This window comes from Lithobates pipiens, unplaced genomic scaffold, assembly GCF_037356315.1.
Source record: "Lithobates pipiens isolate NorthernLeopardFrog02 unplaced genomic scaffold, aLitPip1_a1.2 Scaffold_19, whole genome shotgun sequence".
NCBI lineage: Eukaryota > Metazoa > Chordata > Amphibia > Anura > Ranidae > Lithobates > Lithobates pipiens.
In genome coordinates, this window is record NW_027507764.1 from 391,337,010 (window position 1) to 391,481,188 (window position 144,179).

Sequence of the window (144,179 nt, forward strand, 5' to 3'; positions counted from 1 at the left end):
GTAAATCAGCCGCTGAGATTATTTTTATGTCAAAGCGGACCACCCGACGTTTAAAAAAAAAAATATATAGTATTTATATTACCATATATGTTATTAATGTAAGAATTGTATTGTACATTGTAATGCTTAATAAAATATCTGAAAAAAAGAATGTTGTTATGAAGTTATGGTGGTGATCAGGACACACCAGTATGGCAGTGATCAGGATACATTGGTATGGTGTTCATCAGGATGCTTAACCTCTTCAGCCCCAGAAGATTTGGCTGCAGAATGACCAAGCCATTTTTTGCGATTCTGCACTGCGTCACTTTAACTGACAAGTGCGCAGTCATGCTGCACTGCACCCAAACTAAATTGATGCCCTTTTTCCCCCACAGAGGTTTCTTTTGGTGTTATTTGATCATCTCTGCAGTTTTTATTTTTTACGGTATAAACAAAAGAGCAAAAATTTTGAAAAAAAAACACTTTTTCCTATAATAAATATTCCCATTTTTAAAAAAAAATAACTATTTTTTTTCTCAGTTTAGGCCGATATGTGTTCTTCTACATATTTTTGGTAATAAAAATTGCAATAAGCGTATGTTGATTGGTTTGCGCAAAAGTTATAGCATCTACAAAATAGGGGATAAATGTATAGCATTTCTTTTTTTCTAGTAATGGCGGTGAGCTACGATTTTTATTGGGACTGTGACATTATAGATGACACATCGGAAACTTTTGACACATTTTTGGGACCATTGGCATTTATACAGTGATAAGTGCTATAAAAATGCACTGATTACTGTAAAAATGTCACTGGCAGGGAAGGGGTTAACACTAGAGGGCGATCAAGGGATTAATTGTGTTCCTTCTCTGTGTTCTAACTGAAGGGGGGGTGGGACTGAATAGGGGAGATGACAGATCGCTGTTCATACTTTGTATGAACAGACGATCGGTCTCTTTTCCCCACAGAGAACCGGGATCTCGGTGTGTCACCAGCGATCACAGGAGCCCACCGGGCACTCGCATCAGCACCGAGAGCAAGCAGCAGGCATACGCACGCATGCCACTAGTGGCCACAGGACAAAGCGATGTTACACAATGTCATTTCGTCCAGCCGTGCCATTCTGCCATTGTAAAACTGTGGCGGCTGGTCGGCAAGTGGTTAAACAGTGGTGGTGTTTAGGACACTGATGCTGGTGTACAGTGGTCCTGGCAGTACTGGTGACACTGGAACAGGTGACTGGCGGCTGGCTGAAGTTTGTTCACACTAGACACTGATGGGCAGAGATCAGGGACATTGTGAGCTGGATGGCAATTTTTGTCCGTGTGTAAACTGTGTGCAGAGGCTGATAATTGCTCACAGTTAGTTGCAAAGGTTCTCTCTCCCTACAGATTATGATGGTGATAAGGACCCACTGCTGTGGCAGTTATCAGGACACACTGGTATGGTGGTGATCAGGATGCTAGTGAGGTACTGATTAGGACACACAGGTAAAGCGGTGATCAGGACATACTGATGTAGTGGTGACCAGAATGCTGGTGTGGCAGTGATCAGGAAAAAATGCTATGGCGGTAATCAGGACACATTGGTATAACGGTGATCAGGACACACTGGTATGGCGGTGATCAGGATGCTGGCATTGTGGTGATATGCACACTGGTATGGTTGTGATCAGGTTTCATGCATAAGGTGTCACCCCTTGCATTGGTAGCCAGGCACTATATGTGACTATGTGTTCTTCACTTACAGCAGCCCCCTTTCCTGTAAGGCAAGCAGGTTAACCAGTACTCGGTTGCCCTCTGGTCCTATACACAATGCTAAAGTGCCTGATCACCAGACCTGGTGAGTGCGAGATAAGCAAAGCTAACAGGCAGAGTGGTCCAGTGGCAGTCCGGGTTCAGAGCAGGCAACGTTCATAGAGTAGTCCCTTGATAACACAGAAATACAAACTAGCAGACAGGGCTTGAATCAGGTGAAGGCAAAGATCAAGGCACAGGAACAAGGCAGGCGAACAGAAAGCTCAAAGCATGTTGCAGTGATCAGTGCACTGGTATTGCAGTGATCAGAGCTAGAGATGCACGCGAACACCCCCCTGCTTGGTTTGCAGCAGAACTCCTGAACAGGGGGAAAGTTCTAACCCGAACGCCGAACCCCATTGAAGTGGGGTCTTGGGGAGCCAAACAGGAAAAATCAAAAGTGCCCATGTTGAAGGCTTATATGCAAATAATTGACATAAAAGTAGTATGGGGGTCTGGGTACTGCCCTGAAGGAATATGTATCAATGCAAATAAAAAAAAACAAAAAAAAAAAAAAACGTTTTTCCAGGAGCAGTGATTTTATGTTCAATAGTTTTTTTACTGTTTTTTTTTCAGAGGCAGCAACTTGTACATCGAGTTACAAGTTGCTGAGAACATATTAAGATATAATAAATCATGGAAATCAAACATAAACTTTCTTATAAAGACTTATGTGTCATAAAGAGAGACATGGTCACTATGAAATCATGGTTCCTGCTGCCCCAAGAACCCCTAATGGGACCTCTTTTGTTACTTGGGGAGAGCTAAATCAGGTGCTTCTAGTATATCATATATATTGAATCTTTATCAGGATTTTTAAACCTAACTCATTGCTATATAACGACAAAACCTAACTTTTTCTACTTTATAAGAATTTCACAGCTCCAGACCACTGTTCTTCTCTTTAACTAGATTGCCTCCGCTAATTTTGTTCTGCTTTTCTGTTCATTGCCATTGCTAATTCTGTCCTCAAGGTCTGCGACTTTGTCCCTGAGCCATGCGATTTCTTCCCCGTGGGCCTCATGTGCTTCCACCATAACATTATAAGAGGTTGCATGCTCTTCTAGCTGGAGTTCTACTCTGTCCACTCTATGCCCTATAGCTTGCACTTCAGAGCGACATTGGTTAATTGCTTGTACCATGTCGGTATGTAAAGCTGATCTAAGAGAAAGTAACATTTCCTTCAGCACTGTGTCTGAGACAGGCCTATCCTCCGTAGGGAACTCCGCTATGGGATCTGGGAGATGTGCGGCCTGTGGTGTGTGGGTGCTCTGCTGACCGCTTACCTCCATGTCAAGGCCTGAGACTGGAGAGCTCATCCGCGGCTTAGACTTGACCGGACTCCTGGTCGAAGGGCTGGGAGAGCCTGAGGTGGAGCTGCTGTGTCCTCCGGGCTGTGTATTGGATGCTGCCTGCCCTTCCATGTCCGTGGTACGTCTCGCGGCCTGGAGCGGAGGGCGCCGTGAGTTCACACCGCCGCCATCTTGTGGTGAGTCTCGCGGCCTGGTCACGAAAAAATCCTTCAATTTCTGGGGTTGCGGCGCGGATTTCCTCCGTCGCGACATTCCCACACTGTTCAGGCGTTCGATCGCTGCGGATTAGGGTGGAATTGGTGCCGGTGTGCTCCGTGTGATGGTGATCTCTCCGGTGGACGAGCGGAGCTGCAGGCTCAGGCGTCCATCACAGCGCTCGGTCGGCCACGCCCCCCTCCATTGCTAATTCTTAACTGTAGTGTAGGTTTACCAATTCAAGAGTGTGTTCGATAGAAGGGACTTTTCCTTTTTCCACAATCTAGTTATACTTATTCTTGCAGCTAGCGGGATATGTGTTGAAACATGTTGGATAGGTTGTGGCTAGGGATGAGCTTGGTGTTCGATTCGAATGCATGTTTGACTCAAACACCAGCTGTTCACCTGTTCAGCAAATCCAGAACTTTGTGGGACGTTCGCCCCATATTTGCGTGGCGCTCGCGGCTCACAATGCACTGCGCCATCGCCATGCTGTTCTGTTTCTGTAACACAGGCATCTGCAGCATTTACAGTGGGTGTAGTGTGCCTCCTGCACAGTATACACCTGAAGCTACCCCTTATTGCTGATGTTGTTCTGTTTCTGTAAAACGGGCATCTGCAGCAGTGGGTGTTGTGTGCCTCCTGCACAGTATACACCTGAAGCTATCCCTTATTGCTGGTGTTCTTCTGTTTCTGTAATACAGGCATCTGCAGCAGTTAAAGTGGGTGTTGTGTGCCTCCTGCACAGTATACACCTGAAGCTACCCCTTATTGCTGGAGTTGTTCTGTTTCTGTAATATAGGCATCTGCAGCAGTTACAGTGGGTGTTGTATGCCTCCTGCACAGTATACACCTGAAGATACCCCTTATTGCTGGTGTTATTCTGTTTCTGTAATACAGGCATCTGCAGCATTTACAGTGGGTGTAGTGTGCCTCCTGCACAGTATACACCTGAAGCTACCCCTTATTGCTGGTGTTGTTCTGTTTCTGTAACACAGGCAGGCAGCTGCAGTAATTACAGTCGGTGTACTGTGTCATCTGCTCAGTGTGCACCTAAAGCTACCCCAATTGCTGGTTTTCCCATCTCCCTGCAGGCCATTACTATGACTGGAAGGCCGACAAGGAGAGGCAGACAGTCACGAGGCAAGCAGGTTCTGTGTCTAGAGACAACAGTGCTGGTCGTGGATGCAGAGCATCGCCATCAGCACGTGGTCATGAGACATGCTTGTCCTTATTTTCAGCAGCTGGACGCATTGAGCCGCATCATGCCGAAGACTTGGTAGAGTGAATGACCATGCCCTCCTCATCCTCCTCATCCTCTCTCACCCAGGTCAGGGTACCAGCAAAGCAGCTGACAACGCGTCCTCTTCCCTCGTCTCAATGTCATCAGTCACTCCTTCCCTAGACCCACCATGTCCTCCTGAGGATTCCCCGAACTGTTTGAGCACATTGTTGGGTACATGCTCCAGGAGGATGCCCAGCGTTTTGAAGGCTCTGATGATGATACCCAGCTAGAGGAAGGCAGTAGCATGAGCACAGAGACAGGGGATGCTCAAGAAGGACAGCAATCTGGCAGTCATGTTCCATCAGCTGCAGCATACTGCCAGGTTTGCTCCAGTGATGAAGAGGGAGGTGATGATGAGGTCACTGACTCCACGTGGGTGCCTGATAGGAGAGAGGATGAGGAGGAGGAGGAGGCACATCTCCAACGAGACAGGATGCCCTTCGGAGGCCAGCTTAAGGGCGGCACCCTGACTGAATCACACCGCAGAGCTCCGCCTGTGCAGGACGATGCCTCTGCATGTTATTCCAAAAGTTCTTTGGTGTGGGCCTTTTTTGAGACCAGTGCATCAGATGGCACCGCTGCTATTTGCAACATATGTCTCAAGCGTATCTCACATGGCCAAAACATCAGCCTCTTGGGCACCACATGCTTGACCAGACATATGTTGACCTGCCATGCAGCTCATTGGCAAGACCCACACCAAAGAACAAAGCGGACCTCTCCTTGCTCCTCATCAGCTGGGATCTCCAACCCCACTAGACCTTCAGTCCTCTCTGAAACCTGCACTGAGAGGAATGAAGGTGTAGAGTTAGGTGTGTCATAGCCAAGTACTTGCGGGTACTCTGCTAGCAGTACACCAACGTCCGATTGTACCAGGCAAATTTCCCTGCCCCAGCTGCTGGACTGTCGAAAGAAGTTCACTCCCAGCGATCCATATGCCCAGTGGTTGAATGCTAGCTTGGCTAAATTGCTAGCTCTTCAACTGCTGCCTTTTCGGCCCCCTTCCGTGAGTTTGTGCAATGTGTGGTTCCCAAATGCCACTTTTTCTCACAGAAGGCAATTCCGGCTCTCTAGCTGGACAAGGCCGTCAGTGGTAAGGTGCATATTACCACTGACTCATGGTCCAGCAGGCATGGACAAGGATGTTACCTATCTTTCAAGGCCCATTGGGTCACTCTTATGGCAGCTGGGAAGGATGCAGGACAAGGTGCAGTAGTGTTGGAGGTTGTTCCGCCACCACACCTCCAAAATGCTACTACTGGTTGTGACACACCTCTCTCCTCCACCCCTCCTCTTCTTCTTCCTCCATGGCCTCTTCCAGTGCTTTGTGCTCGGATCCAGCGGTGCTCCATAGGCATTCAAGGGGCTACGCAAGTACGCAGACAAAAAGATGCCATGCCGTGCTTGCGCTGGTTTGTTTGGGGGACAGGAGCCACACTGGGCAGATATTTTGTCAGCTCTGCAGGGGCAGGCCGAGAGGTGCTTGACGCCATGCCAGCTTAAGCCAGGAATGGTGGTTTGTGACGATGGCACCAACCTCCTCTCTGCCCTCCGACAGGGACAACTGACCCATGTGCCCTGTGTGGCTCACGTCCTTAACCTGGTGGTGCAGCGGTTCTTGGGCAGGTACCCGGGTTTACAGGATGTCCTCAGGCAGGCCAGGAAAGTCTGTGTGCATTTCCGCTGATCATTTAATGCCAGTGCTCGGCTGGCTGAGCACCAAAAGGAGTTGAACCTGCCCAAGAACCGCCTTATATGTGACATGCCCACCAGGTGGAACTCAACGTTGGCAATGCTGCAGCAGCTGCACACGCAGCAGAGGGCCATCAATGAGTACCTGTGCGACTACGGCACCAGGACAGGGTCAGAGGAGCTTGTTTTTTTTTCACCACACCAGTGGGGCATGATCAGGGATGCATGCACTGTCCTGTCACCATTTGAGGAGGCCACGAGGATGGAGAGCAGTGACAGTGCATGCATCAGTGACACTGTACCTCTTTTCCACCTGTTGGAGCATACACTGTGGAATAATGGACAGGGCACTTGAGGCAGAACAGATGCAGGAAGAGGAGGACTTCCTTGCCTCTCAAGGCCCCCTTTATCCAGACCGTGTTCCTGCTGTCCCACCCATCACACAGGAAGAGGAGGAGGAGGAGGAGGCTTGTGTCAGCATGGAGGTGGAGCCTGGCACTCAGCATCAGCAGGAGTCTTTTAGGGATGATTTACAGTCCCAAGAAACCCGTGGACTTGTAGGTGGCTGGGAGGAGGTGGCTGCGGATCATGTTGTCCTTAGTGACCCAGAGGACTCTGGACCGAATGCCTCAGCTAACCTACACTGCATGGCCTCCCTGATCCTGCAAAGCCTGTGGAAGGATCCTCATATTCTTCGGATCAAGGAGAGGGACCATTACTGGCTTGGTACAAGGGTAAGGTTGCAGATCTTATCTTGCCGTCGCAGAGGGAGCAGAGGATGAGACATCTCCAGGAGGCCTTGCAGAAAGGTCTGTGCAACTAGTTCCCAGAGACTGGGAGGTTACAAACTCCTGGTCCTGGACAACGTGTTGCTGAGGCTTCGGTCAGTCACAGAAGGAGCGGTGGAGAAGGTGTCCGCAGCCCCAAGGTATGATCGGTTCCAGCAACCATTGCCAGTGTCTGATTTACATGGTGCAGGAATACCTAGGGGCAAGGTCAGACTTGGACACCTTTCCCACCGAAAATCCTCTGGCTTACTGGGTCTTGAGGATGGATCAATGGCCAGAGCTTGCACAGTATGCAATTGAGCTACTGGCCTGTCCTGCATCCAGCGTTCTTTCGGAACGCACCTTCAGTGCTTCAGTGCTGCTGGAGGTTTTGTAACCGATCAAAGGGTGCGCCTGTCCACCGACTCGGTTGATCGACTGACCTTCATAAAGATGAATCAGTCTTGGATCACCACCAGCTACCAAGCACCTGAAGCTGAGGTAACCAAATAATTTTTTTTGAAATGTCACATCCCTTCAAGACTATGCTGATGCTGAGTGACTGTCCTGTTATGTTGACTGACTATCCTCTTTCTCCTCAATGATGCTGCTGATAGCTTGGAAGAACATTTTTGGTTCTGGGTGCCGCCACCAGTGGCTAAGGCCCAATTTTTTAGCTCCTGTTCAACAGGGGCATCTAATTACAATTTATGATGCAATGCCTTGCCGCAGGGCTCATTCCTGCACTCCAAATAGAATATATGGGAGAGGTTGCAGTGTCGTGGCACCAGCACCAGTGCCTTAGGTCCAATTTTACAGCCCCAGTTTAATAGGGGCATGTAATTACAATTTTTGATGCAATGCTTTGCAGCAGGGCTCATTCCTGTAACTCCAACTAGAGTATCTGGGAGAGGTTGCAGTGTCGTGGCACCAGCACCAGTGCCTAAGGCCCAATTTTTCAGCCCCTGTTTAGTTGATTTGTATATGGATTGTAGTGCACGTTGCCATTGATGTTCAGTGTATGTTTGGCCCAGATCTTTTTCCCAGTGTATGTGGGGGGATGTCTTTGTGAATCTGAGTTTTTGGTATAGTATATTGTATGTTGTATGTTGTAGAATAGTGATATCCCTTTAGTCTTGGGGGATGATCCAGTGAAAAATTCCCATGCTTCTAGGGGTATTGTGTATAGAGGAAGGGGCAAGGGTTTCGGACGGGGAAGTAAGTCTTGGATGGATTTGATTCCCTGTCATGACCAATGGAATAGAGATAAATCTGGTGATAGGTGGTGTAGAGATCAATACGGATCAAAGGAGTATTGGGTGGGCCATGATTGTATTGGGCTAATGTTTTCCATACATGTGCTTCCGATTTCATGGGAGGGGATATTGTCGCCTGTATTTGTGATCCTAGGGGAATGTTTATCAGCCACCAAATCAAATTTGGGCGCAGTAGTGATAAGCTTTCAATTTTGCCCCACAGTCCTGGGAGGAACCAGTCAGTCAACTGTTCCAATACAGAATACAAGTGGTAATCCTCAAAATCAATGGCCCCTGAACCACCTGCGAAATTGTGTTTCATGAGTAAGGATGAGCCGAACACCCCCTGGTTTGGTTCGCACCAGAACCTGCGAACAGACCTAATCTTCGTGTGAACTTTAGAACCCTATTAAAGTCTATGGGACTCGAATGTTAAAAATATAAAGTGCTAATTTTAAAGGCTAATATGTAAGTTATTGTCCTAAAAAGTGTTTGGGGACCTGGGTCCTGCCCCAGGGGACATGTATCAATGCAAAAAAAAGTTTTAAAAACTGCCCTTTTTTCGGGAGCAGTGATTTTAATAATGCTTAAAGTGAAACAATAAAAGTGTAATATTCCTTTAAATTTCGTACCTGGGGGGTGTCTATAGTATGCCTGTAAAGGGGCGCATGTTTCCCATGCTTAGAACTAGTAAATGTGGTCCCTGGAGCCAGATTTCTGAAGTACATTTTGGAGGTAGTTCCATTGCACCCTGTCAAATGCCTTCTCTACATCTAAGGCAGTGTTTCTCAATTCCAGTCCTCATGGCCCACTAACAGGTCATGTTTTCAGGCTTTCCATTATTTTGCACAGGTGATTTGATCAGTTTCACTGCCTTAGTAATTACCCCAGCTGTTTCATCTGAGGGAAATCCTGAAAACATGACCTGTTAGTGGGCCATGAGGACTGGAATTGAGAAACACTGATCTAAGGAAAGCAGCAGAGAAGGTGTTCCGTCGCATTCTGCATGGTGGATTAAGTTAATCATGCGTCTTGTAGCATCAGGTGCTTGTCTACCTTTAGTGAACCCTGATTGGTCCATGTGGATGAGGTCTGGCATAATGTCTAGCAAACATTTGGCAATGGTTTTGGCATATATTTTTACATCCAAGTTTAGCAGGGATATGGGGCAAAAGTTTTGGGGAGAGGTTGACTCCTTTCCCTGCTTCAGAAGAGTGATAATAATTGCATTTAAGGATTCCTTAGCGAAGCTAGAAGAGGAGGCAGCATTGTTGAAAAGTTGAGATAAGTGTGGGTTTAATTCCTGGAGAGGATTTCTAGATCCTTGAAGGGTTCATTTAAATATTGCAGTTGTGCTTCTGTAGGGAGTGTAATCTGTTGTAGAAAGGCGTGGATGTCGTTGCTGGAGGGATGGAGGGGGAATGGTCTTTGTGAATATTATAAAGTTCACTCTAGTAGTCACTAAATGTGTTCGCTATGTCTTGAGGGTTGGTCAGGTGTGCTTTGGTGTGAGGGTGGAATAGGTGGCTTATTTTGGCTTTAGTCCTTTTCCCTTTGAGGCGTTGTGCCAATTTCTTCCCGGCCTTGTTTGATGTGGAGTAAGAGGTGGCCTTAATCTTATGCTGTACGTGTTCAAAGGAATATAGGAGAAGTGATCTCAATTTCTGTCTCAGTGTCAATAATTGTGTAGTCTGTGTTTTAGGTCAGTTTTGTGTTGGGCTTCAATGCTAGATATTTGTGAGGTAAGGTCATCGATATGCTGCGTTCTCTTCTTCTTACATATGAAGCTTAGTTTCATTATGGTACCCCTAATGACCTGTACACATGGTCGGACATTCCGACGACAAAATCCATCTGATTTTTTCCTATGGATTTTGGCCCAAACTTGTCTTGCATACACACGGTTGCACAAAGTTAACAGAAAATCAAATCATTCAGAATGAGGTGACATACAACACATACGTCTGATCTAAAAGAGGCCAGTAGCCAATAGGTTTCATCTCGTAATTTATTCTGAGCATGCGTGGCCTTTTTTCCATCAGAATTGTCTACACACGATCGGAATTTAAACAATCGTATTTTGTTGTCAGAAAATTTTAGATCCAGCTCTCAAACTTTGTGTTTCGGAAATTCCAACGGAAAAAGTGGGATGGAGCCCACACAAGATCGGATTTTACAACAACACGATCCGATCGCACATTTTCCATCAGAAAGCCTGACCGTGTGTACAGGACATTAGAATGGCTTCATGCACATTCCACACCATGCCGGGGTCATCCACTAATCCATTATTTAGGTACTCAGTTAGTTATTTCCTGGGAGTATTTTGGGTGTTGTAGTATATAATTGTTGGCCCGCCAGAAGAACGCCAGAGGAACGTATTCCTCTGGTGCCCAGTGTCGTTGATAAAAACTTTGATAGGAGCGTGATCTGACCACGTCATGGTGTGGATTACAGATGCGCTAATTATTTGCAACAACCACTTGTCAGTGAGGAACATGTTGATTCTCGAATTTGATTTATGATGCAGTGAGAAGTAAGTAAAGTCCTTTTCAGAGCCATGGTGGCATCGCTATACATCATAGAGATCATGTGCTGCAAAGAAATGTTTCAGGGGAGATTCTCTTCTCGTCGCTGCCAATGTGGTGCCCGTGTGCACATCCACAACTAAATTAAAGTCACCGCATATTGGTAGATGCCCCTTGTGGTATTCTTCAGCTTTGCGCAGTGCTTTCCTGAGGAAGCTCATCTGATGAGTATTGGGGCATACACATTTAGCAATGTGTAGGTAATTTTGTTGATGGTGCACATTAGGATTATGTAGCAACCATTTGGGTCCAATATTGCCTGGAGTAGGTGGAAGTCTACATAATTTCTTATAGAGATTAAAACTCCCCTTTTTTTGGAGTGTGCAATTACCATTGAGCAGTGAGGGAGAAAGCTTTGTAGTGGTGTAACGCCCATCCAGGAAGGTGCAAACTATGGCCATGAACTTTTTGGCCCTTGAGTGCGGCGAGATTGTGAAGGTCTGCGTTGCTGCAAAGGTGGGTCTACTCCTTTGGGAGGTTCTAAGATTATACCACATTCATGTAGTAGGTGCATGCCTTTCTGCAATACACTCACAGTGTGCGTGGTACCATTCCTGGTGATGAGGAGGGTTGCGGGGTATCTCCACTTATGCTCAATCTAATGGTTGTGTAAGCCTTTCGTGATAGGATTCACATTTCTGCTGAGTTGTAACGTGTATTTTGAAAGATCAGGGAAGAGCTTGACTCCCTCATAGGGTCAGGGTAATGGTGACTTCTGTCATAATTCTCTCTGTGGAAGCAATGTACTCGCATGATACATCTCTTGGTACAGACGCCGCTAGGTGGGGAGGTTTTGCGATTCTGTGGATCCTGTCAATAATAATATCTCTAGTAGATGCGTCAGGTAGAATTGTGTGCATGAGGTCCCTGGCATATTTGGGAAGGTCTGCTGTTGAAACTGTTTCAGGGACCCCCACAGCTTGACATTATTGCATCTTGAGCACTCCTGCTCTTCCTTTACCTCCTCATTTATGTCAATTTGGTCATTCACACTAGTTGTGCGTCCGGTCATGCCAGTTTCAATGTTAATGACCCTGTTTTCCATATGATGCATATCGGGGGAAATTTTGTGGAAAATGGAAGAGAGGTCCGTCATCAGTGATGACTATAGTGACATGAGCATGTCTTTAAGAGTAGTGTCTATTACTGGTTGCCCTGTGGTGGGGAAGGATACCCTGGGGTGAAGATGGTGAATCAATGCTACATCTGGTGGACCTGGATCACTCCGGTGTTCCTCACTGCGGAGCTGCAGAGCTATGCTTCCATCTTCAGCGCTGGCTAGCCACACCCAGGAGCAGGGATTTTAACCACTTCAGCCCCGGAAGGATTTACCCCCTTCCTGACCAAACCTTTTTCTTTGCGATTTGGCACTGCGTCACTTTAGCTGACAATTTTGCGCTCGTGCATTGTTGCACCCAAACAAAATTGACATCCTTTTTCCCACAGAACTTTCTTTTGATGGTATTAGGTCACATCTATGGTTTTTATTTCTTGCACTATAAACAAAATAAGAGAGAATGTTTTAAAAAAAAAAGCTATATTTTTTACTTTTTGCTATAATAAATATCCCAAAAATATATAAAAAAAAATGAATTTCTTACTCAGTTTAGGCCGATATGTATTCTACATATTTTTGTTAAAAAATTGCAATAAGCATATTTTTTTTTAAATAGTAATGGCGGCAATCTGTGATTTTAATCATGACTGCGATATTGTGGTGGACAGATCAAACACTTTTGACACTATTTTGGGACCAGTGCCATGTATACAGTGATCAGTGCTATAAAAATGCACCGATTGCTGTGTAAATGACACCGGCAGGGAAGGGGTTAAACACTACATTGGCATCTCCCCGTTCTGCCTCTCAATGTCAATGATCGCAGGCCATTCTCACGTGGCACACAGCAGGCGCGTGCGTGCCCACCAGCCTGCATACAGGTACGCCCATTTGCACAGCTATGCCATTGTGCCGAGGTATATCGTCGTGCTCTGGATGGCAATCAATGTTTAAAATGAAACAATAATACATGAAAAATTCCTTGAAATGTGGTACCTGGGGTGTCCCCTTAGTCTGCCTGTAAAGTGGCACATTTGTAGCATGTATAGAACATGCTGTAACAAAAATGACATTTAAAATGACTCACGGTTGCAAGTGCAGGTCCCGCCCCTCCTTAGTCCCCTCCTTAGTCCATACTTGAAAAACAAAATTGAATGGCATGGGATCTACGCATGCTGGCCTGGCAGGTCCGGGCATGCAGCTTGTCAAATCAGGAAAGGGGGGCCCCCAGATCTGGCCTGCCCCATGTGAATGGGTAGCGGGTACATACAGTGGTGTGAAAAAGTGTTTGCCCCCTTCCTCATTTCCTGTTCCTTTGCATGTTTGTCACACTTAAGTGTTTCGGAACATCAAACCAATTTAAACAATAGTCAAGGACAACACAAGTAAACACAAAATGCAATTTGTAAATGAAGGTGTTTATTATTAAAGGTGAAAAAAAATCCAAACCATCATGGCCCTGTGTGAAAAAGTGATTGCCCCCTAAACCTAATAACTGGTTGGGCCACCCTTAGCAGCAACAACTGCAACCAAGCGTTTGCGATAACGTGCAATGAGGCTTTTACAGCGTCCTGGAGGAATTTTGGCCCACTCATCTTTGCAGAATTGTCCTAATTCAGTTACATTAGAGGGTTTTCGAGCATGAACGGCCTTTTTAAGGTCATACCACAACATCTCAATAGGATTCAGGTCAGGACTTTGGCTAGGCCACTCCAAAGTCTTCATTTTGTTTTTCTTCAGCCATTCGGTGGTGGACTTGCTGGTGTGTTTAGGATCATTGTCCTGCTGCAGAACCCAAGTTCGTTTCAGCTTGAGTACACGAACAGATGGTCGGACATTCTCCTTCAGGATCTCTTGGTAGACAGCAGAATTCATAGTTCCTTTTATCACGGCAAGTCTTCCAGGTCCTGAAGCAGCAAAACAGCCCCAGACCATCACACTACCACCACCATATTTTACTGTTGGTATAATGTTCTTTTTATGAAATGCAGTGTTCCTTCTACGCCAGATATACTTGGACACACACCTTCCAAAGAGTTCCACTTTTGTCTCATCGGTCCACAGAATGTTGTCCCAAAAGTCTTGGGGATCATCAAGATGTGTTGTGGAGAAATTGAGACGAGCTTTGATGTTCTTTTTGCTCAGCAGTGGTTTTCTCCTTGGAACTCTGCCATGCAGGCCATTTTTGCCCAGTCTTTTCCTGATGGTGGAGGCATGAACGCTGACCTTAACTGAGGCAAGTGAGGCCTGCTGTTCCTTGGACGTTGTTGTGAGGTCTTTTGTGACCTCTTGGATGAGTCGTCGCTGCGCTCTTGGGGTAATTTTGGGCGGCCGGCCACTCCTGGGAAGGTTCACCACTGTTCCATGTCTTCGCAATTTGTGGATAATGGCTCTCACTGTGGTTCGCTGGATTCCCAAAGCTTTGGAAATGGCTTTATAACCCTTTCCAGACTGATAGATCTCAATTACTTTCTTTCTCAATTGTTCCTGAATTTCTTTGGGTCTCGGCATGATGTGTAGCTTTTAAGGATCTTCTGGTGGACCTTACTGTGTCAAGCAGCTCCTATTTAAGTGATGCCTTGATTGTGAACAGGTGTGGCAATAATCAGGCCTGGGTGTGGCTAGAGAAATTGAACTCAGGTGTGGACAACCACAGTTATAGTATGTTTTAACAAGGGGGGCAATCACTTTTTCACACAGGGCCATGATGGTTTGGATTTTTTTTCACCTTTAATAATAAACACTGTCATTTACAAATTGCATTTTGTGTTTACTTGTGTTGTCCTTGACTATTGTTTAAATTGGTTTGATGTTCCGAAACACTTAAGTGTGACAAACATGCAAAGGAACAGGAAATGAGGAAGGGGGCAAACACTTTTTCACACCACTGTAGTACACCTACCCATTCACCAAAAAAGTGTCAAAAAGTAATGAAAACACACACAGTTTTTGACAATTATTAAAAAATAAAAAAATTGGCCTATTCTGATGTTGCCAACCCAGCAGATTCTGATAAGCGCTCTGCCTGCAGACCCCCACAACCACTGACTACTTTTACCAAGTTTAAAACAGGCTGAAGGTTAACTTAAACATAAAGGATTCAATGAGAAACAGCAGGAGATGGACTTGGTGGGCACAGTTCATACACTACATTTTACATTTTGCCATCGTAAAATGATGATCTTATCAATATGGGGACAAGGTGCTATGTTGGGGCACCCACCCGGGAATGTCCGTGACCGTCGGGTCAGAGTATAGGGCCAATGATAGCACATGATCGCTCCATCCAATGATGGAGCAATCAGTTGTCAAAAAACTGGAGCATGTCCAGTCCAACTCCTCTCCTCTTCTTGCACCAGCAGTACAGCGTGTGAGGAGAGGAGGGAGTCGGGTGCAGCAGTGCTGTGGGCTGGATCTGAAGTGCCCACAATGCTGATCTGTGCCCATCCATGGTTCATCCGTGCCCATTCAAGGCTCATCCGTGCCCAGATATGGCTTATCCATGCCCATCCATGGCTCATCCATGCCCATCCATGGCTGATCCATGGCTGATCCATGCTCATCTGTGCCCATCCATGGCTTATCCATGCCCATCCATGGCTCATCCATGGCTCATCTCTGCTCATCTGTGCCCCTCATGGCTCATCCGTGCTGATCTGTGCTCATCCATAGCTCATCCCTGCTCATCTGTGCCCCTCATGGCTCATCCGTGCTCATCTGTGCTCCTCCACAGCTCATCCGTGCCCATCCATGGCTCCTCTGTGCTCCTCCACACCTCATCCATGCCCATGCACGGCTCATCCATGGCTCATCCACTGACCATTCATGCTCATCCATGTCTCATCCATGCTCTTCCATGTCTCATCCATGCCTATCCATGTCTCATCCATGCCCATCCATTGCTCATCCATGGCTCATTCATGCTCATCCATACATAGTCAGGTTGTAAAAAGACATCTAGTTCAACTATAAAAAAATAAATTAATAAAATAAAAAATATACAATCCCATATACCCAATCCTATACCCACAATTGATCCAGAGGAAGGCGGAAAAAAAACTGAAAAGCAGGATCCAATTTGCTACAGCAGGGGGAAAAAATTATTTCCTGATCCCAGAGAGGCAATCGGATTTTCCCTGGATCAACTTTACCTATAAATGTTAGTACCCAGTTATCTTATGTTCATTTAGGAAAGAATCCAGACCTTTCTGAAAGCAATCTACTGAGCTGGCCAGAACCACCTCTGAAGGGAGTCTATTCCACATTTTCACAGCTCTTACTGTGAAGAAACCTTTCCGTATTTGGAGATGACATCTCTTTTCCTCTAGACGTAAAGAGTGCCCCCTTGTCCTCAGTGTTGACCGTAAAGTGATTAACTCAACACCAAGTTCACTATATGGAGCTCTTATATATTTATCCACTGTGATCATAGCCCCTCCTCTTCTCAAGACTGAATAAATGCTTTAATCTTTCCTCATAGCTGAACTCCTCCACTCCTCTTATCAGTTTGGTTGCCTTTCTCTGCACTCTCTCTTGTTCCCCAATATCCTTTTTGAGAACTGGTGCCAAAAACTGAACTGCATATTCCAGATGAGGTCTTACTAATGATTTGAACGGGGCAAAATGATATCTCTCTCTCTTAAGTCTATACCTCTCTTAATACAAGAAAGGACTTTGCTCGCTTTGGAAACTGCAGCTTGTCATTGCATACTATTATTGAGCTTATGATCTACCAAAACCCCCAGCTCCTTTTCCACCATTGATTTCCCCAGTTGTACTCCTCCTAGTATGTATGATGCATGCATAACTTTACATTTATCAACATTAAACCTCATCTGCCACATAGTTACCCAATTAGACAGGGCTTGTAAATTGGAGACATCCTGTAAGGATATTATTCCACTGCATAGCTTTGCGTCATCTGTAAAGACAGAAATGTTACTTTTAATCCCAGACCCAATATCATTTATAAAGATATTAAAAAGTAAGGGTCCCAGCACTGAACCTTGGGATACACCACTGATAACCTTAGCATACTAGCTCATACTGCATAGCATAATAGCATTATTATGAATAGCATAGCAACCCTCGTTCATCTCCTCGTTCACCTCCTCTGTCGCCCCCCTTATCTCCCGAAGTGACTTCTGGGTATCCTGGAGTGACTTCCGGGTATCGCTTCTCCGGCGCTGAGACTGGCTGGAGCAGTGATGACTAGATATGTGCGATTCGTTTCGTACGAATCTCAAATTCTTACGAATTTTCCAAAATTCGTACGTTCGGAAGGATCCGAAATACGAATTGCCATGCGTCCGAATTCTGTACGCAATACGAACTTTTGTTTACGAATTTCGGATTTCGGATCAGTTGTCGTCGCATCGATGACTCAGTCATTATGCTTGTTATGAGGGGCTCCCACCATCCCTGTGCTATGCTGACTTCCTCCTGGGGCTGTACCTCTGCTGTGCTCATTATGAGGGGCTCCCACCATCCCTGTGCTATGCTGACTTCCTCCTGGGGCTGCTTATTATGAGGGGCTCCCACCATCCCTGTGCTATGCTGACTTCCTCCTGGGGCTGTACCTCGGCTGTGCATATTATGAGGGGCTCCCACCATCCCTGTGCTGTGCTGTGCTGACTTCCTCCTGGGGCTGCTTATTATGAGGGGCTCCCACCATCACTGTGCTGTGCTGACTTCCTCCTGGGGCTGTACCTCTGCTGTGCATATTATGAGGGGCTCCCACCATCCCTGTGCTATGCTGACTTCCTCCTGGGGCTGCTTATTATGAGGGGCTCCCACCATCCCTGTGCTGTGCTGACTTCCTCCTGGGGCTGTACCTCTGCTGTGCATATTATGAGGGGCTCCCACCATCCCTGTGCTATGCTTATTATGAGGGGCTCCCACCATCCCTGTCACAGTCTGCTAATCATTCACAACCTACTTGTTCCACAAAGGTCCTTATAAGGACTGGTAAGGTATAGGGTACTATAGTACATATGGTTGAGTGAGGTACAGTCTGCTATTCCTTAAGGACTGGTATAGGTCTACAATATATAGGGTTGAGGTGCACTACTGCTGACTGCTGCCCTATACTGCAGCAGTCCTTTATCAGTATAGGGACTGAGGTACAGTCTGCTAATCATTCACAACCTACTAGTTCCACAAAGGTCCTTATAAGGACTGGTAAGGTATAGGGTACTACAGTACATAGGGTTGAGTGAGGTACAGTCTGCTATTCCTTAAGGACTGGTATAGGTCCACAATATATAGGGTTGAGGTGCACTACTGCTGACTGCTGCCCTATACTGCAGCAGTCCTTTATCAGTATAGGGACTGAGAGTTTTGTCACAGGGTCATTTCAAAAATGACAGGCAGAGGAAGAGGCAGGCCCTTCCGCAGGGGTGGTAGGGGTAGGGCAGGAGCAACAGGCTTGAGCCAAAGTGGGAAGTTGCAGGAGGTGCGTTCAATTACTTTAAAGGACGCACCAGACTTGGTTGAGTGGCTCACTCAGCCTTACTCTGCTGCACCCTCCTCATCCTCTCGAACTGCACCCTCTTCTTCACTCTCTGCTATGTGCACCCCCAAAGACACTACCACCAACAACACCACCACCACCACCACCACATACCTTCTGCTTGAGTAACAGGAATTATTTTCCGATCCATATCAAGACATTTCTGATGCGCAGCCACTCTTTGTATTGGATCAGGAAGAGGAGGTAGCAACAACCGCCACTCAGCAGTCTAACGACAGTACCCAGATTAGCCCAAGGAGGAGGTTGGTCCCCGGTGTTGCTGCCTACTCCGAGATCTCTACTTATAGCGGTGGGGAAGGTGACGTCGATGATGACGTGTCTAGTGATGTCACGTGGGTGCCCACAAGAGAGGAAGAGGAGGGGAGTTCAGAGGGAGATATGGACCAGCAGATAGGGAGGAGAAGCAGGAATAACTTACATTGTACAGGAGGGACAAAGCAGACTGCTGATGTATCAGGAGCGAGTCATCGACCATGTACAGTCACATCTGGCGCTCCCATGGCTCCGCAGTGTGGGCTTTTTTTAACGTGTCCGCTGCTGACAATAGCGTTGTCATCTGCAATCTTTGCAGTCAACGCATTAGTCGCGGTAAGCCCAACACTCACCTAGGGACAACCGCCTTAAGAAGGCACATGAGCAGCCATCACCGAGCCCAGTGGGAGCAACGGAACACACAACGCCACACTCCAGGCTCTCACCATCCAGCCTCGTCTTCTACTTCTCCTTCTCCTCTCTCCTCACAATTGTCCCCCACTCCACCTTCCATCACGCCAAGCTCACATTTTTCTGCAAAAAGGCAGGCTTCCGTGGGCCTAATGTTCGAGCGTAAAAAAAATGATGACGCCGGATAACCCTCTTGCCCAACGGTTGATGGCTAGCTTGTCAGAACTGATAGCCCGCCAACTACTGCCATATAAACTGGTGGACTCTGAGGCCTTTTGAAAATTTGTGGCCATTGGAACACCACAATGGAAGGTCCCAGGAAGGAAGTATTTCTCAGAGAAGGGCATCCCAGAGCTATATGGCCATGTTCAGCGGCAAGTGAATGTATCTCTGGCACACAGTGTCGGTGCCAAGATACATCTGACCACAGACACGTGGTCTAGCAAACACGGACAGGGAAGGTATATCACTTTTACTGCCCACTGGGTGAACCTTCTGACGGCCGTCAAGCATGTAACCCGTGGCACCCGTGTAGATTTGGTTTTACCGCCACGGATTGCATGCAGGCCTGGCTCTTCTCCTCCTCCTCCTCCTCCTACTCCATCCTCCTCCCTCTCCTCCTCAGCTGACTCCTCCTTTTCCGCTGCTAGCGTCTCTTCCGCTGCGCCGCCCAAGCTCCCCAGAACCTACAGTGGTGTGAAAAAGTGCTTCAGGACCTGGAAGACTTTGGAGTGGCCTAGCCAAAGTCCTGACCTGAATCCTATTGAGATGTTGTGGTATGACCTTAAAAAGGCCGTTCATGCTCGAAAACCCTCTAATGTAACTGAATTAGGACAATTCTGCAAAGATAAGTGGGCCAAAATTCCTCCAGGACGCTGTAAAAGCCTCATTGCACGTTATCGCAAATGCTTGGTTGCAGTTGTTGCTGCTAAGGGTGGCCCAACCAGTTATTAGGTTTAGGGGCAATCACTTTTTCACACAGGGCCATGATGGTTTGGATTTTTTTTCACCTTTAAGTATAAACACCTTCATTTACAAATTGCATTTTGTGTTTACTTGTGTTGTCCTTGACTATTGTTTAAATTGGTTTGATGTTCCAAAACACTTAAGTGTGACAAACATGCAAAGGAACAGGAAATGAGGAAGGGGGCAAACAATTTTTCACACCACTGTATTCGACATGCCAGGTGAGACGTTGCCATGCCGTGCTGCGTCTGTTGTGCCTGGAAGCCAAGAGCCACACTGGCCCGGCACTCCTTTCAGCTTTGCGTTCACAGGCAGATCAGTGGCTAACACCGCTCAATTTGACAGTTGGTAAAGTGGTGTGTGACAACGGTGCCAATCTGCTTAGCGCACTGAAACAGAGCAAAATGACGCACGTGCCATGCATGGCACACGTCTTAAACTTGGTCGTGCAGCGATTCGTTGTCAAATACCCTGGGGTTCAGGACATCTTGCGGCAGGCAAGGAAAATCTCGGCCCATTTCAGAAGATCTTACACGGCCATGGCTCGCCTTGCTGACATTCAGCGGTGACACAATCTGCCGGTCAGACGTCTTATTTGCGATTGCCCGTCGCGATGGAACTCAACCTTCTATATGCTTGATAGGCTGCTCCAGCAGAAACGTGCAGTTAACGTCTACCTGTATGAACTCTACGGCAGAACAGGTTCTGGGGAGCTTGTTTTTTTTTTCACCGCGCCAGTGGCTGCTCATGCGCGACGCATGCAGACTTCTGCGGCCATTTGAGGAGATCACCAAACTGGTCAGTCGCGGCCATGGCGCCATCAGTGACATGGTACCTTATGCCTTCTTTATGGAGCGTGCATTGTGTTGTGTCATTGATCAAGCCGTGGAGGAGCAGGAGCGGGAAGATGAGGAAGTCGCAATGCTGGATGAATTCCCAGGGGGGGGGGCTACTCTGAGACAAGTCAACAACAGGAGTCTGAAGAGGAGTCAGAGGAGGATGGTGCTGGGCAGATGAGGAGGAGCAAGAAGAGCATGCTTTAAACCTTTCTGGGATCCCTGTCGTTGTGCGTGGATGGGGAGAGGAGAATGAAGAGGACAACATTATCCTGGATGATGAGCAGGAGCCAGGCCACCACACCGCTTCCAGTTTAGTGCAAATGGGGGCCTTCATTCTCCATTGTTTTAATAGGGACCCCCGTATAAAAAGCATAAGGGTCAAGGACCAGTACTGGGTGGCAACGTACACCTCCGGTACAAACACAAAATGGCGGAAATGTTACCGCCGTCACAGAGGGCTGTCAGAATGCAGCACTTCCAGGCCTTGCTTCGAGAAATGCTGCATTCTGCTTTTGTGTGCGCTGGCAGAGGAGCAATTCCCACTCCCAGAGAAGGAGTTGCGGGTACCAATCCAACAGCGCCTGCAAGAAGAGGCCGGTTTGAAGATGTGTTGGTGACTTCTGATATGAGGTCATTCTTTCAGCCGACCCATCGACAGGTGTCCGGATCCAGCATCAGGGAACGCCTAGACCGTCAGGTGTCCGACTACATCGGGTTAACGGCCGATGTGGACGCTCTGAGGAGTGATGAACCCCTGGACTACTGGGTGGGCAGGCTTGACCTCTGGCCAGAGCTTGCCCAATTTGCAATCGAACTGTTGGCTTGCCCCTCGTCCAGTGTCCTGTCCGAAAAGGACATTCAGCGCAGCAGGGGGGATCGTGACCGATAAGCGTACTCGTCTAGCTCACGACAGTGTTGACTACCTCACATTTCTAAAAATGAATGAGGCATGGATCTCGGAGGAATTCAACACATGTGACCAGTAGACCATGTATATGTCTAGAAACTATTTTTTTAATCGAGCACGCAGACCTTCTTTCTTCATTTGGCTCACTTCCTTGTCCAAAAAAAGCACACCGTACTATATGCCCGTACCCTCCTGTTTGAAGAGGTTGAGCGTTGTCATATTTCTACTGGGGCTGCTTATTATGAGGGGCTCCCACCATCCCTGTGCTGTGCTGACTTCCTCCTGGGGCTGTACCTCTGCTGTGCATATTATGAGGGGCTCCCACCATCCCTGTGCTGTGCTCATTATGAGGGGCTCCCACCATCCCTGTGCTGTGCTCATTATGAGGGGCTCCCACCATCCCTGTGCTGTACTGACTTCCTCCTGGGGCTGCTTATTATGAGGGGCTCCCACCATCCCTGTACTATGCTGACTTCCTCCTGGGGCTGTACCTCTGCTGTGCATATTATGAGGGGCTCCCACCATCCCTGTGCTATGCTGACATCCTCCTGAGGCTGCTTATTATGAGGGGCTCCCACCATCCCTGTGCTGTACTGACTTCCTCCTGGGGCTGTACCTCTGCTGTGCATATTATGCACCATCCCTGTGCTATGCTCATTATGAGGGGCTCCCACCATCCCTGTGCTATGCTGACTTCCTCCTGGGGCTGCTTACGGTGCAGGTGTCAGTGCTGTATATCACGGTGCTGGTGTCAGTGCTTTATGTCACACTGCTGATGTCAGTGCTCTCTATCACGCTGCTGGTGTCAGATCACTCTATCACGGTGCAGGTGTCAGTGCTGTACATCACGGTGCAGGTGTCAGTGCTGTACATCACGGTGCAGGTGTCAGTGCTGTACATCACGGTGCAGGTGTCAGTGCTGTACATCACGGTGCAGGTGTCAGTGCTGTACATCACGGTGCTGGTGTCAGTGATGTACATCACGGTGCAGGTGTCAGTGCTGTACATCACGGTGCAGGTGTCAGTGCTGTACATCACGGTGCAGGTGTCAGTGCTGTACATCACGGTGCAGGTGTCAGTGCTGTACATCACAGTGCAGGTGTCAGTGCTGTACATCACAGTGCAGGTGTCAGTGCTGTACATCACGATGCTGGTGTCAGTGCTGTACATCACGGTGCTGGTGTCAGTGCTGTACATCACGGTGCTGGTGTCAGTGCTGTACATCACGGTGCTGGTGTCAGTGCTGTACATCACAGTGCTGGTGTCAGTGCTGTACATCACGCTGCTGATGTCAGTTCTCTCTATCACGGTTCTGGTGTCAGATCACTTTATCATGGTGCAGGTGTCATTGCTGTATGTCACGCTGCTGATGTCAGTGCTCTCTATCACGGTGCTGGTGTCAGTGCTGTATATCACGGTGCTGGTGTCAGTGCTGTATATCACGGTGCTGGTGTCAGTGCTGTATATCACGCTGCTGGTGTCAGTGCTGTATATCACGCTGCTGGTGTCAGTGCTGTATATCACGCTGCTGGTGTCAGTGCTGTATATCACGCTGCTGGTGTCAGTGCTGTATATCACGCTGCTGGTGTCAGTGCTGTATTTCACGCTGCTGGTGTCAGTGCTGTATATTACGCTGCTGATGTCAGTTCTCTCTATCACGGTTCTGGTGTCAGATCACTTTATCATGGTGCAGGTGTCATTGCTGTATGTCACGCTGCTGATGTCAGTGCTGTATATCACGGTGCTGGTGTCAGTGCTGTATATCACGGTGCTGGTGTCAGTGCTGTATATCACGGTGCTGGTGTCAGTGCTGTATATCACGGTGCTGGTGTCAGTGCTGTATATCACGGTGCTGGTGTCAGATCACTTTATCATGGTGCAGGTGTCATTGCTGTATGTCACGCTGCTGATGTCAGTGCTGTATATCACGGTGCTGGTGTCAGTGCTGTATATCACGGTGCTGGTGTCAGTGCTGTATATCACGCTGCTGGTGTGAGTGCTGTATATCACGCTGCTGATGTGAGTCCTCTCTATCACGGTGCTGGTGTCAGATCACTCTATCACGGTGCAGGTGTCATTGCTGTATGTCACGCTGCTGATGTCAGTGCTGTATATCACGGTGCTGGTGTCAGTGCTGTATATCACGGTGCTGGTGTCAGTGCTGTATATCACAGTGCTGGTGTCAGTGCTGTATACCACAGTGCTGGTGTCAGTGCTGTATACCACAGTGCTGATGTCAGTGCTGTATATCACAGTGCTGGTGTCAGATCACTCTATCACGGTGCAGGTGTCATTGCTTTATGTCACGTTGCTGATGTCAGTGCTCTCTATCACGGTGCTGGTGACAGATCACTATCACGGTGCAGGTGTCATTGCTGTATGTCACGCTGCTGATGTCAGTGCTCTCTATCATGGTGCTGGTGTCAGATCACTCTATCACAGTGCAGGTGTCATTGCTGTATGTCACGCTGCTGATGTCAGTGCTCTCTATCACGGTGCTGGTGTCAGATCACTCTATCATGGTGCAGGTGTCATTGCTGTATGTCACGCTGCTGGTGATCATCTCCTCACCCTCTTATTTGCCTACCCTAACCTTCCCTCTCCTCCATTGCCTTCATGTGCTCCACAGTCCTGAATTGTCACAACAATTTCACATATAAAAAAATAATGCTTGTAGTTGTCGATCCCTGATTCACCTCATACATGTGTTATGTCATTGGCCATGTGGTGGGACTATGTGTGCACAGCTAGTAATTATTTTGTGGCTGCAAATTTGACCTGTAGGTTTGCAAAGTTTGCCTCCCATTGAAGTCAATGGGGCCCGCCGTGAATGTTTACGGTTCGCAAACTATCGGCCGCGTTTGCATTTTGCGTTCACGAAACGTCCCGTCGGAAGTTCGTCCATCACTAAATGTGGATGTCTGCTCTCCCATATAAGAGCTGAATTCTATTTCTGGCCTTTCTGAGTATCTCCTATTTCAGCTTGTAGTCCACGATGCAGCAGATGATATCCCTGGTGGGATCAGTGTCTCTCCCTTTAGGGCTAAGAGCCCGGTGAATCCTTTCCATCTCAATTGCTGTCTGAGCAGGCCGATCAAGGAGCTCATTGACTAGGCCTGTAACTGTAACAGTAAGGGCCGGTTCACACAGCGAGGCGAGGCGAGGCGACACGGCTCGCCTCGCCTCGCTCCCGCAAGTCGCCCCCATTCTGTACAATGGAACCGTTCTGAGAGGAGCGACTCGAGTCGCTCCGACTCAGAAAAAAGGTTCCTGTACTACTTCGGGGCGACTTCGGGGGCGACTTGCATTGACTTCTATACAGAAGTCCTCTGCAAGTCGCCGCTGAGCTCCCCGCAGGTCGCGGCGAGGTAAGTCTGAGACGCCTCGCCGCGCCTCGCTGTGTGAACCGGCCCTAAGATGCTCATCTTTCACTGATTCAGGCAAGCCAGGGACCCGCAGATTATGGCGCCTGCCCCTGTGTCAGGATCACCGGCTAGGGAGACCAGACACGTAGGTACACAAGGGAACAGACCAAACAAAGGATATATCTATTAAAGTGATATTTATTTATAATGAAACACAGCAAACATTAACACAGTAAACATAGCACATAGCACACAGTAAATGTGATCATAAACAAACCCCAAAAGACATATAACAAAAGGAACCTAACTACTAACTATATACAAAAACCATCTAAAGGACAAGGGTAAAGGGAATGCAAGGTTACAAGGAAAGGGGCTCTAAACTGGGTACTCGAATAGAAGCAATGCAGGAACAAGGCAGAGCGGTACAGACTGGATCAAGCTAGGAACAGTCAGCAAGGAAGGGACCAGAATCGTGACGCCCCAGGGGAAGGGAGGAGAAGCCTTAAGTAGCCCCCAGGCAGCTGAACATTAATTAGCTTGATTACACCAGCCTGCTGGCTCCTGGGTGACACCTGCTGGTAGACATTGGAACTGCAGGAAACAGCCCAGAGCAGGATAGTGCCACCAGCAGGCGAATTTAATCCTAACAGATTCCCCCCTTAAGGAGCGGCCTCTGGACGCTCCATAGGGCCCCACCACCAGGGTCTACAAGCTGACTGAGCACTCCACTGTCCATGTCTGAAGGCCTGGTGAGAACCCCGCTCCCAATACTGGCTGGATTTTCTGCTTGGCAGATCCCCAAGGAGGCGCAATATCAAAGGCTTATTCTCAAAAGCAGCCTGTGTCCAAATTCTGGGACACCAAAGGACACCCGACCGCCCAATACCATAGTCCCTGTTCTTTGCAGGTACCCTGATACCAGGGCATTCCTTCACGACTAGACCTTCTCTCCCTCTGTTGCTAGTGGCTGCTCTGCACGGTACATGTCCCTCGGGTCTGCCCAGTGCATAGGTTACACTACTCAGGTCCCCAAATGCACCAGAGATTGCAGAGGTGACTCCCGGGTCAGGACAAAGCTCAAATGGAACACTGTCATTTCCCGTGGGACCTCTACTACCGGGCTGTAACAGCAGATGTGGCTCTCAAGTTCAAAGTGGAGATCTGGACCTCCTGGCCTTGGCACAACAGGCTCCTCTGGCTGCAAAAATAACTCAGGATGAGCAAATGTAGGGATCTTGACCCACCCAGACAACCCCTTTAGGCCACAACACTGGATTTTTAGAAGCCTCAGACACATCAGTAAGTGGGAGTTTAACCCAGTCAGAGTCCAGCTTAACAGCAAGTAGGGATTTGGCATAGTCCAGAGGGATGGCAGCCCTGGAATCAGCATAGTCCAGAGGGGCAATGGGCACCAGATCAACAGGCTGGGCAGCGGGCACATCAGACTGGGTAGCAGCCCGGGAACCACCATAGTCAAGCTGAGCAGCGGCAACCTGGGAACCAGCATAGTCCAGCGGGGTAGCAGCAGCCTGGGAACCTGCCGTGGCAAGCTTGGCAACAGACAGCTGCATGGAGAAGGAATGTACACCATCGGCAAACAGCAGCATGGAAGAGGAATGGACCCCATCGGCCAGCGACATCAGCATGGAGGAAGCATGGACCCCATTGGCAGGCAGCAACATGGAGGAGGCATGGACCCCATTGGCAGGCGGCAACATGGAGGAGGCATGGACATCAGCAGCAGGCAGCAACATGGAGGAGGCATGGACATCAGCAGCAGGCAACAACATGGAGGAGGACTGGATTGCATCAGCAGCAGTCGCCTGCATGGAGGAGGACTGGATCGCATCAGCAGCAGTCGTCTGCATGGAGGACTGGATCGCATCAGCAGTCTGCATGGAGGACTGGATCGCATCAGCAGTCTGCATGGAGGACTGGATCGCATCAGCAGCAGTCTGCATGGAGGAGGACTGGATCGCATCAGCAGCAGTCTGCATGGAGGAGGACTGGATCGCATCAGCAGCAGTCTGCATGGAGGAGGACTGAATCGCATCAGCAGCAGTCTGCATGGAGGAGGACTGAATCGCATCAGCAGCAGTCTGCATGGAGGAGGACTGAATCGCATCAGCAGCAGTCTGCATGGAGGAGGACTGGATTGCATCAGCAGCAGTCTGCATGGAGGAGGACTGGATTGCATCAGCAGTCTGCATGGAGGAGGACTGGATTGCATCAGCAGTCTGCATGGAGGAGGACTGGATTGCATCAGCAGCAGTCGTCTGCATGGAGGAGGACTGAATCGCATCAGCAGCAGTCGTCTGCATGGGGGAGGACTGGATCGCATCAGGCACTGGATCGGTGAGAACAGGATCAACAAGCAACACGGATAGTGCACAGGTATAAGAGCAGGAGACGAGTTTTATTTCTTTTTCTTTGGCTTAGATATTGGAGTCCTGCACGTAGTTGCCTTGTGCTGACCAGACTGTACTGCTGATCTGAAGGTAGTAACAGTACTAGGAAGAATAGAAGGAAGAGTATTAGAAAGGCAGGAAGGGGCCTGAGATGTTGCTATGTGTAACGGCACTGCAGTGGGAGCTTTCAATTGATTGCATACAGGGGCAGTGCGCTTACTGGTGGCAGGGTACTTATGTGACTCATGTTGCACTGGATATATGATCTCTGACCAAGCTTGTAGTAGAGGTTGAACTAAAGTTAGTTTGTCTCTCCCTTGCTCACATTGCTCAATTAAACGGTGCACAGATGCAATACTTTCCAACACCACCTGTTGTGGATAGGCTGAATACTGCTGGAGAAACAAACTGCATGATATTTTAGAAACCATCCCAAAAATCCGGCCTGGTACAAAGTGAATGGAGGAGTGAAAATATCATGGCCCTGAGGGGTAACCTGAAATAGTAGCTCAGAACAGACCTGAATTAAAAGGTTGTACTTCACGAAGTTAAAATCTACCCTCAATGGCTAAGGCATGTGCAGTCAAAATCCCTTAAAGCAGCTCTTCCTCAGTGAGATCCTGCCAAAGCGAATGACACAAATCCTTATACTCTACTGCAAGTTGCACACGGCAAATAACCTGCACTCTCAGCATTGTGAAAGGAAAAGCAAAAATCCAAAGCAACTGGCTCCTAGTTCCAAGTGTAGCTGATCTGGTCATTGGTGGGCGTCACGATTATGTCCAGGATCAGCAGCTAGGGAGACCAGACACGTAGCTACGCAAGGGAACTGAGACCAAACAAAGGATATATATATATATATATATATATATATATATATATATATATATATATATATTAAAGTGATATTTATTTATAGTGAAACACAGCAAACCATTAACACAGCAAACACAGCACATAACACACATAGAAATGCAGCAAACAGCCCAGAGCAGGATAGTGCCACCAGTAGGCAAATTTAATCCTAACACCCTCTAAATCATCCATGTGGCGTTGGAGGTCTATAAGCTGTAAGGTGTGGGCATCTACCTTTTGGATCACCGGCAGAGGACCGTATCATGTTTTGTGGTGACCCTCTCTACCTCATGGACCCCATCAGCCAGCGCATGTATGTCCAGGCACAGATCGGAGATTGCTGCAGATAGACTATCCTTGATATTTGCGGCAATCGATCGCAGGTCTTGCAGGCTTAGGTGCTGTTGGGGTGGGACACTGCTCTGGAGAGTGTGAGCAGCACTCCAGTCAGTGGCAGGGTTGCTGCCTGTGTTCGTCTTTGGTGGAAGATGCTATTTTAACCTCTGAGTCTGGAACAGCTCCTGGATAGTCTGACTCAGACCTCCATTGTGTTCACGGGGAGAGCGGGAGCAAGAGGCGGAGGAGTTGTTGGATGCTGTTCCCATGTTCACCCGTGGGTTTGGGGCGGTGTATACCTCCTGAGGAGATCGCTGAAGACCTGTAGCTCTGGCTTTACACGGCCATCTTCCAGTGAGGTCAAACCATGCCCCACACTCCAGGAGTTTTGACAGGACAGACCCAGTCTATCCATACACAGCATCTCTACACACCCTTTTCCTCTCCTGCCCATTTACAGAAGCCTTTGTATTTTGTGAATGAATTCACATAAAATAATAAAATATAATGAGCTGAGACCAGAGAGTCCAGTGTAGATATAGTGATAGCTATGCTCTTGTAAATCAGTAAAAAATGTAATTGTAACCTGAAAGAGATAAGCCCATGAGGCGTCATACACCTAAACCAGAGCATTTTCCAAAGAGGTTGAATTCCGGGAGATCAGCTTTAAGGAGTAATAATTATACTGTAATATCTGTATATGAAAATCTCTTTTGAATTTACATGCACCATACATTTATTGTTATGCAAATTAAATGTTGTCCCTGCAAATGATGATTTACGCTCAACACCTGAGGAACTTTATCATTTGCCTGAGCCAAAAAATCTATGCAGACTTAATTATGCACTACTTTGGATGAATTAAGTTAAAATGGATTGTATCCAACAGTTTTCTTAACTGAGATATTATTTTTCTACTTCTCTTTAAAGACTTAGAATTAGGAGTATATTTAAAATGAGCATTAGGAACATATTTAAAACATTAAAGCAGCATTGCAGACTTAATTTTGAAAGTACAGGCTCCAAGGCTGTCATCTTTATGGTTTCTTTAGTTCTCAATGCATCACTGACCCAGGATAAAAATATGTAAATTGTAGGTATGCTGTGTATCAGGATCAGGATAATACTCCTGGGCTTATTATGGATCAGTATATTATACGTAGGTTTTTGTTCACTACCACATTGAGCTTGTGGTGTATTTTCATTGTCTGAAATTTGTCTAAATAGTGAATTTTGGATTTATTTGACTGAGTGGCAAAAGCAAGCCCTCTTTGCTTAGATGGCAGAGTATTGCCGATAGTGGGACTTGGAAAATGTACCCCCGAGAGCTATACAAGGTGTACACAGTGCTGTATATTGCCACCACTACATTACAGTGAATTGTATTGTGGTGAGCTACAGACAGTTGCAGTGTTGCATTGCTGTAAATTGCATTGTAGTATGTTAAAGTGGTTGTGAATCCATAAGAAAAAAGAAAGAAAAAAAAACCTGCAAGACAAAGGCATATTGAGCTAGTATGCAGAGCATACTAGCTCATTATGAAATACTTACCTTAGATTGAAGCCCCCGCTGTGGAGTTATTTACAGGTATCGCGGGCTTCGGCACTGTGCAGCAAGCCGTTTCTTCAGTGTGCATGTGCCGATGACGTTAGCACATGCTGATACAGTGAATATCTCCTAAACTGTGCAAGTTTAGGAAATAATCACGGCACCTACAGGTAAGCCTTATTATAGGCTTACCTGTAGGTAAAAGTGATTTGTAAGGGTTTACAAACACGTTAACACAGTAAATAGACCCCACAGTTCATGTTATGCCGCGTACACACGATCAGACTGTCCGGCAGACTTAGCCCGGCGGACAAACCGCCAGACTTTGAAGCGGAGGTCCGTCGGACTTTCTGAACAAGTGGACCTGCCCACACACGACTGGACTTTTGGCGGGAGTCTGCCATACTTTTCAAAATGAACGGACTTGCCCACACATGGAGGAAAGTCCGTTAATTTTGAACGCGGCTCAAGATAGCCGGTAGGCGGTGAGATTGACACCTCGCTGGCCCCGTCACCTGGTATGGACTTAAAGGGGAAGCCCTACACCGAAAAAACCCAGAGGATACTGGGACTGTGACATCATAATGGGTGGGGACATCACCCGGTGACCCCACCCATTATCCCTATATAAGTCACTGCGCAACACGTCCCTGTCATTGCGGCCAGAGAGAGCGTTGAGTCAACATCTCAAGGAAGAAGAAGAGAAGGCAGCAGCAACAGAAGACCGGGCCACCGCTAGTAAAAGAGCTGGAATAAGGAGCAGAGGCCCGGCAAGAAGAACCAAAGAGGGGGACAAGACCCCCGAAGTCGGAAGAAGAGGCGGCGACAGAAGACCGGCCATCGCTAGTAAAAGAGCTGGAAGAAGAAAGCGGAGGCCCAGAAAGAAGAACCGAAGAGGGGAACAAAACCCCCAAAGAGGGGGACAAGACCCCCGAAGTCGGAAGAAGACCCCCAGGCGGCGACGAAGAAGAAAGCCGGGCTCATCCGCTAGTAAAAGAGCTAGCAGAAGATATCGGAGAAGTCTGGCCAGAAGTCCCCCAAGATGGAAGAAGACCCCCGGAGCTGTGCAATAAATTTTAAACACTTGTGTTGTGTTTTTTTTTTTACATTTTTTTTCACCAGGTGAATGGGTAGGGGTACATTGTACCACATACTCATTCACATAGGGTGGAGGGCCGGTATCTGGGGGCCCCGATACCCAACGGCCAGGGTTGTCGGGAAGAGGCCCTTGTCCTCATCAACATGGGGACAAGGTGCCTTGGGGTGAGGGGGGCCCCTTCCTCAACAGCACCCCCCATGTTGAGGGTACACGGCCTGGTACGGCCCAGGGGGAACGCTCGCTCATCCCCACCCCCTTTCCTGACTGGCCAGGCTGTGTGCTCAGATAAGTGTCTGATATGGACTTTGGGGAGACCTCCACGCAATTTTTTTCGGTGTAGGGCTTCCCCTTTAAGTCCATTCCAGGTGACGGGGCCAGTGACGTGTCAATCTCGCCGCCAAATGACTTTCAGCTCCCATTGCACAAAGAGCACCTATAAGCAGAAGAAGATCTACAAATGTATAACTTTAAAGTCAGTTGTAACTTGAGTTTCTTTGTTCTCTGAATCTAGTAGAAGGGGAATGGGATACTTCATTGGGATATATAGCGGAATCCGTATAGTGAAACTCATCCTTAAAATACTTATCTGCATCACTGCAACCAAACTAGGTCACATGGCGGATACAACTTGAATCCTATCCCAAATGACAGTTCCACAGCTGGCCACTAAATGTCAGCCAAATACTAACTGACATCATTGAGTACAAATGATCATGATGATTTGTTGTCTAATGACATTACCTCAAATCCCCCAGACTTATTTGTTAACAACAGCAGGAGTACATCCTCCAGATGCAACCCCTTCAGATGCGGTTTTAGGGCATCTCACAAGCATGTTGCTGTATTTAACCACTTGACCACTGGGCACTTAAACCCCCTTAATAACCAGATCAACTTACAGCTTTCAGTGCTCTCACATTTTGAACGACAATTACTCAGTCATGCAACACTGTACCTATATGAAATTTTTGTCCTTTTTTTCACACAAATAGAGCTTTCTTTTGGTGGTATTTAATCACTGCTGGTTTTTTTATTTTTTGTGCTATAAAAGAAAAAATACAGAAAATTCTGTAAAAAAAAATGAATTTTCTTTGTTTCTGTTATAAAATTTAGCAAATTAGTAATTTTTCTTCATAAATTTTGGCCAAAATGTATACTACTACATATATTTGGTAAAATAAGTGCAAATTGGTGTATATTATTTGGTCTGTGTGAAAGTTATAGAGTACACAAGCTATGGTGCCAATATCTGAAAATGTAAGTATTGAAATGAAGAAATGAGATAGGCCGTCACGCCTGAAGTACTGACGGCCTATCTCATTTCTTGAGACCCTAACATGCCAGAAAAGTACAAATACCCCCCAAATGACCCCCCTCCAAGGTATTTATTAAGAGGCATAGTGAGTTTTTTGAAGTTGTAATTTTTTCCCACAATTCTTTGCAAAATCAAGATTTTTTTTCCTTTTTTTTTTCCTAAAATTGTCATAGTATCAGGTTATTTCTCACACACAGCATATGCATACCACAAATTACATCCCAAAACACATTTTGCTATTACTCCCGAGTAATACGTGTGAGACTTTTACACAGCGTGGCCACATACAGAGGCCCAACATGCAGGGAGCACCATCAGGCATTCTGGAGCACACAGGTCAATTCTGACATTTCTCTCCTACATGTAAAGATCATCATTTATTTTCTAGAAAATTACATAGAACCCCAAAACATTATATATGTTTTTTTTTAGCAAAGACCCTAAAGAATACAATGGCAGTTGTTGCAAAGTTTTATCTCGCACTGTATTTACGCAGCAATTTTTTGAACGTGCTTTAGCTCAATGTTTTTGCATAATGTGAAAGATGAAGTTACGCCAAGTAAATAGATACCTAACATGTCACCCTTCAAAATTGCACACACTCGTGGAATGGCGCCAAACTTTGTTACTTAAAAATCCCCATAGGCGACGCTTTGAAATTTTTTACTGGTTACATGTTTTGAGTTACAGAGGAGGTCTAGGGCCAAAATTGTTGCTCTCGTTCTAACATTCACAGCGATACCTCACGTGTGTGCTTTGAACACCATTTTCATATGGGGGCTGGACTTACATATGCGTTCGCTTCTGCATGCGAGCACACAGGGACAGGGGCACTTAAAAAAAAAAAAAAAATGTATTGTTTATTTTCCTTTATTTATTTTAGTTTGACACTTTTTTCCCCAAAAATACATTTTTTGATCACTTTTATTCCTATTACAAGGAATGAAAACATCCCTGGTAATAGGAATATGGCATAACAGGTCCTCTTTACAGTGAGATATGGGGTCAATAAAAGACCCCACATCTCACCTCTAGGCTGGGAAGCCTGAAATAAAATAAAAATAACTATTCTGGCTTCGATCACAGCGGTGAGTCGGTAGAGGCACCAGAGGGCGGCAGGAAGGGAGGGGGGGTTGTCCCCTCTCGCCTCCCGTAAGAACAATCAAGGAGTGGAACAGCCGCTATGATCATTCTTATAGTGTAAGGAATCGCCGGCTGAAAAAGATGATATCTGAATGATGCTTGTAGCAGCACCCATCATTCAGATATCCCCACACAAATTCAAGGAAGTCATATGATGGCCGGCGTGTGAGAAGTGGTTAAAATGCTTTTTTTTTTTTTAAACACAAAGTTGTCCATTTATACAATATTTCTAACACATAGCATGTACATACCAAAAATGACACCCCAAAATAGATTCTCCTACTCCTCCTACGGCGATACCACATGTGTGAGACTTCCACAGCCTGGCCACATACAGAGGCCGAGTACAGCCGAGCATGGCTGAGCATGGCTGAGCATGGCTGAGTATCACCGAGTATGGCATGGTATTGCTGGGTATGGCATGGTATTGCTGGGTATGGCATGGTATTGCTTGGTATGGCAATCACGTGGTAGAGGGCCGCGATGAGCCGTGAGAGGACCTGTCTGTCACGGATGGGGGGCACGCAAGAGCGGAATTCTGGGAGGATGTCACTTTACGCCCTCCCAGAGTTAAGCAACTGCCCTGTAGCCATCATTCGGTCATGGGCCCGTTGTTAAGTGGTTAAAGGAAGTGCTCAGCTTTTTTTACCAAAAGCTTCCAGATTTATCTCCCATAGTGCTTCAAGCACTATATTCGAGGTTTGCATATTTTTTCAATTGTTTAACGAACATCCTGCAATCTGAGCTTTCTTCAGTTCATCACTACTTAGCACTAGAAATATGCATAAGGATGCTAATTCTGAGAAGAGAGATCATTATTAATCTATAATAGAGCTCCGGAGAGGGAAGCCTTGGTGCACAAAGGAAAAGTATTTTAGGGCATTTCCTAGAGAAAATCAGTAAATCAGTTAAAAAGCAGAACACACAATGGAACAGGGTCAGTGTTGCCAACCGCCTGTGTTTTTAAGGGCAGCCCGTAAAAACATGGTTATTTTTTTAGGTCCATGAAAGCCAGTAAATTAAAAATTTTGCAAGTAAAAATATGATGGTCCTGGCTTGGAACTGTGCATATGCAGTTTCGAAGCATGCCGAGAGTCTCCAATCATCCTGATGATCTTTCTGACACTGCTGCTACTTGTCTTGTACCCTCACCCCCTTCCTTCCACAGGACGCCTTATTTGATTTCTGCACTGGAGATGCTGGGAGAGGTAGGAGTGGAGTCAGCCTACAGTGAGGGGATCTAGTGATCAGAGACCACCTTATATCAGAGTCTACTGTGTTCCCTTTACATCAGTGTTCCCAATTATATCTGGGTCCATAGATTGAGTTCCCCCTTGCACTGTGCGGGGGATCCTGCAGACTCTGTTGTATAGGAGAACACCAGGAACTCTGATGGGGGGGGGGGGACTCTGGTGACCAGAGACCATCTTCCATAGAGTGAAAATAAGGGGGTTACTAATATGGGGGGAACCTTTATATCAATGCCCCCTTAAATTATTGTATTCACTCCCCCCTTACATCAGTCACCCCCCCCCCCCTCAGACTGGCATGACGGGACTGTCACTGACCTCCTCTCAGGTGCACTGTGCAGGGCTCAGTCAAATGTCTGCAGCTTGGTGGCTCTGGGTTTTATCCTACAGGAGATGGTCAGAGGCTGCGGACATGATACAGGAGACGGTCAGAGACTGCAGACCTAGTACAGGAGATGGTCAAAGACTGCAGACCTAGTACAGGAGATGGTCAGAGACTGCAGACATAGTACAGGAGATGGTCAGAGACTGCAGACATAGTACAGGAGATGGTCAGAGACTGCCGACATAGTACAGGAGATGGTCAGAGACTGCCGACATAGTACAGGAGATGGTCAGAGACTGCAGACATACTACAGGAGATGGTCAGAGACTGCAGACATACTACAGGAGATGGTCAGAGACTGCCGACATAGTACAGGAGATGGTCAGAGACTGCCGACATAGTACAGGAGATGGTCAGAGACTGCAGACATACTACAGGAGATGGTCAGAGACTGCAGACATACTACATGAGATGGTCAGAGACTGCAGACATAATACAGGAGATGGTCAGAGACTGCAGACATAATACAGGAGACGGTGAGAGACTGCGTATATACTACAGGAGACAGTTCGAGGCTGCGGACATACTACAGAAGATGGTTAGAGGCTGCAGACATACTACAGGAGGCGGTCATAGGCTGTGGACATACTACGGGAGGCGGTCAGACACTGCGGACATACTTCAGAAGATGGTCAGAGGCTACGGACATACTACAACAGATGGTCAGAGGCTTCGGACATACTACAACAGATGGTCAGAGACTGCGGACATACTACAGGAGATGGTCAGAGGCAGCAGACATACTATTAGAGATGGTCAGAGGCAGCAGACATACTACAGGAGATTGTCAGAGGCAGCAGACATACTACAGGAGATGGTCAGAGGCTGCCGACATACTACAGGAGATGGTCAGAGGCAGCAGACATACTACAGGAGATGGTCAGAGGCAGCAGACATACTACAGGAGATGGTCAGAGGCAGCAGACATACTACAGGAGATGGTCAGAGGCAGCAGACATACTACAGGAGATGGTTAGAGGCAGAAGACATACTACAGGAGATGGTTAGAGGCAGCAGACATGATACAGGAGACCAAATGTGCTCACTACCAGACTGTCTGGCCTACTTAGTCCGCCGAAACACATTTCAGCGGACAGTCCGCTCGTGTGTGGGCTTCAGCGGACATTTTCAGAGTGCAGTCTGGCGGACTAAGTATTTCGGAATTTCCGTAATACTGTCCGTCGGACTCGCATTTGGGCGGACAATCCGCCCGTGTGTGTGCCAGTCCGCCGTACTTTTGAAATGAGCGGACTTTTCCCGCCCGGAGAAAAGTCCGCTGATTTCGAGCGGGTATCCAGGTAGACGGGGCCCGCGAAGGAGACGTCGCTGGCCCCGCCGCCTGGAATGCACGTAAAGGGGAACCCCAACGCCGAAAAAATCGTCGTGGGGGTCCCCCCCAAGTCCACAACAGACCCTTGTCCGAGCACGCTACCCGGCCGGCCAGGAAAGGGGGGCGAGCGAGCGCCCCCCCTCCTGAGCCGTACCAGGCCGCGTGTCCTCAACATGGGGGGGTGCCTTGGGGAAGGGGGGGCCGCGCGGCCCCCCCACCCCAAAGCACCTTGTCCCCATGTTGATGAGGACAAGGGCCTCTTCCCAACAACCTTGGCCGTTGGTTGTCGGGGTCTGCGGGCGGGGGGCTTATCGGAATCCGGGAGCCCCCTTTAATAAGGGGGCCCCCGGATACCGGCCCCCCACCCTATGTGAATGAGTATGGGGTACAATGTACCCCTACCCATTCACCTGTAAAATAAAAGTACCAAAAAAAACACAACACACGAGATAAAATACTTATACTGCACAGCTCCGGGGGTCTTCGGGGGTCTTCTCGCTGGACTCCTCCGCTATCTTCTTGTAGCTCTTTTGCTAGCGGAGGAGTCCGGCTTTCTTCCTCGCCGCCGGCCTCTTCTCCCGACTTCGGGGGTCTTGTCCCCCTCTTCGGTTCTTCTGCCGGGCCACCGCGCCTTCTTATAGCTCTTTTACAGGCGGTGGTCCGGTCTTCTGTCGCCGCCGTTGGCCGCCGTCGCCGCCGCCTTCCGTTCTTCTTCTTCTTCTTCTCCAGGAGATGTTGCCTCGACGATCTCTCCGGCCGGAATGCCAGGGACGCACTGCGCGGCCACTTATATAGGGACAATGGGGCGGTGTCACATGGCTTTATGTCACATGGGTTGGTGTCACATGGTGACCCCGCCCCCTTACGATGTCATAGTCCCCATGTGACATCAACCCATGTGACATAAAGCCATGTGACACCGCCCCATTGTCCCTATATAAGTGGCCGCGCAGTGCGTCCCTGGCATTCCGGCCGCAGAGAGGGCTTCCCTTGCTAGCGTCAGAGGGGGCGGGGTCAGGTAATGGGTGGCCCCGCCCTCCGAATATAAGAAACGTCAGGCGCTGGGCTCCCCGCAGTGTCTCCTCAGTGGAGACAGAAGATGGATGCATGGATGGACTGCGCTGGACTGAAAATCACCCGTCGCTGGATCAGATCAGCCATCGCTGGACCCCGGAGAGATGATCATCCGTCGCTGGATAGCAAGAGTTGATTACCACCACTGGAATCTTTTTTTTATTTTTTTTTATTTTTAATAAAGGAATTTTTCAAAAGTGTGTTTGTCTTATTTAACCATTTTTTTACACTTTCTTTGTGAAATGGTAGGGGTACTTTTGTACCCCCTTACCATTTCAAACAGGGGGGGCCGGGATCTGGGGGTCCCCTTGTTAAAGGTAGCTTCCAGATTCTGATAAGCCCCCCGCCCGCAGACCCCCACAACCACCGGTCAGGGTTGTGGGGATGAGGCCCTTGTCCCCATCAACATGGGGACATGGTGCTTTGAGGGGTCACAGACCCCCAAAGCATCCTCCCAATGTTGAGGGCATGTGGCCTGGTATGGTTTAGGAGGGGGGGCGGTCTCTCGCCCCCCCCCTCTTTTCCTGTGGCCTGCCAGGTTGCGTGCTCAGATAAAGGGTCTGGTATGGATTTTTAGTGGGACCCACGTCAATTTTTTTTTTTTATTTGACACGGGGTTCCCCTTAATATCCATACCAAACCTGAAGGGCCTGGTAATTGAATTTAGGAGAACCCCACACTTTTTTTTTTTATCAATGAATGAATTGTCAGCTCCCGTAATACAGAGACCACTCATTGAGTGTTCTCTGTATTATGCCGCAAGTGATTTTCCTGCAGAGATGACACTTTGTTCAGGGACAGTAATCATTATTAAAATCAATGCTCCTGAAAAAACTGCAGTTTTTAAAACTTTTTTTTTGCATTGATCCATGTCCCCTAGGGCAGGACCCAGGTCCCCAAACACTTTTTAGGACAGTAACTTGCATATTAGCCTTTAAAATTAGCACTTAAGATTTTGAACGTTCGAGTCCCATAGACTTTAATAGGGTTCTACAGCACACACAAAGTTTAGGTCTGTTCGCATGTTCTGGTGCGAACCGAACAGGGGGGTGTTCGGCTCATCCTTATTCGGGACCCAAAAAGCCAAAAGTTCGGTATGAATCCGAACTTTACAGTTCAGGTTCGCTCAACACTATTCACCTTAGCTCTGGAATTCCTAGTGTAATAATTCACCAAGGGCTAAAATGTGAATACACATTCCTTGCTTGCAATCATAAAGCAATTTTCAAGAAATCATTATAGTTTTGTTTTATAGTAGTTACCAAAATGCAAAGCTCTTTCTGAAAATTACATTTATTAATGGGCTCCTAGGATACAAATGGCATTTAAGCCAGCATCTGTTATCATGTAAAATGACTTTAACATGCATTGTGTGTAACTGAGAAAGGCAACCTGTAGTCCAAGAATGTCCTGATTATCTAGGAGCATTTAATAAATGTTATTACTAAATTCTATATTCAAAGGAAAGCAATCAAGTTTTGGCAATATAACTGAGCAAAGTGACAGCTGCTACCTTTTACTTTTCCCCTAATTATTACACACCTGATCATAATGAAGGGTTCATTATGCATATGTGATTTTATTAGCAATATGTTTTAAAAGATTTATTCCTAAATATGTTTTCAAATATGTTATTTGATATAGGAAAAATGTACATCCAAACTAGAATTTGTTTTTAGTAACAAAATATTTTTTTAGCATTTTAGCTATAAATCTTCTATTTAAAAAAAAAAAAATCAACCTGATTAAAACTGGTAATTTGCAAACAAATAAACCAAATATGTTCCTGTTATGTCAACATGTTAATTTATTTCATTTTTTTTCATTCCCCCTTCATTTAAATCATACAAACAAGTTATGTGTAGAGGCAATTCTTGTTCTCTGGTGACAGCGCTTACTTAGTTCATCTCCAGCATCTTCACTCTTTCTTGATCACTCCTTAGTTGGACTACAACCAGCTGTTCCAACTCAGACAATTTATACATGGCCTGCCATAGTCACCCCAATAAAAATGTGATCTTCAGCCATTCATGGAAGATGTACATGTCCACAGGAAGTACTTACAAAGGGCCTTTAGAATGTGATGAACACAGAAAGGGAAAACATTAAAGTCGTTTTGAACATACTATGTTACAGACACTTGTTTAATATAGTTATGACTATGCAGGCTCCATAACTGCTTTTGCTATGTTTCAGAAATGATCTCTTACCTTTTTTGCAGGGGTAAAATGTTCTGCCATGTGACTATGCATTTCTTCTTCATGATGGAACAGGGTTTTATATATATATATATATATATATATATATATATATATATACATACAAATATACATGTCAGTATTGGTCCTCATGATGTTGTAACACTTTGCTCTTAAAATCATATGTCTTTAACATCAACTTGATTGTATGTGTATATATACATGTTTTTGTTTTATTATTTTGAATATGTTGTTGCTACTATGCAATGTTTTGAATGATATGTCGAGTTTGATCCGAGTTCAATTAGTGAATTCTATCATAGACACTAAGCGAATATAAGGTATTTTGCTCTGGATGAGAAAATACTCACTCCCTTCCTTTGCTTATACATATTAGTTTCTCACCCTATCCCTATGGCATTAATCCTACAGGGGTTTTCATTAGAGATGGACGAACTTCCGACGGGATGTTTTTGCGAACGTGGCCAAAAGTTCGCGAACCGCAAAGTTTGCGGCGGGCCCCATTGACTTCAATGGCAGGCAAACCTTAAAAACCTACAGGTCATATTTTCAGCCACAAAATACTTACTAGCTGTGCACACATTGTCCCACCACATGGCCACTGACATAACACATGTATGAAGTGAATCTGGGATCGACAACGACAAGCATTCTTTTTTTATCTGTGAAATTTTGACAATTCAGGACTCAGGGGCGCATGAAGGCAATGGAGGAGAGGAAAGGTCAGGGTAGGCTATGAAGAGGGTGCAGGAGATGATCACCAGCACCGTGATAGAGAGCACTGACACCAGCACCAAGATAGAGAGCACTGACACCAGCACCAGCACCAAGATAGAGCACTGACACCAGCACAGTGATAGAGAGCACTGACACCAGCACAGAGATAGAGAGCACTGACACCAGCACCGAGATAGAGAGAGAGCATTGACACCAGCACCGAGATAGAGAGCACTGACACCTGCACCAGCACCGAGATAGAGAGAGAGCACTGACATCAGCACCGAGATAGAGAGCACTGACACCAGCACCGTGATAGAGAGCACTGACACCAGCATTGAGATAGAGAGCTCTGACACCAGCACCAGCACTGAGATAGAAAGAGAGCACTGACACCAGCACTGTGATAGAGAGCACTGACACCAGCACCGAGGTAGAGAGCATTGCCACCAGCACCATCACCGAGATAGAGAGAGAGCACTGACACCAGCACCAAGATAGAGAGCACTGACACCAGCACCAACACCGAGATAGAGAAAGAGCACTGACACCAGCACCGAGATAGAGAGCACTGACACCAGCACTGTGATAGAGATTACTGACACCAGCACTGAGATAGAGAGCACTGACACCACACCAGCCCCGAGATAGAGAGAGAGCACTGACACCAGCACCGAGATAGAGAGAGAGAGCACTGACACCAGTACCGTGATAGAGAGCACTGACGCCAGCACCAAGATAGAGAGCACTGACACCAGCACCGAGATAGAGAGCACTGACACAGCACTGAGATAGAGAGCACTGAAACCAACACCGTGATAGAGAACACTGACACCAGAACCGAGATAGAGATCACTGACACCAGCACCGTGATAGAGAGCACTGACACCAGCACCGAGATAGAAAGCACTGACACCAGCACCAGCACCGAGATAGAGAGAGAGCACCGACATCAGCACCGAGATAGAGAGCACTGAAACCAGCACCGTGATAGAGAGCACTGACACCAGCACTGAAATAGAGAGCACTGATACCAGCACCAGCACCGAGATAGAGAGATAGCACTGACACCAGCACTGAGATAGAGAGAGAGCACTGACACCAGCACCAAGATAGAGAGCACTGACACCAGCACCAAGATAGAGAGCACTGACACCAGCACCATCACCAAGATAGAGAGAGAGCACTGACACCAGCACCATGATAGAGAGCACTGACACTAGCACTGAGATAGAAAGCATTGACACCACACCAGCCTCCCGAGATAGAGAGAGAGCACTAACGCCAGCACTGAGATAGAGAGCACTGACACCAGCACCGAGATATAGAGCACTGACACAGCCCCGAGATAGAGAGCACTGACACCAGCACTGTGATAGAGAGCACTGGCACAGCACCAAGATAGAGAGCACTGACACAGCACCGAGATAGAGAGCACTGACAACAGGACCGTGATTGAGAGCACTGACACCAGCACCGAGATAGAAAGCACTGACACCAGCACAGATATAGAGAGCACTGACACCAGCACTGTGATAGAGAGCACTGACACCAGCACTGAGATAGAGAACACTGACACCAGCACCGAGATAGAGAGCGAGCACTGACACCAGCACTGAGATAGAGGGAGAGCACTGACACCAGCACCGTGATAGAGGGCACTGACACCAGCACCGAGATAGAGAGCACTGACACCAGCACCAGCACCGAGATAGAGAGAGAGCACTGACACCAGCACCGGGATAGAAAGAGATCACTGACACCAGATCCGTGATAGAGAGCACTGACACCAGCACCCAGATAGAGAGCACTGACACCAGCACCAAGATAGAGAGAGAGCACTGACACCAGCACCGAGATAGAGAGCACTGACACCAGCACTGAGATAGAGAGAGAGCACTGACACCAGCACCGAGATAGAGAGCACTGACACCAGCACCAGCACCGAGATAGAGAGAGAGAGCACTGACACCTGCACCGAGATAGAGAGAGCACTGGCACCAGCACCATGATAGAGAGCACTGACACCAGCACCGAGATAGAGAGCACTGGCACCAGCCCCGAAAGAGAGCACTGGCACCAGCACAGAGATAGAGAGCACTGACACCAGCGCCGAGATAGAGAGCACTGACACCACACCAGTACCGAGATAGAGAGAGAGCACTGACACCAGCACCATGATAGAGATCACTGACACCAGCACGAGATAGAGAGCACTGACACCAGCACCGTGCTAGAGAGCACTGACACCAGCACTGAGATAGAGAGCACTGACACCACTCCAGCACCAAGATAGAGAGAGAGCACTGACACCAGCATTGAGATAGAGAGCACTGACACCAGCACCGAGATAGAGAGCACTGACACCAGCACTGAGATAGAGAGCACTGGCACCAGCACCGTGATAGAGAGCCCTGATACCAGCACCGAGATAGAGAGCACTGGCACCAGCACCGTGATAGAGAGCACTGACACCAGCACTGAGATAGAAAGCACTGACACCAGCACTAGCATTGAGACAGAGAGAGAGAGCACTGACACCAGTACCGTGATAGAGAGCACTGAAACCAGCACCGAGATAGAGATCACTGACACCAGCACCAACACCGAGATAGAGAGAGAGAGCACTGACACCTGCACCGAGATAGAGAGCACTGACACCAGCACTGTGATAGAGATTACTGACACCAGCACTGAGATAGAGAGCACTGACACCACACCAGCCCCGAGATAGAGAGAGAGCACTAACACCAGCACCGAGATAGAGAGAGAGAGCACTGACACCAGTACCGTGATAGAGAGCACTGACGCCAGCACCAAGATAGAGAGCACTGACACCAGCACCGAGATAGAGAGCACTGACACAGCACCGAGATAGAGAGCACTGAAACCAGCACCATGATAGAGAACACTGACACCAGAACCGAGATAGAGATCACTGACACCAGCACCGTGATAGAGAGCACTGACACCAGCACCGAGATAGAAAGCACTGACACCAGCACCGAGATAGAGAGAGAGCACCGACATCAGCACCGAGATAGAGAGCACTGAAACCAGCACCGTGATAGAGAGCACTGATACCAGCACCAGCACCGAGATAGAGAGATAGCACTGGCACCAGCACTGAGATAGAGAGAGAGCACTGACACCAGCACCAAGATAGAGAGCACTGACACCAGCACCAAGATAGAGAGCACTGACACCAGCACCATCACCGAGATAGAGAGAGAGCACTGACACCAGCACCAAGATAGAGAGCACTGACACCAGCACCGAGATAGAGAGCACTGACACCAGCAATGAGATAGAGAGCACTGACACCAGCACCATGATAGAGAGCACTGACACTAGCACTGAGATAGAGAGCATTGACACCACACCAGCCTCCCGAGATAGAGAGAGAGCACTAACGCCAGCACTGAGATAGAGAGCACTGACACCAGCACCGAGATATAGAGCACTGACACAGTACCGAGATAGAGAGCACTGACACCAGCACTGTGATAGAGAGCACTGACACAGCACCAAGATAGAGAGCACTGACACAGCACCGAGATAGAGAGCACTGACAACAGGACCGTGATTGAGAGCACTGACACCAGCACCGAGATAGAAAGCACTGACACTAGCACAGATATAGAGAGCACTGACACCAGCACTGTGATAGAGAGCACTGACACCAGCACTGAGATAGAGAGCACTGACACCAGCACCGAGATAGAGAGAGAGCACTGACACCAGCACTGAGATAGAGGGAGAGCACTGACACCAGCACCGTGATAGAGGGCACTGACACCAGCACCGAGATAGAGAGCACTGACACCAGCACCAGCACCGAGATAGAGAGAGAGCACTGACACCAGCACCGGGATAGAGAGAGATCACTGACACCAGATCCGTGATAGAGAGCACTGACACCAGCACCCAGATAGAGAGCACTGACACAAGCACCGGGATAGAGAGAGAGCACTGACACCAGCACCGAGATAGAGAGCACTGACACCAGCACTGAGATAGAGAGAGAGCACTGACACCAGCACCGAGATAGAGAGCACTGACACCAGCACCAGCACCGAGATAGAGAGAGAGAGCACTGACACCTGCACCGAGATAGAGAGAGCACTGACACCAGCACCGAGATAGAGAGCACTGGCACCAGCCCCGAAAGAGAGCACTGGCACCAGCACAGAGATAGAGAGCACTGACACCAGCGCCGATATAGAGAGCACTGCCACCACACCAACACCGAGATAGAGAGAGAGCACTGACACCAGCACCGTGATAGAGAGCACTGACACCAGCACGAGATAGAGAGCACTGACACCAGCACCATGCTAGAGAGCACTGACACCAGCACTGAGATAGAGAGCACTGACACCACTCCAGCACCAAGATAGAGAGAGAGCACTGACACCAGCATTGAGATAGAGAGCACTGACACCAGCACCGAGATAGAGAGCACTGACACCAGCACTGAGATAGAGAGCACTGGCACCAGCACCGTGATAGAGAGCCCTGATACCAGCACTGAGATAGAGAGCACTGGCACCAGCACCGTGATAGAGAGCACTGACACCAGCACTGAGATAGAAAGCACTGACACCAGCACTAGCATTGAGACAGAGAGAGAGAGCACTGACACCAGTACCGTGATAGAGAGCACTGAAACCAGCACCGAGATAGAGATCACTGACACCAGCACCAGCACCGAGATAGAGAGAGAGAGCACTGACACCTGCACCGAGATAGAGAGAGCACTGACACCAGCACCATGATAGAGAGCACTGACACCAGCACCGAGATAGAGAGCACTGGCACCAGCCCCGAAAGAGAGCACTGACACCAGCACCGAGATAGAGAGCACTGACACCATACCAGCACCGAGATAGAGAGAGAGCACTGACACCAGCACCGTGATAGAGAACACTGACACCAGCACGAGATAGAGAGCACTGACACCAGCACCGTGCTAGAGAGCACTGACACCAGCACCGAGATAGAGAGCACTGACACAGCACTTAGATACAGAGCACTGACACCAGCACCGTGATAGAGAGCACTGACACCAGCACTGAGATAGAGAGCACTGATACCAGCACCAGCACCGAGATAGGGAGATAGCACTGACACCAGCACTGAGATAGAAAGAGAGCACTGACACCAGCACTGTGATAGAGAGCACTGACACCAGCACCAAGATAGAGAGCACTGACACCAGCACCATCACCGAGATAGAGAGAGAGCACTGACACCAGCACCAAGATAGAGAGCACTGACACCAGCACCGAGATATAGAGCCCTGACAGCATCAATGAGATAGAGAGCACTGACACCAGCACCATGATAGAGAGCACTGACACTAGCACTGAGATAGAGAGCATTGACACCACACCAGCCCCCCGAGATAGAGAGAGAGCACTAACGCCATCACTGAGATAGAGAGCACTGACACCAGCACCGAGATAGAGAGCACTGACACCAGCACCGTGATAGAGAGCACTGACACCAGCACTGAGATAGAGAGCACTGACACCAGCACCAGCACTGAGATAGAGGGAGAGCACTGACACCAGCACCGTGATAGAGGGCACTGACACCAGCACCGAGATAGAGAGCACTGACACCAGCACCAGCACCGAGATAGAGAGAGAGCACTGACACCAGCACCGGGATAGAGAGAGATCACTGACACCAGATCCGTGATAGAGAGCACTGACACCAGCACCCAGATAGAGAGCACTGACACCAGCACCGAGATAGAGAGAGAGCACTGACACCAGCACCGAGATAGAGAGCACTGACACCAGCACTGAGATAGAGAGAGAGCACTGACACCAGCACCGAGATAGAGAGCACTGACACCAGCACCAGTACCGAGATAGAGAGAGAGAGCACTGACACCTGCACCGAGATAGAGAGAGAGAGCACTGACACCAGCACCATGATAGAGAGCACTGACACCAGCACCGAGATAGAGAGCACTGGCACCAGCCCCGAAAGAGAGCACTGACACCAGCACAGAGATAGAGAGCACTGACACCAGCACCGAGATAGAGAGAGAGCACTGACACCAGCACCGTGATAGAGAGCACTGACACCAGCACGAGATAGAGAGCAATGACACCAGCACCGTGCTAGAGAGCACTGACACCAGCACTGAGATAGAGAGCACTGACACCACTCCAGCACCAAGATAGAGAGAGAGCACTGACACCAGCATTGAGATAGAGAGCACTGACACCAGCACCAAGATAGAGAGCACTGACACCAGCACTGAGATAGAGAGCACTGGCACCTGCACCGTGATAGAGAGCCATGATACCAGCACCGAGATAGAGAGCACTGGCACCAGCACTGTGATAGAGAGCACTGACACCAGCACTGAGATAGAAAGCACTGACACCAGCACTAGCATCGAGATAGAGAGAGAGAGCACTGACACCAATACCGTGATAGAGAGCGCTGACATCAGCACCAAGATAGAGAGCACTGACACCAGCACCGAGATAGAGAGCACTGACACAGCACCGAGATAGAGAGCACTGACACAGTACTGAGATAGAGAGCACTGACACCAGCACCGTGATAGAGAGCACTGACACCTGCACCATGATAGAGAGCAGTGACACCAGCACCGAGATATAGAGCAGTTACACCAGCGCCGAGATAGAGAGCACTGAAACCAGCACCGAGATAGAGAGAGAGCACTGACAAGAGCACCGAGATAGAGAGCACTGACACCAGCACCAAGATATAGAGCACTGACAACAGCACAGAGAGAGAGCACTGACACCAGCACTGAGATAGAGAGCACTGACACCATCACCGAGATAGAAAGCACTGACACCAGCACCGAGATAGAGAGCACTGACACCATCACCGAGATAGAGAGCACTGACACCAGCACCAAGATAGAGAGCACTGACACCAGCACCAAGATAGAGAGCACTGACACCAGCACCGTGATAGAGAGCACTGACACCAGCACCTAGATAGAGAGCACTGACACCAGCACCGTGATAGAGAGCACTGACACCAGCACCGAGATAGAGAGCACTGCCACCACACCAGCACCGTGATAGAGAGCACTGACACCAGCACCGAGATAGAGAGCACTGAGACCACACCAGCACCGAGATTGAGAGCACTGACACCACACTAGCTCCGAGATAGAGAAAGCACTGACACCAGCACCGAGATAGAGAGCACTGACAGCAGCACTGATACCAGCAACTCACTGCTGAGCCCCAAAAATATGACACCGCTCAACCTCTTCAAACAGGAGGGTATGGGCATATAGTACGGTGTGCTTTATTGTACAAGGAAGTGAGCCAAAGGTAGAAAAAAGGTCTGTGTGCTCGATTAAATAAATCGTTTATAGAGCTATACATGGTCTACTGGTCACATGTGTTGAATTCCTCTGAGATCCATGCCTCATTCATTTTTATAAATGTGAGGTAGTCAACACTGTCGTGAGCTAGGCGAGTGCGCTTATCGGTCACAATCCCCCCTGCTGCGCTGAATGTCCTTTCGGACAGGACACTGAATGAGGGGCAAGCCAACAGTTCCATTGCAAATTGGGCAAGCTCTAGCCAGAGGTCAAGCCTGCCCACCCAGTAGTCCAGGGGTTCATCACTCCTCAGAGTGTCCACATCGGCCGTTAACCCGACGTAGTCGGACACCTGTCGGCCGAGGCATTCCCTGATGCTGGATCCGGATGAGACCTGTCGATGGGTCGGCTGAAAGAATGACCTCATATCAGAAGTCACCAACACATCTTCAAACCGGCCTCTTCTTGCAGGCACTGTTGGATTGGTACCCGCAACTCTTTCTCTGGGAGTGGGAATTCCTCCACTGCCAGTGCACGCAAAAGCAGAATGCAGCATTTCTCAAAGCAAGGCCTGGAAGTGCTCCATTCTGACAGCCCTCTGTGACGGTGGTAACATTTCCGCAAATTTGTGTTTATACCGGGGGTTCAAGTACGTTGCCACCCAGTACTGGTCCTTGACCCTTATGCTTTTCATATGGGGGTCCCTGTTAAAACACTGGAGCATGAAGGCCCCCATTTGCACTAAACTGGAAGCGGTGTGGTGGCCTGACTCCTGCTCATCATCCAGGATAATGTCATCCTCCTCGTTCTCCTCTCCCCATCCATGCAAAGCAACAGGGATCCCAGAAAGGTTTAAAGCATGCTCTTCTTTCTCCTCCTCATCTGCCCCTGCACCATCCTCCTCTAGCTCCTCTTCAAACTCCTGTTGTTGATTTATCTCAGATAGAGTAGCCCCCCCTGGGAATTCATCCTGCATTGCGACTTCCTCATCTTCCTGCTCCTCCATGGCTTGATCAATGACACGACGCAATGCACGCTCCATAAAGAAGGCATAAGGTACCATGTCACTGATGGCGCCATGGCTGCGACTGGCCAGTTTGGTGACCTCATCAAATGGCCACAGAAGTCTGCATGCGTCGCGCATGAGCAGCCACTGGCGCGGTGAAAAAAAACAAGCTCCCCAGAACCTGTTCTGCCACAGAGTTCGTACAGGTAGAAGTTAACTGCAAGTTTCTGCTGGAGCAGCCTATCAAGCATATAGAAGGTTGAGTTCCATCGCGTCGGGCAATCGCAAATAAGACGTCTGACCGGCAGATTGTGTCGCCGCTGAATGTCAGCAAGGCGAGCCATGGCCGTGTAAGATCTTCTGAAATGAGCCAAGATTTTCCTTGCCTGCCGCAAGATGTCCTGGACCCCAGGGTATTTGACAACGAATTGCTGCATGACCAAGTTTAAGACGTGTGCCATGCATGGCACGTGCATAATTTTGCCCTGTTTCAATGCGCTAAGCAGATTGGCACCATTGCCACACACCACTTTACCAACTGTCAAATTGAGCGGTGTTAGCCACTGATCTGCCTGTGAACGCAAAGCTGAAAGGAGTGCTGGGCCAATGTGGCTCTTGGCTTCCAGGCACAACAGACGCAGCACAGCAAGGCAACATCTCACCTGGCATGTCGAATAGGTTCTGGGGAGCTTGGGCAGCGCAGCAGAAGAGATGCTAGCAGCGGAAAAGGAGGAGTCAGCCGAGGAGGAGAGGGAGGAGGATGGAGTAGGAGGAGGAGAAGAAGAGCCAGGCCTGCATGCAATCCGTGGCGGTAAAACCAAATCTACACGGGTGCCACGGGTTACATGCTTGACGGCCGTCAGAAGGTTCTCCCAATGAGCAGTAAAAGTGATATACCTTCCCTGCCCATGTTTGCTAGACCACATGTCTGTGGTCAGATGTATCTTGGCACCGACACTGTGTGCCAGAAATACATTCACTTGCCGCTGAACATGGCCATATAGCTCTGGGATGCCCTTCTGTGAGAAATACTTCCTTCCTGGGACCTTCTATTGTGGTGTTCCAATGGCCACAAATTTTCGAAAGGCCTACGAGTCCACCAGTTTATATGGCAGTAGTTGGCGGGCTATCAGTTCTGACAAGCCAGCCGTCAACTGCTGGGCAAGAGGGTTATCCGGCGTCATAATTTTTTCTATGCTCGAACATTTGGCTCACGGAAGCCTGTCTTTTTCCAGAAAAACGTGAGGACGGCATGATGGAAGGTAGAGTGGAGGACAATTGTGAGGAGAGAGGAGAAGGAGAAGTAGAAGATGAGGCTGGAAGGTGAGAGCCTGGAGTGTGGCTTTGTGGGTTCCATTGCTCCCACTGGGCTCGGTGATGGCAGCTCATGCCTTCTTAAGGCGGTCGTCCCTAGGTGAGTGTTGGGCTTACCGCAATTTATGCGTTGACTGCAAAGATTGCAGATGGCAACACTATTGTCAGCAGCGGACACATTAAAAAAAGCCCACACTACGGAGCCATGTGCCGGCGTCCTGGGAGCGCCAGATGTGACCGTATATGGTTGATGCCTCGCTCCTGATAAATTAGCAGTCTGCTCGAGTGCATCAGATCGCACCGCTGCTATTTGCAACATATGTCTCAAGCGTATCTCGCGTGGCCAAAACATCAGCCGCTTGGGCACCACATGCTTGACCAGACATATGTTGACCTGCCATGCAGCTCGTTGGCAAGTGTACCTCAAAGACCCACACCAAAGAACAAAGCGGACCTCTCCTTGCTCCTCATCAGCTGGCATCTCCAACCCCACTAGACCTAGTGCCCAGCCAAGTGCTTCCGGGCACTCTGCTAGCAGTACACCCACGTCCGATTATAGCAGGCAAATGTCCCTGCCCCAGCTGCTGGACCGGTGAAAGAAGTTCACTCCCAGCCATCCACATGCCCAGCGGTTGAATACTAGCTTGGCTAAATTGCTAGCACTTCAACTGCTGCCTTTTCAGTTGGTAGACTCGGCCACCTTCCGTGAGTTTGTACAATGTGCGGTTCCTCAGTGGCAGGTCCCCAAACGCCACTTTTTCGCACGGAAGGCGATTCCGGCTCTCTACCGGCATGTGGAAGGCAATGTCCTTGCCTCGCTGGACAGGGCGGTCAGCGGTAAGGTGCATATTACCGCTGACTCATGGTCCAGCAGGCATGGACAGGGACGTTACCTGTCTTACACGGCCCATTGGGTCACTCTTCTGGCAGCTGGGAAGGATGCAGGACAAGGTGCAGTAGTGTTGGAGGTTGTGTCGCCACCACGCCTCCAAAATGCTACTATTGGTTGTGACACACCTCTCTCCTCCACCCCCTCCTCTTCTTCTTCCTCCATGGCCTCTTCCAGTGCTCTGACCTCAGAACCAGCGGTGCTCCGTAGGCGTTCCAGGGGCTACGCAAGTACGCAGGCAAAACGATGCCATGCCGTGCTTGCGCTGGTTTGTTTGGGGGACAGGAGCCACACTGGGGCTGATGTTTTGTCAGCTCTGCAGGGGCAGGCCGAGAGGTGGTTGACGCCACACCAGCTTAAGCCAGGAATGGTGGTTTGCGACAATAGCACCAACCTCCTCTCCGCCCTCCGACAGGGACAACTGACCCATGTGCCCTGTGTAGCTCACGTCCTTAACCTGGTGGTGCAGCGGTTCTTGGGAAGGTACCCCGGCTTGCAGGATGTCCTGAAGCAGGCCAGGAAAGTCTGTGTGCATTTCCGCCGATCATTAAATGCCTGTGCTCGGCTGGCTGAGCTCCAAAAGGAGTTGAACCTGCCCAAGAACCGCCTTATATGTGACATGCCCACCAGGTGGAACTCAACGTTGGCCATGCTGCAGTGGCTGTACAGGCAGCAGAGGGCCATCAATGAGTACCTGTGCGACTACGGCACCAGGACAGGGTCAGGGGAGCTCGGTTTTTTCTCACCACGCCAGTGGGGCATGATCAGGGATGCATACACTGTCCTGCCACCGTTTGAGGAGGCCACAAGGATGGTGAGCAGTGACAGTGCATGCATCAGTGACACTGTACCTCTTGTCCACCTCTTGGAGCATATGCTGCGTGGAATAATGGACAGGGCACTTGAGGCAGAACAGAGGCGGGAAGAGGAGGACTTCCTTGCCTCTCAAGGCCCCCTTTATCCAGACAGTGTTCCTGCTGTGCCACCCATCACACAGGAAGAGGATGAGGAGGAGGAAGAGGAGGAGGAGGATGATTGTGTCAGCATGGAGGTGGAGGCTGGCACTCAGCATCAGCAGCAGCAGCAGTCTTGTAGGGATGATTTACAGTACCAAGAAACCCGTGGACTTGTACGTGGCTGGGAGGAGGTAGCTGCGGATCATGTTGTCCTTAGTGACCCAGAGGACTCAGGACCGAATGCCTCAGCTAACCTACGCTGCATGGCCTCCCTGATCCTGCAAAGCCTGCGGAAGGATCCTCGTATTCTTCGGATCAAGGAGAGGGACCATTACTGGCTGGCCACTCTCCTTGATCCACGGTACAAGGGTAAGGTTGCCGACCTTATCTTGCCATCGCAGAGGGAGCAGAGGATAAGACATCTCCGGGAGGCCTTGCAGAAAGGTCTGTGCAACGCGTTCCAAGAGACTGGGAGGTTACAAACTCCTGGTCCTGGACAACGTGTTGCTGAGGCATCGGTCAGAAGGAGCAGTGGAGAAGGTGGCCGTCTGACTGATGCTTTCAGACAATTTTGTAGTCCGCAGCCCCAAGGTATGATTGGTTCCAGCAACCATCGCCAGCGTCTGATTTACATGGTGCAAGAATACCCAGGGGCAAGGTCAGACTTGGACACCTTTCCCACCGAAAATCCTCTGGCTTACTGGGTCTTGAGGATGGATCACTGGCGAGAGCTTGCACAGTATGCAATTGAGCTACTGGCCCGTCCTGCATCCAGCGTTCTTTCGGAACGCACCTTCAGTGCTGCTGGTGGCTTTGTTACCGATCACAGGGTGCGCCTGTCCACCGAATCAGTTGATCGACTGACCTTCATCAAGATGAATCAGTCTTGGATAACCCACAGCTACCAAGCACCTGAAGCTGATGAAACCGAATAATTTTTTTTGAAATATCACATCCCTTCAAGACTGCCTATGCTGATGCTGAGTGACTGTCCTGTTATGTTGATTGTCTATCCTCTTCCTCCTCCGCTGATATGTTGGAAGAACATTTATGGTTATGGGTGATGCCATCAGCCCAATTTTTCTGCCCCTGTTCACCAGGGGCGTTTAATTACAATTTTTGATGCAATGCTTTGCAGCAGGGCTAATTCCTGCAATAAAACTAGAGTATATGGGAGAGGTTGCAGTGTAGTGGCACCAGCACCAGTGCCTAAGGCCCAATTTTTCTGCCCCTGTTTAACAGGGGCATTTAATTACAATTTTTGATGCAATGATTTGCAGCAGGGCTAATTCCTGCAATAAAACTAGAGTATATGGGAGAGGTTGCAGTGTAGTGGCACCAGCACCAGTGCCTAAGGCCCAATTTTTCTGCCCCTGTTTAACAGGGGTGTTTAATTACAATTTTTGATGCAATGCTTTGCAGCAGGGCTAATTCCTGCAATAAAACTAGAGTATATGGGAGAGGTTGCAGTGTCGTGGCACCAGCACCAGTGCCTAAGGCCCAATTTTTCTGCCCCTGTTTAACAGGAGCGTTTAATTACAATTTTTGATGCAATGCTTTGCAGCAGGTCTAATTTCTGCAATAAAACTAGAGTATATGGGAGAGGTTGCAGTGTCGTGGCACCAGCACCAGTGCCGAAGGCCCAATTTTTCTGCCCCTGGGGCATTTAATTACAATTTTTGATATAATATTTCACAGGAGGGCCCATTCCTGTGCCCACCCAGAGTAACTGTGAGGACTTATAGTGTTGTGGCACCAGCACCACAACCACCAAAGGTCAATTTTTCTACCACTGTTCAACAATGGCATGTAATTACAATTCTTGATATAATCGTTCACAGCAGGGCGCTCCAGCGCCCACCAAGAGTCACTTTGAGGGCTTACAATGTTGTGGCAAAACCAACACCTTGTTCCGCCATTTCTGCAGAGCATATAGGGCAGGCCCCTACTTTCAAACATCCAACTTACAAACATCTCCTACTTGCAAACGGAAGGAGACAACAGCAAGTGAGATGAAAAAAGATGTACAACAAAACAGATTATACAGGGGTGATAACCCTTCCCTATGTTTTCCAAAAAGCTTAAAAATTGTTTTTTTGACTGGAGCTACACTTTAAAAATGTACCAGTTGAAAATTACAAACAGATTCAACTTAACACAATAAACCTACACAGTCCCTGTCTTGTTTGCACCGCCTGTATACTGCTGTTCTGAGTATATAGGGCCTGGGGGCCACACGTATTTCCTTTTTTTAATATGCGTACAAGACCCAAAGGGGCTGGTAATGGGCAGGGAGGGCTACCCATGCCATTTTTCTCAATGATTTTTAACCATATTGCAGGAACCAGATATAACATTAAAACCGCAAGCAGTTTTAAATGATGTTATTTCCGTTTAATGTCATTTTGTGCAGGGACTGTTCTAAACACGGGAAACACGTGGCACTTCACACGCAAACTACAGACACCCCCAGGCACGATATTTAAAGGAATATTTCACTTTTTTCACTTTAATCGTCATTAAAATCAGTGCTCCCGCCAAAACGGCCATTTTTAAAAACATTTTTGGCATTGACCCATGTCCCCTAGGGCAGGAGCCAGGTCCCCAAACCCTTATTAGGACAGTATCTTGCATATTAGCCGTTAAAATTAGCACTTTTAATTTCGAACATTCGAGTCCCATAGACTTCAATGGGGTTCTAAAGTTCGTACGAATTTGGGGTCCGTTCGAAAGTTCTGGTGCGAACCGAACCGGGGGGTGTTCGGCTCATCCCTAATAGTAACATGATTTCACTCAGCAGAGCCAACCTGGTGCGGTAAAACTGCGCCCGCTGGCCCGCCAGCAGTTAAAACTGATCGTGGCTGTAATGAATTATCGAGTCTCAGCAATATAGTTAAAACTCATTGAAAAAAATGGCATGGACCCCCCCAGTCCATTACCAGGCCCTTCAGGTCTGGTATGGATATTAAGGGGAACTCTGCACCATTTTTTTTATTTAAATGGCATATGGATCCCCCCAAAATCCATACCAGACCCTTCAGGTCTGGTATGGATTTTAAGGGGTACCGTGGGCCAAAGTAAAAAAAATGGCATAGGGGTCCCCAACATGTTGAGAGTACTGCTCCTGAAAAAAGCTGCAGTTTTAAAACTTTTTTTTGCATTGATACATGTCCCCTGGGGAAGGACCCAGGTCCCCAAACACTTTTTATGGCAAAACGTGCATATAAGCCTTTAAAATTAGCACTTTTTTCATGTTAGTGTCCCTAGACTTTAATGGTGTTCCACTTTTTGAGTTTGCCGTGAACACTGCATGATGTTCACTGTTCATCGAACAGGCTAACACCCAATGTTCGAGTTGAATGTAAGTGGCTCATCCCTAACAATAACTAAGTATTATCATTTGTGTGAAACACTTCAACCTCTTTGTCCCCTGCTCAATCATTTAACTACCTGTTATATGAAGCCTCAATAAAAAGGATTATTGGAAGCGCAGCCATCCAGAATAATTTATTTTATTCTATTCTGAGGGTATCTAGTTAGTCTCTGTGCTGGAAAAGGTACTCTATGTTTACCCACACCTCACTAAGGTATTCTCCTATGTGGCAGCTGATGAAAGACCAATGAGGAATACTATAATGTGTCACTGGAGACATCATTGAGTCTGCTGACATCACATCTGAGATTAAAGCATCCAACATCAGTCTGAGTGCTCTTGGATGTATACATTAGGGAGGCTTTTACAGGTAAATACCATGCAAAAATATGTGAATGTACATGTAATCATATAAAAATATTTTTGTGAAATTGATCTTTCTAATTAGGATGTTTTCACAGTATGGATTGATTAGTCAATGCTTGGTTCAAGCAGGCACCACATCTAATGTCTGTATACAACCTGGTTCCTGATACATAGACTCCAGTTCTGTAAACTGTAATAACTTATAATTCTCATACATACTGTATACATCCACATTTATGAAAATTTACTGCAAAAGCCTGGTTGTGGGGAGAAATATGTAACTGAAGCAAGAGCACACACAAAAAACCTGTGTTGTATCACTTTCTCACTTTTTGGTAGTGAGCATGCATGCTTAAGTTAGTATTAAAGTAATATTAAATGCTAATTTTTTATCCTCCTAAAATAATAAACATGTTATACTTATCTGCACTGTGCATTGATTTTGCACAGAGCAACCCTGATCCTCCTCTTCATCACTTCGGGCTCCTTTGCTTCTCGGTGTGCAACCATGGCGAGGCTTCCTATTGTAACACACAGTGTGGCTTGGCTCTGCCCCCTCTCTCTGCTCCCAGGATTTGATTAAGGCCCCATTCGCACCTGAGCATAGCCTTTTCAAGCAGAAAATTGTGTGATTTTACAGCGATTTTGCGGCGTTTGTTGCAGAATTTTTTACCACAATTTTGCTGTGTTTTTTACCTCGTTTTGCCGCAATTTTGTACAGGGCATAAGGTCACCAATGTAAAAAGAAGAAAATGCCCAAATCTGCCCGATTCGAGTGACAAAAAAGAGTCTTGTGTTCGGCTCCAGGCGAATTGGAGTGGAGATGTGAACCATCTCCATTGAGAATAATAGATTTTTTCACCCAAAAGTGTTTTGTAGCTTCAGGCTTCAAGCTACAAAACGCTCAGGTGTGAATGGGGCCTAACAGCAGCAGAAGCCATTGCCAAAGTCACTGTGAGAAGAGGAAGAGTGTCAGGGCTGGCTTAGCCCTTCCTCCTCTGGGCTGGCCACTCAGCTGTAGTAAGCTAATTGCCAGCTCTCTTTTCTCTCCACAGTTACCAGCTGTTCACGATGATGCTCGTCTGGCCTGCCTATATAAAGTCTTCCAGCTCATTTCTCCTTTGCCTTCACGTTTGGTCACATCACTAGGAACCATATCCTGCTGTTGTTTCAAGACTGGCTTGCTACATCCCTGCAGCGTTTCCTGGGCTTTGCCAATTACTATCGGAAGTTTATTCGAAACTTCTCGCCTCTGGTCAAGCCTCTGACTGATATGACCAGAAAGGAGGGTAACCCACAGAGTTGGTCTCCGGAGTCCATTAAGGCCTTTGAGACTCTCAAGGCTGCCTTTGTTTCTGCTCCTGTGTTGGCACATCCTGATCCTATTTCTGAGTGGAACCCTCTGTTAGGTGAAGAGGTCAAGTTGCAGTATTTCCACTTTGGAGAACAGAGGTAAATTGTTTAATTGTGGTCTTCACTTCCTCCCATAAAGATCTTAACTTGGGGCAGTATCAGAAGATATGAGATATTGTACTCACTGCAGAGCAACAGAGCCAGCAAGTGTTTATCCTAGAAGTTGATGCTTCTGAGACTGGAGTTGGCACCCTTCTGTCTCAACGTCCTAACTCAGAGCGCTATGCATCTGTGTGGCTACTTTTCCAAGAAATTGTCACCTGCTGAGTGCAATTATGAGATTGGCGACAGAGAGCTTTTGGCGATCATTTTAGCCCTGAAAGAATGGAGACATCTCCTTGAAGGTACCACTGTGCCCGTTCTTATTCTTACTGACCATAAGAATCTTACATTCTTGTCTGAGGCTAAGTGACTCTCTCCCAGAAGGGCGCGATGGGCTCTTTTCTTGTCGAGCTTTAATTACATTGTCTCATTCTTACCCGGTACTTAGAATGTAAGGGCTGATGCCTTGTCACGACAATTTTCCTCTACTTCCAAGTTGGAGTAGGTTCCGGTTCCTATGATTCCTCCTGATTGTATCTTAGCTACGGTTCACACCAGTCTTACTTCTCCTTTGGGTGACAAAATTCTTGCTGCTCAGGTCCATGCTCCTCCTGATAAACCTTGTGACCGCTGTTTTGTCCCAGAAAGTCTCCATACTGCAGTGCTCTAGACTTATCATTCTCCCAAGGCAGCTGGCCATCCTGGGAAGAATCAACTCATTTGGGCCACCTCCCAACAATTCTGGTGGCCTAGTCTACAGGCTGATGTTACTGCTTTCGTAGCTGCCTGTCCCGTGTGTGCTCAGAGTAAGACTCCACGACACCTTCCAGTGGGCCTCCTACAACCCATACCCAATGGAGAGAGGCCCTGGACTCACCTGTCTATGGATTTCATTGTGGAATTGCCCAACTTCCAAGGCAACACTGTTATCCTTATGGTGGTTGACCGTTTTTTAAAAATGTGTCATGGTATTCCACGTAAGAAGTTGCCCACCTCTAAGGAACTGGCTTCCATTTTTGCTTGGGAGATCTTTCGCTTACATGGGCTACACAAGGTGATTGTCTTGGATAGGGGCAGTAAGTTTGTCTCCCAGTTCTGGTGAGCCTTTTGTGCACATTTGGGAATACAGCTTGCGTTCTCTTCTGCGTATCACTCGCAGTCTAATGGGGCCGCAGAACGAGCCAATCAGTCCTTGGAGCAATTCCTACGTTGCTATATTTCTGACCATCATAACAACTGGTCTGACCTATTACCTTGGGCAGAGTTTGCTCACAACAATGCCTTGAATTCTGCCTCCCGATTGTCTCCATTTATGGTGAATTATGGTTTTTAACCTTCCATGTTGCCTGACTCGTTTGTTCCGCAGAGTATTCCTGCATTAGAGGAGCATCTCCGTGGTCTTAGTTCCACTTGGGTACAAGTCTAGGAGGCTTTGCATCATGCTAATGATAGGTACAGACTCTATGCTGACCGCAGACGCCTGCCAGCGCCTTCCTACCAGGTTGGGGACAGGGTCTGGCTGTCATCTCGCAACCTCCGGCTTCGTATTCCCTCACTGAAGTTTGCACCTCGGTTTATTGGGCCTTTCCGTATCCTTCGCAGGATTAATCCAGTAGCTTACGCATTGGAACTTCCTCCTAGTATGCACATCTGAATGAATGAATGAATGAATGAAATACTTATATAGCGCACAATGCGAACTGAATCGCCTCTAGGCGCTGAAATCTCAAATGTGTTTCATGTCTCCTTAGTGAAACCGTTGGTCTGTAACCGATTTACCACCTCGGTGCCATGTCCTCACCCTATTCAGGTTGAGAACCATGAGGAGTATGAGGTACAATCCATTGTTGACTCCCGTAGGTTCCGTGGGCGCACACAGTAACTGGTGCTTTGGAAGGGGTACAGTCCGGAGGAACGCCCCTGGGTTTCATCCTCTGACGTACATGCCCCTGTCCTCCTCTGCGAGTTCCATAGACAGTTTCCCCTCAAGCCCGGTGGCCCTCCGAGGGAGAGGGGTCATTGAGGGGGGGTACTGGCAGGGCTGGCTTAGACCTTCCTCCTCTGGGCTGGCCACTCAGCTGTCGGCTAATTGCCAGCTCTCTTTTCTCTCCACAGTTACCAGCTGTTCCCGATGATGCTAATCTGGCCTGCCTATATAATGTCTTCCAGCTCATTTCTCCTTTGCCTTCACGTTTGGTCACATCACTAGGAACCATCTCCTGCTGTTGTTTCAAGACTGGCTTGCTACATCCCTCCTGGCTTCCATCCTGCTTGCAGTTGCTCTCCCTGGATTCCTGACTTCTGGACTGGCTGATTACCCAATCTGGTTTATGAACTTTGGACTGGCTGACTATCTGATCTGGCTATTGGACTCTGGCTTGCTTGACTATGCTTTTTCCTATTTACCTTTTTATTTTTATTAATAAACAAGTGTGATTCGATTGTACTTCTGTCTCTGTCTGTTTCATGGTTCCTGACAAAGAAAACGTAGAGAACTAAGCAGCTGGCAAAAAAAAAAAACACCAATGCATTGGTGTAAGAACACATTAAGGTAAAAAAACACCAAGGCTTTAGAACCACTTTAAACTCTCAGGCCGCGTACACACGGGCGGACTGTTCGCCCAACCTTGTTCGTCAAACAATCCGACAAACAGTCCGCTCAAAATTAGCATGAACGGACTTGACCACACACGATGAACGAACAGTCCGCTGAAAGCGTGCGCGATGACGTACGTCACGTACGACGGGACTAGAAATAGGAAGTCCAAGACACAGCAAAGCACCCTTTGGGCTCCTTCTGCTGAATTTGCGTTAGTAGAAGTTTGGTTAGAGACGATTCGCGCTTTTCAGACTTCAGCTTAATTTGTCCGTTCACTGCGGCGCAGTCTACCTGTGAGGTTTGTATCTGTCTTTCGGTACGCGTGGATCAGTTGTACCTGTTATTAGGCGCTTCTGGTCCGCTCGTTTCTGGGTTTCAGGTCATTCTTCATAGGTCTGGCTGTTCTTCAGTGCGTTCAGTTGAGCTTGTCTGTCCAGCCGACCGTTTCAAAGCCATGGAGAGTGGACGTACTCGGGAACGAGTTCGTGCTATATTGGAGCTTGGTGTTGGGGTTAATACTTTGACCCGAGCCCAGTCTGTGAACAGGGTGAGGAGGAGTTCATGGACAAAGAATTGGTTGCGCCAGCGTGACCAATTCTCGATATGCCTTTACTCCGTGAGAATAATCCTGATGATTTCAGGAATTATCTCAGGATGACGGACCCCGTTTTTCACCGTCTGCTGGCTTTGCTGACCCCTTATATCAGCAGGCAGGATACCTGCATGCGGCAAGCCATCACTCCGGAGCAGAGGCTCGTCGCCACGTTGCGCTACTTGGCGACAGGGAGAAGCCTTCAGGACCTCAAGTTCTCGACAGGCATCTCCCCCCAGGCTCTGGGGATCATTATTCCAGAGACCTGTTCTGCCATTATTCGGGTCCTGCAGAAGGAATATATGAAGGTAAGTTTGTTCTTTTAATATTGCATTATATGCATTATATGCATTGTATGTTTGTATTCATTTCATCATGACTTTTAATATCCATGACAGGAATATGATGTGAATGTCCCCTTTATATGAATGCATGCATTTTTTTTTTAAATGTTTTTTTTTTTTTTGTGTGTCATTTTTTTTGAGCTTTTTACCTTTTTGTGTCCCACGTGCATATTTGCTTTCATTAACCTCCTTAGCATTCAGTCCTGGGCCCCATATACACCCACAGCCGAGACTGTTTTTCTCTATAATTCATATTGTCAGCTCCATTGTACTATTTTACTTGCCCCCCCTCCCACCCTTTGTATACTCTTTGTATACACCCTGTGTGTGTGTGTGTAGATAGATAGATAGATAGAGATAGATAGATAGATAGATAGATAGATAGATAGATAGATAGATAGATAGATAGATAGATAGATAGATAGATAGATAGAGATAGATATATAGAGATAGATATATAGAGATAGATATAGATAGAGATATATAGATATAGATATAGATATATAGATATAGATATAGATAGATATATAGATATAGATAAATATATATGGATTGTCAACTCATTAATTAGTCCCCCCACTCAAATTGCTTGCAGGTGTTGGATACTCATTAATTAGTCCCCCCACCCCACTTACCCACCTAATTTATGTCCCCTGGTCCATCAGAGGGCTGATTAATCTGTGAATTGGTCCACCTACTTTTTTTTTGGGCAGAAAACAAATTTGCAATATTTCTGTTTAACTGTTGTTCCAAAATGTTTTTGAGTTTTATTTGTTATGAATTGTTTTTATTTAATGACTAATTTTTTTTCCTGTGTTTGACTCCCCAGTGTCCTTCCACGCCACAGGAATGGCAGATTGTGGCTTCCCAGTTCGCTGCCCGTTGGGACTTCCCCAACTGCGGAGGGGCGATCGACGGGAAACATGTGAGGATTGTGCCCCCACCCCATTCGGGGTCCTACTATTGGAATTATAAGGGGTTCCATAGTGTGGTGCTAATGGCGGTGGTGTCGGCACAATGTGACTTTCTTTATGTGGATGTGGGGAAGAACGGCCGGATGTCTGATGGAGGAGTCTTTAGGCAGACCGAGTTCTGCCACCGTCTTATCACTGGTGGCCTGGACTTGCCACCAGATGCCGAGAATGTGGAGGGGCTACCGTTTGTTTTTCTGGCTGATGAAGCGTTCGGTCTGAGTGAACATCTTATGAGACCCTTCCCCCAAAGGACCCTCACCCCGGGGAGGAGGGTTTTTAATTACCGAGCAAGAAGGGTTGTGGAGAGTGCCTTTGGCATTATGGCCAGTCGGTTCCGTCTGTTACTGACAGCCATCAACCTTGCAGAATATAAACTGAACTATGTGATTCTGTGCTGCTGCATTCTGCACAATTTTCTACGGAAATTTTCAGGTAACCAGTACCTGCAGCCTATTGGGCCTGAGGCCGGACTAATATTTCCAGAACTGACAGGGCTGGATCATGCCCTTCCTGGCTTAGCCCCCCAAACAGCACGTGAGGTGCGTGACCGCTATGTCAGCTATTTTAATGGTAGGGGGGCTATTCCAATGCCAGCTGAGCAATAAAAATGTATTTTTCTTGAAATATGTATTGTCTGTTCAAATTTTTAAGTTGGGTTCTTGTTTGCTTTTCACGTTGCTTGTCTCCTACATATTGTGTATATGTCCTAATTCAGGGATATGCAATTGGTCAACCTCCAGCTGGTGCAAAACTACAAGTCAATCATGCCTCTGGGTCTCATGCTTGTGGCTGTCAGTCTTGCTATGCTTCATGGGACTTATAGTTCTGCAACAGCTGGATTTCCACTAATTGCATATTCCTGTCCTAGTGCATTTGTATAGCAAAGTGGTTTTTGACAATAGGAAATAAGGCCCTTTGTGACAGAAAACACAAAATGACTTCCCAAACTGGTATTGAGTATTGAAAGAAGTAGACACACACACACACACATCTTTTTTTTGATTTTTTAATAGTGCACATTCCAACCAGTGCCTCTTTTTTAGATATTTTTCTTTTTGTGTTTTTTTTTTTTTTTTTTTTTTGTAAACATAGAAATATATAGATATATCTAAAATACAATTATCACAAAAATAAAAAAATAAAAGCATCTTTTTAACTATTTACATAAAACAAGGGGTAAAGCCAAATTTTGAAGATGCACACCAAAAATTGGTAATGTCAACATGTGCTATGTACCATCATGAGTGATCAATGGACGTGTTTGGTGTGTGCAATCCCTTCCTCTCACATACTAGAATGAGGAAGGGTTTGCAAACACCAAATGCGTCCATTGCGATCCTCTGATGGCACATAGCACATGTTGACACACCGTGTGCATCTTCAAAATTTGGCCTCTAAAAACTATGTTCTAAAAACATTGAAAACTTTTTGGCAAGGAAATGAAGAACATGATCGATTGTGTTTTAGGGAAAAGGGGCTTAGATTCTCCCTAAAACATCGATCATGTTCTTCATTTCCTGCCTCATAGTGACCAGTTGCTGTTGTATGGCATGGATTTGGTGTTGCATGGCCTGGATGTTGTTCTCCATGAAATCAATCCTGCCATTCCAGGCCATGATCTGCCCAATCAGCCTCTGGGCACTGTCAGAGGTAAATGGCTCTGCAGCTTGTTGTCCTTCCACAACCAGATCATCACCTAAAAACATGTGTAGATAAAAAATTGGTTAACATATACAGCCATTAATTGTTTACCTTAAGCTGGGTTGTCAGACACTCACTTTGTGGGGTGTGTATCTCCACCACCTCTTACTCCTCCACATCTAGCCCTGGGCTCAGCTGATCCAGAGGAGCTATGGAGCTTGGTCCAGCGGAGGATACGGAGCTTGGCTGCTCCCTCTCGGACACAGGGCTGGGCAGCTCCAATACCGACGCGGGGCTGGGGCTAAGTGCCCAATCAGGCTGGCGAGGTCTGGGGGTCCTGGGCTGCTCAGCCTCTTGTCTGAGTCTTTGTTCCCCTATGAGAATGAAAAAAAAAAAAGGATACTTTTAAGCATAGTGATATTTGAGTACAGAAATTTGAATATGAAACATTGGTTTGAAGTGGTGTACAATTATTAGCTGGTTATTACAAGCTCCTAGTTTAATACATCCTTAAAATGACTTTTTTTTAGTTAGGCTGTGTTCAGACTGCTGCGATGTGTGAACGCTGCAAATCTACTGTGGTTTCACGCATCGCATGTGCAGTTCGCACTGCCCTATGTGACCTGCTGGGAGTATCAGTGTAAAGTTTTATTGACACCTCCAAATTAGTTCTCATTTCACAGTGCAATCTTTAAACTCGGACAGGAATCGGACCACATGGTGTGAACACCCATGTGATCCGATTCGGCTGTGGACTAAAAAAAGGGCCATGTACAAGTTTGGGCCGGATGCGATGCGAATTCAGCTATACTATATGTATGGCTGAAATCGCATCACACAGAGATCACATGTGATTTGCACTGCAGTGCGGTGCAAATCACATTTGATCTCGTACATTGCAGCAATGTGAACCTAGCCTTTAACCAAACTGTGATACTGTATTTATTTTTTTCAAAGTTTCACAGACGGACACACTCGAATCATCCCCTGGAGTACCTGTGTGTGATTATGTCAAAAAATGTTCTATGATGTCCCAAACTACACTTAAATGTTTCCCAGTCCAGATGTTGAACCAGCATTTTATCTATCTATCTATCTATCTCATTTTTTTGATTGAGTCTACATTGCACTGAATACATTTATGAAACTTTATTAAAAACTTATATCCTATAAACTGAGCGTGACAATTCAGTTTATCATGAACAATACAAAAAAATTAATAACTAATTAAAATCTAATCCAACACCAGATAAATTTACACCATATACAAATTCATGCTATTTACGCCCACATATACGAACAACCATATGCGCTCATTACATGAACTATTAACTACACGAACGATCAAATCCGCCTGATTCACATTCAATACCTACACGAACGATTACGAACAAATCCGCCAGATTTACATACAATACCTACACGAACGATTACGATCAAATCCGCCAGATTTACATACAATACCTACACGAACGATTACGAACAAATCCGCCAGATTTACATACAATACCTACACGAACGATTACGATCAAATCCGCCAGATTTACATACAATACCTACACGAACGATTATGTCCGACAGTCACGAGAAACGCGGAGTTTACTCACTTTTTTTCAGGGCCTTTTTGATGCGGTGATATTGGTCTGGCTCCCTGGACTTGATGTCGGACCATCGTTTTTCCGGAGCTGGTCCTTGCCTCTTTGTACCCCAAATTTGTTCTGCAGCGATGTCACGACCTTATCCAAGATGGCGCTTTTCCGGACGTTAGGTTTGGGGTACGGGCCATGTTCCCCATCATAGTCCTCCCTTCTTAATATAGCCACCATCTCCACCATCTCTTCAAAGGCCATATTGGTGGCCTTATATCTCCTCCTTGCTCTGGAAGCATGGGGTCCATGGCTTTCCTCCACACTGCTCACGCTGCTAATTGAATTTGCGTCCGCCATTTTCTCCTATCATTCACCCACAGCGGAACGAGGGTAAAAGGGGCGGGGAAATACGGTCACAAGGAACGTCAGGGGCGGGCGACGCAGGCGGAGCCTGAACGCATGCGCTGTATATAAAGCGTTACCGCGAGGCCGTACGCTTGTCCGAACGGAAGCAGCGAGTGCTACATGCGACGGTAAGATAGTTATCATTTTATTTTCGTTTAATTTAAAGCCTGCGTTAGGAATGTGTATATTGAAATTTAATCTTATTGATGTTTAATTGATTTTTATGTGGGTTGGTGGTTGAGTGGGGTTGGTGTTTTGTGTGGTAGTGTGGGGGTGGAGGTGGGTGTATGGGGGGGGGTAGTGTGTGTGTGTGTGTGGGGGGGGGTAGTGTTTGTGTGTGTGGGAGGGGTAGTGTGTGTGTGTGTGTGGCAGTAGTGTGTGTAGTGTGTGTGTGTGTGTGTGTGTGTGTGTGGGGGGGTAGTGTGTGTGTGGGGGGGGTAGTGTTTGTGTGTGTGGGAGGGGTAGTGTGTGTGTGTGTGTGTGTGTGTGTGTGTATGGGGCAGTAGTGTGTGTAGTGTGTGTGTGTGTGTGCGGGGGGGGGGGTAGTGTGTGTGTGGGGGGGGTAGTGTTTGTGTGTGTGGGAGGGGTAGTGTGTGTGTGTGTATGGGGCAGTAGTGTGTGTAGTGTGTGTGTGTGTGTGTGTGGGGGGGGGGTAGTGTTTGTGTGTGTGGGAGGGGTAGTGTGTGTGTGTGTGTGTGTGTGTGTATGGGGCAGTAGTGTGTGTAGTGTGTGTGTGTGTGTGTGTGTGTGGGGGGGGGGTAGTGTGTGTGTGTGGGGGGGGGTAGTATGTGTGTGTGTGTGTGTGTGTGTGTGTGTGTGTGTGGGGGGAGGGCGGGGGTAGTGTTTGTGTGTGTGTGTGGGAGGGGTAGTGTGTGTGTGGGAGGGGTAGTGTGTGTGTGTGGGGTAGTGTGTGTGTGGGGGGGTAGCGTGTGTGGTAGTGTGTGTCTCGCCTACATTGTCACAATATAGTGTGCATTTGGTCTGACTTTTTTTTTTGGTATTTTTTTTTTTGTTTTTCAGAAAATGCAAAGGTATACCCCAGACCCCTTTAAGGAGGAGGCCTTCCTCTCAACATTTCTGGATTTAATTGAGTCGCACAGTAGTCTTTGGGATTCAAAACACCCCCAATATTCAAGCCGTGCTACCCGGAAGAAGACACTGGAGACAGTTTTGACGTTTGTGAAAACCCGACTCCCCCAGGCAGACACTGACTTTGTGAACGCCAAAATTAAGAACCTGCGTAGCGTGTATAGGCGGGAGCGCAGAAAGATCCTAGAGTCCCAAACATCAGGATCAGCAGCAGGTCAGGTCTATGTATCTAAGCTGTGATATTATGACAGGCTGCGTTTTCTGGATGACAGTCAGAAGCCAGGCAGTCACTTTCGACTCTTCCGTCTACCCGTCCCTCCACCCTTCCCTCCGCCTCAGGTGAGCCATCCCTGGAAGATCCAGACCCTTCCTTGCTGGACGAAGTTGATGCGCCCAGCTGGAGCCAGGTATATTTTAGTTTCTAAAGTTTGGATTGCTCAAATATTAATGATGTAAAGTTCAATGTTTGAATTGCTTCCAAATCTAGGATTTCATCACAAATTAAATTAGATAGAAGGATACAGTAGTTTACACAAATGTGGCTCAAATCTTGGTGAACTGATGAAAAAATGATGGTGTCAAAATGATAGCCTTTTGTATTTCAAGACAAATGTATTTGCAAGTGAGAACTGTAAAATTGTTAGTGATTGATGATTTCAAAATATAGACATATTTTATTTATTGATTTCTTTGTTTTTTACACAGGATGAGCTCACCCAGGAGGAGACCGGGACCAGTGGTATGGAGGAGGAGGCCGGGACCAGCCACACACAAGAGCTAGCTGGGCCCAGCAGGAGTCGGACTGAAAGCCAGGTCCCTCCCCTCCGCCTAGCCAGCAAAAGGCCCAGGAGGATGACCCGTACAGAGGAGGAGTCCTTGGCGCTTATACGCCAAGCCACAAAAGTTCTGTCCAAACCCCCCAATCCGGAGGAGGCCTATGGCACTTATCTGGCTAGTAAGCTACTTGAAATGGACAAACCACAGCGCAACTTGTGTGAAGCAATATTTTTTGATGCCATCCAACGGGGTCTGAAGGGTGAGCTCACACCCACCACCAAGCTTTATAACGCAGACCCTACTGCTCCTCCTCCTCCTCCTCCTCCTCCTCCTCCTCCTCCTCCTCCTACCACAAGTCCACCACCAGACGCACAGCCTCCAGCGACGCGTGGAGGGAAGGCTAGACGGAAGAGTCGCAAGTGACTGCCTGGCTTCAGTCTGCTCTGAAAGAAGACGCAGGCTGTTGTAGTACCACAGTCTGGGGACATAGATCTCATCTGCTGCTGTTCCTGGTCTTTGGGATTCTAGGACCTGGTTGTGCTCCCTATTTACATGCTACACAGGTTCGGAATTTTGGTGGCCACTCACTTGATGTGTGCCTGGGGGACAAAAGGCTTCACAAACGTCAAAATTGTCTCCAGTGTTGCCTCCCTCTTGATTTAGTTTTGTTCTGAGGAAAAATAAAAATTTATTATTTCAAAAAAATATTGTATGTTTTTTTTTTTTTTTTTTGGCTTAAAAAACAAAGTTTATTTGTGAGTAGGCAGATACATGTCAAAAGACTCTGGGGGTTATTTACAAAACACACGTTCATGTAAATATGCTAACTTCAAGTGCAATTTTTAAAGCACTGCAAGTGCACTTGGAAGTGCAGTCGCTGTAAATTTGAGGCTTAACATTTGAAATGAGGGGAAGCTCTGCTGATTTTGAACATGCAATCATGTGTAAGCTAAAATGCTGGTTTGGGTATCTATCTATCTATCTATCTATCTATCTATCTATCTATCTATCTATCTATCTATCTATCTATCTATCTATCTATCTATCTCTACTTGCATAGTCCTGCTTGGCCAAAAAAAATGCAAGTCCATCTTGTTTCAACCCCCCCCACAAAAAAAAAAAAAAAATGACAATAGTAGTTCCAAAAATATATAGTAATAGATAAATTCTATATTTTTTTTAATAAATATATATATATATATATATATATATATATATATATATATATATATATATATATATATATATATAAATTTTTGGGGGGGTTTTTATTTTATTTTTTTAAGATAGATATATATATATATATATATATATATATATATATATATATATATATATATATATATATATATATAAATTTTTTGGGTTTTTTTTTTTAAGATATATAGATAGATAGATATATATATATATATATATATATATTTTTTTTTTTTTTTTTTTTTTTTGGGGTTTCTTTTTTAAAAAAAAATTAGAATATATTTTTTCGATAATTGGAAGATTAATCATAGGATGAGGATGAATAAAAACATGTGGTAGAACTCTGTGTGAATATAAGCAGCAAAGCTACTTCACTTTTCTTGCATTACGAAGAAGAAAAGAACGGGCTATATTAAAAAACCACAAAATTAGCAGCATGACGAATATGCTAGCTTCAATACGAACACTAGTTTTACAAGACCGAGCGCTTCCGCCCTGTCCGCCCTGTAAATCCTTTCTGGGCATGCGCGAAACTTAGTCTGTCGAACGAGCCTACACACGAGCGGACTGTCCGCTGAAACCAAGTTTCAGCGGACTGTCTTACGGGAATTCCGAAAAACGTTGTCCGTCAGACTGTCCGCTGAAACTGTCCGCTGAAGCCCACACACGAGCGGACTGTCCGCTGAAACACTGTTCAGCGGACAAAGTTGGGCGAACAGTCCGCCCGTGTGTACGCGGCCTCAGACTACTCTATCGTAACCTATTGATTCCCCAGTAAACTATTAACCAGCTAAATAATAGAGACTTTCACCCCCTTCCTACTCAGGCAAATGTTTAGCTTTCAGTGCTTTCACGCTTTTCTTGACAATTTCTCAGTCATGCAACACTGTAACCAAATAAAATTTTTATCATTTTTTGAGACAGTTGGCATTTAATAGCCACTGGGTTTTAAATGTTTTGCTATATTTTTTTTCCTTTCTAAAAAGCATCTTTTATCATTAGTTTCTGTTTATAAAATGTTGCAAATAAAAAAAATCTTTCTTTATACATTTCTGACAGTTCTCTGCTGCATTCATGCAGCTATTAAGAACTACTGTGAAAGATGTGATTGGTCACAGCTATCACATGGTACATAGTCGCTGTGATTGGCCCTGTACAATATGTGATCACTGAAACTAATTACAGAGATCGCAATAGTTCTCAATAGTTGTATTAGTGAAAGCTATAGTTTACTTCTAGACATGTAATCGCTGTAAATGCAATCAGATGGTACCAAGGCAGAGCATGGATGCCCGGTACTGGAATTGGACTCAGGATTTTGCTGTGGGGGGTGCACACAAGGCACAGTTCTGGGAGGATGTACAGGAACATCATCCTATAACTAAGTGGTAAATGCTTACAATTACAACCTTCAATGTTGCTGGCTCCTGCGCTTTAGGTTCTGCTTCAATGAACTTCTGGTCTTTATAGGAAACAGTTAACAGAGGAGAGTGCAATCTCCAGTCAGTCTGTTAGCTTGGTGAAGAGAGCGACGGGAGAGGGAAGGATCGGGGATGTGGCTTGCTGTCCCAGGGCAGGGATATAATGATGCACACTGTTTAGGAAGACATAACTCTAGTCCCTGCATGTAAGGATGGCTCCATAGGATGCTGTGCTGAAGCAGTGGTCATGGCACTAAATTAAACCAAAGCATAGACAAGGATTAAAAGATTAAGGAACTGCATAATAAATAGGTGGTTAAATCAGAAGCTGAAATTGCTTAACAAATGGAGGGTTTTAATATCACTTTAAAGAGACCCAAGTCACAGGGAACATGCACTTTAGAAATACTCATAGCATAATAAAACACAAAATTATCACAACTTGTATGGGTTCCAGCATCTACTGCCCAACCAATTAAGGAGGCCAAACCAAGTAATTAAAATCATTATTAAAATGACAAATGGGAAGAGGAAAGGACTTAATTAATTATGGTAATTATATACACTGATACATTTCAAATATATAAATATAAAAACACCATTGTTCCAACAGAAAATCTGAAAAATAAGTCCAGGTCCCATCTATGTTTTAGACCGGAAGGTACCCTGTTATCCAAGGTGTGTATCCACTAGACCTCTTGCTGCAGTAGAGTGTGGTGAATGTCTCCCTGTCATGGTTATGCAATAGTTTGTCTGCTTACCTGTTTCCATGTGTCTATCTAGAGACCAGCCGACCCTCACCTGTCTGCTTTTGTAATCCATCCTCTGGCATGGCTCCACCCTAGCTCCTATCAGGGAGCTCTGTATTAACCTGTGCACTGCAGGCCAATGCTGCTGATCAACCTTTGTGTGTTAGCTTCCTGTTACCTGCCGTGTGATCTTCTGTTGTTCCGTTACCAACTTTGGCGTGTCCTTGACTATCCCTGTTTGCCTGTGATCCTGACCTTTTGGCATGTCCCTGACTATTCCTGTCTGCCTGTGGCCCCGACCTTGGCTTTGTCCCTCACTATCCCTATCCTCCTGTTGCCTACTGTGGGTGCGAGCTGGGGGAACCTGAGGTCGCGACCTGGAGCCAGTTGCAGCCAAGTCCATCCTCACCACTAGAGGAGCTGGTGAACACCTGCTGGCTCTTAGACTCTGCGCCCCAGGGAATCTTACGCTCTAACCCCAGTGGGATCTGTCTCTCGTCTGCAGCAGTCAGCCGTAGGGTCCATAACCTTGCGGTGCACTCCTGATCCCTACGGTGTGCATCTGTCACCTCGCCTCGCCTTCCTGCCTACTCAAGGGTACCCCAAAGGAGAAACTTCCTGTTACCACCACCATACATTTTTTATGTTTTCTGCAGTATTTGCAAGTGTTTACACCACAATGGTATGAACCTTTTACAGACAACCAGGTTCTGTGAGCATGAATACCAGCTTAGTTCAACAGACTAGGAAATAATATACTGCCTAGACTAGGGGTTTGTCTACTGGAGAAGCCACAACCATTTTTAAGAACAGTGTGGAAATCTTTTGCAACATAAAGTACCGGAAGATTGATATTAATATTAGCAATTAGACATAATTCACTTGAATATGTACTAACAAAATTGATGCCAGATTCATAGCAAGAACGGTGCTTTTTTCCTTTTATTAGATATGGAACTACGTACCCAAACTATATTTATAAAAAAAAATCCACAAATAGAGCTTTGTATATTGATTGGTTTATGTAATAGTTATAGCGCCCAGAAACTATGGTATATATAATGTATTTTTTTTCTATATTACTAATAGCAGTGATCAGTGACTTATAATGGGTCTGTGATCAATCTAAAACTAACTGAAACTTGTGGGGGGGGGAGACTTAGTGCCACTAATGTCACCAGTGACACTAATAATGTGATCAGTGCTAATACTATACACTGTCACTGTATTAATGACTCTGGCTGAGAGGGTGCTCAAAATATAAAAGATGTGAGCTATCTCATGAGAATCAATAAAGTGAAGTATTGTGAACAAACACAAAACTTACCACCATGTGATTAAACAAACATGATAACATAATATGAAATCAAATTCATCAGAAAATTATTCATCAAAAAATATAATTCATCCAAAAATAAAAGTTCATAAAAAAAATAAAATCAGTATTTTTATCAAACAAATATACATATAAAGTGTTCTGGTGTTTTTCATTTCAATCCATGTTCAAATCTTTCTATAAAATCAAGTGAACCACTTCCAGTGAAAGAATATTTTAAATTATATGTTTTTCCAAATATAATTAAATGTGTTGCTTACCAGATCCCAATGATCTCCAGGTTATAAGAGATCATATATCGCATGTGAACAGATATGTGGATTCCTCCTGTGTGTAATCCGACCTCCTGGATGGATCAATCCAGCAGCCTCCTAATTATCTTCCCTGCCCTGCACACTCCAGCCTGGATTCACTTGATGCTCTCCACTCGGTATAAGTGTGGGGTTTAAACATAGGGAAGACTCATCGCATAATATGTTTATAAAAATATTTATTGAAGCTAAAACATAGACAGCATGCACTTACAGCAACTAGGATAAATTTAGGCAATAGAGAGGATAATCCAACCAAGAGATCATCAACAAGTATCACATCACATTCCAACATGTTTCCCCTTAATAGGCTACTTCTGAGAAAGGGAACTGGCTGGGAAGGGGCTAATAATCAAAGGTTAAGTGATCAAAGGGTTTAATGTGTGCCTAACAATGTGTAATGTGTTTAACCACTTCAGCTCCGGACCAATAAACACCTTAAGGACCAGAGGTCTTTTTGCAATTTCGCACTGCGCTGCTTTAACTGGTAATTGCGCGGTCATGCAATATTGCACCCAAACGAAATTTGCGTCCTTTTCTTCCCACAAATAGAGCTTTCTTTTAATGGTATTTGATTGCCTCTGCGATTTTTTTTTTTTGCGATATAAATGGAAAAAGAGCGAAAATTTTGAAAAAAAAAGATATTTTCTTCTTTTTGTTATAAGAAAAATCGAATAAACTAAATTTTAGTCATACATTGAGGGCAAAATTTATTTAGCCACATGTCTTTAGTAAAAAAAATGTCAATAAGCGTATATTTTTTGGTTTGCGCAAAAGTTATAGCGTCTACAAACTAGAGTACATTTTCTGGAATTTACACAGCTTTTAATTTATGACTGCCGATCTCATTTCTTGAGGTGCTAAAATGGCAGGGCAGTACAAATCCCCCCCAAATGACCCCATTTTGGAAAGTAGACACCCCAAGGAAATTGCTGATGGGTATGTTGAGCCCATTGAATATTTATTTTTTTTGTCCTAAGGGATTGAATAATGACAAAAAAAAAAAAAAAAAAATTTTTTTTACAAAAAGTTGTCACTAAATGATATATTGCTCACACATGCCATGGTTATATGTGGAATTGCACCCCAAAATATATTCCGCTACTTCTCCCGAGTATGGCGATACCACGTGTGTGGGACTTTTTGGGAGTCTAGTCGCGCAGGGCACCCCGAAAACCAATCACCACCTTCAGGATTTCTAAGGGTGCAAATTTTTGATTTAACTCCTCACTACCTATCACAGTTTCGAAGGCCATAAAATGCCAAAATAGCACAAAACCCCCCAAAATGACCCCATTTTGGAAAGTAGACACCCCAAGCTATTTACTGAGAGGCATGTTGAGTCCATGGAATATTTTATATTTTGCCACAAGTTGCGGGAATATTACAAACTTTTTTTTTTTTTGCACAAAGTTGTCACTAAATGATATATTGCTCACACATGCTATGTGCAGAAGTCAAATTACACCCCAAAATAAATTCTGCTGCTTCTCCCGAGTACGGGGATACCACATGTGGGGGACTTTTTGGGAGCCTAGCCACGTACGGGACCCCGAAAACCAAGCACTGCCTTCCGGATTTGAATATAAAATGCTATAAAAAACAAACTAACCAGAGTCACCCGTAACACTTATACGGTGATCAGTGGTGAAAGGGTTAACTAGGGGCAATCAGGGGGTTCAAATTTTTATTAGGTAGTATATGGGGGTCCCTGGCGCTATATAAAAACCTGACGGGGAACCTAAATAACTAACTGGCTAACCAGCGTCACCAGTGACACTTATACTGTGATCGCTGGTGAAAGGGGGTGAAAGGGTTAACTAGCAGCAATCAGGGGGTTAAAGCCATTATTGGGTAGTATATCGGGGTACCTAGCGCTATAAAAACCTGGCGGTGAACCTAAAAAAATAACTAGCTACCTAGCGACACTAGCGACACTGATGCAGCGTTCAGAAAAATTATCGCTTAGTGACACTGGCAAAAGGGGGTGAAAGGGTTAACTAGCGGAAATCAGGGGGTTAAAACCATTATTGGGTAGTATATCGGGGTACCTAGCGCTATAAAAACCTGGCGGTGAACCTAAAAAAATAACTAGCTACCTAGCGACTGTAGCGACACTAATGCAGCGATCAGAAAAACGATCGCTTAGTGACACTGGCAAAAGGGGGTGAAAGGGTTAACTAGCGGCAATCAGGGGGTTAAAACCATTATTGGGTAGTATATCGGGGTACCTAGCGATATAAAAACCTGGCGGTGAACCTAAAAAAATAACTAGCTACCTAGCGACACATGCAGCGATCAGAAAAATGATCGCTTAGTGACACTGGCAAAAGGGGGTGAAAGGGTTAACTAGCGGCAATCAGGGGGTTAAAAACATTATTGGGTAGTATATCGGGGTACCTAGCGCTATAAAAACCTGGCGGTGAACCTAAAAAAATAACTAGCTACCTAGCGACTGTAGCGACACTAATGCAGCGATCAGAAAAACGATCGCTTAGTGACACTGGCAAAAGGGGGTGAAAGGGTTAACTAGCGGCAATCAGGGGGTTAAAAACATTATTGGGTAGTATATCGGGGTACCTAGCGCTATAAAAACCTGGCGGTGAACCTAAAAAAATAACTAGCTACCTAGCGACACTAGCGACACATGCAGCGATCAGAAAAATGATCGCTTAGTGACACTGGCAAAAGGGGGTGAAAGGGTTAACTCTAGGGGCAATCAGGGGGTTAAATCTTTATTGGGGGGTGATAGGGGGCTACCCTGGACCTAACACTAACTGTCCTGACAGTTTTTACTGTCACAACTGACACTGAATGCATTGATCAGTAAAGAAATGATCAATGCAATCAGTGACACTGTGACTGGGGGGGGAGGGGGGGCGGGGGGGGGATCGGGGGGCGATCGGGGGGGGATCGGGGGGGGTTTGTGTGCCTGTGTGTACCTACATGTCAGTGTAGTGTTGGTGCACACTTACTTTTACTGTTCTCCTCGTAGTCCGGTCAAAAAGACCGCCCCGAGGAGAATGACATCACTTCCTCCTTCCTGTGTAAACAATACACAGGGGAGGAAGCTTCTCATTGGCCAGGAGCGATCCAGAGGGGGTGGCCGAAAACCAACGGCCATCCCCTCATCACGGAGCGCTCCTGGACCGAATCGGACCGCCGTAACCAGCGGGAGGGGGTCCGATCGGACCCCCCACCCGCTGGAAGGCAATCACGTAGATGTACGTGATTATGCCTGCCTGTGCCATTGTGCTGACGTACAATGGCAATACGGCGGTCCTCAAGTGGTTAATGGGTGCTGCTTTTTTACTACATAGCTCTTTGTCTCTTATCCCTGCTTTTCAGAGATAAGACACAGAGAGATTGTTCCCTTTGTATAGAGCCATATGTTGATTGTTAATACAGGGCTCGGGGTTGTGATAGCACACAGCCAATCAGCAGGTCTCAGCCATAAATCATCACAGCAGGTGCTGGCATGGAGTGTGCATGAAGCAGGCAGTGACGTATAGGTACATCGCTTTGTCTGTGCGGGCAGTACATTGCAGGCAGGCGGTCTGAAAGTGATTAATATTAAATGATTTATTGTGTCAGAAACTCTCTCTGACAATTTATAAGACAATGCCAGCAAACTTCAATCACTAATGCTCAAACGCCTGAACCCCTATGAGTACTGATATTTTATGGGTGTTTTGTCTATGGCTGTAACTTACAGATTATCAGTGTGTGAAGCTGGGCATAAATGGATTGAAATGAGGGTAGTTCAGCAGGGACCGGCCTAATTTCAATTTGTGCATGGCCCTCCCTGTTTAATTGGAGTTGATCATTAGATTGACGTCTGTCCATTGAACATGCTGGAAAACTACTGTTCAGTCAATTGGTTGCAGTTACTGATCAGTGAGTTCTGGCAGCAGCAGCAGCTGCTGTAAAAATACAATGTACCAGTGAGGGATATTTCTCTATCCACTTTGCTTTTGTGGATGAAGGAATCTGCACACTGGCTGGACTAAAAAACAAACTGTCTATGCCCAGCTTAAGAGAGATGACTCTCAAGATTTCCCATCACTTCCTTTTCTGACAAGAAGTAAAGGAAGGGGTCTTTCCAAAAGATGTACAGAGAGGAATAAATCAACTGACAGAGGCTCTAACTCTACCATAAAAAATGAAGTAAGAAATTGTCTGGAGTTTGGCTTTACTGTTTACCGTCTCTGAGTCCACACTTTATTTATGTGTCCCGCCTGGCGACAACTACATTTACATGTGAGGTAGTGACCTGAAAGAAGCTACATTTATTTTGCAACTCTGCAACACTCTCTTATCCTGAAATGTAGGAAGCAATACCAATACCACCTCCAAACTGATGACCCCCAAAGTTATCTCTCTACTTCTGTGCTAGTGTAGTACCCTCTAGTGTGCTAGATGTAAATAGGTTTATTGTTAGTGTTAGTAAAAACTTAGCTTAGCTCAGGGCTAAGCCTAAGCTATCAATCTGGGTCAGGTTTTAATGACTCAGTGCTTGGTGACTCATTCTAGCTGCTTCTCTGGTACCTCCCCCTGTTCTCTGGGACATTGGAGAATGTTCTAGACATAGTGGGTGGAGGTAAGGAGGGGCTGCTCAGAATATTTATGAGTACCTCAGCCAGTCCCAGTAAAGGGCTGGCAAGGGGCAGGCGACTTCATAAATAGGCATGAGTCATGCCAGGGAGGGGCAGTCAGGTGGAAGATAGAGATGGAGTGCTGAGGAGGCTGTCGTTGGCCCTTGAAGATGCCCCCTAGTCTGGGGGGATGACCTTCGGGCCGAGGCTGGAAGATTCCTACCCTTTCTGGGGGCATGGAAGCAAGGAGAGAGGACAGCAGGAGCAGGTGTAAAAGCAGGTCAGCACTTCTGGGAGATCTCCTGAGAGCCAACTGGGTGGACTGGTGAAAAGTTAGCCTTGAGGGCTAGTGAAAGGGGCAGCTACAGCCAGGTGGATTGGCAGTGTCTGAAGAGGTGGTGCTGGGATCAGTAGGCACAGGAGAGATGCAAGCTGGATACCGAAACTCTACTACAAACCTAAGGGGCCTCGGTTTCCTGCCTACAATGGGCCATTGCTTCATCTGACTGGGTGACTGTCAGCTGTTCACAGGTTCTGCAAGCAAGTGTGTACTGGAGTGAAGAGGAGCTGTATTTAGAGATTATATATATATATATATATATATAGATATATATATATATATCTATCTATATATCTATCTATATATCTATCTATATATCTATCTATATATATATATATATATATATCTATATATATATATATATATATATATATATATATATATATATATATATATATATATACATATATATATATATATATATATACATATATATATATATATATATATATATATATATATATATATATATATATATATATATATATATATATATATATATATATATATATATATATATCTATATATAGATATATATATATATATATATATATATATATATATATATCTATAATATAGATATATATATATATATATATATATATATATATATAGAGAGAGAGATATATATAGGAAGAGTTGTCCCTGAAGTTGTTGCTGCAGTCAAGTGGGCATCCCATGACCTCCCATCCCTATCCACATTATTACCCTCAGTAAAACAACAACAAAAAAAACTCACTGGCTGTTCTCTAACTCAAGTGTGCCTGTGAACATTTGGTGTGCCTAGATGTGCAGGGTAGGGTTCCCAGTTTACTTGTGGCTCCTTAGGGGTGCACTACACTCACGTTTTCAGTCTCATTAAGCATCAATAATCTACTAACTGACATATTAATATGAACGTCCAATCACTTCCTAGAACGCATACTCTTCAAAAACAAGCTCATAATTTTTTCTTTCTCCTCAGAATTTTTCATTCAGTTTAATAGCACAACTATCCTTATCTCTCTTCATACTTGGGAAATAACTGTAATCCTGAACTTCGACCTCTACTTTCAGCCCCACATCCAATCACTGTTTAAATGTTGCCACCTTCACCTCCTGTAACATTTCCAAAATATTCTCCTTTTTAACCAATTAAACCAACAAGCTGCTAATTTGCTCTCCTGTTATCTCTCACTTCAACTACTAAAACTCCCTTCTCGTTAGCTTACCTCTACATAGGCTATCCCATTCAGTCAATCATGACCTCTGCTGCCAGTGTAATCCATCTAACAAGCTGTTTAGTGTCTGCCAACCCCACTCTGCCAATAACATTCAAAACATTCACAACACTGCTCCCAGCTAAGCCAACCTTATCTCAAAATACCAATTAAACATCCACTTCACACCTCTAAAGACCTCCTGCTCTCTAGTTGCCTCATCACCCCTTCATGCTCACATCCAGGATTTCTTCAGAGCCTTTTCCACCTCTGGAATGCCCTACCCCAACCTGTATGTCTATCTACTATTCTATCTGCCTTTGAGTGAACACTCATTTCTTCAGGGAAGCCTGAGCCCTTTTTAGCTAGCATTTGAATCTAACTTTCTCAAACAACTTTCCCCCATACAGTTACTACCTTTTTTTTTATCACTTTCTCTTCCCTTTAAATTTTAAGCTCTCATGAGCAGGTGACCCTAATCCTCTTGTCTTGAATTGTAATGTAACTGTACTATCTTGTGTTGTGATCTATAGGTCTTGTGTGATACTACTACTACTAATAATACTAATAACAATGAAAATAAATCCAGGTTGATGAACGGGCATGGAATCAAGTTTTATGATTAAACTCTTAAAGTGTAACTCCACTTTTGTTAAGAAAAAAACATTTCCCTCTGGGTGATCTGTGTGCATTGCAAGGATTTTAACAAAAGTTTGTTGCAGATTCCTACCCTTTGTTATTCTGAAGAAATCGCTGTTTGTTTCTCTGTGCTGGGCAAGTCTAATGGAAGTGGTTTCATAATTATCAATCAGCTATGCACATGTAGAGCTCTAATGAGAAAAGCTGTTGGGACTCCATCCCTTTAGATTTTCTATTGAAAGTATCTCACGAAAAATTACATTTTTGTTGCAGGAGATGCCTGAAATCTGATTTGGTAAGCCAATCACATAAAAATTGGTGAGCCAATCACACAAGCAGGAAATTATGTTTCTGGGGGACATTCTGTACACATTCTGTGTACAGAAAACCTCCAGGTAGCCATATTGCATTGAATTTTCAGAAAATTACAGAGCTGCAGATTGAAAAGGAAAGTTATTTTTTATAACATTCTATTACAATATGACTTCTGTCATAATTACATAGGCTACATTATATATTTTTCTTTTATTTGCTATTTTTTTTCCTAACAACAGTGGAGTTACCCTTTAAGCCTGCTATCCTGCTATAAGATGTATGTTGGGTGCACAGTATATGCATCTGAAAAATGTATTATAAATAATATCCTGATGTTCTAAAAATAAAATGCATGTGATTGAAGATGCACTTTTCAGTTAGCTGTTTCTGATATTATGGAGATGCTGCTTTCAAAGATGCATAACATTTCATCTACATTTTGTACTAAATAAATATGGTCATTTTAAGAGTACGAAAATGGATGTTTCTAGTCTGCATTGTTATGCCTGCATGGACATATTTCAGAAGTTGATCCCAAAGCTATAAAAAGTTCCCCTCTCCTAAAATAAATATTTTAAAACTGACATTTGATATCTATATGTCATGCAAATAATAAGCAGATTTGGAAAATACAAGAAAACCACACAGGCATTTTTTCCATTATTAAGATCATTGCGTCTAAAATTATTGTCATCCTTGTATCATAATTTAATGGAAACATCCCTAATTACACTGACATATTTTCAGTTTCTGCTCTGAGAGACTGTCTTCTGGCCTCCCCCCACTAGATGGGGATATTTTGTGCTGAAAATGTGTCATGACATCTTTTTGCGTGAATTTGCGGTGATGTAATTTTGCATCATGACAAAAATTTGCATCACGGCATGACGACACCGCAGAAATGACACGGAGACCTTATAAATAAAGTAAGTGAAAGCAATGGCTGCCATTTCATTTACAACCATGTGGGGATAGTTTGGACCTCTCCATTTTCTTTCACTATTTTATTTGGTGCACAGTTAGTTTTTCACTCCTGATAAAGCTTATCATTTAAGGGAAACATGTAGAGTATTTTTGGGGACACTTTTTTCCAAGCATGGTTTTGTGGGGAGGCTATTTTTGAGGGGTTTTTTTGCAGGCAGGTAGCAATTGTGAGGATCTTAGGAATCCTGTGTATAAGGCAGAGTTGATTATCAGAAGTGGCTCTCTTGGCTGGAGGAGTTGACAATCAGTTTTGGAGGTATTGTAGTATTACCTTTGGTCCAAGCAGGAACTAGAGATATATTAGTTATTGACAGTATTAGCCTAGACTGTGAGGAACCCTTTGGAATTGGGGCTATTATGACAGTTTATGCCCAAGTTTATACTCAGGAGGAGCTCTAATCACAGGAGGTACAGTAAATACTAGTCAATATCGGTATGAATTCCTGGTGGATAGCCTGGGTTGGTTTAGTGTCAGACAAACTCTGTACCTTCAGCGGACAGCCAGACTAGCCAGAACACCTAACTATTGAGAATGGAAGTTGTTCAAGCTATGGTTGAGGCAGAGTTGATAACCAGAAGTGGCTCTCTTGGCTGCAGGAGTTAACCCTAGTTTTGGAGGTATTGTAGCATTTATTTTTTTGGTCCAGGCAGGAACTAGAGATATATGAATCATTGACAGTATAAGCCTATACTGTGAGGAACCCTTTAGTCTTGAGGCTGATATTACAGTGTATGCCCAAGTTTATAATCACAGGAGTTGCAGTAAATACTAGTCAAGACCAGTATGAGTTCCTAGCAGGTAGCCTGGTTTGATTTAGGGTCAGACAGACTTAGGACTTTCAGCAGACAGCCATACTTGCCAGAATCCCTAGATACTGAGGCTGTGAGTTGTTCAAGCCATGTATATTCAGTAAAGGATGGATTCTTTCTTTTTCTTTTCTTCTGGTGACTGTATTTACAAAAATCATTGCTTATGCCGTTTGCCAATCATTAATCCTCCCTTGAAGTAAACACATACACACACTCAATACATTTTATGTATTCTGAATAAAAGTTTGGTTTTATTACAAGTGGCCTTAATGCATGGGGTAATGCACTCTCGTTCAGTAAAAAGTTGCTGAGTATAAGTTCCTTAAGGAGAGATTTCTACTCTTTATAATAGCAATGTTTAAAAGTAAACACCAATATTAGGAATTTGCATTTTTTATAGAAAGATATACAAATTAATAATATTAATTTTTAAACTGAAAAGCTCATCTTCTCTGTCCAGCTGTTTTTATCAAGGCTATACCTTCTATTATCTGAATTTACATGAATTTACATATACCCCCAAATTATCCTTTTATCAAATACACAGAAAAACTGCAATGACAAACACACACAAGGGTATCAGTAAATAAGATAAGCTACAATAGCAGTACCAAGAGATAAATAATGCAAGTACATATGGCACAGTAGCTAGGCAATGTATTATCATACACTGCATTTAAGTACCACCTGGTCCCTGAGGCCACTAAGCAGGAGATGCTGGAGGTCATACTGACTTCCACCATTAGCCCTTGAGTCTTGACATAACTAATTTTATTTTGTCTCTTATTGGATATTTTATGTCCTGCATATAATGAATTCACAAAACATCTTTAAAATGGTTCTTGAGCTATGATGCAGGCATGTAAAATTTTCTAATTAAATTTCACAATTGTAGTTAAGAAACATTATATTAACATACAAGGATTATACAAGTGTTTAAACAAGTGTATAGAGTGATCATACATTTTAATATTTTTATTTATTTTATAGTATGAGATAAACTAATATCTAGACTGTTTCTATGTTTCTCGTAAAATAAGCCACTGCCAAAAAGTTATTACTGCTTGGGAAGTCCTGGTTGTCCAATCTATAAAGAAGTGGAGCTTTGCAAAAATGGCTCTGTTTGGATCAATTTTGGCTTATGCTACGTACACACTACTGGAATTTGCCAAAAATCCAACGGAATTTAGAAATAGAACATGTTTTAAATGTTCCCACCGGAACTCCGCAGAACCCAGTTCCTAGTGTGAAACCCATTCATCTGTATGCTGGTCCCACTGACCAAATACGCGCAAGGGCAGCTACAGAACCTGTCCATGAGAATGTTTTGGTGACAGGGTACTGTACATCTCATGCTCGCTGCAATAGGAAAAACACATTTTCCTATCACAGCGAGCGCGAGAGGGAATGCCCCTCCAAGGGCATACCAGGCCCTTAAGTCTGGTATGGATGTCAAGGGGAACGCCCTTGTTGTATATGACTCCTCCATGTAAGAATGTACATCACTTTCTGAGTAAGTAATAAACCCTTCCCTGGTTAAGAATCCTGTGTGTAACTTGCTGAGCAGACACTGGCAGCATTGCTAGCAACACCCTGAGAGACCATGTGTTGAAGGGACATAACAGTGGCAATAAGGATTGTGGATTTTAGCACACATGGCTCTCATAGGGTTTATTCAACCATTTGATCCTGCTGATGAATCATGGAGCTCCTGTGTGGAGAGGCTGGGGCAGTATATGGAAGCAAATAGTGTGGCTGTAGAAAAGAAAGTTGCATTTTTCCTCACAGCATTGGGTCAAGCTACATATGGCACTCTCAGAGACATAATTTCTCCAGACAAGACAGCCTCTAAGCCCCTGCCTGAGTTAATTCACAAGCTACATGAGCACTACAACCCAAAGCTGTTAGAAATCGCAGAGCGGTTTAAATTCTACAGTAGGAGGCAGCGCGCTGGGGAGGATATAAAGACTTATATCATTGCTTTACGTAAACTAGCTGCCACTTGTCAGTTTGAAGACTACCTGCAGACGGCTCTCCGCGACATGTTTTCATGGGACGCTGCGACACAGTCATACAGAAACACTTACTCACAGAACCTGACTTGACTCTGTCGAAAGCCACGGACCTTGCTACGGTCATGAAGTTGGCTACACGAGATGCCACCCTACTGAAGGCGCCACCTGAACCTCCTGCAAGCCAGGGAGAGGAAATATTCCACACTGCTATCACCCGATACCCACGATGGCCGTTGCCAAATCAACCTAAACCTCACCACCCTAAGTCCTTGTACACACGGTCGGAGATTCCGTTGGAATGTGTCAGATCGGAGCGTTTTGTCGGATATTCCGACTGTGTGTGGTCTGCATTGGACTGTTTCCGTTGGAATATCCGTCGGACCAACTTTTCCAACTTTCCGGAAATATTTTCCGACAAAATGCTCCGATCGGACATACTCCGATCATGTGTAGAGAATTCCGATCGGACAAAGTGCCACGCATGCTCAGATCAAATTCCTACACCAAAGCTATTGGCTACTAGCGTGAGCATAGTCCCGTCATAACGAAATAACGTCATCACGTCAGATTTTCCGACAACTTTTTCCGACCGTGTGTATACAACAGTTTCAGACAAAATCCGTCTGACAAAATCCGACAGATTTGGTTGTCGGAATCTCTGACCATGTGTACAAGGGCTAATTCTTCTGTCTCCAGGATACCAACTTGCTACCATTGTAACATTTCTTACAGTGCACCTGCTTGCAAGTTCAAGGATGTCATTTGTTTTCTTTGTGGAAAGACTGGTCATATTGGGAGTGTTTGCCGCAGCTCACACTCCCTGAACACTACCACAAAAGGTAGACGTAAACAGACATTTCATGTGAATACTGACAATAAAGGCTCCAGCTCTGATGAGGAGACCTGTGTCCAGCAGTTGGACTGTTTCGGGTAGCTGGGAACACTCCTGCAATAAAAGTGGATGTCACACTCAATGGCTGTGCCCGTCATTTCGTGGACTGATTTAAAGTCATCGGGTCTGTCCCTACAGCTCCAACCTACAAATCTCACACTACAAACCTATAGCAAGGAACTGCTACAGCCCTTAGGTTATGTGAATTCCATTGTGACATTAGGCAAGCGCAGTGAAACTCTACGCCTTTATGTTGTAAGTAAAGGAGGTCCTAAGCTGTATGGTAGGGACTGGATCAAAGCCCTGGTCATGCCCCCTCTTGCCTTTGCCCAATGTACATTGCTTTCTAAAGTAGGCCATTGGGTGGAATCCCTGAAGTCACGCTTTAAGGAGGTTTTTGAGGACTCTTTGGGGCTCGGTAAAAGGAAAAATGGCCCACCTTATCTTAAAGCCTGGTGCTACACCTCGTTTTTGTAAGGCAAGATCGGTGCCCTTTTCCTTTCAGAAGAAAGTGGAAGCAGAGCTGGACCATCTATTGGCTGAAAAGATCATAACTAAAGTTGATAGAAGTAAATGGGCATCGCCAATTGTGCCTGTCAAGAAAAAGAATGGAGACATTAGAATTTGTGGGGATTTCAGGATTGCCCTGAACAACCAACTTCTTGTGGATCAATACCCATTGCCTCGACTTGAAGATCTATTTGGCTCACTGGCTGGGGGGGCAAAAGTTTACAAAAATAGACTTAAAGCAAGCTTACCTGCAACTGCAAGTACACCCAGATTCACCCCATCTGTTGACCATTAACACCCATAAAGGATTATTCCAATATGACCGCATGGTTTTTGGCATAGTATCAGCTCCAGCCATTTGGCAGCGGATCATGGATGAGGTTCTTGCAGGCATACCTTTCACCCAATGTTTACTAGATGATAGGGATGAGCTTCGAACATCGGCTGTTCGCTCGTTTGGCGAATTCCGAATGTTATGGGCCGTTTGCGCCAAATTTGTGTGGCGCTCACAGCCCACAATGCACTGCGCCATCGCAGTGCATTGCTGGCTCATGATTGGCAAAGCATGCACTGTGACCCTGCATGCTTGGCAGCGAGGAGAGCCATGATTGGCCACAGGTAGGATGCCTTGTGGCCATAGCGGCCTTGTGTAGTGTGTTGGCGTCTGTAGGAGTTAGTGGGTGTTCTGTGTACCTTCAACACAGTATACACCGATTATTATCGGCCGATTTTGCGTTCTTGCTCTTCTGTAGTGATTGTTGTCTGCGTGCCCTGACCGCACTACACACCGCTATATCCCCCTATATAGCTAGCTATATTTCTCTTTTTAAATAGAGCTTGCAGTCAGTTGTAGGAGATTGTGCGTGCTGTCTGCGTGCCCTGAACCCAGTAAACACTGCTATATCCATCTATATAGCTAACTATCTTGCTCTTTTTAAATAGAGCTTGCAGTCAGTTGTAGGAGATTGTGCGTGCTGTCTGCGTGCCCTGAACCCAGTATACACCGCTATATGCAGGTATATAGCTAACTATCTTGCTCTTTTTAAATAGAGCTTGCAGTCAGTTGTAGGAGATTGCGCGTGCTGTCTGCGTCCCCTGAACCCAGTATACACCGCTATATCCACCTATATAGCTAACTATCTTGCTCTTTTTAAATAGAGCTTGCAGTCAGTTGTAGGAGATTGTGCGTGCTGTCTGCGTGCCCTGAACCCAGTATACACCGCTATATCCACCTATATAGCTAACTATCTTGCTCTTTTTAAATAGAGCTTGTAGTCAGTTGTAGGAGATTGTGCGTGCTGTCTGCGTGCCCTGAACCCAGTATACACCGCTATATCCACCTATATAGCTAACTATCTTGCTCTTTTTAAATAGAGCTTGCAGTCACTTGTAGGAGATTGTGCGTGCTGTCTGCGTGCCCTGAACCCAGTATACACCGCTATATTCACCTATATAGCTAACTATCTTGCTCTTTTTAAATAGAGCTTGCAGTCAGTTGTAGGAGATTGTGCGTGCTGTCTGCATACCCTGACCACAGTATACACCGTTATATCCACCTACATAGCTCTTCTCTAATTCAGCCATCTGCCATCTGCAGGACATAGTGGATGTTGTGTGTGCCTCCAGCACAATATACACTACCCAATTGCTGGTTTTCCCATCTCCCTTCAGGCCATTACCATGTCTGGAAGGCCAGCAAGGAGAGGCAGACAGACGCGAGCCGATAAAAGAGGGCAAGCAGGCTCTGTGTCTAGAGACAACAGTGCTGGTCGTGGATGCGGTGCATCGTCATCATCAGGACGTGGCCATGTGACACGCTTGTCCTTCTTTTCGGCAGCTGGACATGTTGAGCCGCAACATGCCAATGACTTGGTAGAGTGGATGACCAAACCCTCTTCATCCTCCTCATCCTCTCTCACCCAGGCTAAGGGTATTAGCAAAGCAGCTGCCAACGCATCGTCTTACCTCCTCTCAATGTCATCATCAGTGACTCCTTCCCTAGACCCACCACGTCCTCCTGAGGAGTCTCCTGAACTCTTTGAGCACAGTGTTGGGTACATGCTCCAGGAGGATGCCCAGTGTTTCGTAGGCTCTGATGATGATACTCAGCTAGAGGAAGGCAGTAGCGTGAATGCAGAGAGAGGGGATGCTCAAGAAGGACAGCAATCTGGCAGTCATGCTCCACAAGCTGCAGCATGCTGCCAGGTTTGCTCCAGCGATGAAGAGGGAGGGGATGATGAGGGCACTGACTCCACGTGGGTGCCTGGTAGGAGAGAGGAGGAGAAGGAGGAGGAGAAGGAGGAGGAGGCACATTTCCAATGAGGCAGGATGCCCTCCGGGGGCCAGCTTAGGGGCAGCACACCGACTGAATCACACCGCAGAGCTCCACCTGTGCAGGGCGCTGCCTCTGGGCGTTATTCTAAAAGTTCTTTGGTTTGAGACGAGTGCATCAGTTCGCACCGCTGCTATTTGCAACATATGTCTCAAGCGTATCTCGCGTGGCCAAAACATCAGCCGCTTGGGCACCACATGCTTGACCAGACATATGTTGACCTGCCATACAGCTCCTTGGCAAGCGTACCTCAAAGTCCCACACCAAAGAACAAAGCGGACCTCTCCTTGCTCCTCATCAGCTGGGATATCCAACCCCACTAGACCTTCAGTCCTCTCTGAAACCTGCTCTGAGAGGAATGAAGGTGTAGAATTAGGTGTGTCACAGCCAAGTGCTTCCAGGCACTCTGCTAGCAGTACACCCACGTCAAATGTCCCTGCCCCAGCTGCTGGACCAGTGAAAGAAGTTCACTCCCAGCCATCCACATGCCCAGAGGTTGAATGCTAGCTTGGCTAAATTGCTAGCACTTCAACTGCTGCCTTTTCAGTTGGTAGACTCAGCCCCCTTCCGTGAGTTTGTACAATGTGCGGTTCCTCAGTGGCAGGTCCCCAAACGCCACTTTTTCTCACGGAAGGCGATTCCGGCTCTCTACCGGCATGTGGAAGGCAATGTCCTTTCCTCGCTGAACAGGGCTGTCAGCGGTAAGGTGCATATTACCGCTGACTCATGGTCCAGCAGGCATGGACAGGGACGTTACCTGTCTTTCACGGCCCATTGGGTCACTTTTCTGGCAGCTGGGAAGGATGCAGGACAAGGTGCAATATTGTAGGAGGTTGTTCCGCCACCACGCCTCCAAAATGCTACTATTGGTTGTGACACACCTCTCTCCTCCACCCTCTCCTCTTCTTCTTCCTCCATGGCCTCTTCCAGTGCTCTGTCCTCAGAACCAGCGGTGCTCCGTAGGCGTTCCAGGGGCTACGCAAGTACGCAGGCAAAACAATGCCATGCCGTGCTTGCGCTGGTTTGTTTGGGGGACAGGAGCCACACTGGGGGCGGATGTTTTGTCAGCTCTGCAGGGGTAGGCCGAGAGGTGGTTGACGCCACGCCAGCTTAAGCCAGGAATGGTGGTTTGCGACAATGGCACCAACCTACTCTCCGCCCTCCAACAGGGACAACTGACCCATGTGCCCTGTGTGGCTCACGTCCTTAACCTGGTGGTGCAGCGGTTCTTGGGCAGGTACCCGGGCTTACAGGATGTCCTGAAGCAGGCCAGAAAAGTCTGTGTGCATTTCCACTGATCATTTAATGCCTGTGCACGGCTGGCTGAGCTCCAAAAGGAGTTGAACCTGCCCAAGAACCGCCTTATATGTGACATGCCCACCAGGTGGAACTCAACGTTGGCCATGCTGCAGCGGCTGCACACGCAGCAGAGGGCCATCAATGAGTACCTGTGCGACTACAGCACCAGGACAGGGTCAGGGGAGCTCGGTTTGTTCTCACCACGCCAGTGGGGCATGATCAGGGATGCATGCACTGTCCTGCCACCGTTTGAGGAGTCCACAAGGATGGTGAGCAGTGACAGTGCATGCATCAGTGACACTGTACCTCTTGTCCACCTCTTGGAGCCAACGCTGCATGGAATAATGGACAGGGCACTTGAGGCAGAACAGAGGCAGGAAGAGGAGGACTTCCTTGCCTCTCAAGGCCCCCTTTATTCAGACAGTGTTCCTGCTGTGCCACCCATCACACAGGAAAAGGATGAGGAGGAGGAGGATGAGGAGGATGATTGTGTCAGCATGGAGGTGGAGGCTGGCACTCAGCAGCAGCAGCAGCAGTCTTGTAGGGATGATTTACAGTCCCAAGAAACACGTGGACTTGTACGTGGCTGGGAGGAGGTAGCTGCGGATCATGTTGTCCTTAGTGACCCAGAGGACTCCGGACCGAATGCCTCAGCTAACCTACGCTGCATGGCCTCCCTGATCCTGCAAAGCCTGCGGAAGGATCCTCGTATTCTTCGGATCAAGGAGAGGGACCATTACTGGCTGACCACTCTCCTTGATCCACGGTACAAGGGTAAGGTTGCCGACCTTATCTTGCCTTTTCAGAGGGAACAGAGGATGCGACATCTCCGGGAGGCCTTGCAGAATGGTCTGTGCAACGCGTTCCCAGAGACTGGGAGGTTACAAACTCCTGGTCCTGGACAACATGTTGCTGAGGCATCGGTCAGAAGGAGCGGTGGAGAAGGTGGCCGTCTGACCGATGGTTTCAGACAATTTTTAGTCCGCAGCCCCAAGGTATGATCGGTTCCAGCAACCATCGCCAGCGTCTGATTTACATGGTGCAGGAATACCTAGGGGCAAGGTCAGACTTGGACACCTTTCCCACCGAAAATCCTCTGGCTTACTGGGTCTTGAGGATGGATCACTGACCAGAGCTTGCACAGTCTGCAATTGAGCTACTGGCCTGTCCTGCATCCAGCGTTCTTTCGGAACGCACCTTCAGTGCTGCTGGTGGCTTTGTTACCGATCACAGGGTGCGCCTATCCACCGAATCAGTTGATCGACTGACCTTCATCAAGATGAATCAGTCTTGGATCACCCACAGCTACTAAGCACCTGAAGCTGATGTAACCGAATAATTATTTTTTGAAATATCACATCCCTTCAAGACTACCTATGCGGAGTGACTGTCCTGTTATGTTGATTGTCTATCCTCTTCCTCCTCTGCTGATATGTTGGAAGAACATTTATGGCTCTGGGTGATGCCATCAGCCCAATTTTTCTGCCCCTGTTTAACAGGGGCGTTTAATTACAATTTTTGATGCAATGCTTTGCAGCAGGGCTCATTCCTGCACTACAACTAGAGTATATGGGAGAGGTTGCAGTGTCGTGGCACCAGCACCAGTGCCTAAGGCCCAATTTTTCTGCCCCTGTTTAACAGGGGCGTTTAATTACAATTTTTGATGCAATGCTTTGCAGCAGGGCTCATTCCTGCACTACAACTAGAGTATATGGGAGAGGTTGCAGTGTTGTGGCACCAGCACCAGTGGCAGCAGCCCAATTTTTCAGCCCCTGTTTAACAGGGGCATGTAATTACAATTCTTGATATAATATTTCACAGGAGGGCCCGTTCCTGTGCCCACCCAGAGTAACTGTGAGGACTTATAGTGTTGTGGCACCAGCACCACAACCACCAAAGGTCAATTTTTCTACCACTGTTCAACAATGGCATGTAATTACAATTCTTGATATAATCGTTCACAGCAGGGCGCTCCAGCGCCCACCAAGAGTCACTTTGAGGGCTTACAATGTTGTGGCAAAACCAACACCTTGTTCCGCCATTTCTGCAGAGAATATAGGGCAGGCCCCTACTTTCAAACATCCAACTTACAAACATCTCCTACTTGCAAACGGAAGGAGACAACAGCAAGTGAGATGAAAAAAGATGGGCGGCAAAACAAATTATACAGGGGTGATAACCCTTCCCTATGTTTTCCAAAAAGCTTAAAAATAGATTTTTTGACTGGAGCTACACTTTAAAAATGTACCAGTTGAAAATTACAAACAGATTCTACTTAACACAACAAACCTACACAGTCCCTGTCTTATAGAAGTTGAGGAAACCGCGCTAATCAACTCTGGGTGTTGGATAGACAAAACCAGGCGGTGGGCTCAAAAGAAAGTATATATATGTATATTTATAGGTTGCAGCCCCCCCACAAAAAGAAAATCCCCAATTGGGATTTCTCCAACAATAAATACAACTTAACAACCGGGGTAACTGGTGCTACCTATTTAACAAAAAAGAATATTAATTCTCAATACTAAAAAGAATGTGTTTTTAGAGGAAAAACTCAAAGAATGCCAGCAGGTCCAATAAAAACACCGACCTATTTCACAATTAGTAGTCTCATATATCCAATTACAACCAGATGAAGATAATTGCTCTTTAACAGATGACAATGCAATTCCTTAGAACCCACTCACTTCAGTTCAGTCCAAGAAAAAACAAGCAACCTCTGCCAGAATTGTGTGCAGTCGCATGGGTTGGCCTGTTGGACTGCATCCTGGGGAGCAGACAGGTCTGGTCTTGTGGAAATAAAGGATATAAATGGAAATTCCTTCTGGATACGAATGATTACAAAATATACGGGCCAAGGAGCTGGATATCGTCAGATTTGGTTTAAAGGCGAATTACCCCTGCAGGGGTGTATTCTTCTGGTGAGTGGGGCACCTTGTGGGGGAGCACGGAAGTCACTTTGAAGATTGCACAACAAGCACTTAAGTCACTTTATGAACATTCAATGTTGGACTTATACTATTGAAGATTTTTTTGGACAATTGGACACTATATTATCACTTTTATTTTTATTAATTTTATTTTTATAATTATCTTTATATTTTGAGGTTCACTTTTTATTTATATATATATATTTTTATTTACAGGTATATTTTTTTATTATATACTTTTTAGGTCTTGCGATTCACTTTGGGTATTGGTTGTGTTATATATTTTACATCTCCAAAAAATTTTTTTGATTTTCCACTTGCACTTTTAATGCACTTTATATATATTTTTTTTCAAGAGATTTTGTATTTTCATATCAGATTTATTTATTATTTTAGATGATAAATTGTTGGATATAATCACATCTTAGCACTGATGCGAGTTTAAGGTTAAAGTTGCATCAAATATCACTTTCTTTGTCATTCAGTTTTTTCTTCACAGGACTTATGTATGATTTTTTTCTGGTAATTTAAATTGAGTTTTCGAATACGGTTATAAATATATTAGATAATAATTACACTTGCCATAATCGTGTTTGAGTCGCAACAGGCCAACCCATGCGACTGCACACAATTCTGGCAGAGGTTGCTTGTTTTTTCTTGGACTGAACTGAAGTGAGTGGGTTCTAAAGGATTGCATTGTCATCTGTTAAAGAGCAATTATCTTCATCTGGTTGTAATTGGATATATGAGACTACTAGTTGTGAAATAGGTCGGTGTTTTTATTGGACCTGCTGGCATTCTTTGAGTTTTTCCTCTAAAAACACATTCTTTTTAGTATTGAGAATTAATATTCTTTTCTGTTAAATAGGTAGCACCAGTTACCCCGGTTGTTAAGTATTATTTACAGTCCCTGTCTTGTTTGCACCGCCTGTATATTGCTGTTCTGAGTATATAGGGCCTGGGGGCCACACGTATTTCCTTTTTTTTTAATATGGGTACGGGGGTTCCCCTTAATATCCATACAAGACCCAAAGGGGCTGGTAATGGGCAGGGAGGGCCACCCATGCCATTTTTCTCAATGATTTTCAACCATATTGCAGGAACCAGATATAACATTAAAACCGCAAGCAGTTTTAAATGACGTTATTTACGTTAAATGTCATTTTGTGCAGGGACTGTTCTAAACAGGGGAAACACGTGGCACTACACAGGCATACTATAGACACCCCCCAGGCACGATATTTAAAGGAATATTTCACTTTTTTTCACTTTAATCGTCATTAAAATCAGTGCTCCAACCAAATCAGCCATTTTTAAAAACATTTTAGGCATTGACCCATGTCCCCTGGGGCAGGAGCCAGGTCCCCAAACCCTTTTTAGGACAGTATCTTGCATATTAGCCATTAAAATTAGCACTTTTAATTTAGAACGTTCGAGTCCCATAGACTTCAATGGGGTTCTAACGTTCATACGAATTTGGGGTCCGTTCGAAAGTTCTGGTGCGAACCGAACCGGGGGGTGTTCGGCTCATCCCTACTAGATGACATGCTCGTTACTGGTCCCACTGATGAAGAACACAGAAAGAATGTTGAGGCTGTGCTAGAGAGACTCCAATGGCATGGTTTACTTGTAAATCTTTCAAAATGCAAATTTCTCAAGTCTCAACTGGAATTTTGTGCCCACACTGTGGACCGACATGGGCTACACACTACTGAAGAAAAGGTTAAAGCCCTTTCCCATGCCCCTACTCCCCAGAATGTCACACATATCAGGTCCTACCTTGGCCTCCTAAATTACTACCACCGTTTCTTGCCAAACCTAGCACACCAGCTAAATGGATATGGACAGACAAATGTAAAGAAGCTTTTTGGCTTTCTAAAGAGCTCATTCTGTCCTCTCAGGTTCTGGTCCACTACGATTTAAAGAAACACGTCACCTTGGCTTGTGACGCCTCACCTTATGGACTGGGTGCCGTGCTTTCCCATATCATGCCAGATGGCACGGAGCGCCCCATTTCTTTTGCCTCCAGGTCTTTAACCTCAGCAGAACAAAACTACTCCCAGATAGACAAGGAAGCTTTGGCCATTGTATGGGCCACAAAAAAATTTCACACGTACCTCTATGGATGGGAGATCACACTTATCACTGACCACAAACCTCTGTTGTCCATACTGAATCCTCAGAAAGGAATTTCTACAACAACCGCATCTCGCTTACAAAGGTACGCTTTATTCTTGGGAGCTTATACTTATTCTATCAGATACCGCTCCCACGAGGCCCATGGCAATGCAGATGCATTTTCCAGATTGCCAATTGGAGACCACCCACCTAGAGACATATGCATAGTGGAAGTACACAGGCCATGGTCCTGCATGTCCACCTCCCTAATTGCCAGACATACAGCCACAGATCCCTTCCTGTCTCAGATATTCTCGTATGTTCAGGCTGGATGGCCAGAGAAAGTCCCAGGTGAATGTCGTCTGTACTTTTCTTAGAAAATGTAAGGCTGGTTGCCTACAGTGGGGCAATAGAGTGAATATACCTCAGTATTTGCAACCAATCAGGCTAAGGATACAGCATGAGGGCCATCCTGGCGTGGTGCACATGAAGCAGCGAGTCTGGAGCTATGTTTGTTGGCCACAAATGGATAAAGCAATTGAAGATTGTGTGGCTCAATGTCCTGGGTGCTGTCAAGCTCAGCGACCCCAAAAGAAAGGAACCCTGCTACCTTGGCCATGGCCAACAGACCCATGGTCAAGACTCCATCTTGATTTTTCTGGCCCAATCCAGGGTAAAATGTATTTGATTGTGGTAGATGCACATTCAAAATGGCCGGAGCTATTTCAAATGCCTTCAACTACCTCAGCTGCTACCATTCTAGTCTTAAGGAAGCTCTTTCCTCAGTATGGCTTGCCAACATCCATATTCTCGGGTAGGGATGAGCTGAATACCCACCGGTTCGGTTTGCAGCAGAACCTTCGAACGGACCAAAAATTCATACAAAATTTAAAACCCCATTAAAGTCTATGGGACTTGAACGTTCCAAATCAAAAGTGCTAATTTTAAAGGCTAATATGCAAGTTATTGTCCTAAAAAGGGTTTGGGGACCTGGCTCCCCAGGGGACATGTATCAATGCAAAAAAAAGTTTTAAAAACTGGAGTTTTTTCAGGAGCACTGATTATAATGACGCTTAAAGTGAAAAAAAATTGAAATATTCCTTTAAATATCGTGCCTGGGGGTGTCTATAGTATGCCTGTGAAGTGGCACGTGTTTCCCGTGTTTAGAACAGTCCCTGCACAAAATGACATTTAACGGAAAAAAAGTCATTTCAAACTGCTTGCGGTTTTAATGTAATGTCTGGGTCCGGCAATATGGATGAAAATCATTGAGAAAAATGGCATGGATAGCCCCCCCTGCCCATTATCAGCCCCTTTTGGGTCTTGTGCAGATATTAAGGGGAACCCCGTATCCAAATAAAAAAAAAGGAAAGGTGTGAGGCCCCCAGGCCCTATATACTCAGAACAGCAGTATACAGGAGGTGCAAACAAGACAGGGACTGTGTAGGTTTGTTGTGTTAAGTAGAATCTGTTTGCAATTTTGAACTGGTACATTTTTAAAGTGCAGCTCCAGTCAAAAAATCTATTTTTAAGCTTTTTGGAAAATATAGGGAAGGGTTATCACCCCTGTATAATTTGTTTTGCCGTCCGTCTTTTTTCATCTCCCTTCCTGTTGTCTCCTTCCGTTTGCAAGTAGGAGACGTTTGTAAGTTGGGTGTTTGAAAGTAGGGACCTGCCCTATATGCTCTGCATAAAATTGGGCCTAAGGTGTTGGTGTTGCCACAACACTGTAAGCCCTCAAAGTGACTCTTGGTGGGTGCTGGAACACCCTGCTGTAAACTATTATATTAATAATTGTAACTACATGCCATTGTTGAACAGTGGTAGAAAAATTGGGCCTTTGATGGTTGTGGTGGTGCTGGTGCCACAACACTGTAAGTCCTCACAATTACTCTCGGTGGGCATTGGAACGGGCCCTGCTCTGAAATATTATATCAAGAATTCTAATTACATGCACCTGTTAAACAGGGGCTGAAAAATCGGGCTTTAGGCACTGGTGCTGGTGCCACGACACTGCAACCTCTCCCATATACTCTTGTTTTATTGCAGGAATTAGCTCTGCTGCAAAGCATTGCATCAAAAATTGTAATTAAACGCCCCTGTTAAACAGGGCCAGAAAAATTGGGCCATAGGCACTGGTGCTGGTGCCACCACACTGCAACCTCTCCCATATACTCTTGTTTTATTGCAGGAATTAGCCCTGCTGCAAAGCATTGCATCAACAATTGTAATTAAATGCCCCTGTTAAACAGGGGCAGAAAAATTGGGCCTTAGGCACTGGTGCTGGTGCCACGACACTGCAACCTCTCCCACATACTCTTGTTTTATTGCAGGAATTAGCCCTGCTGCAAAGCATTGCATCAAAAATTGTAATTAAACGCCCCTGTTAAACAGGGGCAGAAAAATTGGGCCTTAGGCACTGCTGTTGGTGCCACCACACTGCAACCTCTCCCATATACTCTTGTTTTATTGCAGCCCTGCTGCAAAGCATTGCATCAAAAATTGTACTTAAACGCCCCTGTTAAACAGGGGCAGAAAAATTGGGCTGATGGTATCACCCAGAACCAGAAATGTTCTTCCAACATATCATCGGAGGAGGAATGATAGACAATCAACATAACAGGACAGTCACTCAGCATCAGCATAGGCAGTCTTGAAGGGATGTGATATTTCAAAAAAAATTATTCGGTTACATCAGCTTTAGGTGCTTGGTAGCTGTGGGTGATCCAAGACTGATTCATCTTGATGAAGGTCAGTCGATCAACTGATTCGGTAGACAGCCGCACCCTGTGATCGGTAACAAAGCCACCAGCAGCACTGAAGGTGCGTTCCGAAAGAACGCTGGATGCAGGACAGGCCAGTAGCTCAATTGCATACTGTGCAAGCTCTGGCCAGTGATCCATCCTCAAGACCCAGTAAGCCAGAGGATTTTCGGTGGGAAAGGTGTCCAAGTCTGACCTTGCCCCTAGGTATTCCTGCACCATGTAAATCAGACGCTGGCGATGGTGGCTGGAACCGATCATACCTTGGGGCTGCGGACTAAAAAATTGTCTGAAAGCATCAGTCAGACGGCCTCCTTCTCCACCGCTCCTTCTGACCGATGCCTCAGCAACACGTTGTCCAGGACCAGGAGTTTGTAACCTCCCAGTCACTGGGAACGCGTTGCACAGACCTTTCTGCAAGGCCTCCCGGAGATGTCTCATCCTCTGCTCCCTCTGCGATGGCAAGATAAGGTCGGCAACCTTACCCTTGTACCGTGGATCAAGGAGAGTGGCCAGCCAGTAATGGTCCCTCTCCTTGATCCGAAGAATAAGAGGATCCTTCCGCAGGCTTTGCAGGATCAGGGAGGCCATGCAGCGTAGGTTAGCTGAGGCATTCGGTCCGGAGTCCTCTGGGTCACTAAGGACAACATGATCCACAGCTACCTCCTCCCAGCCACGTACAAGTCCACGTGTTTCTTGGGACTGTAAATCATCCCTACAAGACTGCTGCTGCTGCTGCTGATGCTGAGTGCCAGCCTCCACCTCCATGCTGACACAATAATCCTCCTCCTCCTCTTCCTCCTCCTCATCCTCTTCCTGTGTGATGGGTGGCACAGCAGGAATACTGTCTGGATAAAGGGGGCCTTGAGAGGCAAGGAAGTCCTCCTCTTCCTGCCTCTGTTCTGCCTCAAGTGCCCTGTCCATTATTCCACGCAGCGTATGCTCCAAGAGGTGGACAAGAGGTACAGTGTCACTGATGCATGCGCTGTCACTGCTCACCATCCTTGTGGCCTCCTCAAACGGTGACAGGACATTGCATGCATCCCTGATCATGCCCCACTGGCGTGGTGAGAAAAAACCGAGCTCCCCTGACCCTGTCCTGGTGTCGTAGTCACACAGGTACTCATTGATGGCCCTCTGCTGCGTGTGCAGCCGCTGCAGCATGGCCAACGTTGAGTTCCACCTGGTGGACATGTCACATATAAGGCGGTTCTTGGGCAGGTTCAACTCCTTTTGGAGCTCAGCCAGCCGAGCACAGGCATTAAATGATCGGCGGAAATGCACACAGACTTTCCTGGCCTGCTTCAGGACATCCTGTAAGCCTGGGGGACCTGCACAAGAACCGTTGCACCACCAGGTTAAGGACGTGAGCTACACAGGGCACATGGGTCAGTTGTCCCTGTCGGAGGGCGGAGAGGAGGTTGGTGCCATTGTCGCAAACCACCATTCCTGGCTTAAGCTGAGGTGGCGTCAACCACCTCTCGGCCTGCCCCCTGCAGAGCTGACAAAACATCCGCCCCAGTGTGGCTCCTGTCCCCCAAACAAACCAGCGCAAGCACGGAATTGGCATTGTTTTGCCTGCGTACTTGCGTAGCCCCTGGAACGCCTACGGAGCACCGCTGGTTTTGAGGACAGAGCACTGGAAGAGGCCATGGAGGAAGAAGAAGAGGAGGGGGTGGAGGAGAGAGGTGTGTCACAACCAATAGTAGCATTTTGGAGGCGTGGTGGCGGAACAACCTCCAACACTACTGCACCTTGTCCTGCATCCTTCCCAGCTGCCAGAAGAGTGAAAGACAGGTAACGTCCCTGTCCATGCCTGCTGGACCATGAGTCAGCGGTAATATGCACCTTACCACCGACCGCCCTGTCCAGCGAGGCAAGGACATTGCCTTCCGTGAGAAAAAGTGGCGTTTGGGGACCTGCCACAGAGGAACCGCACATTGTACAAACTCACGGAAGGGGGCCGAGTCTACCAACTGAAAAGGCAGCAGTTGAAGTGCTAGCAATTTAGCCAAGCTAGCATTCAACCGCTGGGCATGTGGATGGCTGGGAGTGAACTTCTTTCGCCGGTCCAGCAGCTGGGGCAGGGACATTTGCCTGCTATAATCGGACGTGGGTGTACTGCTAGCAGAGTGCCCGGAAACACTTGGCTGTGACACACCTAATTCTACACCTTCATTCCTCTCAGAGCAGGTTTCAGAGAGGACTGAAGGTCTAGTGGGGTTGGAGATGCCAGCTGATGAGGAGCAAGGAGAGGGCTGCTTTGTTCTTTGGTGTGGGTCTTTGAGGTACGCTTGCCAACGAGCTGCATGGCAGGTCAACATATGTCTGGTCAAGCATGTGGTGCCCAAGCGGCTGATGTTTTGGCCACGCGAGATACGCTTGAGACATATTTTGCAAATGGCAGCGGTGCGATCTGATGCACTCGTCTCAAAAAAGCCCACACCAAAGAACTTTTAGAATAACGTGCAGAGGCAGCGCCCTGCACAGGCAGAGCTCTGCGGTGTGATTCAGTCGGTGTGCTGCCCCTAAGCTGGCCCCCGGAGGGCATCCTGCCTCGTTGGACATGTGCCTCCTCCTCCTCCTCCTCTCTCCTACCAGGCACCCACGTGGAGTCAGTGCCCTCATCATCCCCTCCCTCTTCATCGCTGTAGCAAGCCTGGCAGTATGCTGCAGCTTGTGGAACATGACTGCCAGATTGCTGTCCTTCTTGAGCATCCCCTCTCTCTGCATTCACGCTACTGCCTTCCTCTAGCTGAGTGTCATCATCAGAGGCTACAAAACACTGGGCATCCTCCTGGAGCATGTACCCAACACTGTGCTCAAAGAGTTCAGGAGACTCCTCAGGAGGACGTGGTGGGTCTAGGGAAGGAGTCACTGATGATGACATTGAGAGGAGGGAAGACGATGCGTTGGCAGCTGCTTTGCTAGTACCCTGAGACTGGGTGAGAGAGGATGAGGAGGATGAAGAGGGCTTGGTCATCCACTCTACCAAGTCGTTGGCATGTTGCGGCTCAACATGTCCAGCTGCCGAAAAGAAGGACAAGCGTGTCCCATGGCCACGTGCTGATGACAATGCACCACGTCCACGACCAGCACTGTTGTCTCTAGACACAGAGCCTGCTTGCCCTCTTTTATCGGCTCGCGCCTGTCTGCCTCTCCTTGCTTGCCTTCCAGACATGGTAATGGCCTGAAGGGAGTTGGGTAAAAAAGCAGTTGGGTACTGTATATTTTGCTAGAGGCAGACAACACCCACTAACTCCTGCAGATGCCTTTATTATAGAACACCAGAGATAAAGGGGTATACTGTAATGGAGTCACACAATACCCACTAAGCCCTGCAGATGGCTCTATTAGAGAACAGCAATAAAGGGTAGATACAGGTGTATATTGTGCTGGAGGCACAAAACACCCACTAACTCCTGCAGATGCCTTTATTATAGAACACCCGAGATAAAGGGGTATATACAGATGTATACTGTGCTGTGCTGGAGGCACACACAACTTCCAATAACTCCTGCAGATGGCAAGTGGGCTCAAATAGAGAAGAGCTATGTAGGTGGATATAGCGGTATGTACTGGGTACAGAGCACGCAGACAGCACGCACAAGCTCCTAACACTACTGACTGCAAGCTCTATTATAAAAGATAGATCACTAGCTATATAGGTGAGGTGACTATAGCGGTGTATACTGTGGTCAGGGCACGCAGACAACAACCACTACACAACAGCAAGATCGAAAATCGGACGAAAACGATCGGTGTGTACTGTGTTGAAGGTACACAGAACACCCACTAACTGCTTCAGACGCCAGCACACTACACAAGGCCGCCGCACTGGCGGCCTTATATAGTGTGGGGCGTGCACTACACAGCCTGAGCTATGATTGGCCACAGGCATCCTGCCTGTGGCCAATCATGGCTCTCCTCGCTGCTGGCGCTGCGATTGGCCAAGCATGCGGGGTCACATTGCATGCTTGGCCAATCATGAGCCAGCAATGCACTGCGCCATCGCAGTGCATTGTGGGCCGTGAGCGCCACACGAATTTGGCGCGAATGGACCAAAACGTTCGGACTTCGCCGAACAGGCGAACAGCCGATGTTCGAGACGAACGTATGTTCGACTCGAACACGAAGCTCATCCCTATTTACAACCAGCCCCTGAAAAGGTTGGTGACCATATTCCTGAGGAGTCCGGACATGTGCCTGGAGTCGCAGAGCCTGATTGGTCTGTTGGGCACTGACTGACATCTCCAGAACCCTTGACCGACTCTATCCCTTCCAGTGATGTGCCACTTTGTAAGTCTGCTCGCCAAGGACATCAAACTCCTCTTTGTCAAAGCACTGAAATCTTATGGGACAGGAAATGCAGAAAAAGTGCTCCTGAAGTACTGCGGAAGCCACAGAACTGAGTTGGAGATACTACTTGCTGAACTGATCCTGTTTGCCTTGTTCTTTATGTTTTGAGTATTTTATGTGTTGTGTATTTGTTCTCTTGATATATATATATATATATATATATACTTTTTTTTTTTTGAGAAAAAGAGGAGGTGTAATGTTTATGCCGAATCACTGTGGCCCCTTAACCCCTTTCTCCTGATGCATACTGGGGGAGGGGCTGTACCAGCATGATACTTAGAGGGAGACCTGTCCTATATGACTCCTCCATGTTAGAATGTACATCACTTTCTGAGTGAGTAATAAACCCTTGCCTGCTTAATAAGTGCATCCAACCTGTGTGTAACTTGCTGAGCAGACACTGGCAGCATTGCTAGCAACACCCTGAGAGACACTGTGTCGAAGGGACATAACAAACCTATGCCAAAAAAACGGTGTGGGGGTCCCCCCCCAAGGTCCATACCAGACCCTTATCCGAGCACGCATCCCGGCCGGTCAGGAAAGGGGGTGGGGACAAATGAGCGCCCCCCTCCTGAACTGTACCAGACCGCATGCCCTCAACATGGGGGGGTGGGTGCTTTGGGGAAGGGGGCGCCCTGCGGCCCCCCACCCCAAAGCACCTTGTCCCCATGTTGATGAGAACAAGGGCCTCTTCCTGACAACCCTGGCTTTTGTTTGTTGGGGTCTGCGGGCAGGGGGCTTATTGGAATCCGGGGGCCCCCAGATCCCGGCCCTCCACCCTATGTTAATAAGTATGGGGTACATCATACCCCTACCCATTCACCTGGGCGGAAAAGTGTCAATAAAAAAAACACACTGCACATGTTTTTAAAGTAATTAATTAGGCAGCTCGGGGGTCTCTTCCGACTTTTCCACGCTTTCCGATTCTTCTCTGGCCTCCAGGGCTCATCCGCTATGTTCTGCTCTTTTGCTAGTGGTGGCCCGGTCTTCTTCTTCTTCCCAGGGACCCCACCCCTTATGGCATCACAGTCCCGGTGACCCCGCCCCATGCCTATATAAGTCGTTGCGCACCATGTTCACAGCATTACAGCGGGAGAGAGTGTCCCATCAACATCAGAAGAACAGAAGAATTAGGAAGAAGATGATGACGACGGAAGAGAAAGCCGGGCCACTGCTAGCAAAAGAGCGGCAAAAGAGCAGACGATATCGGAGGAGCCCTGGAGAAGAACCGGAAAGCATGGAGAAGTTGGAAGAGCCCCCTGGAGTCCGAAGAAGACGCCCGGAGCTGCCTAATAAACGACTTTAAAAACCTGTGTAGTGAGATTTTTATTGAAACCTTTTCCTCCAGGTGAATGGGTAGGGGTATGATGTACCCCATACTTATTCACATAGGGTGGGGGACTGGGATCTGGGGGCCCTCTTATTAAAAGGGGTTCCCGGATTCTGATAAGCCCCCCGCACGCAGACCCCAAAAACCAACGGCCAGGGTTGTCGGGAAGAGACCCTTGTCCTCATCAACATGGGGACAAGGTGCTTTGGGGTGGGGGGACCGCAGGGCGCCCCTCTTCCCCAAAGCACCCACCCCCCATGTTGAGGGCATGTGGCCTAGTACGGTTCGGAGGGGGGGCGCTTTCTCGTCCCCACCCCCTTTCCTGACTGGCCGGGCTGCGCGCTCAGATAAGGGTGTGGTATGGACCTTGGGGGTCCCCCACGCAATTTTTTTGGTGTAAGGGTTCCCCTTAAAATCCATACCAGGCGATGGGGCTCGCGAGGTGTCAATATCGGCGATAAAAGCGACAAGATTGACTTCCTTTTCTATTCCCATCATAACTCATCACATTCAAAATGAACAGACTTTAGTCCGTGTGTGGGCAAGTCCGTTCATTTGGAAGTCCGCCAGAGCTCCATCGGAATTCCAGTGGGAAGTCAGTCGGACCTAGTCTGCTGGAAAGTCTGGTCATGTGTACAGGGCATAAGGCTTTACAAATCCCATGAAACTGGGAATATATGGATTAGATGTATTTGTACCCAAGTTCATGTTGATAAGATATGCGGTTATATTTGCCTACAGCATTCAAAATGAATAAATACAGAGAGTAGCTATAATAATTTAGACATTTAACCATTTGCCTAAAGATGGCTACAGCGTGGTGGTCCAGTTCTGGGAGGGTGTCAATATATATCCTCCCAGAACCCTTCCCCTGCAGGGTGCACTGGGCATGCTCTGTGAGCACTGTGTTCTTTTGACAATGCTGATCAAAGATCAGGGTAAAGGGCCAATCACAGTGGCCCCTTACCATGTGATCAGCTGTGTACAATCACAGCTGATCACATGTAAACAGATTTGCCAGTTATCGGCAGTCCTTTCCTCCCACGCTGTCTGTGGGAGGAAATGAGAGCCATTACCCAGCAAGCCTGTCAGTCACAGCATGTGAGAAATCAGGGGGGAAGGGGGACAAGGCATAGCTAAAATTTAACAACAGCAAAGAGTGGGGCTTTATGTGGGTAATTTGCTTAGAAACGTATACATCTTAGTTCTGAGATTTTGGATTGTTAAAAACAATATGGATATGGATTACCTGAAGATCACCTTTACTGTAATATTATTATTATATTATAATATAATATGCATGCTCATTGGTTCTTATCATGAGAGGCCTAATGAGTTTTTTCTATGTAAATAGCATCACTTCTGCAAGTTTTTAGCCTTCATTATGTTTACTTCCCTAAAATACAAAATGATCTTAAAAATAATGTCCAATGTATTCTATTTTGTTTATTATAGACACCTGTTGAATAATAAATATGCTATGTGTCATAATTAAAACATAGCCTCTGCCAAATATGCACATTATTATTTCTGTTGCTAATTAAAAAACGCACAGTAATATGTTACACAACTACAGTGTAAACTCTAAGAAAAAAGTAACAAAATCATCTAGTAGTCAATGTGTCAATTAACAAAGGTGGTAGACCTAATAGAGGTAACTCCAAAGTCATGCTTAAGCTTGCCAAGATGCCAGATGCTGCAGCTGAAAAAAGAAACATCAACCTCTGCTGCTGTCTGTGTGCCCATATTTGTTAGCAGTAATATGAATGTATGGAATCTGTCCAAACTGTTTCATATCATTTTCATACACTATATTAAATCTCTGAAGATGTATACTTATCCCCAAATGGCATACTTACAATTTGCATGCATCTATGTCATTCATATCAGGTTATTACAAAAGAAAAAACAATAAGAAAACAAACTATTATGTTTTTCTTTTTAAATGTAGCATCTGCAGTTTTGACATATCAACATATATAGTAAATGATTTATTATTTTCTAAATAAGGCAGCGCTGTAGCTCATTAAATAATGTGCATCCAAAATGTATATTAAACATTTTATGATCAAAAAAATATTTTTTCATTAAAAATGAAAATATCAAAAAGTTAGAAAAAAAAGTTCATCTGTGTCAATGCTTCCAAAACAAACACCACTGTGTGTTTTCGTCCTCAAAAGAATCAATATCCAGTGCACACCTCCACCAGCTAAAGTGCCTGCTCACCTCAAAGATGAATGTAAAAACATAGACAAACCAGGGACATGGCCAGCTGTAGAGCTAAATGGAGGTGTGAGAGCTGAGCTCCCCTCCTCACAGACAAACAGCAGCTAATAATGACTTTCCAGAAGGGGTTTTCACCCCAAAATGGAGCGATCTGCACACCACAGCATTGATGACCATGGCCAGGAAAAGAAAAGACCTCAGGAAGCCCCAGAAACTGACGGATTTTGTTTCATGGCAGACATATGGAGGTAGGTAAGATGGCACAGGCCGTTCATCCACCCCGGCCCACAACACACACTCCACCCCTGCTAACTCTGCATCTGTCAGCAAAAATAGTGGGTTCCCAGACAGCCAGCAATCCTACCCTAATACCCCTCAGTTCGCAAGCCCAGCTAAAGCCAAATTTTGGATGGATAGCTCTGGATGCAGCCCCACAGCTAGTCCCAGCACTGACTCTGGGGAGGACACTAGAGAGCTGCCTGACAGCATAGAGGTGTTCCCAATGAATAATCAGCCAGTTATGAACACAATGCTAAAGGTCATGTTCTAAGTGCAGTAAAACTGTAAATTTTAATACAATTTTAAAAATCAATACACTCACAAAAGTGGTTCATAGATGGGCATTGTAATAATTTAAGCATCCGCTAGTCACTATCAGAGAGAAGAGGCCATTAGCTGTGAATTCGGCAGAGGGATAGATGATGTGGATGGTCCCAGGCCCGGAAACATGGCTGGATACGATGTTTCCGGTGGTTGTGGAGCGCAAACACTAGGCACCAGCACTGCCGGGAATTGGCGTCACTTACGGGCGTCACTTATGGGTTAGCTCCTCCCCGCTAATCCGGGAAGGACACCCGGAAGTTTATTTTTAATTATTTTAACTATTTTAATTATTTTACCTTATACTTCATGGACATTACTGACTGTAACAGCCCATTGTGGTCATTAATACTATTTATACTCTATGTTCATTCCCATTCCCATTCAACACTATAAGCCCTTGTACACATGGTTGGAAATTCTGAAGGAAAATGTCCGATCGGACCGTGTTGTCGGATAATACGAACCATGTGTGGGCTCCATCTGACTTTTTCTGTTGGAATGTCCGACCAACAAAGTTTGAGAGTTGGATATAAAATTTTCCGACAACATGATCCGATCAGACTTTGTTTGATCGTTTGTAGAGAATTCCGATTGGACAAAGTGCCACGCATGCTCAGATCAAATTACGAGACCAAAGCTATTGGCTACTAGCCTGAATGTAGTCCCGTCGTAACGTACAAGCGTCATCATGTTCTGAACTATCGGATTTTCTGACAACTTTGTCCGACTGTGTATGCAACACCAGTTTCGGACAAAATCCGTCTGAAAAAATCAGATGGATTTTGTTGTCGGAATGTCCGACCATGTGTACAAGGGCTATGAGTTTGTTTACTAGTCATATTCAGAGTGTGCCGTATTATATTTAGTTTTTTACTGTCCCTAAGGAGCTCAATCCAAACTGACATAATGTCATGCATGCAAAAGTTCAATAAGGAGATACAGGCTGTAGAATCCAGAAGGCACATTGAAAACAAGATGGGGGAGTTTGCAGATACTGTGAACGATTTGGTAGATGCCCATGATGAAAAAGAAGAGGTAATAGAAGGGCTCAAATCTAAAATGGCTGACATGGAGGACAGAAGTAGAAGGAACAATCTAAAAATCAGAGGGATCCCAGAGTCTGTATAGCAAGGAGACCTGTATGACTACACCACTACTCTGTTTACTACTCTATTTAAATAAATCCTTCCTGACCTCAAAGATCTAGATGTGATTATAGACAGGATCCATCGCCTGCCTAAACCTTCATTCCCCCCGGTCAGATCCCTAGGGATGTAATATTACGGTTACATTTTTACCATGCAAAATAAAAATTAATTTCTGCAATGCGCACTAAGGATAAAATCTGCAGTTTTTTGCAGATCTATCGCAATACACTCTCCAAAAAAGGAAGAAGCCTCACCACAATTACCAAAGCCCTCGGGAATCATAGGATCTACTACAGATGGTGTTTCCCCACAAAAATCATGATTACCAAAGAGGGTCATATCTTCACCATAGACTCCCCGGAAAAAGGTCTGTCTCTGCTCAAAGAATGGCAGATACTTCCAGAGCCTTTCAGCAAGCCTGATTCCCCTAGGAGCATTCCCCATGCAGATCCTGGATGGCAAAAGGTAAGGGCTAAAATGCTAAAAGGCCTGCATACCTGGAAAGCTAATAAGTTTTATCTTCTGTTATATGTTCTATTAGCCTCTCTCGACTCACAAACTCACCCCCCTGATACTACTTGAGCAGCAAAATGCTGCATACGGGTAAGCAATACCCATACTTGGATCGCAATGTTCACTTGACAAGTTTAAACATGTTATTCAATGTTAAAGTGTAATGCTACAGTTGTAAGGCAGAGCTACAGCTACATTGCATCATTTCCAGTTTCAGGTCCATGGAACACACAGCGTCCCCGACTTACTGTTTTTTACATGCTTATGTGATTTTATTCAAATGTAAGTGCAATACATCTATTTCTTACAATAATTTATGTTAAATGAAGCCTGTCTTTGATGTTCATATATATATATATATATATATATATATATATATATATATATATATATACACATAGCATGTGTTTTTAGATAAACAAATATTCATCTGATATACCAGAATTATACATTTATCCATATATAGAACCATTTTATGTGATAGTGATAAATCAAAATTGTACTGAGCATATTTTATATTAGACCCGTTAACAGAATTCTAATATATATATATATATATATATATATATATATATATATATATATATGAGACTGCTGGGGCAGAGGATACAAAGGAAAGGAGTGGCAGTTTCTTTGTGGACCTAGACACATAGAGGCAGCTTTATCTAAGGAAGGGATGTGAATGCTGCTGGTTACCCCTGTAAGGAGAGAGATTTATGGTGAGAGGAACAAAAAGTGTACATGTGGAGACACCGGGCACACTGCATGGTCTTTCTGCCACATCAGATTAAGCTTTTGTTTAGCAGCACTATACCAAGGACTTGTTCATGTTTCCACATGTTTCATGGAGCACTATTTATAGCACTTGTTGTCACTTTTGTTTTGCCTTTGATTTGAATTACCAAAGTAGCATATATATATATATTCTATTTACCAAAATACAAACAAATAAACATTATGAAAATAGAACATTTTATTTCCATGATAGTTCAGAACACATTTTTCTGCTCTCAGGCATGCCGTGGTTGAAACTCACTTTCCTTAACCAATAGAAAATAAGCCATACCCTTTGGGATGAGCCTATTATAATTTTTATGATCTTATTGTCTGAGATGGCATTTAGAGGGAGGAGTGATGCCGTGAGGGGGACTCAAGAACATTCAGAAACATCTGATTACCATCAATCATACACGCAGACGCAAACACCATTCATCTACTCACACTTCTACATCCATGAAGATGTCTGAACACCTTATGCTTTGGAACTCGGAGGTCGCAAGAAGTAATTCCTCTTTAAGAGTATCCATCTTGAAAGCCACGGCAGCCATTCTAAAAACTCTGTTAATCAGCAATTCAGACCAGTAGCCATTTTGGAATGGGTAATTATGTTGTGTTGATTTTATCTTAGGCCACGTACACACGGGCGGACTGTTCGCCCAACTTAGTTCGTCAGACAATCCGACAAACAGTCCGCTCAAAATTTGCATGAACGGACTTGACCACACACGATGAGCAGACAGTCCGCTGAAAGCGTGCGGGATGACGTGAACGGCACGTACGACGGGACGAGAAATTCGACGTCCAATACACTGCAATGCAACCTTCGCCGTGTAAATCCTTTCTGAGCATGCGCGAAACTTAGTCTGTCGAACGAGCCTACACATGAGCGGACTGTCCGCTGAAACCAAGTTTGGGCGGACAGTCTTACGGAAATTCCGAAAAACATTGTTCGTCAGACTGTCCGCTGAAACAGTCCGCTGAAGCCCACACACTAGCAGACTGTCCGCTGAAACACTGTTCAGCGGACAATGTTGGGCGAACAGTCCGCCCGTGTGTACGCGGCCTTATATTCATTTGTGTTCTGTTAAATATTGATTTATTGAGTATTATACAATTGATGATTTTTCTCCTGAATCAATTACCGCCGATTTTTCTCTAAAGATTACATTTTCAATATATATTTTTCATTTTGCATAGTTTCCATTTGATGACATAACACATGTCTAATTTTATTTCACATCCTTAACCACTTACTTACCTGCAGTATGGCAATGGTTGAATTTGTGAAATATAGATGTTCTGTCTAATTGCCATTTTACAAGGTTATTGATTCTACAGGGAATTATCACTGTTGTATCACATCAAAGGTACTACACTCCTATTTAGCATTTAGATAAATGGGGTAATGTTGTCATGCAGTCTGAGGACTAGTGAAGGGTGAATGGATGCATTCGAAGACCTGATTGGCTGAAGCACTGCACCTGACTGTTGGTCAGGTGGAAGGCTTTGCCCACTCAGGGCCCTGTGTAGAGCTGGTTGTTAAGGAGCAGGACAGGAAACTGGCCAATGCGTCCTTAACAATAGATGAGTCATCGGCTGTCAGTGGGCTTCCACGCTTACAGCTGAATGAAAAAAAAAGCATTGCTGGCAATACAAAAATGTGAAAAAAATAGTGCGGTGTCCCCACAAAAGCTATACCTTATACAAGCATGCAGCCTGGCAGCCCAGTAAAGGGGGAAGGATGAGTGAGCGCCCCCCCCCCCCCGGAGTCATACTGTGCCACATGCTCTCAACATGGGAGGGTTGTTTGGGGCGGGGGGGGGGGCTCTTCCTCAAAAGGGCTTCTTCCTCACAACCCTGTGTGGTGGTTGTGGGGGTCTGCAGACAGGGGGCTTATCAGGATTTGGAAGCCCCCTTTAACAAGTGGGCCCTCAGATCTTGCCCCCCATGTGAATAAGTATGGAGCACATAGTACCCCTACCCATTCACCAAAAAAGTGTCAAAAAAATCATCAAAACTAGGGATGAGCCGAACACCCCCCGGTTCGGTTCGCACCAGAACTTTCGAACAGACCCCAAATTCGAACGAACTTTAGAACCCCATTGAAGTCTATGGGACTCGAACGTTCGAAATGAAAAGTGCTAATTTTAACGGCTAATATGCAAGATACTGTCCTAAAAAGGGTTTGGGGACCAGGCTCCTGCCCCAGGGGACATGGGTCAATGCCTAAAATGTTTTTAAAAATGGCCGTTTTGGCGGGAGCACTGATTTTAATGATGATTAAAGTGAAAAAAAAAGTGAAATATTCCTTTAAATATGGTGCCTGGGGGGTGTCTGTAGTATGCCTGTGAAGTGCCACGTGTTTCCCGTGTTTAGAACAGTCCCTGCACAAAATGACATTAAACTGAAATAACACCATTTAAAAATGCTTGCGGTTTTAATGTTATATCTGGTTCCTGCAATATGGTTGAAAATCATTGAGAAAAATGGCATGGGTAGCCCTCCCTGCCCATTACCAGCCCCTTTAGGTCTTGTACGCATATTAAGGGGAACCCCGTACCCATATTAAAAAAAGGAAATGCGTGTGGCCCCCAGGCCCTATATACTCAGAACAGCAGTATACAGGCGGTGCAAACAAGACAGGGACTGTGTAGGTTTGTTGTGTTAAGTTGAATCTGTTTGTAATTTTCAACTGGTACATTTTTAAAGTGTAGCTCCAGTCAAAAAAACTATTTTTAAGCTTTTTGGAAAACATAGGGAAGGGTTATCACCCCTGTATAATTTGTTTTGTCGTCCATCTTTTTTCATCTCACTTGCTGTTGTCTCCTTCCGTTTGCAAGTAGGAGATGTTTGTAAATTGGATGTTTGAAAGTAGGGGCCTGCCCTATATGCTCTGCAGAAATGGCGGAACAAGGTGTTGGTTTTGCCACAACATTGTAAGCCCTCAAAGTGACTCTTGGTGGGCGCTGGAGCGCCCTGCTGTGAACGATTATATCAAGAATTGTAATTACATGCCATTGTTGAACAGTGGTAGAAAAATTGACCTTTGGTGGTTGTGGTGCTGGTGCCACAACACTATAAGTCCACACCGTTACTCTGGGTGGGCACAGGAAGGGGCCCTCCTGTGAAATATTATATCAAGAATTGTAATTACATGTCCCTGTTAAACAGGGGCAGAAAAATTTGGCCTTAGGCACTGCTGCTGGTGCCACCACACTGCAACCTCTCCCATATACACTAGTTTTATTGCAGGAATTAGCCCTGCTGCAAAGCATTGCATCAAAAATTGTACTTAAACGCCCCTGTTAAACAGGGGCAGAAAAATTGGGCCTTAGGCACTAGTGCTGGTGCCACCACACTGCAACCTCTGCCATATACTCTAGTTTTATTGCAGGAATTAGCCCTGCTGCAAAGCATTGCATCAAAAATTGTACTTAAACGCCCCTGTTAAACAGGGGCAGAAAAATTGGGCCTTAGGCACTGGTGCCACCACACTGCAACCTCTGCCATATACTCTAGTTTTATTGCAGGAATTAGCCCTGCTGCAAAGCATTGCATCAAAAATTTTAATTAAACGCCCCTGTTAAACAGGGGCAGAAAAATTGGGCCTTAGGCACTAGTGCCACCACACTGCAACCTCTGCCATATACTCTAGTTTTATTGCAGGAATTAGCCCTGCTGCAAAGCATTGCATCAAAAATTTTAATTAAACGCCCCTGTTAAACAGGGGCAGAAAAATTGGGCCTTAGGCACTGGTGCTGGTGCCACCACACTGCAACCTCTGCCATATACTCTAGTTTTATTGCAGGAATTAGCCCTGCTGCAAAGCATTGCATCAAAAATTGTACTTAAACGCCCCTGTTAAACAGGGGCAGAAAAATTGGGCTGATGGCATCAACCAGAACCAGAAATGTTCTTCCAACATATCAGCAGAGGAGGAAGAGGATAGACAATCAACATAACAGGACAGTCACTCAGCATCAGCATAGGCAGTCTTGAAGGGATGTGATATTTCAAAAAAAATTATTCTGTTACATCAGCTTCAGGTGCTTGGTAGCTGTGGGTGATCCAAGACTGATTCATCTTGATGAAGGTCAGTCGATCAACTGATTCGGTGGACAGGCGCACCCTGTTATCGGTAACAAAGCCACCAGCAGCACTGAAGGTGCGTTCCGAAAGAACGCTGGATGCAGGAAAGGCCAGTAGCTCAATTGCATACTGTGCAAGCTCTGGCCAGTGATCCATCCTCAAGACCCAGTAAGCCAGAGGATTTTCGGTGGGAAAGGTGTCCAAGTCTGACCTTGCCCCTAGGTATTCCTGCACCATGTAAATCAGACGCTGGCGATGGGTGCTGGAACCGATCATACCTTGGGGCTGCGGACTAAAAAATGATCTGAAAGCATCAGTCAGACGGCCACCTTCTCCACCGCTCCTTCTGACCGATGCCTCAGCAACACGTTGTCCAGGACCAGGAGTTTGTAACCTCCCAGTCTCTGGGAACGCGTTGCACAGACCTTTCTGCAAGGCCTCCCGGAGATGTCTCATCCTCTGCTCCCTCTGCGATGGCAAGATAAGGTCGGCAACCTAACCCTTGTACCGTGGATCAAGGAGAGTGGCCAGCCAGTAATGGTCCCTCTCCTTGATCCGAAGAATACGAGGATCCTTCCGCAGGCTTTGCAGGATCAGGGAGGCCATACAGCGTAGGTTAGCTGAGGCATTCGGTCCGGAGTCCTCTGGGTCACTAAGGACAACATGATCCGCAGCTACCTCCTCCCAGCCACGTACAAGTCCACGTGTTTCTTGGGACTGTAAATCATCCCTACAAGACTGCTGCTGCTGCTGCTGATGCTGATGCTGAGTGCCAGCCTCCACCTCCATGCTAACACAACCATCCTCCTCCTCCTCTTCCTCCTCCTCATCCTCTTCCTGTGTGATGGGTGGCACAGCAGGAACACTGTCTGGATAAAGGGGGCCTTGAGAGGCAAGGAAGTCCTCCTCTTCCTGCCTCTGTTCTGCCTCAAGTGCCCTGTCCATTATTCCACGCAGCGTATGCTCCAAGAGGTGGACAAGAGGTACAGTGTCACTGATGCATGCACTGTCACTGCTCACCATCCTTGTGGCCTCCTCAAACGGTGACAGGACAGTGCATGCATCCCTGATCATGCCCCACTGGCGTGGTGAGAAAAAACCAAGCTCCCCTGACCCTGTTCTGGTGCCGTAGTCGCACAGGTACTCATTGATGGCCCTCTGCTGCGTGTGCAGCCGCTGCAGCATGGCCAATGTTGAGTTCCATCTGGTGGGCATGTCACATATAAGGCGGTTCTTGGGCAGGTTCAACTCCTTTTGGAGCTCAGCCAGCCGAGCACATGCATTAAATGGTCGGCGGAAATGCACACAGACTTTCCTGGCCTGCTTCAGGACATCCTGTAAGCCGGGGTACCTGCCCAAGAACCGCTGCACCACCAGGTTAAGGACGTGAGCTACACAGGGCACATGGGTCAGTTGTCCCTGTCGGAGGGCGGAGAGGAGGTTGGTGCCATTGTCGCAAACCACCATTCCTGGCTTAAGCTGGCGTGGCGTCAACCACCTCTCGGCCTGCCCCTGCAGAGCTGACAAAACATCCGCCCCAGTGTGGCTCCTGTCCCCCAAACAAACCAGCGCAAGCACGGCATGGCATCGTTTTGCCTGCGTACTTGCGTAGCCCCTGGAACGCCTACGGAGCACCGCTGGTTCTGAGGACAGAGCACTGGAAGAGGCCATGGAGGAAGAAGAAGAGGAGGGGGTTGAGGAGAGAGGTGTGTCACAACCAATAGTAGCATTTTGGAGGCGTGGTGGCGGAACAACCTCCAACACTACTGCACCTTGTCCTGCATCCTTCCCAGCTGCCAGAAGAGTGACCCAATGGGCCGTGAAAGACAGGTAACGTCCCTGTCCATGCCTGCTGGACCATGAGTCAGCGATAATATGCACCTTACCGCTGACCGCCCTGTCCAGCGAGGCAAGGACATTGCCTTCCACATGCCGGTAGAGAGCCGGAATCGCCTTCCGTGAGAAAAAGTGGCGTTTGAGGACTTGCCACTGAGGAACCACACATTGTACAAACTCACGGAAGGGGGCCGAGTCTACCAACTGAAAAGACAGCAGTTGAAGTGCTAGCAATTTAGCCAAGCTAGCATTCAACCGCTGGGCATGTGGATGGCTGGGAGTGAACTTCTTTTGCTTGCTATAATCGGACGTGGGTGTACCGCTAGTAGAGTTCCCGGAAGCACTTGGCTGTGACACACCTAATTCTACACCTTCATTCCTCTCAGAGCAGGTTTTAGAGAGGACTGAAGGTCTAGTGGGGTTGGAGATGCCAGCTGATGAGGAGCAAGGAGAGGTCCGCTTTGTTCTTTGGTGTGGGGTACGCTTGCCAACAAGCTGCATGGCAGGTCAACATATGTCTGGTCAAGCATGTGGTGCCCAAGCGGCTGATGTTTTGGCCACGTGAGATACGCTTGAGACATATGTTGCAAATAGCAGCGGTGCGATCTGATGCACTTGTCTCAAAAAAGGCCCACACCAAAGAACTTTTAGAATAACACGCAGAGGCAGCGCTCTGCACAGGCGGAGCTCTGCGGTGTGATTCAGTCGGTGTGCTGCCCCTAAGCTGGCCCCCGGAGGGCATCCTGCCTCGTTGGACATGTGCCTCCTCCTCCTCCTCCTCTCTCCTTCCAGGCACCCACGTGGAGTCAGTGCCCTCATCATCCCCTCCCTCTTCATCGCTGTAGCAAACCTGGCAGTATGCTGCAGCTTGTGGAACATGACTGCCAGATTGCTGTCCTTCTTGAGCATCCCCTCTCTCTGCGCTCACGCTACTGCCTTCCTCTAGCTGAGTGTCATCATCAGAGCCCACAAAACACTGGGCATCCTCCTGGAGCATGTACCCAACACTGTGCTCAAAGAGTTCAGGAGACTCCTCAGGAGGACGTGGTGGGTCTAGGGAAGGAGTCACTGATGATGACATTGAGAGGAGGGAAGACGATGCGTTGGCAGCTGCTTTGCTAGTACCCTGAGCCTGGGTTAGAGAGGATGAGGAGGATGAAGAGGGCTTGGTCATCCACTCTACCAAGTCGTTGGCGGCTCAACATGTCCAGCTGCCGAAAAGGACAAGCGTGTCCCATGGCCACGTGCTGATGACAATGCACCACGTCCACGACCAGCACTGTTGTCTCTAGACACAGAGCCTGCTTGCCCTCTTTTATCGGCTCGCGCCTGTCTGCCTCTCCTTGCTGGCCTTCCAGACATGGTAATGGCCTGAAGGGAGTTGGGTAAAAAAGCAGTTGGGTAGTGTATATTTTGCTAGAGGCACACAACACCCACTAACTCCTGGGTACAGAGCACGCAGACAGCACGCACTAGCTCCTAACACTACTGACTGAAAGCTCTATTATAAAAGATAGATGACTAGCTATATAGGTGAGGTGAATATAGCGGTGTATACTGCGGTCAGGGCACGCAGACAACAACCACTACACAACAGCAAGATCGAAAATCGGCCGAAAACGATCGGTGTGTACTGTGTTGAAGGTACACAGAACACCCACTAACTCCTGCAGATGCCTTTATTATAGAACACCAGAGATAAAGGGGTATATACAGATGTATACTGTGCTGTGCTGGAGGCACACACAACTTCCAATAACTCCTGCAGATGGCAAGTGGGCTCAAATAGAGAACAGCTATGTAGGTGGATATAGCGGTATGTACTGGGTACAGAGCACGCAGACAGCACGCACTATCTCCTAACACTACTGACTGCAAGCTCTATTATAAAAGATAGATCACTAGCTATATAGGTGAGGTGAATATAGCGGTGTATACTGCGGTCAGGGCACGCAGACAATAACCACTACACAACAGCAAGATCGAAAATCGGCCGAAAACGATCGGTGTGTACTGTGTTGAAGGTACACAGAACACCCACTGCTTCAGACGCCAACACACTACAGAAGGCCGCCGCGCTGGCGGCCTTATATAGTGTGGGGCGTGCACTACACAGCCTGAGCTATGATTGGCCACAGGCATCCTGCCTGTGGCCAATCATGGCTCTCCTCGCTGCTGGCGCTGCGATTGGCCAAGCATGCGGGGTCACAGTGCATGCTTGGCCAATCATGAGCCAGCAATGCACTGCGCCATCGCAGTGCATTGTGGGCCGTGAGCGCCACACGAATTTGGCGCGAACGGACCAAAATGTTCGGACTTCGCCGAACGGACGAACAGCCGATGTTCGATTCGAACGTATGTTCGATTCGAACGTATGTTCGACTCGAACACGAAGCTCACCCCCAATCAAAACACACATGCAGTTTTTGGCAAACCCTTTTTTACAAATAAAAAAAATTCCCCTCAATGTAGATCCATCCTCAATCACGATGCCCGCCACACTGTAAGACCCAAAAAAAGCAAAAAAAAAGCTCTGCCCTCGACAAAAGCTCCTGCAGAGCCCCTAGGCCAAAGGGCCTGGTATAGATTGGAGGGGACCCCACACTTTTTTTTTTCACATTTTTTTATTGCTGGCAACGTTTTTTTTTTTTTTTTTTCAAGAAACCTTGCAGCTTTCAAGAAAACTTGCTGTAAAAAATGCAATGATATGCACCTGTAAAACAGGTGCAGAAAATGGTCTTTGGGTGTCGGTGGTGCCTTCTGACTGTAACCCTATAGAGCTACTCTTGATGAAAGCAAGAATTGGCCTTGCTGTAAAAAATTGCAATGATATGCACCTGTCAAACAGGTGCTGAAAAATTGGTCTTTGAGTGTTAATTGTGCCCATGAAACTTATAAACAAAACACGATTGAACACCCTCAAAGCTAGGCAGCCTTGAAGTCCTGCAGAGATTCCACATCCTAAAAAAGACTTAATCAGTGATATTGGCATCAGGGGCTTCATAGCTGGTATTCCAGGAGTGATTCCTTCTTAATAAAAGTCAAACGGTCCACGGAGTCTGTGGACAGAAGCGTTCTATGATCAGTAAAGAAACCTCCTGCAGCACTGAATGCCCATTCTGAAAGCACACTGTATGCAGGGCAGCCCAAAAACTCAATAGCATACTTGGCAAGTTCTGGCCAGTGGTCTAGTCTCATGACCCAGTAAGTCAGTGAATAATCAGCTGGAAAGCTCTCCATCTCTGTTTTGGCCCCGAGGTAATCGTCCACCTTGTGATGCAGACGCTGCCAATGGGATGTGGAAGCTGACAGCCCTGGGCGGCGAAGAGCTAAAAAAAATTACAAAACACTCCTCCCTTGACCAAAAGAAGAGTCAAACCAACGTTTTCCACCACACTGTGACCTACTGGAGTCAAAAGCTTTTATCTTTTGCACACTCTGTGGGGACGGGATGAGTTCTGAGACCTTCCCCTTTTAATGGTGTTCAAGGAGAGTTGCCAACCAGTAATCATCCTTCTTCTTTATGCTACGTATTCTTTTGTCATTTCGCAGGCTTTGAATCATGAGGTTGCCCATGCGCCTCAAATTTGCAGACGATTAAGAAGCAGACTCCTTGGGGGTCACTCAGGATGACAGCATCTGGAACATCCTCTTCCCAGCCTCCCAGCCACGTACTACTCCCAAGGGTCCTGGGATTGGAAAGTCATCGCTTACAGATTGACGCATGTTTTCCTTTTCTTCGAAGCCTATGAAAGTTCAAGAATGTCTGGATAAAGTGGGCCTTGAGAGGAAAGGAAGTCCACCTCTTCCTCCTGCTGTTCTGTCTCCAGTGCCCTGTCCATAATGCCACACATAGTCTGCTCCAGGAGGAAAACAGGGATTGTGTCACTGATGCATGCACTGTCACTGCCCACCATTTTTGTGGCCTTCTCAAATGGTGACAATACAGTGCATGCATCCTTAACGATCAGCCATTGGCGTGAGGAAAAAAAGGCAAGGCGGTCTGAGCCTGTCGTCATTCCGTACTGGCACAGATACTCGTTGACAGCCCTCTGCTGCATGTATAGCCACTTCAGCACTACAAAAGTTGAGTTCCACCTGGTGGGCATATAACAAATCAGGCAATTTTCAGGCAGGTGGAATTCCTGATGATTTTCAGCCAACCGAGCACTGGCTGTATATGACCGCCAGAAATGGCTACAGACTCTTCTGGCCTATTTTAGTACATCTTGCAACTTAGGAAACGCTGCACCACCAAATTGAGGACATGTGCCAGGTATGGCACATGTGTCAGCTTTCCCTGTCTAAGGGCGGATAGGAGGTTTGAGCCATTTTCAGACACCAGCATTCCCGGCTCCAGCTGGCATGGTGTGAACCACCTCTGGGCCTTTCCCTGCAGAGCTGCAAGAATCTCTGCTCCGGTGTGGTTCCTGTGCCCTAAACACACCAGCTGAAGCACTGCAGAGCACCTTTTTGCCTGGCTTTGGGAATAGCCCTTTGAGCGCTTAGGGGGTACCTGATGTTCATAGGATAATTATGCAGAGGAAGGCAAAGAGGTGACAGAGGAGGAGGAGGAGGAGGGGGGGTAGAGCTCACGAGTCTGGCATCATCACCCCCAGCTGTATGGAGACGTGGGGGCACAATAAGCTGCAGCACCGAGCCCTATCCTGCATCCTTTTGAGTTGCAAGCAGCGTTACCCAATGTGCTGTGAACTAAATATATCGTCCTGGTCCATGATTTCTGGACCACGTGTCAGCAGTAAGTTGGATTTTACAGCTGACTGCTTTGCCCAAGAATGCTAGAACATTCCCACATGATGGTAGAGAAATTTAACGGCCTTACCTGAAAAAGTAGTAGTGACTGGGAACCTGCCATTGTAGTACAGCACATTGTGCAAATTCACCAAAAGGGTCAGAATCCACCAGGCTAAAAGGCAGAAGTTGGAGAGCCAACAGCTCTGACAAGCTTGCATTCAGACGCTGGGCATGTGGGTGGCATGGACTGCATTTTTTTTCCGCTGCAACAGATGGGGCAGAGAAATTTGCTGGCTACACTCTACAGCTGGTGGTGTGCTACTGGCAGATGTGCTGCTAGGACCTGGGACACCCTGTGCTATACCATCATTCCTGTCAGTGGAGGCGGCTGAAAGGTAATGACTTGGTATTGCAGGAGCAGACTGAAGTGGCTAAGAAGGAGGAGGAGGAGGAGAAGGGACATTTGTGTGTTGAGTTATTTTGAAGTGACAGCAAATGTACACTGTTATACAAGCTGTACACTCACTACTTTACATTGTAGCAAAGTGTAATTTCTTCAGTGTTGTCACATGAAAAGATATAATAAAATATTTACAAAAATGTGAGGAGTGTACTCACTTTTGTGAGATACTGTATGCTGGAAAGTTCGGAAGTACTGGCTCCATTTGACCCAAGGAGAAACCTAGGTGATCTCACATGATCTGATAATTGGTGAATGTACTGTATGAGGAGGGAGAACTTACTTTCTCTACAATAATTATACTGTATATCAGCACATACTCAGCAGTGGAGTTAGCCTTATGCTGTACAACAGGTTGCACCCATCTTTATATGAACTAGTGATCATCTATTAAAAATTGGATGAAGAGAGTGTGATTGTACAATCCCAGTTGGTGCATGTAGGTGCAAAGATCCTAACTGCATATCTCTTGAGAGGTACGGTGCTATTTGTTGAATCCTCATTTAAGCAAAACAGATACCTGTAATCAGTGCATGTATGTGAAGTGACTTACTTCCTTCATGTTACTTATATATCTGCATATATCCAGCAGTGGCATTAACCCCATACTGCCCTGCAGGCATCACCTATGTTTATACAAACTAGTGATCATCTACTAGAAATTGGATGGAGAAATATTAATAGTACAATTCCAATTGGTGCATGTATGTGAAGAAAAATCCTGATTGCATATTCTCTGTGGGGTATGCTACTACCTGTTGAATCATTGTTTATGTGGAAACTGTGCTAGTCCTCCTCAATGACTTTGTTGCTGAATGATTGCAGTAGAAGCATAGCTTAATATTGAGATGAAATGTTTTTCTCATAAATATAATGTTGCAATTATTCCCAGTTTAAGGCTGCATTCACACCTGAGCGTAGCTTTTCAAGCGTTTTTTGCGGCGTTTTTTACCGCGATTCGCGGCGTTTTTTACCGCGTTTTGTCACGAATTTATGCAGGGAAAAAGATTCACGCGACAAAAAAGGGTCCGGAACTTGTTTGAGCTTCAGGCGTAGGGCTTCAGGCGACTTGGAGTGGAGATGTGAACCATCTCCATTGAGAATAATGGATTTTTTCCCCTCCAGCGTTTTGTAGCTTCAGGCGTAGGGCTACAAAACGCTCAGGTGTGAATGGGGTTTAAGGGATAAGTCCCCTTTCCCACAGGGGGCGGACTCTGCTAGGAGTCCACTTGCTCAGGGGGGGATCTGTCCACTTGTGTAAGGCTGACCGCAGGTCAACCTGTATTTGTAGGAGGAGTCAGGCTGCATATAGCCTGCCCTCCTCTGCCTCCTCCTCTCGTGGACACTGGCTCTCATGCTGACGTCACTTCTGGCGGATCAGAGGAGGACGTTTGGCTGCTCTGGAGCTCGTGGACAGGGGTGTTCTTGGCCCCGCCAGCTCTATCTCAGCCGCCCTTTTTCTGCCTGGTGTTCCTCCGGAGAGGGGGGTTCATTCGCTGGCAGCTTCTGTCTGCATGGGGGAGACTTTCTCCCGCCCGCCTCCTTCTCTGGCTGCCTCTGCTGGAGGGAAGGGGGAGGGAGATTTCTGCCACAGGCTTCCCCGTGTGGTTCTGCCGGGGGGGGGGGGGGTTCGCCTGCAGTGCTTGTCTCCACGGGGGAGCCTTTCTCCCGCCCGCCTCCTTCTCCCACTGCCGGAGGGGGGAGGGAGGTGCCAGTCACAGGCATCCCCCGTGTGGTTCTGCCGGGGGAGTTCGCTCGCAGCACTTGTCTCCACGAGGGAGCCCTTCTCCTGCCCACCTCTTTCTCTGGCTGCCTCTGCCGGATTCTCATGCAAATTTGCGGTCTCATGCAATTTACGGGTCATTACGCAATTTATATTTTTTCCAATTTACGGCTTTATGTAATTACGGTTTACGCAATTTATGGTTCTCATGCAATTTGCTTGTCTTATGCAGTTGACATTTCATGGGATTTACGGTTTTCTCGTGCTATTTATGGTTTCATGCTATCACAAAGGATAAATAACATTCCTTGTGATAGCATGGGTTGTGACTAGTGATGGACGAACTTCCGACGGGACGTATCGCGAACGCGGATTGCGAACGCGGCCGATAGTTCGCGAACCGTAACGTTCGCGGCGGGCCCCATTGACTTCAATGGGAGGCGAACTTTGCAAACCTACAGGTCAAATTTGCAGCCACAAAATAATTACTAGCTGTGCAAACATAGTCCCACCACATGGCCAATGACATAACACACGTATGAGGGGAATCTGGGATCGACAACTGCAAGCATTCTTTTTTTATATGGGAAATTATGACAATTCAGGACTGTGGAGCGCATGAAGGCAATGGAGGAGAGGGAAGGTCAGGGTAGGCAAAGAAGATGGTGCAGGAGAGGATCACCAGCAGCGTGACATACAGCAATGACACCTGCACCGTGATAGAGTGATCTGACACCAGCACCGTGATAGAGAGCACTGACATCAGCAGCGTGACATAAAGCACTGACACCAGCACCGTGATATACAGCACTGACACCAGCACCGTGATAGAGAGCACTGACATCAGCAGCGTGACATACAGCAATGACACCTGCACCGTGATAGAGTGATCTGACACCAGCACCGTGATAGAGAGCGCTGACATCAGCAGCGTGACATAAAGCACTGACACCAGCACCGTGATATACAGGACTGACACCAGCACCGTGATAGAGAGCACTGACATCAGCAGCGTGACATACAGCAATGACACCTGTACCATGATAGAGTGATCTGCCACCAGCACCGTGATAGAGAGCACTGACATCAGCAGCGTGACAAAAAGCACTGACACCAGCACCGTGATATACAGCACTGACACCAGCACCGTGATAGAGAGCACTGACATCAGCAGCGTGACATACAGCAATGACACCTGCACCATGATAGAGTGATCTGACACCAGCACCGTGATAGAGAGCACTGACATCAGCAGCGTGACATAAAGCACTGACACCAGCACCGTGATATACAGCACTGACACCAGCACCGTGATAGAGAGCACTGACATCAGCAGCGTGACATACAGCAATGACACCTGCACCATGATAGAGTGATCTGACACCAGCACCGTGATAGAGAGCACTGACATCAGCAGCGTGACATAAAGCACTGACACCAGCACCGCGATATACAGTACTGACATGAGCACCGTGATAGAGAGCACTGACATCAGCAGGGTGACATACAGCAGTGACACCAGCACCGTGATAGAGAGCACTGACATCAGCAGCGTGACATAAAGCACTGACACCAGCACCGTGATATACAGCACTGACACCAGCACCGTGATATACAGCACTGACACCAGCACCGTGATATACAGCACTGACACCTGCAGCGTGACATACAGCAATGACACCTGCACCGTGATAGAGTGATCTGACACCAGCACTGTGATAGAGAGCACTGACATCAGCAGCGTGACATAAAGCACTGACACCAGCACTGTGATATACAGCACTGACACCAGCACCGTGATAGGCAGCACTGACATCAGCAGCGTGGCATACAGCAATGACACCTGCACCGTGATAGAGTGATCTGACACCAGCACCGTGATAGAGAGCACTGACATCAGCAGCGTAACATAAAGCACTGACACCAGCACCGTGATATACAGCACTGACACCAGCACCGTGATAGAGAGCACTGATATCAGCAGCGTGACATACAGCAATGACACCTGTACCATGATAGAGTGATCTGACACCAGCGGCGTGATAGAGAGCACTGACATCAGTAGCATGACATACAGCACTGACACCAGCACCGTGATATACAGCACTGACACCAGCACCGTGATATACAGCACTGACACCTGCACCGTTAGCAGCCCCAGGAGGAAGTCAGCATAGCACAGGGATGGTGGGAGCCCCTCATAATGAGCATAGCACAGGGATGGTGGGAGCCCCTCATAATATGCACAGCAGAGGTACAGCCCCAGGAGGAAGTCAGCACAGCACAGGGATGGTGGGAGCCCCTCATAATAAGAAGCCCCAGGAGGAAGTCAGCACAGCACAGGGATGGTGGGAGCCCCTCATAATAAGCAGCCCCAGGAGGAAGTCAGCACAGCACAGGGATGGTGGGAGCCCCTCATAATGAGCATAGCAGAGGGATGGTGGGAGCCCCTCATAATATGCACAGCAGAGGTACAGCCCCAGGAGGAAGTCAGCACAGCACAGGGATGGTGGGAGCCCCTCAGAATAAGCAGCCCCAGGAGGAAGTCAGCACAGCACAGGGATTGTGGGAGCCCCTCATAATAAGCAGCCCCAGTAGAAATATGACACCGCTCAACCTCTTCAAACAGGAGGGTACGGGCATATAGTACGGTGTGCTTTTTTTGGACAAGGAAGTGAGCCAAATGAAGAAAGAAGGTCTGTGTGCTCGATTAAAAAAATCGTTTATAGGCATATACATGGTCTACTGGTCACATGTGTTGAATTCCTCCGAGATCCATGCCTCATAAATTTTTAGAAATGTGAGGTAGTTAACACTGTCGTGAGCTAGGTGAGTACGCTTATCGGTCACGATCCCCCCTGCTGCGCTGAACGTCCGTTCGGACAGGACACTGGACTAGGGGCAAGCCAACAGTTCGATTGCAAATTGGGAAAGCTCTGGCCAGAGGTCAAGCCTGCCCACCCAGTAGTCCAGGGGTTCATCACTCCTCAGAGCGTCCACATCGGCCGTTAACCCGATGTAGTCGGACACCTGACGGTCTAGGCATTCCCTGATGCTGGATCCGGATGACACCTCTCGATGGGTCGGCTGAAAGAATGACCTCATATCAGAAGTCACCAACACATCTTCAAACCGGCCTCTTCTTGCAGGCGCTGTTGGATTGGTACCCGCAACTCCTTCTCTGGGAGTGGGAATTGCTCCTCTGCCAGCGCACGCAAAAGCAGAATGCAGCATTTCTCGAAGCAAGGCCTGGAAGTGCTCCATTCTGACAGCCCTCTGTGACGGCGGTAACATTTCCGCCATTTTGTGTTTGTACCGGGGGTCTAAGTACGTTGCCACCCAGTACTGGTCCTTGACCCTTATGCTTTTTATACGGGGGTCCCTATTAAAACACTGGAGCTTGAAGGCCCCCATTTGCACTAAACTGGAAGCGATGTGGTGGCCTGGCTCCCGCTCATCATCCAGGATAATGTCATCCTCTTCATTCTCCTCTCCCCATCCTTGCACAACAACAGGGATCCCAGAAAGGTTTAAAGCATGCTCTTCTTGCTCCTCCTCATCCGCCACGGCACCATCCTCCTCTGACTCCTCTTCAGACTCCTGTTGTTCACTTGTCTCAGATAGAGTAGCCCCCCCTGGGAATTCATCCAGAATTGCGACTTCCTCATCTTCCCGCTCCTGCTCCTCCACAGCTTGATCAATGACATGCCACAATGCACGCTCCATAAAGAAGGCATAAGGTACCATGTCACTGATGGCGCCATGGCTGCGACTGACGAGTTTGGTGATCTCATCAAATGGCCGCAGAAGTCTGCATGCATCGCGCATGAGCAGCCACTGGCGCGGTGAAAAAAAACCCAGCTCCCCAGAACCTGTTCTGCCGTAGAGTTCATACAGGTAGACGTTAACTGCACGTTTCTGCTGGAGCAGCCTATCAAGCATATAGAAGGTTGAGTTCCATCGCGTCGGGCAATCGCAAATAAGACGTCTGACCGGCCGATTGTGTCGCCGCTGAATGTCAGCAAGGCAAGCCATGGCCGTGTAAGATCTTCTGAAATGGGCCAAGATTTTCCTTGCCTGCCGCAAGATGTCCTGGACCCCAGGGTATTTGACAACGAATCGCTGCACGGCCAAGTTTAAGACGTGTGCCATGCATGGCACGTGCATCATTTTGCCCTGTTTCAATGCACTAAGCAGATTGGCACCATTGTCACACACCACTTTACCAACTGTCAAATTGAGCGGTGTTAGCCACTGATCTGCCTGTGAATGCAAAGCTGAATGCTGAGTGCCGGTCCAGTGTGGCTCTTGGCTTCCAGGCACAACAGACGCAGCACGGCATGGCAACGTCTCACCTGGCATGTCGAATAGGTTCTGGGGAGCTTGGGCGGCGCAGCGGAAGAGACGCTAGCAGCGGAAAAGGAGGAGTCAGCCGAGGAGGAGAGGGAGGAGGATGGAGTAGGAGGAGGAGGAGAAGAAGAGCCAGGCCTGCATGCAATCCGTGGCGGTAAAACCAAATCTACACGGGTGCCACGGGTTACATGCTTGACGGTCGTCAGAAGGTTCACCCAGTGGGCAGTAAAAGTGATATACCTTCCCTGCCCGTGTTTGCTAGACCACGTGTCTGTGGTCAGATGTATCTTGGCACCGACACTGTGTGCCAGAGATACATTCACTTGCCACTGAACATGGCCATATAGCTCTGGGATGCCCTTCTCTGAGAAATACTTCCTTCCTGGGACCTTCCATTGTGGTGTTCCAATGGCCACAAATTTTCGAAAGGCCTTCGAGTCCACCAGTTTATATGGCAGTAGTTGGCGGGCTATCAGTTCTGACAAGCCAGCTGTCAACCGTTGGGCAAGAGGGTTATCCGGTGTCATCATTTTTTTACGCTCGAACATTAGGCCCACGGAAGCCTGCCTTTTTGCAGAAAAACGGGAGCTTGGCGTGATGGAAGGTGGAGTGGAGGACAATTGTGAGGAGAGAGGAGAAGGAGAAGTAGAAGACGAGGCTGGACGGTGAGAGCCTGGAGTGTGGCTTTGTGTGTTCCGTTGCTCCCACTGGGCTCAGTGATGGCAGCTCATGTGCCTTCTTAAGGCAGTCGTCCCTAGGTGAGTGTTGGGCTTACCGCGACTAATGCGTTGACTGCAAAGATTGCAGATGGCAACACTATTGTCAGCAGCGGACACGTTAAAAAAAGCCCACACTGCGGAGCAATGTGCCGGCATCCTGGAAGCGCCAGATGTGACCATACATGGTTGATGACTCGCTCCTGATACATTAGCAGTCTGCTTTGTCCCTCCTGTGCAATCTAAGTTATTCCTGCTTCTCCTCCCTATCTGCTGGTCCATATCTCCCTCTGAACTCCTCTTCCTCTCTTGTGGGCACCCACGTGACATCACTAGACACGTCATCATCGACGTCACCTTCCCCACCGCTATAAGTAGAGATCTCGGAGTAGGCAGCAACACCGGGGACCAACCTCCTCCTTGGGCTGATCTGGGTACTGTTGTCAGACTGCTGAGTGGCGGTTCTTGCTACCTCGTTTTCCTGATCCAATGCCAAGAGTGGCTGCGCATCAGAAATGTCTTGATATGGATCGGAAAATAATTCCTGTGACTCAAGCGGAAGGTATGTGGTGGTGGTGGTGTTGTTAGTGGTAGTGTCTTTGGGGGTGCACATAGCAGAGAGTGAAGAAGAGGGTGCAGATCGAGAGGATGAGGAGGGTGCAGAAGAGTAAGGCTGAGTGAGCCAGTCTACCAATTCTGATGCTTCCTTTGACGTAATCGCACGCACCTTCTGCAATTTCCCACTTTGGCTCAAGCCTATTGCTCCTGCCCTACCCCTACCACCCCTGCGGAAGGGCCTGCCTCTTCCTCTGCCTGTCATTTTTTAAATGACCCTGTGAAAAAACTCTCAGTCCCTATACTGATAAAGGACTGCTGCAGAATAGGGCAGCAGTCAGCAGTAGTGTACCTCAACCCTATATATTGTGGACCTATACCAGTCCTTAAGGAATAGCAGACTGTACCTCACTCAACCCTATGTACTGTAGTACATTATACCTTACCAGTCCTTATAAGGACCTTTGTGGAACTAGTAGGTTGTGATTAGCAGACTGTACCTCAGTCCTTATACTCATAAAGGACTACTGCAGCAGAAGGGCAGCAGTCAAGTATAATATTCTTTCTATATTTGGAAGAAAGAATATTATACGTGTACAAGCCTATTACCATACCAGTCCTGAAAAGAACCTTTGTGGACCTAATAGTAACAGCTACTGATTAAACTGACTGTCCCTCACTGCCACACACAGCTTCCTGCCTGTCCCTATTTAAACTGACAAAACACAGGCTGCTGCAACAATAACTTGAATGGCACTCAAAACTATATCCTGTACTACTTTACCATACCAGTCCTGAAAAGGACTTTTGTGGACCTAATAGTAACAGCTAATGATTAAACTGACTGTCCCTGCTGCACAAAGCGCCCTGTCCCTCTCTCTACACTGACAAAAGACAGGCTGCTGCAACAATGACTTGAATAGCAGTGCCTCAAACCTATATCCTGAACTACACCTAACACCTATACCATACCAGTCCTTAAAAGAACTTTTGTGGACCTAATAGCTAGTGATTTGGGTCACTGAAGTCTCTCCCTGCTCCACACAGCAACCTCTCCCTATAGTGACAGTAGAAAGAATTTAAAATGGCCGCCGGATCAGGTCTATTTATAGGTTAGGGGGAATGTCCAAGTGTCCATGTGCTGTAATGTCTCAATTGGCTGTCCTGTACCACATGATGGATGTGTCATCATAGGTCAAAGTTCTTTTACACAGTAAACACGGAAGTCCGCCGGTCGAACAGCGGCAATAGTCTGCCGATCGGGCAAACAGCGAATAGCCGAAATTCGCCTCGAACCGACCGCCGGGCAAACCGTTCAGCCATCCCTAGTTGGGACAAGTCCTCTTTAAGGGGAGATCTGTGGTCTATTAGACTCCGGGTCTCTCCTTTGGCCTCCAAAGCATGTTACAAGCATGTATGCTTTTACAAGCTGGTAACAGCTTGAAAACATAAAACCGAAACCGGAAGAGACTAAATCTTCATCTCTTTAGTTTCTGATCTCACAGAATGAGAGAGAGGAACAATATCAGTTCCCCTCTCTCTGTTCAGTGCAGTAGATGCCACCAGTCGGAAACGGTGGTAGGAGGGATGACCCCCTTCCAACACGTGTAGAAGGGATCGAGTGGCTCTATAGACATTTTAATCACTTCTATATTTAAGGGAATTGACAGATACTTGATTTTTGATACTGGTATGATGCCTGCAGCATCAGGCAAGCCAAGAGCAGTGATCTTTTTTAAATGCTTAAAGTGAAACACTAAAAATGTCCAATTTTTTTATTTATATGTTTAGGAGTGACCTAAAAGAACCAGGCCTATTTTTCAGACTCTGTGTTTACAAGTTAAAATCAGTTCTTTTTCTAGAAATTACTTAGAATCCCCAAACATTATATATTTTTTTCAGACACCCTAGAGAATGAAATGGCGGTCGTTGCAATACTTTATGTCACACAGTATTTGCACAGTGGTCTTACAAGTGCACTTTTTTTGGAAAAAATACACTTTTTTGAATACAAAATAAGACAACAGTAAAGTTAGCCCATTGTTCTTTTATATTGTGAAAGATAATGTTATGCCGTTATGCCGAGTAAATTTATACACAACATGTCGTGCTTCAAAATTGCAACTGCTCGTGGAATGGGGACAAACTTTTTCCCTTAAACAACTCCATAAGTGATGTTAAACATTTCTACAGACTACCAGATTTGAGTTACAGAGGAGATCTAGAACTAGAATTATATCTCTCACACAAACGATCATGGTGATACCTCATATGTGTAATTTAGACACAATATTCATATGCAGGTGTGTTTGCTTCTGCATGGGAGCTTGGCAGGATGGTGTGCTTTATTTTTTTATTTATTTTTTGTATTTATTTTACTTTTAATTTTTAATTTTGATACTGTCTTTTAAAAAAAAAATTGGGTCACTTTTATTAACATCCCTTGTAATAGAAAAAAGCATGACAGGACCTTTTAAATGTGATCTTATATTTACACAAAAATGCAAAAAAAAATGTATTAAATGTAATTTGAAAAAAAAAATCCCCTTTAAGAGCATTGGGTGGAGGTGACGTTTGACGTTACTTCCCCCCTCCAATTCTATGGAGCCGAGTGGGGGCCATCTGTCCCTCACTCGGCATCCAGGCAGTTCAGGAGAGGAACCGATCTGCTCTTCTGCTACCAACGGCTCCGGTAAGCAGTGGACAAGACCAGAGCGCTTACGGAGGGAGCCCCTCTCTTGCCCCCGATAAAAGTGACTCAGCCACTGAGACCACTTTTATCCAAAAGAGGACAGTCCACCATTTTTAAAAATACCAGGGTTATGACAGCTAGCTGCTGTCATAACAACAGTATTTAACGTCAAACTAGTGACGTATAACGATAGCAGCTGGTCCTTAAGTAGTTAAAGAGGCGTATCTCTTTAATGTACAGAAAGTGCAGCAGCAGCACTGACATTTACAAAGCAAAAAAAATGTTATCATTAAAAAAGGGTTTGCTATGTATTTTGGGGGACCTTTGGAGGAGTCTGACAAATTTAATATTATATAAAGCCGCGCTTAGGTCACACAAAATTGGCTGCAGCCTCCCCAAAAAAAACCCCAATGGGGTCTCTACAAGAAAATGCTATTATATTAAAGTGGGGTAGTTGGCGCTACCTAATAATTGGTCATATGTCTTAAATCATAGGCTTTTTAAATAAACACAGTGGAATTAAAGAGGAAGTAAACCCCACCAAACAAATCCTAATTTTCAACTATTTGTATTAGAATGAACATCAGCATTCATAACATCTATATTTTGTCCCAAAACTAAGCCTCGATCTCGATTGCCGTTACTAAGGCAACAAAGCATTTCATGTATGAAATGCTGATCAAGGCTGTAACCAATATAGTAAACAGTCTAGCTGTTTATTCATTCCCCTGCGTAACGTCTTGTTCAGTCACAAGGGGGAGTGTCAGGAAGAGCAGGCTAATATGTAGAATGCGTGACTTCTCCTCTGTGCCGTTCTGAGGAGAATGTCACATAAAAAAAAAAGGCTGAGAAGCAGGAAAGAGACAGGCGGCACTGGAATACATGCCGCGCTCGAAAGTACATACTGCGCAAGCGCGCATGACGTCATTGACAACAAAACGGCGATTTTAACTAAAACTATACAAGTAAGTGCACTTTCTCGGGCAGCGATCAGCTGCCTGAGAAAAATATTAACTAACAAGCTAAACATGTTTAAGAGGGTTTACAACCACTTTAAGGGTTCCAGGGACTCATCTACTTGTTATTATGTGGTGTAGTCCCTTCATATACCTATACTAGGTCATATAACTCCAGTATCTGTATCACAATGGTCATTTATATGAAAAGATCAGTGGTATACAGTTGTGTATAATTAATATTAGTGGATGGTTATTAATGGAATTAATATTCCATAATAAAGTGCAAAATAATAGTAAAGTGCTCAGTGAAAAAGTGCAAATAGTGTTTAAAAATCGTATAAGTCCTGTACGTGCTACAGTAAGGTGCACCCTATTGGACCATTGAAATTAATTGAAAAGAGTACAAGCAAAGAAACCACAAAGATATATATATATATATATATATATATATATATAAAATACAAAAATTAAAATAAAAATAAACATAAAAATTAAAAAAAATTATGAAAAAAATCAAGCTATGCAAAAAATACAAGAAATAATAAACAAGCAAACGGGACAAAAATAGTAAAAATTAGGTTAATGTCCACAAAAACATAGTATTTTGATTGTGCAAATCCGGCAGAAGAAATTTTCATAAAGTGACTTTCGTTCTCATATACTCTTCAAGTGACTCGAGTGCTCCCCCACAAGGGTCCCCACTCACCAAATATCTGCACCCCTGCAGGGGTAATGTGCATATAATTCAATTCCTTTATATGTATCACAGCTCCAAGTACCATGCGATTCCAGGAGTCAGACCCAAGAGAGGTATGTTATACTGTAAATATCAAGCTCAATGGTCTCCAGTATTTTTCCTGAATTTGACCTGGTATCATCCTCTTGTACTTTAGAGCTGGAGCATCAGAGCACCATTTCACAAGCAGAAGCAAGCATGCTTCACATCACCACATGAACTGCATTGCTACTTGTGCTGCTCCTTACTCTGATGCTCCAGCTCTAAAGTACAAGAGGATGATACCAGGTCAAATTCAGGAAAAATACTGGAGACCATTGAATGGAATTCTCATGCACTTTAGGAAGGTGACTTGAGCTTGTCCTGCAAAAAAGAAGCACGTTTGTATGTTCTGAATCCCACATGTTTTTGCTTGCATTCTTTCTTTGCGAAAGTGTGAACGAAGGCTTATTTACCCAAATATGAAACAATTACTGTTTACACATTCATCTGTTGTGGTATGACTTAACACCTCATATTATCTATAAAATTCAGGGAACAGATGGTAATAATCAGCCTAATTCCAAGGTTGACATGTTTATTACAGTCTTGGATTTTCAACAAAGAACACATAAGTTGTTGTTAATTTAGATAGAAAAGCTGCTATATAAATAATTTTGTATTATGATTATGTCTCCAAACATAAAAGCAAAAAACATTTCTTGCAATAAACCTATCAAAATGAATGTATATATGCCACTATTTATTAGTCAGAAGAGTTATAAATCCTAACTGAATTACATTTTGTTTGCTAAACTGTTTATAAAATATATATGAATAAATAGTTTTTTTAAAAATAAAATACTTGCTTATACCTTTTCTTCATCTTTTGTTGCATCTCATTGCTGCTGATCTACAGAAGCCTCTTGGCAGCCACTGAATGTCTACTCCATTAATGGCTGCTTTGCATTTCTCAGTGTGGGTGTCAGTATGATGATGACAACAGTGGACCATTCCTGCATTTATTTGTCCTGCATTTATTTAAATTGCCACTTTTAGTCTCTGTTTGCTGCACAAATGGGAGAACATTGTTACCCTATAACAGAAATTGCCTGCACAAGGATCTTCATGTCAGGATCACAAGTAATATTTAAATGAATGCTGCAAAATTAAAAATATTAAAAATAACCTTTGAAATTGTTGACAATAATGTTTTATTGGTTATGTCAGATTTCAGAGATTGAGCTTACATTTACATTTTAGAAAAGTTCCAGGTGTAGAGACCACATCCTGCTGCATATGTATTATTGTCTATTGACTAGAATAAATGTCCCTATATATATATATATATATATATATATAGCTACTTTGTATTATCAGGGTCCTGAGTTAATATCTGTAAAAGAGTTTAAGAAATAGTGGCTAGGACCCGGTCCTCAGCTCTGTGACCCAGGCTGCGGGACCAGCGGACCCGATCGCTGCTGGTGTCCCACGATCGGGTCACAGAGCTGAAGAATGAGGAGAGGTCTGTGTAAACAAACCTCTCCCCATGCTTCCTACTGTGGCTGTCCCCGATCGTCTGTTCCCTGTTATAGGAAAAGACGAGCAGCTATGTCACATGCCAGGCCACGCCCCCTTACAATAAAGAAAAAACACATAACGTCACACATAACCCCTCCTCGCCCCCTAGTGGTTAACTCCTTCACTTCCAGTGTAATTTACACAGGAATCAGTGCATTTAAATAGCACTGATTGCTGTATAAATGACAATGGTCCCAAAAATGTGTCAAAAATGTCCGATGTGTCCACCATAATGTTGCAGTCACAATAAAAATCTCTGATCGCCACCATTCCTAGTAAAAAAAAATATTTATAAAAATGCTATAAAACTATCCCCTATTTTGTAAAAGCTATAACTTTTGCGCAAACCAATCAATAATTGCTAATTGCGATTTTTTTTACCAAAAATATATAGAAGAATACGTATCGGCCTAAACTTAGGAAAAAAATAATTTTTTTATAAATTTTTTGGGAATATTTATTATAGCAAAAAGTAAAAAATATACATTTTTTTCAAAATTGACACTCTATTTTTGTTTATAGCGCAAAAAATAAAAACTGCAGAGGTGATCAAATACCAACAAAAGAAAGCTCTATTTGTGGGAAAAAAAGGATGCCAATTTTGTTTGGGAGCCACGTCGCGCAATTGTCAGTTAAAGCGACACAGTGCCGAATCGCAAAAAGGGGCTTGGTCCTTTTGCTGCAAATTGGTCTGGGGCTTAAGTGGATAATAAATAATAAAATACCAATAAAGGAAATGCTTACTTATCCTACCTCTATAGCAGAAATAAATCTAAGAGCCCAAATGAAATGCAGTATCCAATCACATAGTGATCTGGTTTCCAAAATGTTCTAGGCACTTCTCTCTAGACAAGGGTAAAGAATATGGCTTCCTCTAATACACCCCGTTAGCTCTTACACATTACACTATATTCCTAAAACTTCTAGAACATTCCCATATAATGTTTCCCCTATGTATATAGCATACACTATATAATCATTATTTTTTTAGTACTAAATGCCTTGTGAATTTTACATTCCTGGACCATATACTCAAAAACAAAACACAAAGTACCTGCAATCAAATAAAAATGTAACCACTTGCTTACTGGGCACTTAAACCCCCCTCAGTCCCAGACCAATTTTCAGCTTTCAGTGCTGATGCACTTTGAATGACAATTGCGCGGGCATAAAACACTGTACCCAAATGAAATTGTTATAATTTTTTTCCCACAAATAGAGCTTTCTTTTGGTGGTATTTAATTACAGCTGGGAGTTTTATTTTTTTCTAAACAAAACAAAAAAAGATGCAAAAAAAAAAAAATCATGTTTAATAGTTTGTTATAAAATTTTGCAAACAGGTAATTTTTCTCCTTCATTGAAGTGCGCTGATGAGGCAGCACTGATAGGCTGCACTGGTGGGCACTGATAGGCTGCATTGGTGGGCACTGATAGGCTGCACTGGTGGGCACTGATAGGCTGCACTGGTGGGCACTGATAAGCATAGTTAAGGCGGCACTAATAGGCACAGATAAGGCGGCACCGATGGGCACAGATAAGGCGGCACTGATGGGCAAAGATGGGCACAGATAAGATGGCACGGATGGGTGGCACAGATGGGTGGCACGGATGGGTGGCACTAAGGGGCACTGATAGATGGGACTGATGGGCACTGATAGGTGGCACTGATAGGTGGCTCTGATAGGTGGCACTGCTGGGCACTGATGGGCGGCACTGCTGGGCACTGATGGGCACTGGTATATGACACTGATGGGCACGGATATGTGGCACTGGGGTGCAGCACCTTTGTTGAGGCAGATTGTGGGCACTGCTGGGTGGCACTGTGGGTACTGCTGGGTGGCACTGCTGGGTGGCACTGTGGGCACTGCTGGGTGGCACTGTGGGCACTGCTGGGTGGCACTATGGGCACTGCTGGGTGGCACTGACGGGGGGCACTTATTTTTTTAATTATGTTTAGTGATGAGGGGGCAGGTGGGCACTGGCAGGGGGCAGGTGGGCACTAGCAGGGCTGGCCGTGATCGGGACTGATGTCCCGATCACGGCCGCCGGTGATCGGCTCTTTTTTTTTCTCCTCACGCTGTCAGCACGAGGAGGAATAATAGCAGATTACCGGCTCCATTATATCACATGATCAGCCGTCATTGGCTGACAGATGATCACGTGATAAGGGGTCGGGATCGATCCCTTGCTCGGATCGGTGATCAGGCGAGTCTCATAGACTCGCCGATCACAGAGCGCGCCACGCGTGCCCCTCAGGGGGCGCGCAGGCCACTCGTGCACGGGACGACGTCAATAGACGTAGTCCCGGCAAAGGAGATCCGCGCTGTAGCCGTCATTCGGCTATAGCGCGGGTCTCAAGTGGTTAAAGTAGGCCTAGTAACCACATGAAAAGCTGTATCTGTGTGTGTATCCAACGTTTAGAGGCTTCTGACTCTTTGTCAAGTCAAGTTTGACTTGACAAAGAGGTGGAGGCCTCGAAATATTGTCATGGTAATAGGGGACACTTTGCTCAACACGGAAGTGCTGTGTGCAGACATTCTGGTTCCTGGTTCACCTGCCTGCCTGTGTCATTAAGCTATACAGACCGCACCGTGAGTACAGTACAGTGACTTCTCAGAATTTTCTCACTTCACATCTCTATTTCTCGCCACAGGAGAGGGAGGGGGATGCACTCCATGAGTCTTTAGAGGTGTCGTGGATGCATATAGATACAGCTTTTAACGCTAATGGATATTAATTTCATTCATGGTATTTTGATATATTACTGATAAAGTCTGTGTTTACTTCCTTACAAGCCACACAGATATTGAACCTGTGTCTCTGAACTACATTCCAGTGATCTTTGCAGGGATTATACATGTAGCGCCGGTACTCCTGATGAGTATGCGCTATGTCTGTAAGTTTAGTTTTTTTCCCAAGACTGTAGTTGTGTCTTGGGGTTAATTGTGTAAAATTGTGTTTTGGCATCAGTTTGGCTGGGCTGTACTAATGTTCTCCCTGGTCATAGGTGGGGTTTGCACCTGTGAGAGGCATTAGAACGCAGTCTGGTTGGATGCATTGGGTACCAATATCTCTCTCGGAGCCAATCAGTGGGCGCGTTTGTCTTGCTGTGTATTTCGGGAGAGGGTACTTAAGGTACTGAAGTCACGTGGTTCTGGGTTCCGGTCCAGAAGTTGTTGCTGACTCCGTCCTGGTCCTCCTGACCAGCCCCCAGAGGCCCTCATGGGGTGCGGATCTATCCGTTTCCAAGCCTCTGAACTGGCTAGTCCAAGGCACAGTAACTGGAAGGAGGATTCTAAAGTGTTCCGGTGCCATCTCGGGTTTGGAGAGGCCCAGCAACTCTACATGCACACAGGGGAGGACTCTTCAGTAAGAGGGCCACACGCGAGGCTGGCTGCTTGGTAAGAGCCTGGAAGCTGAGCTGTTATGGACACTAATTGAATCTGCATTTCTTATGGTATTGCCGGACCGGCTGCAAGATACTGGTACAGTAAGAAAGTTCCTACCTCTATCCTTCCATTTGCAACTAAGTTCCTGTGAGCATATAAAGTTTTACAACCAGGTCTGTGGGAGAGATTTTGCTAAGCTAAAATTACTTGTTGGGTGCTACTATCCATAAACAAGGATTCATCCAACAGTTAAAGAATCCAGTTGCGAGTGGCTATTTCCTTGATTATGTAAAGAGAGACTTTTATTAAGGTCAGCAGTTCCAAAGTACCTGAGCTATACTTCATCCTTATACCCTCTATTCCTAACTGAGAGACTGAGTTTTGTTCAACTGTTTTATGCAAATAAAAACCCTAAAAAAGGAATTCAAGTGTTGGTCCCTGCAGTTACTGGGCCATCAACCTCAGGAACCCCTAGACAAGAACGACGAGTTACGAGCTGGAGGAGGTAATCGGTAAGCCCAGAAAAAAACAGCCACTCCTTCTGGGGTCAGTGCTACACGTGTGGGCTTGTAGTCCAGGATTTGCCATTACCCCTCGCAACGGAAAAGACATATATGTGAGTTTATTGGAATAGAGGGTGAAGTTGTTTTTTTGGACTGCGCCATTTTGACCAAGGCAAGGACTTTCACTGTGGTGCGTAAGCATGGGAGGAGCCCTGCAGAAAAGCCTGCAAATTTGCCCAATCAGAGGAGCCAGTGGGAGGAGTCTATGCCTCTTTTGTCTTCCTACACGAGGCACCGCATGAGTGTGTCATAGGAGGAGAGTGAAGCTAGTCACGTTTGCTTTGCTGCAGAAGAGGACGTTTTTGAGTGACCATGTTTCGTGTTCCGGGTGCACCATCTGTTCCAGGACCCAGGATGCCATCGGTCAGAGGTCCTATGAGTATGCAGATACCAGGCACAGTGTTGACCAACAAGGGAATCTGCCTGCTCTACACCGCTGGGGACATTGAGGCCATCGGTATGCTCTGCGGAGGATGTGACGGTCTGGTTGCAAGTCCCTGACAGTTTTCTCTGTGTTGGAGATGTGTGGACTATGTTTTCAAGTTGAAGCAGCCTACTGAATTGCCTCGGGCTTATCGTATGGACTGGGCCATGGGTGTGGCCACCAAGGAGGCTATCGTTTATGCTCCAACTGTGAGGTCTATGGCTTCGGCATCATCCACCGTTGCTGGCACCTTAGACAAGGACATTGCTTCTTCTTGGGTCAGAGAATCTACTCCCGAGGTTATGGACACAGCCTCGTCTACTACTGTTGCTAATACCAGTGGAGTATGTGAAGCCTTCCCATAACTGCAGGAACAGACCAAACCCCAGTCCTGTTGCACCTCATCAGAAGAAGGCGATCGCCCTGGAAAAGCCAACACAACCTATTGGTGAGAAACCTGGTGAAACTGTGGGGAAAGGGACTGTAAAAGGCTATGTGTTAGCAGGGAAATCACAGGACTCTGATTTAGATTCTTCTTATTCCTCTTCTGATGTTGGGAATGTTGAGGAACTGTTTGACACAATGTCCCAAGAACTGTTATGGTCCTGTGGGGATGATGTAGACGCTACCTGTGCTGACATTTCAGGCTGGCTAGCCCTTACTTCAGGGAGTGCAACGCCACGGGTGGAAACCCCATCTGTTAGTAGTGTACGTTTGCCAAAACCCGCAAACTTGCCAACGCTCAAGAGGGACGCTACGGCTTTGGTGCACAAATCCCTGAATTCATATATACCCCTTGGGGATGGGACTGCCCGCAACCTACCGAGACTCGCCAGGTCTCAGAGACTCTTGAAGAAACGGGTGGCAACAGAGTATGGACTAGAGTTTCCTTATGTGCCCAAGGAGATCATGGACATTATTGAGGAAAATCGTGAGAAGTGGTATGCAGAAGATGTCTGGGACTACCTTAAAGTTCCAAAGCCACTTCGTAAGAAGGCATTCTGCCAGGAGATGTATGAACATTTTCTGAGATGTCTACAACACTGGAGCTATGGTTGGCATATCTACGCGGACAAAGTTGTCATTTGCAGGCCAGATAAAGACAGCGCAGTGTACTTCATCACTACCGTGGATGAACATGGAAGAGACTTATTTTTGCCAGATCCCCGATTTTACTGGTGAACCACTCTTTGAACTGAGTCTTTGAATGCAAGAAGAGTTTCTCTCCCTCTTTGTTGCACTTTTTCTTGAAAGTATAAGGACTGTGGGTATCTAGGCAGGTCAGTTGCTAGAGAGCTGCGTGTCAAGACTACCGCATGGGTCACAGTACCTACTTTCAGGGAAAGACTCTCAGTTACAGTGATTCTGACCATTAGGTGGCATGGGTCGGTGCAAAACACAGTGGTTCTATTTTTTTAGAAGAAAAAAGCAAAGCACTTAGTCGTTTCAGGAAAAAAGTTTTAGACTTAGAAATGAGAGTTCTATTGAGTCTGGGATAGAATTCTGTCTTCTAACAAACAGTGTAATATATGTTTGTATTGCTGTTGTGTTTTCTTTTCAGCACCCAGATCATCTGTCAAGCTGCCAGAGAATGGGTGGTGTAGATACATAGGATTGGGTGGTTTGTGTACAGTCTATCAATGTGAGCTGTCTTATGTGACAAATCTTAAATATGTTTGTTATTTCCCTTCCTTCCCTAATCCCAACACCCCAAAAAGCTCAGGTACTTGTTCTGCCTGGTCATAAGTGGGGTTTGCTGACTCCGTGGCCCTGGTCCTCCTGACCAGCCCCCAGAGGCCCTCATGCCTAGTCCGAGGCACAGTAACTGGAAGGAGGATTCTAAGGTGTACCGGGACCATCTGGGGTTTGGAGAGGCCCAGCAACTTTACATGCAACCAGGGGAGGACTCTTCAGTAAGAGGGCCACACATGAGGCTGGCTGCTCGGTAAGAGCCTGGAAGCTGAGCTGTTATGGACACTAATTGAATCTGCTTTACTTATGGTATTGCCGGACCGGCTGCAAGATACTGGTACAGTAAGAAAGTTCCTACCTCTATCCTTCCATTTGCAACTAAGTTCCTGTGAGCATATAAAGTTTTACAACCAAGTCTGTGGCAGAGATTTTGCTATGCTAAAATTACTTGTTGGCTGCAAGTATCCATAAACAAGGATTTATCCAACAGTTAAAGAATCTAGTTGCGAGTGGCTATTTCCTGGATTATGTAAAGACAGACTTTTATTAAGGTCAGCAGTTCCAAAGTACCTGAGCTATACTTCATCCTTATACCCTCTATTCCTAACTGAGAGACTGAGTTTTGTTCAACTGTTTTATGCAAATAAAAACCCTAAAAAGGGAATTCAAGTGTTGGTCTCTGCAGTTACTGGACCATCAACCTCGGGAACCCCTAGACAAGAATGATGAGTTACGAGCTGGAGGAGGTAATCGGTAAGCCCAGAAAAAAACAGCCACTCCTTTGGGGGTCAGTGCTACATACAGGCTGTTTTAAGACTTCTGTTCTTAACCCCTTACATTTTGTATGCTTGATGTTTTTGTATTGTATTCTTCTGTTAATAAATGTTGCATCTATTTAGACATGCTTTTATATTTTTATGTGATTACATTTAGTTTATTGCACATTGTGGTTTGTTTTTTGGTGTATATAGTCTACCAGTCTCTATCTGGTTCCCATCATAGCAACTACCTGTAGTAAGATTTTTTTGCCACTGGATAGTATTGAAGCCTTGGTGTCTTAAGATTGGTGTTATTTTTTCTTCTTATTCACAATTCTGGACCACAGTACTACATTCAACTCCTAGATTCACAGGTATTGATGAAACAGGTATTGATCATATTTAGAATATACTGTATACAGTATAAGATTTTCTACTTCATAAGTGCACTTATAAATCAACAAAACAAAGGCAGAAAGTTTTGAGAATATATTAGTGTAATGGATTTCTTGTGCCATGTTAGTTTAAAATATATCTAACCATTAATTTATTTCTAATAGGAAACCTAACGATCTATCACTATGAACCTTTTTATTAGTGTTTTATTTCAGATTTCTCCATATCCTAGGTTGATCTTTTAAATCTCACACAGAGAAAACTTAACAATGAAAGTATTTCTTTCTTATGATTTATGCTGTCAGTTTTCCATTTTTATTATATGGACTATGATTTTGGGGTATACTATATACCATTTTATATGCCCTTTGGCATTACTTTTGTTTATATATATATATATATATATATATATATATATATATATATATATATATACACACTTTTAGGACTGCTGCCATTTAAGTCCAGATGTATAAAGTTTGTTTTATTTTCCTTCCCTTTTCATTTTGTAAAAGAAAGTAACCTTTAACCTTGATGCTGCATTGTAGGTATCTGGGAGTTTCTATCTTTTTTTTAAGTCCAGAGCAGGCTGCCCCCTTCCCCAAAGCACCCACCCCCCCATGTTGAGGGCATGCGGCCTGGTACAGTTCAAGAGGGGGGGCGCTCATTTGTCCCCACCCCCTTTCCTGACCGGCCGGGATGCGTGCTCGGATAAGGGTCTGGTATGGACCTTGGGGGGGACCCCCACACCATTTTTTTGGCATAGGTTTGTTATGTCCCTTCGACACAGTGTCTCTCAGGGTGTTGCTAGCAATGCTGCCAGTGTCTGCTCAGCAAGTTACACACAGGCTGGATGCACTTATTAAGCAGGTAAGGGTTTATTATTCACTCAGAAAGTGATGTACATTCTAACATGGAGGAGTCATATAGGACGGGTCTCCCTCTATGTATCATGCTGCTGCTTCCCAGTCCCAGACCCACTCTGATTGACTTCCTGGTACAGTCCCTCCCCCAGTATGCATCAGGAGAAAGGGGTTAAGGGGCCACAGTGATTCGGCATAAACATTACACCTCCTCTTTTTCTCAAAAAAAAAAGTGTATATATATATATATATATATATATATATATATATATACTTTTAGGACTGCTGACATTTAAGTCCAGATGTATAAAGTTTGTTTTATTTTCCTTCCCTTTTCATTTTGTAAAAGGAAGTAACCTTTAACCTTGATGCTGCATTGTAGGTATCTGGGAGTTTCTATTTTTTTTTTTTTAAGTCCAGAGCTAGGAAAAATAAATCATTACGTTCTTACAGTTATATTGTGTTTGTTTTTAGGTTAACACATTCTTGTGTTGATGGTTTAGTATTCTATTAAACATTGTGTTCAGCCATTATTATACATATTTGAGATTATCATTTTACTATTGCAACTGCTGCTATTGTATTTATATTACTGCTTTCATTTTAGAGGTGAATATGCACTGCCAATATTTTAAAGACTTAAAAATGAACAATATTGACAATAGTAACTGTATCCTGGATCTTGGAATATATTATTTTAATTATTATTATACAGGATTTTTATAGCAAAAAAAAAAAAAGAACAATCAGCGCAATCCACGTGTGCAAATTAATAAAACATCCAGTGGAAGCGAAAAAATGTATGATAAGTGAAAAATGTATAAATAAATGTCACTAAAAAAGTTTTTTCACTACACTTAAAACAATATTAAATCAATCAAAAACAGTGCTGTGCTGCTAAGTGTGATAAAATATCAAACACTTAATATGTGTATAAATCAAGTGCTCATCAATAATCACATTTTAATCACCTCATAGCTAAACATAACACAAAAGTCTTATTAAAGTCCACAAAATTGTAACATGTAACTAAATGTAACAAATTTGCAGAAGAGTGATCCACCCAACAGTGCAGACAAATCCAAAAGTGCTTGTGCTCACCTCCACCTGTATCTTAGACTGCTCCCCTCTTATTTTGACCCCTGTTTCACCAGTGGGTCAAAATCAGAAGTTCTAGTGCTCTTTCTGTATCACAAAAATGTATTTTCCATATATAAAAACAAGCAGTGCTAGCTGGACAAGCATGAAATTGTAGGTTACACGAGATGGCCGCGAGGTGACGTCAGTACCTAGACTCTGCCCCTATACATGTTATGTTAAGGTGTCGACTTCTTCAGTAGGGGTGGGGCTATGGAAGTCACTCCGCTGTTTAAATACTCCCTTTCATCCCTGTCACACAATGGCGGATAATCAGCCGCTCAGAAACTTCACCATCACAGGAAATTACGTGATATAGGAAGGGGGTCAACATACAAATCTGCTGGGGACACCAACCTTTACAGGTGAACTATCACCTACATTAACATAAAAATTCATAACATAAAATTTATTATTAGGATGCATATATTTATGGATATATTGTACATAATGTTTTATGAATAGTATCATAGAAGTGTAAAGGTGGCAGAAAGGTGACTAATTGGCTGGCTTATATTCTAGTTATTGGCCTTAACCACTTACCAACCGCCTCCTGTACATATACATCGGCACTAATAATGGCAGCAGCTGCTGCCACAACTGAGATATCCATCTTTACAGGAGGCGGTCATGTTTACAATAACGGTGGTCACCATAAGAAAAATAAGAAATGTTTTTTTTTTTTTTAAAACACCCTGTCCCGACGAGCTCCTCTGTAACACAAAACGTGCAACCTGTACAATTTTTTAAATGTTGCTTATGGAGATTTTTGAGGGTAAAAGTTTGACGCCATTCCACGAGCGGGCACAATTTTGAAGCATGACATGTTGAGTATCAATTTACTTGGCGTAACTTTATCTTTCACAATATAAAAAAAATTGGGCTAATTTTACTGTTGTCTTATTTTTTTATTCAAAAAAGTGAATTGTTTCCAAAAAAATTGCACTTGTAAGACCGCTGCACAAATACAGTTTGAAAAAAAGTATTGCAATGACCGCCATTTTAATCTCTCGGGTGTTAGAAAAAAAACAATATATAATGTTTGGGGTTCTAAGTAATTTTCTAGCAAAAAAAAACCTGTTTTAAACATGTAAACACCGAGTCTGAAAAAGAGGCCTGGTCCTTATGTGGTTAAAATGTGTGGGGGGCCCAGGTCCCACCCTAAGAGACAGTATCTCAAAAAAGTGAGTACACCCCTCATATTTTTGTAAATTTTTTTAATATCTTTTCATGTGACAACACTGAAGAAATGACACGTTGCAACAATGTAAAGTAGTGAGTGTACAGCTTGTATAACAGTGTAAATTTGTCGTCCCCTCAAAATAACTCAACACACAGCCATTAATGTCTAAATCGCTGGCAACAAAAGTTAGTACACCCCTAAGTGAAAATGTCCAAATTGGGCCCAAAGTATCAATATTTTGCGTGACTTTCATTATTTCCCAGCACTGCCTTAACCCTCTTGGGCATGGAGTTCACCAGAGCTTCACAGGTTGCCACTGAAGTCCTCTTCCACTCCTCCATGACAACATCACAGATGGTTTATGTTAGAGACCTTGCAATCATCCACCTTTCATTTGAGGATACTCCACATTTGCTCAATAGGGTTTAGGTCTGGAGATATGCTTGGCCAGTCCATCATCTTTACCCTCAGCTTCTTTAGCAAGGCAGTGGTCATCTTGGAGGTGTGTTTGGGGTCGTTATCATGTTGGAATACTGCCCTTCAGCCTAGTCTCCGAAGGGACAGGATCATGCTCTACTTTAGTATGTTACAGTACATGTTGGCATTCATGGTTCCCTCAATGAACTGTAGCTCCCCAGTGCCAGCAGCACTCATGCAGCCCCAGACAATGACACACCCACCACCATGTTCGACTGTAGGCAAGACACACTTGTCTTTGTACTCCTCCCCAGGTTTCCACCACACAGGCTTCACACCATCTGAACCAAATAAGTTTATCTTGGGCTCATCAGACCACAGGACATGGTTCCAGTAATCCATGTCCTTAGTCTGCTTATCTTCAGCAAACTGCTTACGGGCTTACATCACCTTTAGAAGAGGCTTCCTTCTGGAACGACAGCCATGCAGACCAATTTGATGCAGTGTGTGGCATATGGTCTGAGCAGCGACAGGCTGACCCCCCAAACCTTCAGCCGCTGCAGCAATGCTGGCAGCACTCATATGTCTTTTTCCCCAAGACAACCTCTGGATATGACACTGAGCATGTGCACTCAACTTCTTTGATCGACCATGGCGAGGCCTGTTCTGAGTGGAACCTATCCTGTTGAACCACTGTATGGTCTTGGCCACCATGCTGCAGCTCAGTTTCAGTGTCTTGGCAATCTTCTTATAGCCTAGGCCATCTTTATTAGAGCAACAATTCTTTTTTTCAGATCATTAGAGAGTTTTTTGGCTATGAGGTGCCACGTTGAACTTCCAGTGACCAGTATGAGAGAGTGAGAGTGGTAACACCAAATTTAACACACCTGCTCCCCATTCACACCTGAGACCTTGTAACACTAACAAGTCATATGATACCGGGGAGGGAAAATGGCTAATTGGGCCCAATTTGGAGATTTTCACTTAGGGGTGTACTCACTTTTGTTGCCAGCGTTATAGACATCAATGGCTGTATGTTAAGTTAAAAAAACAAAACAAGGAGAAGTGCCTTTAAAATTTAAAATTGCTTAAAAGCTAGTAAGTTGGGGGGGTGGGGGCTTTCTCTGCCTGTAAAGTGGTGAATCTGTAGCATGTATCCAAAATGCTGCTTTAAAGATGTAAGGCTTTAGAGAAAACATACAAATCTACATTGCAGCTGCAAGATTTTAACACAAAACAAAAAATAGCCTACTCCTCAATACATACAAGGCCATTTGGGTCTGTTAAGGCTTAAAAGGTGAAAAATACCACCCAAAACAAAATAATATTGTGCCCCTCCCACACACTAACAAACTCCTAGCCAAACACACAGCAAGCCAGCCCATGAAAGGGGGGGTGAATGACTGGGGGCAGGAGGGGTTCCGGCACCCCAAAAGTCAACCAACTTGTTCCCATATTCAGGGGGACAAGGGCCTCTTCCACACAACCCTAGGCTAGGGTTGTGAGGGGCTGCAGACAGGGGGCTTTACAGAATGTGGAAATCCCCTTTACACTAGTGGGTACAACGTGCTTTGTGGTTGGTATTGGGCTGAGCCCAACATGCCCCAAGGCAGCCAGCTATG